This window comes from Equus przewalskii, chromosome 25 (assembly GCF_037783145.1).
Source record: "Equus przewalskii isolate Varuska chromosome 25, EquPr2, whole genome shotgun sequence".
Taxonomy (NCBI): domain Eukaryota; kingdom Metazoa; phylum Chordata; class Mammalia; order Perissodactyla; family Equidae; genus Equus; species Equus przewalskii.
The window spans coordinates 45694371-45832105 of NC_091855.1; the positions used below are offsets into that span (position 1 = coordinate 45694371).

Sequence of the window (137735 nt, forward strand, 5' to 3'; positions counted from 1 at the left end):
CAGATGCAAATCGTCTCTCGAGAAAGGCGCCTCAGTCGGGACTCTCAGTATCCCCGCGAGCATGAGCTTACTCTCAAAATCACCAAGCACACCATGGTGACACCAGCCCCAAACGACAAACAAAATGCTGTTGAAGAGGTGAGAAAAGAGCAAAAGAAAATAAAATACAGCTGGTGAGAGGTGGAAAAGCATCCCATTGAAAACTATAATGATGGAAAGTAAAGTTTTTTTAAAACCTCAAACAGAGAGTTGAACAGCAGATTAGACACAGCTGAAGCAAGAATTAGTGAACTGTAAGAAAGAAACGAGGAAACCATCCAGAAGGCAACACATGGGAGCATGGAGATAGAAAATGGGTGAGAGAGGCTGACGGGCACCGAGGACGGAGAGACAGAGGGTGACCTACCTCCACGTGGGCTTCCTGAGTGAGGGGATGGGAGGAATGAGGAGAAGAAATATTCAGGAGACTCACTTGGAATTTTCCAGAACTGGGAAGTCACGTACTATGGGCTGAAAGGTGTCCCCTCAGAAGATGTTGAAGTCTTAATGCTCAGAACCTGTGAAAGGGACCTTATTTGGAAATAGGGTCTTTACAGATGATCATGTTAAGATGAGGTCATTATGGGGGGCCCTAACCCAGTATTACTGGTGTCCTCATAAAAGGGGGGAATTTGGACACCAACAGACACGTGCAGAGGAAGATGACGTGAAGACACAGGGACAGCACCATCTGCAAGTCAAGGAACGACCAAGCCTACCAGAAACCAGGGGACAGGCCACAACAGACTGTCCTTCACAGCCTCAGCAGGAACCAACCCTGCCAACACCTTGACTGGGTCTTCCAGCCTCCAGAACTGAGCCGATAGATGTCTGCTGTTTAAGCCATTCAGCTTGTGGTGCTTGATTGCAGCAGCCTCGCCAAGAAATAGAACATGTGTCCACAGATCGAGGAAGCACACGGCATGCCAAGCAGGAGAAAAGAAAACTCCAGCCAGACACATCACAGTAACACCGACGAACACCAACGACAAAGAGAATTTGTTAAAAACGACCACAAAGGAAAGAAAGATTCTTTACAAGAAAATGACAGCAGATTTCTCAACAATAGTGGAACTCTAAAACCCTCAGGTTTCCAGAGGAAATAACAGTTAATCAAGAATTCTGTACCTGGAAAAATTATCCTGCACTAAAGAAGGAAAATTAGAGACATTTCATGTGACTAAAAGCCAAGCGTTTACCAACACACCCCACTCAAGGAAAATAGCTGACAACCAAGAATTTCACCTCCAGCTAAATTAGTGTCCCGGTCAATTCTGAAGGACACATTTTAGAAGATGAACGGTGATCACAGAAGGGTCTGAAACACAAGGACGAATGGTGATAGATAAGTTGGTAAAAGTGGATAATTCTAAACACACCCAGATTGGATAAAATAATCATAAAATGCATAATTTGTGGCATTTAAAATAATGATAATGGTATTATTACAAGATAGAACAAAACCAACAAACAACAGAGCGTACGCTGGAGACCCCTGGCGTTAGACATCGGAGGTCCTGTCCTACTCAGGAAGAGGGGAAGACGGCAGTTATGTTTAAGCCTTCTTACGTGCACAGGTGAAAACTTACAGCTAAGCCAAGGAGCATGGTAACACCCCACCTCTGAATGTCAGCAACTCTACACAGCAAAGGAACACTGACTGCTGACGTGAGGGCGGCCAGGGGTCCAAGGCAGTCTTTGGGGGAAGGCATCCTTTGGGCGGGAAGTCAGCGACGAGGCTGAAGGAGACTTCCTCATCTGGGCTGCGCTGTCAGAGCCCAGGACACGACGGGAGGGACTAACGGGACTCCTTCCACTGCAAATGAAAGGCTTGAGAAGAGAAGTGACAGGTGCCATTTTCACTCACAATGCATCGGTCAGAACCCATCACAGGACTGTCACACGACCCACGAGACGGCCAGGGAGAAAAATCCTCTCCTGCGTCTGAAGGTGGTGTGGGTGAGCCCTGGAAGTTTCCATCGCAAAGCACCACCAGCGAAAGAAAGTAATTGGGGCAGCAGGAGAAAACGGAAGAAGCAAAAAGGTCGATCAATCCAAAGGAAGTCAAGAAAAAAAGACAAAAAAGAAACGTAAAACATGGGCCAAGTAGCCCAGTATAAGGAATTAAAAGTAAATAAGAACATATCAGTGATCCCAGTAATCGTGACCAGACTAAACTCAGCTGGAACGGGGAGGGACGGTCAGACGAGATGACTGTTTAAACCCAAGCTCCTTGTCACCTATAAGACACACGTCTGAAATATGAGAACGCACAACTTAATAAAGGATATAAAACAAAGCCAGACAAATACGCATCACGGTAAAGCTGGTATCACTAACTAACATGGGGCAAAACAGACTGTGAGACACACACCATCGTCAGGCACAGAGCGAGTGTCCGGGGATACTGTTTGGTCCGAGGATGTAAGGAGCCTCACTGGGGAGAGCAAAGGCTGAGGGAACTGCGAGGAGAAATTTAGAAATCTACCATCACGCAGGTTTCAACACGACTCCCAGCGAGTCCTAGGTCAGGCTGACCAAATATTAATAAACGGTACATCAGATTTGAACAGCACGATTAGTGAACTGGATTTAAAGACCTCTCTAGACCCCAGATCCTGACAATTAGAGACTTCACGTCCTCCTCAAGCACGTTTACCAAACCTGAGCATCCACGTGGACGTCAAGCAAGTCTTAACAAACGTTAATCATCTCGTGTCGTCTAGACTTTGCTCTCCCAACCGAATGCAAATAAACTATAAACGAATGACTAAGAAAGAGCTTTCCAAGACACTGGGAAATCTTAAGCTGGATTTCTAAATCATTCCTGGGTGAAAGACAACAATAGTGACAAATGCAAAATACTGAGATCCAAACAACGACGGTGCTACACTGGAAATTTTGTGGGATGCAGCAAAAGCAGAATTCTGCAGAAAATGTGTCCCTTCAACGCTTTCATAGTAAAGAACGGCTGAAAATTAAAGAGCTGAGCATCCAACTTAAGAAGGTAGAAAAATAACAACAGAAATATTTACAGAAAGTAGAAAATGGGTATAATAACGGCTAAAACCAGAAATAGATGAAAAACAAAATTACAATAGAAAGAACCCCAAAATATGAAAGTTGACTTCTTGAAAAAAGTTAATAAAATAGCCAAAATTATGGCAAGATTTCCCAAGGGGAAAGGAAAAGTCACAAAAACCAACATGAGGAATGAAAAAGAGGGCCATCACTCCAGACGCAGCAGAGAGTAAAAGAGAACAAGATAGTGAGACACTGTTATGACTAACCTTATGTCAGCACAACTTGAAACTTTAAACAAATGGACACATTCCTAGAAAAATATCGTTTGCCTAATTTGACTCACAGAGAAACAGAAAGCCTGAATTATCGTATCATCATTAGAGAAATTGAATTATTAATTTAGGATCTTCCCACAAAGATGTCAAAAATCTAAGACAGATTTACATATTCTACCAAAATTAAAAGGAACATTTTATCCCCTTTTTACAAACTTCAAAATGTAGGGAAAAGTGGGTGGACTACCCAATTCGCTCTGGGACTCTCGTATAACTAAACATAGGGACAAGGCGAGCACGCAGCGGGAGAGATGAAGCGTGACCATCCACAGTCTGGAGCACAGATGGACAGTCTGGGATCCAGCATGGCCACAGCCAACCCAGCGATGCATAATGTACATCATGGTTCATGTGGGGTACCCCAGGATCCGAGGTTAAATCCACCTGAGAAAATCCCTAATTCACTCCATTATCAGGTTCAAGGAGAAACCATATAGTTATCTGAACAGGTGCCTACGAAGCACATGGTCCTCCTCTCCAGAGGAGAGGCCTCCTGCCAGGAGTCGAGACTGAGCACAAGGCCACGGTGCTGCAGACGAGCGCGGAGACAAACACCTCAGCAGGAGGGAAAAGGGAGCCCAGAGGGAAAGCGACGCAGATCCCAAGACTCGATGCTCCGCTGAGCTGGCAGGGCAGCCGGAGTGGACTCCTGACTGTCCACCAGGGAAAGAGGTGGAGCTGGACTCAGGCCTCGCGTCTCACGCCGTAACCAGTTCCGGGTGAATCGAATGCCGAAATGTGGAAAAAAGTGACTTCAGTTACAGCTTGCTGTTATATCCTGGGTCAGTGTATTATAATAGCCAAAAAAACCTTGCCAAGAAGTCCTACGTTTCATTTAGTAGTATAATTGTTGTAGTGATATTGGAATTGTTAATTGATGTTAAACATATCCTATCCTAAAGCTAATAGGTAATTTTATCAATGTTGTGAGGAACCAACATTTTCCACGTAAGAGAAAAGAGATACACGTGCAAAACCAGAGCAGTTAAGAAAACTTTGTAACGGAAACAAAGTCGCTCCCCGAGAGCTGCCTGCGGCCACGTCCACAGCAGCGCTCTTCACGGTCGCCGAGACACTGCGACGCGCGAAGGGGCTGCCAGCGGAGGACTGGATAAAGAAAAGGGGCTGTGGATATGTATCGTACTACTCAGCCAAAAAAAGAAGGACTCCTGCCACGTGAGACACCACGGATGGACCTCGAGGCGCTATGCTAAGCGAGGAAGTCAGACAGAGACAGACAAGCGCCGTATGATCTCACTCACACGTGGGATCTAAAAAACCAAACTCATGGACACAGAGAACAGATGAGCCGTCGCCAGAGACGGAGGTGGTGGCTGCGGGAAGTGGGTGCAGGGGGTCAAAAGGTACAGACTTCCAGTTATAAGACAAACATGGCCCGGGGCTGTGGCACACAGCATGGTGACCAGTTAACACTGTCTTGTATATTTGAAAGTTGCTGAGAGTAGATCTTAAAAGTTCTCACCACAAGTGGGAATGCAAACTGGTGCAGCCACTATGGAAAACAGTATGGAGATTTCTCAAAAAGTTAAGAATAGAAATACCTTATGACCCAGCCATCCCACTACTGGGTATCTATCCTAAGAACCTGAAATCAGCAATTCCAAAAGTTCCATGCACCCCTATGTTCATCACAGCATTATTCACAATAGCCAAGTCATGGAACCAACCTAAGCGCCCAGCAACTGATGATTGGATAAAGAAGATGTGGTATATATATACAATGGAATACTACTCAGCCATAAAAAAGGACAATGTCGTCCCATTCACAACAACATGGATGGACCTTGAGGGTATTATGTTGAGTGAAATAAGCCAGACAGAGAAAGACGAACTCTGTATGACTCCACTCATAGGTGGTAGTTAACATACAGACAGAGAGAACTGATCGGTGGTTGCCAGGGGAAAGGGGGGTGGGGGGAGGGCACTAGGGGTGAAGTGGTGTACCCACAACATGACTAATAATGATGTACAACTGTAATTTCACAAGGATGTTAACTTTCATATCCTTAATAAAAAAAAAGTTCTCACCACAAGGGAAAAAATTGTAACTATGTGAGGTGATGGGTTTTAACTAAACTTGTTGTGATGATCATTTTGCAATATACACATATATCAAATCGTTATATTGTACAACTTAAACTTATACACTGTTATATGCCAATTATATCTCAACAAAACTGGAGGAAAATAATTTAAAAAGCAAAAAAAGAAGCTTATAATGTTACATATGACTTAGAAATATCAATAGGAACTTCCGAACACAAGATTGGCAGCCAAAAAAACGTAGAAGGCATAATAATATTCGAAAACCAACGGGTCTAAGTCCATTAGGCACAAGGTAATGAAATTTTCAAGGCACCAAAGTATGAGCCCTCAGGCTGCTTGCTGGGTGCAGGGGAGAAAATGCTGTTTTATAACGATCAGATTGAGCATCACTGATGGTGGGGAAGCCGGGATCCTGCGGGGCCCCTTGCACTGCAATGCGCCACACACAGCACCATCTCCATGGGATCCTTGCCTCCGCCCAGCCAAGCCTTCCGTCTCACGTCCACGGTCCAGACCATCCCGGGAAAAGAGGACAGAGACCCTGTGACAGGAGAGGGTAGGGAAAGGTTGTCTCTGGGGAAGAGTGACTTAAGAGACACAAAGACCAAACTCAGTGTGTGGACCCCAACTTGATATGATAACAAACCATCTGCAAAAGAGATTTTGGTGACAACTGGGAAAATTTGAACACTGCTATAGAATGTTTGTGTCCCCCCAAAATCAATATTTTCAATCCTTCCCCCAAGGTTCCGGTGTTGGGGAGTAGGGCTTTGGAGGTGAGTAGGTCACGAGGGTGGAGCCCTCAGGAAGCGGATCAGTGCCCTTGTAGAAGGGACCCCACAGAGCTCCCTTGCCCCTTCCGCCCTGTGAGGACACAGCGAGGGGGGGCCGTCTGTGACCGGGAAGCGGGCCTCGATTCCGCCGGCACCTTGATCTCAGACTCCGGCCCCAGAACTTTGAGAAATAAATTCCTGTTGTCTGTGAGACGTCCGCTCTACGGTATTCTGTTACAGCTGCCCGAACAGACCAAGACAAATACGGAATATGAATTTGATAAAATTGAGGAATTATTGGTTCTGTCAGGGGTCATAATTGCTTTGTGGTTTTGTTGGAAATTTACGCAGAAATGCATACTCAAGTATCTCAAAGTGGAATGTCGTCTGTGTCCTCATTTACTTTGACATTTCTCGGCAAAAACAGCGAGGAAGGAGATCCGACAAACGTTTGCAACTGTGAAGCCTCAGCGGCCAGTTGCGCTCCTTCATCACGCTCTCCACTCTCTGTGCGGCTGAGATTTTCTAAAAGGGCAAAGGACAAACGAGGAGGCAAAGGGAGAGAAGCTGTTGCTACACACCAAACTGACAATTCAGAAAATACAAGTGAACCCTCCAAATCCATAAGAATAAGTCAACAGCTCAACTTTAAAACGGACAAAACACGCCAACAGGGCTTCTCAGAGGGGAGGCCCACGTGACCGCAGACGCACGAGGATGCACAGCCTCCCTCACCACCAGGGAGACGCATGCTGAGCCACATCCGGACGCTCGCTCGTTCCCACCCGCCGGCAAACTCAAAAAGTCTCACAGCAGCACGTGTCAGGGAGGACGCGGAACAGCGGGAACTCTGAACTGTTCGAGACGCCAACCTGGCATCATCCTGGAAAGTGAGGCTGTGTGTACCGCTCCCCAAAGAACCGGGGCAGCCGCACTCTGGCATCCAGCCCCAAGCCAGGGAGCAGAGGCCACCCGCTGTGGCCTGGAGACGAGCACCGACCCCAAGGCCGGGTTGGGGCAGAGGGTTCATCCGGGAAGAGCATGCAGGGGTCTGGGGCTCTCTCCCGTTCACTTGCCGGTCCACCCACACTGGCGCCAGAACTCCCTCCTCACGGGCCTGCCCGGAAACTGCTGCCCACCTGAGGGGCGTCCTTCTCCCGTGCTAGGTCAGCACCCTGGACAGGGCCCCTGCAGCCCCTGACCTACACTGGGCCTTACAAGCTGGAGCCTGGCAGACACGGAGACCTCGTGCAAAGTGAGGGGTATTCTGAAGGTCCCGCCTGTGGGCAACTGTCCTGTATTCAGGGAGCCCCAGTTGGAGCAAGGACGGGGGAGGCAGAGCCCCTCACTGGGAACCCGGGCCCAGCACTGGCAATCTATAGCCAGGCCTGCATTTTCAGACAAGCCAATGAGCGGCCCCACGTGAGTTCTCCCAATGGAGGTCCTGGCTGCCTCTATTTCTGAGCCTCCCTTGCAGCTAGATGCAACCAGGTTCCAAATTACGAGGCACAAGTGAAAGTGCCCTGCAAGACGTCCCAGATATCTCCTCTGGGATGTTCCTTATGCTTTGCTAGGAACTCGGAGGCAATGACTGAGCTCCAGCAGCGATTGTAGCGCCATGAGGCTGCCAGTCAACCTAGGGATTGGGAGCTGAGAGCTGGAGGGACCTGGCTCCCGATCTCTGTGGAGCTAACACCATCTCTAACCCACCAGCCCCTCACCCTGGCTACCGTGAGAAAGAAATAAATGATCTTGCTTACACTCGGTTCCCTGGGCCCTGCGGCTGTACTAACCCTGATGTGCAGGCCTGTGAGTGTGGAGTGCTTCCTCCTTAGGAGGTGAGTGGGAGGGCAGGGGAAGGGATTTTCTCTAGAGGTGGAAGTTCTCAGCCCCTCCCAGCTCCAGCCATCTGCGAGGGGTGCAGACGGAGGTACTCAGGACTAAGAGGAAGTGGCCAGAAGGGGAAGCAGTGGGCTGCAGAGAGGAGGCATCTGGGTGGAGTGGAGGCTGTCCCTGAAGCCCACCCAGCGAGCTGGGGGCTGCAGTCTGTGCCTGGAGCCAAGATGAATGCCAAGGCAGGACCCCCAGAGGTAAGTGCCAGCGAGTCCAGGGCCAGGAGGGAGAGCCAGGCCCCAGGCCCTGGGAAGGGGGCTGCCATCCTCCTCCCCGTGGCCCCATGCTGCCAGCAACCCCAGGCCCAGAGGGTCACCAAGCCTCCTGCAGGGCCTGCAGACAACCCGTTCCTCCTTGACTTGTGCAGCTGGGCCCACCAGGGTCTCAGGGTCTCCTAGCGAGTTGGCAGCAGGTCCCCTGGCCCAGCCTGGGACAGCAGCTACACCCACGCCCTGCAGGGCAGGAAGTCTGGCACCTTCAGCCAAGACCTCTGATGTCTGCAGGGTCCCACAGCTGCCCACGACGGGGCGGGCGACATGGAGCTGCCCCATGGGTGTCTCCCAGCCCATCACAGCCCTGAGATGCCAGCACTAGGGGGTCACCCTCTCCCAACAGCCGGCCCCACTCCAGGGACACAGGGGTCCCCAGGGCTGCAGCGAGTGAACTGGTCCACAGCTGCCTAGAGTTGCCCGGAGTGCCCGCCACCCGCCCCCCCCACCAGGCCCCAGTGTAGCTCCGATGGCAGAGAGGAGGAGACGGTGCATTCTGGGGATCAGCGGCCTGGGAGGGACCTCAGGTGGGCTCCAAGTCTCAGATGGGCACTACGGGGGCTGGGCTGCTGCGCTCTGACCTGCTGTCTGCAGGGCATCTGGGCCATTTCCTATGTGGTGCAGCGCGGGCAGCAGCCTGGCTGAGGAAGTCCCTGTTCCCCCTCCCCCTGGGCCCCGGCCTGGGACTTCACATGGACTGCCTCTCCTGAGAGTTAGTGAAGGGGGTCTGGGGAACCTGTTCACTTGAGCCCTGAGGCGGGACCCTGAACCGTCCCGGGGAGGGGGCAGGCCCCTGAGCTCAGCGCTGCCAGGTGGTGGGGAGGCCCCCTGGAGGCCCTGAGCTCCGCTCTGCAGGGTGGAGGTTGGGGAGCATCCTCCATGGCTGGAGCTAGCTCTGGGGGTGCAGGAGGTACCCCGACTACCCTCTGTGGGGACTCCCCTAGAGGGAGGGGTGCTGGGCCCTGGGGACTCCGCCTGAGCCCCCTCTCATTCTGGCTTCTGGGGTCTGTACCACCCTGTAACCTTCTGGCTCACAGCAGATGCAGCCCCCAGGCTCAGCTCGTAGGGCTGCCCGCTCCCCACGCTGAATAGGCAGGGTGGCCTTTGGGAGGACAGCCCCAGAACAGACCCCAGAGGCCTCGAGGCCGAGCTGGCTGCTCCTGGTCTGACCCCCAGAGCCTGCGGGCATTGTGCTGATGGCCTGGTTCCCTGGCCCTGGCACCCGGCCTTGCTACACACTCAGGCACGCAGCACCGGGCGGGAGGGCTGCTCCTGCCCTCGGGGACAGCTCAGCCAGAGCTTGGCTGGCCAGGGTGACCCAGTCGCTGCACACAGGCCCTTCCCTGAACCTTGAGATCGGAGCACTCCGCTCGTGGTGGCATTTGAGGCTGCTTTGGGGAGAGGCCCAACTCCAGTGGAGGCCCTGCTGGGCTGGCTTCGGGCTCCTTGTGGGAGTGACCACTCTGACGGGACAAGTCCTCCATCCCCAGCTGGCTGCAAAGGGAGAGACCCTGACAGCAACCGGAATCCTGACTCAGCCCACAGCCCCCGACAGCATGGGGGTCCCGACTCAGCCCACAGGCCCCCAACGGCATGGGGGTCCGACTCAGCCCATGCTGGTCCTCTCTGCCTCTTTGTGCCACACCCTCCCAGCCAGGACAGGGGCTGCTGCCCGGGTCCCAGGAGGGGACTGCTGTGGGGCCAGGACAGGGGCCCAGCCCGAGAAGGGAAGTGCTATTTATAGGCCTGTTTTGAGGGGGCCAAGAGCAAAAGCAGAAACTGTGCTGGGACTCCTGCACTTGTGGCTGAAACACGGAACTGAGATTCCAACACCGAGACAATCACAAGAGGGGAAAACAACAGCCTGACCTGTGTCTCGGGCACATGCACACACACACACACACACGTGCATGCACACACATATGCATGCACACATGTGCACATCTGTGCACACCAACACACGCACATCCATGCATACATGCACACTTGCACACACAGGCACGCACCCCCACATGCACACACACGCATGCATGCACATGCATACCCACACATGCACACTTGCACACACATGCATGCACCCCACACATACACACATGCACACACACATGCAGGTGCACACCCACACATGCACATCCATGCACACTTGCGCATGTACCCACACACATGCATGCACCCACATGAAAGGGGAGGGGCTGTGTCAGCAACAGGTCCACCACCTGCAGGCCGGGCTGCCCAGCTGAGGGCAGCAGGGTGGAGCCCCTCACACCCAGGGTGTGATCTCAGCAGGAGCAGGGAGGCCTCTGGGGGTTTGAAAGGCTGTCTGCAGGATCCCCCACAAACGGGTGCTGTGGGGCTGCTCCGGGCAGGGCGGCAGGTGATGCCAGCTCACATTATGCAGGTGCTGAGACCTCTGCAGAGAACACTGGTGGCCCCTGCGTGGCCCTGCTCCACGCCACCCCACAGCCCACGGGGCAGAGAGGCCAGCACGGTAGGACTGGGGGACCCACTGGAGGGGGCTCAGCAGCCTCATGAGGCCGCTGGACCAGAGCAACAAGGACAAATCCAGCCATGGGGGACCAGGGGCACCCCCTCCTGTGGGCTGCTTGGAACCTGCCCCCTCGCTTCTGTCTCGGGGGACCTGGGAAAACGGGCAGTTACCACATGGTACAGTGGGCCCCAGGCACCCACCTCCAGCACAGGCGGGCTTGGCCCTGCTCGGCGCCATCCTCCCCTCCCCTTGCTCACCCTGGCCCCACCGCAGCTGCAGGCTGGCCCTCACTGGGAGCCGGGGATAGTCTCTGTCCAGCACTGGGGGGCCCTCCGGCCCATCTGGAAGTAGAGCACCCCCATGCCCCCAGGGGCCCCCTGGTGACTCCCCCCTCCAGTTGCAGGTTTTGGCATTGCTGGCCGTGCTGTGGCTGGGCGCTGTGACTCTCACCTACCTCCTGTGGCAAGAGTCCCCTCTGCCCACCTGGGGCCAGGTGCACCCCGAGGAAGGGCCCACCAGGTCCTGTGGCCACGGCTTCAGCCCAGCCCGGGAGGCCCGGCGGCGGCCGTGGCAGAAGGACTCCTGCCGGTGAGTGAGCCTGCGGGGTCTGCAGGGTGGGGGAGGTCTTGGCTCCAGGCCGCTGCCCACGTTCTCCCAACGGATCTCCCCAGCGGGATAAGCATTGCCCTCTGCCAGCTCCTCTTGGAAGATGCAGGTTCCCAGGGAGGCAGGCAGTGAGGCAGGGGAACCAGCTGGGGGGACGGGCAGAGGGCTCCGGCTGAATGGCCTGGAGTGGGGGCAGGGAACGGGGCAGACTTGGGGTGCTCTTTGCAACAAACACGGACTGCCACCTGGGGCCTCTGACAAGGTGGGCGAACCCCGAGCCTCCCTGGGCTGAGGCGAGGCCCCTTCACAGCCCTTTGGCCCCTGGGGCTGGGGTTGCTGCTCCCACCTGCACCGCAGCCTTCCCTCCAGCCCGTCTCCCTGTTGTGCGAGTCCTGGAACCCAGAACCCCTCAGGGAGGAAAGTGCCCTGTGCACACACCTCGAGACGGGCACTCCCCACCTTCCCTCTGGGTCAGCTCTGGCCACCTCCAAGGGCCTCCACATCAGCAGGCAGCCCAGGCTGCAGGGGCAACAGCTCCCCAGGAGCAGGGCCCGGGATTGGGGTGGGGCCTGGCTCCAATCTGCATGCTATCAGGCCCTGCCCTCAGGCCCCCCTGCCACGTGCTCCTAGGGGTCACCCCCAGAGGACTTGCTTGGCTCAGCCTGCCCTGCCCCGTCTGCTCTGCTGCCCCCTCCTGTACCCTTGGCCTGGGCTCCAGCTCAGGGCCATGCAGGCAGCAGGGACAGAGCGAACGACGTGTGCAGGCTGGCAGACCACCCCCCGCTAACACTCCACCTCGCTCGCTCCTCCTGCAGGCTGGTCCTCGTGGAAAGCATCCCCCAGGACCTGCCATCTCCGGCCGGCAGCCCGTGGGCCCAGCCCCTGGCCCAGGCCTGGCTGCAGCTGCTGGACACTGCCCAGGAGAGTGTCCATGTGGCCTCCTACTACTGGTCCCTCACGGGGCCTGACATTGGGGTCAACGACTCGTCTTCCCAGCAGGTGCGCCCTGACCCCCCTCCCCGACTCTAAGGCTGCAGGCCATCCCATTGCTGGGCACACAGCAAGTCGAGCTGCACACCTGTCTGACTCTGAGCTGTGGGCGGTCAGGGGTGGCATCCTGGGGAAGGTCTGGGTCCTTTCTACTTGGGGTGGGGGCAGAGGGCCAGCCTGGGGGTCATCACTTACTGCTGTCCTGGCCCCATAGGGGGAGGCCCTTCTGCAGAAGCTGCAGCAGCTGCTGGACAGGAATATTTCCCTGGTTGTGGCCACCAGCAGCCCGACACTGGCCAAGGAGTCCACCGACCTGCAGGTCCTGGCAGCCCGAGGTACATGCCTGCCCGTCCTAGGCCCTGCTGCCCTGGGGTGAGCGTGGGCCGACCCGTTGGCACCAGGGGACAAGGACAGGACAGAGAGGCTGCCTGCGGGGAGCCAGGAAAGCCTCTCTGTGCTTCCCCTGGACACGGGGCCGGGGACAGGGGCCCAGGGCTGTGAGCTCCTTCACATCGGCTTCACCTGGGGCTGGGCTGGTTCCAAGGACCTGCAAGTGTCATTTTCCAAGGGGCAGAGCTTAGCGTAGCCTTGGCGCCCCGCTGAGCCCAGCTGCTTCGACCTCTGGGTGGAGGCTCAGCCAGGAGCAAGAGGCAGTGGGCACAGTCCTCACAAACGCGGGCTCTGAAGCCCGGCTGCCCGGAGGGATCCGGGGTCCGTCAATGCCTCCGTTTTCCCACCTGTAAGATGGGGACGATAACAGCAGATGGTAGCATCAACTTAGTAGAACTGTGAGGATAAATGAGTCGACCCACCACAATGAGCTGAGCATCGGGCTCACCACGAAGCCAGCTCACCCCGTCGTCCTGACTCCCCGCCAGGTGCCCAGGTGCGACGCGTGCCCATGCGGCAGCTCACCGGGGGCGTTCTGCACTCCAAGTTCTGGGTCGTGGATGGGCGGCACGTCTACGTGGGCAGTGCCAACATGGACTGGCGGTCGCTGACGCAGGTGAGTCCCGGAGCCCAGGAGGGGCTCGTCCAGCCCCTGCGCTCCCCCTCCCCGGGTCTGCCTGACGTCTCCCGTGGCTAGGCACCCAAGGGAACCCTGGGTGGGACGGCCACGTCTGGAATGTCACCAGCGTGGAGACAATCGGAGGCTGTTTGATAGCTTACAGAATTCTTCGTGGCCATGAGCTCGTGCTGTGGAGCATCATTTAAGCACATGGAACCGTGTTCTAGTCGCTTTGCCCAGGGGAACTGCAAAGCGTGCTTCCTTTGAGGAAAAGCAATGCATTAAAACCACCAAAGAATGATGGTGTGAAAATGGCAGCAGTGCTGGTCACTTGGTGGTGAAGGGAAGAATAACTTTTCTTTCTTCTCTGTGCTTTTGTGCGTTTTCTGTTGCTGTTTTTGTAATAAAAACATACTGACTTGATCGTTGGAATACAATGTTCAAGGAAAACAGGGACCCACTGGACACCGCCCCACAGCTCCCCCAGCACACTGCCCGTATGGACTGGCCACCAGCAGGGGCTGTCCCCTGCCTGGCATCCCTGGCCGCAGCCGCTGCCCCTCCCGCAGGTGAAGGAGCTGGGCGCCATCATCTACAACTGCAGCCGCCTGGCCCGAGACCTGGAGAAGACCTTCCAGACCTACTGGGTGCTGGGGGCGCCGAAGGCTGTCCTCCCCAAGGCCTGGCCTCGGAACTTCTCGTCTCACATCAACCGCTTCCAGCCCCTCCGGGAGCACTTTGAGGGGGTGCCCACCACCGCCTACTTCTCGGTAAGGGGGGTGGAGGAGGCCCCTCGCAGCCCCCTGCTCTCCTCGCTGGCCAGACCCCCAGGGAGCCGTGCTCCACCTGGGACTGCCCTGCCATGCAGACACCACAGCGCCTGCGACTTCCTCAGGGCGATGGCCCAGAGAGCTGGTGATGTGGACGGGACCGTGGTCTCAGTGTGAGGGGCAGGCTGGCGTCGGCAGGCCCAGCTCCAGGAGAGGATGCTGGTCTCTGTCAACCACGGGAGACGGGTGGCCTGGGGAGTGGCGGGGTGTCCTGTGGTCCTGGGGGTCTCCAAGCACACTGCTGAGTGGGGTCAAAGGGCTCCAGCTGGGGACCGGGGAAGGGAGGGGGGTCCAGTTCATCCAGCAGTTCTGTTACTCTGCAGGGAAGGAAGGAAGACGAGGGGTGGGCTGGCCATGCCGACAGCAGACGTCCCTCCATTGGGGACGAGGGAGGAGACAGCCCTCCGGCTGCCCAGTGGCTGGTCTAGAGCCAGGGACGCTTCTCTAGATGCGAGGGCCCGCCCTGAGCCCTGAGTGTAGAAGGCTTTTCCACGCAGAGAGCTGTCTTTGTCCAGGAAGTCAGGCCAGCCCAAAGCCCAGAGAGGGCCACATGCTGTCCCCCCCGACCGCCGCCGCCCACTCTCCAGCAGCACCTCTCATCTTCCTCCTGGTTTCCATTGCTGGAGGGCAGGTGCACGGTGGGGTCACAGGTCCAGGAACCACGTGGCTCCGATGGGCTGCCGTGCCCTCAGGGACCTCTCTCCCTGCATAGGCATCACCGCCTGCGCTCTGCCCCCGGGGCCGCACCCGGGACCTGGACGCACTGCTGGCCGTGATGGGGGCGGCCCGGGAGTTCATCTACATCTCGGTGATGGAGTACTTCCCCACCACACGTTTCCGCCACCCTGCCAGGTGGGCCTGGGTGGGAGCGGGGAGGCCCGCTCCGCTGGGGGGCAGCTCCCAGCACAGTGCCTCTCCCGCCAGGACCCTGACCCTCCTTTCCCCCAGGTACTGGCCGGTGCTGGACACCGCCCTGCGGGGGGCGGCCTTCAGCTGGGGTGTGCACGTGCGTCTGCTGGTCAGCTGTTGGCTCAACACAGACCCCCGCATGTTCCCTTTCCTGCGGTCCCTGCAGGCCCTCAGCAACCCCAAGGCGGGCGTCTCGGTGGACGTGGTGAGGACCCGTTCCTGGGCCGTGCGGGGGAAGGCGGCCCTCCTGCCCTCCCTGACACGCCCCCTCTCTGTTCCCTGAAGAAAGTCTTCATCGTGCCCATGAGGAATCACACCAACATCCCATTCAGCAGGGTGAACCACAGCAAATTCATGGTCACGGAGAAGGCAGCCTACATAGGTGAGCGGCGGGGGTCTGCGGGCGGTGGGCTCGGGCCTGGGCAGCTCAGGACCCCTGAGTCTTTGAGGGGTGCCAAGTGAGTAGATATGACACAGAGGCTACACAGCCTGCAGAAGGGGGATGTGTCCCCTGGCAGTGGCCAGGCCAGTGTCCTGAAGGGGGCCCTGTCCTTATGTCCAGTGTGGACCCTTCTGGACAGAGGGGCTGCTGACAGGGGTCAGGGTCCCCAGCAGCGCTCTGAGGACCAGGCCACCAGCCCAGCTGTCACCTGGCTCCTGGGGGCAGGTGGGAAGTCCCAAGCCCCAGGTCCCCAGAACGCTGAGTCAGGACACCTGTCCCAGGATGGTCAGAGCTCCCGGGAGGTCCACACATGGAGAGCTAGCCGGCCCTCCCACACCTGAGGGGCTGCTGTGGCTGCAGTGTGATGACAGCAGGGTAGCAGGTGCCCACCGGGCCCTGAAGCTGCGGCTGCAGCCACAGGACGGAGCTGGGCTGCAGAGGGGCTGGGTGAGCCCCGTCACCCAGCCTCTCTTCCCTGCCCCCACAAGGCACCTCCAACTGGTCAGAAGACTACTTCAGCAGCACCTCGGGCGTGGGGCTGGTGGTCAGCCAGAGGCCCTCGAGCGCCCGGCTGGGGGTGACCACCATCCAGGAGCAGCTGCGGCAACTCTTTGAGCGAGACTGGAGCTCCCCCTACGCCGTAGGCCTGGACGGACAAGCCCAGGGCCAGAACTGTGTGTGGCAGGGCTGAGGTCCAGCCCTTCCCGGCTCTGGGCCCCACAGCTCTTCGTGGACACTGCTCCCCACCGGGCCTCCCCATCTGTGTCCCCGTCTGCACTCTAAGCAGCTCCATCCGCACAAGCCCTGGTCAGGGTCAGGACTGCCCAATAACCAGCAGTGCAAACTGTTTGCTCTCCCTCTGCTCTCCCAATCCAGCCCCTCTTAAACCTCTACCTCCTCTAGGGAGCCCTCCAGGATGCCCCTCCCTGACTCCTGCAGAGCCTACCATTGGGGCCTTTAGAACATGCCTGTGCCTCCCCCCACTCTGTGTGAGTCCAGTACAGGGCTGCGCCCCCTTCTCCTCCATCCCACGCTGGAGTTCAGTGCCCCAGAGCCTGCGAGGGGCCTGGGGCCGGCCGCCTGGTGAGGCTGGGCCTCATGTCTGCCGTAGGAGCCACTGTGCCCAGTCCAGGGCTTTCAGGAGCCCAGGGACTAAGACAGGGCAGGGGATGGGTGTGGTGAGAAGGGGGCCCAGGACTGTGGGGGTGGGTCTGGAGTGGGGAGGTGGACCCAGGACTGTGGGGGTGGGGCTGGAGTGGGGAGGTGGACCCAGGACTGTGGGGGTGGGTCTGGAGTGGGGAGGTGGACCCAGGACTGTGGGGGTGGGGCTGGAGTGGGGAGGTGGACCCAGGACTGTGGGGGTGGGGCTGGAGTGGGGAGGTGGACCCAGGACTGTGGGGGTGGGGCTGGAGTGGGGAGGTGGACCCAGGACTGTGGGGGTGGGGCTGGAGTGGGGAGGTGGACCCAGGACTGTGGGGGTGGGGCTGGAGTGGGGAGGTGGACCCAGGACTGTGGGGGTGGGTCTGGAGTGGGGAGGTGGCCCCAGGACTGTGGGGGTGGGGCTGGAGTGGGGAGGTGGACCCAGGACTGTGGGGGTGGGTCTGGAGTGGGGAGGTGGACCCAGGACTGTGGGGGTGGGGCTGGAGTGGGGAGGTGGACCCAGGACTGTGGGGGTGGGGCTGGTGCCTAGTGGGGGGGCCCAGGACGGTGGGGGTTGGGTCTGGATTGGGGAAGTGGACCCAGGACTGCGGGGGGGGCCTGGTGTGGCGGGGGCTAGGACTGTGGGGGTTGGGTCTGGAGTGGGGAGGTGGACCCAGGACTGGGGGGAGACGGGGGGGCGGAGCGCTGTGTGGCACCCAGGATGCGTGGCTGTCCTCATGTGTAGGGGCCACAACTGTTTGATAGAGTTGAGAGGACCTGGGTTTGAGCTGGGGGGAGGGTGACACCAAGCTGGGATGGGGACTTGGCTGCAGCCCCTCTGGAGCTCACCCTGCCCTGGAAACCGCCTGGGCGTCTGCCCTCCTGGTCTGCCGACTCAGGTCCGGCCCTTCTCCCAGGAGCACGGGTCAGAGGCCTGTCTCAGCAGGCCCTGGCCTTCCGCCTCCTGGTTTCTGGCCAAGGCTTCAGAGCCCACCTGCCCTGATGGAAGCCCCCGAGGCCGCCCTAGGCTGGAGCTTGGGGCTGGCTCAGTGGTCCAAGGGACACTGGACACCGGGGGAGCTAAGCAAGTGGACAGCAGGGTCTGGGCTAGTCCTCAGATCTGGCTCATAATAAACTCACCCTGATTTTGATACACAGACTGATTATGGATTATTTGCATCAACATTCCCCAGTCGAGTCTGGAGATGAGACCACAGCCCAGCCAACATGTTGATTGTAGCCTTGGGGGACCCTGAGCAAAGGACTCAGCTAAGCTGTGCTAGGATTCCTGACCCACAGCACCGGGAGGTCATAAGAGTGTGATGTTTTAAGCAGCTAATTTGTGGTGAGATTGTTATCCAGCATAAATAACTCCTACACGAGAGAATCTAGGCCACACGGGAGGACTGGGAGCTTGGGCTGCTCAGCGGCTCTCATGTGATGTGACAGCTGCCTCTCTGCCCCCAGCACCAAGGGCCCAGTATCTCAGGCCTTGACTCCAGGTTCAGGGAAGGACGAAAACCCCACGGAGCCAGGCAGACCCCCACCGTGGTTTTCCCAGGAGGACTGCACTGCCCTGTCCCTCTGGCACACAGGGAGAGGCAGGGACCTTTGGCTGGGGAGGGTGTGACAGCCTCACTTAGCTGCGGGACAAAGACCCCACTGACTTTTCCTTTCTCCACTCATGAGCCACCCAGGGGCCTCATGTTGGCTTTTCCTGGAGGATTCCACATCCCCTGACTTGGTGACCCTCCCAGTCAGCCACAGGGAAAGACATGACTTGCCCACGGTAGCACTGGGGGCAGGGCCCAGGCTCTCCTCCCCAGCCCAGACTCCTGCCCCTGTGGCCACCGCCGTTTCCGGGCTCTCAAGGCAGCATTGTGGGGGTGCGCAGGGTGTAGCCTCGGGGCAGCCAGCTGCTCTGCAGGCCCAGTCCTCTAGAGGGGCTCTCAGTCCAGCTCTTGCTCCTGCATCCGAGCCACGAGAGCAGCCGCTTCTCCCCAGGAGAGAAGGAGCATGTCACCAGGAGCCCTCCTGGGCCAGGTTCCCACTGCCCCTCAGAACGTGGCATGCCCATGGGTCTAGGAGGGGCACCTGAGGGCATCTGGGAGGGCATCTGACCACTGAGAGGTCACAGGAGACCCCTGGAACCTCGTTCTGCTACCCCACATGGGTTTGCCTCCCGTGGGCTGCTTGGAAGGAGGGTTGCCGTGGTGAAGGATGCTTCCGAGATGGGCTCACCAGGCCAAGGCCCCAGCCAACCCCCCAGGCCAAGGACCTCTCTCTGTGCTGCCCCCGCTCTGCACACAGCCCTCCAGCTGGGTGGGGGGTGGGTGTTGTGTGCCACACTGTGAACTGCAGGGACCGTGCCTTCTTCCTCTTGGCCTCTCACAGCTGCCGGCTCAGAGGAGGGTCTGGACAGACAAACGGATAAGTGACAACCACTCACAGATTGACCCTGGCTCTGTCTCCTAGAGCCAATGAGCAGAGATTAAGACAGGGAGCGCCCAGGAGGAGCGCAAGCACACGGGTGGAATTCAACCCCGGAACAAAAGCCCTTGCAGCCATCACTGTGGACACATCATTTCCTTTATTGCCCACCCATGGAAAAGCCCAGTAGGTTCCATCCACAGTCTGGCTGCAGCATGCACACGAAGGAGCTCAGGGGCCATGCAGGGGCTGTGCATGCCAGAGAGGCACTGTCCGATGCCAGCAGGCAAGGGGACTCGCACAGACACCTCACGGCAACTCAGGGACGTCTGAAGCTCAGCTGGCTCACCTCGCCCACAGCTGCCCCGGAGCACGGCCGCCAGTCAGCCGTTAGCCACCACCCTTCTGCCTAGCACGTGCACATCATCACGCGAAGCATCCCAAAGCTTGCCTTGGCGAGACAGTCAGAACGAGTAAATAAGTGAGCAGGGGACGGAATTTCCTTGAATACGCGGACTCTGCCTGAAACGCGGAAAGTACATTCGCTGGGAAGCAGCAGCGGGACGGGAGTTATAGGAACACGGTTCACACCGCGGCCATCGGAACCCCTCCGTCCGAGAAAGAGGCGAGCGCCCGTGGGCACCACGCAGGCCTCTCGAAAGCTCTGTGACGAAGGCTTTCCTCCAGCAGCACTGAGAGCACCGTCAGCCTGCTCTGCGGGCTCCGGTGTCTTGGCTGGGGGGGCAGCTGAGCATATCTTTGGAGGGCTTTGGAGGATGGTGTGATGGTGGCATGCTGTTCTCGTGCGTCCCTGTTTGTTCTCAGGTCTGTGAACCAAGGGGGACACACGCTCCGTGCATGTTGCGGCCTCCGACTTCGTTTGCACACGCGCCCTCTGCTGAAAAGTCAGTGTCCTCTGTGACTCATTCGGTGGCGGGCCCGGGTGCGGGTTCCTCACTGGCTTCTCTGTCCTGCTCCAGCAGGATTAACTCCGTTCTTGCCGCCGATGCCACCATCGCTCCAGAGCCCGGCCCGGCGCCCGAAGCCTCTGCCGGTTCCCCGTCCTTCTCCTCAGGGGAGAAGGTTTCTCGGGCGTCGAAAAAGGTGACTGCTTCTTCCTGGAGATTTTGCTCCGCAGGACCTGCCTCATCTTTAGGGGTTTTGCTTTTCTTGGTAGGAGACGAGGAGAACCCTAATTTGGGAAATCGAAACCAGCCTGCCTTCTCCTGTTTTTTGGGTGGTCCTGCCTCCGGCTGGGCCTCAGGCTGTGTCTGGATGGGGGCGGATTTAGGAACGTCATCTTTGGGTTCAGCGCTTGTCTCATCGACAGAAGAAGAAAATCCGATATTCGGGAGCCAAAACCTGAACAGACCAGCAGATCTTTTACTTTCTGGCTTCTCTTTTGGAGCCCCGTCTTCATCTGCCAGGGGTGCCTCTTGGCTGTCTTCGGGGGGAAATTCGAGAATTTCCGCAGGCTCCTCGTCAGAACAGCTGTCTGCAAACTGGTGGCCAGGGCGAACGTCAAACGCACACATTTGCGGTTCCGGCACGCTGACACCAGGAGAGATAATTTCAAACGGTTCTCCGGTGTCAGGCTGGAGGTCTCCAGAGGTGAGGTCTGCTCCTGGGGTGACTTGTCTGGGAGCCTCTCGCAGACCCTCGCTCAGCCGAGAGTCTCGAGTTACCATGTGCAGCCCAGCCTGCGTCGGGGGCTCTGGAATCTTCGCCTTTAGCAAGGAAAACCCATAAGAAGGTGTTTGGATCTGAGATGCGGGGATGTCCGACTCCCGTACGATCTGAGTGGAAATGGCCTCGGGTCCCAAGAGGTCAGCATACTCTGCTGTCACCCTGCTGTGTATGGTGACCTCCTGGCTCTCAACCTGAGTACCTTGAATGTGCACTCTGACCTTAGAAATGGTGGGAGCTTCTGAGGAGAGGTCAAGGGCCACAGGCTGCTCCCTGGGGACCCCAGCGCCTGTCTTCAGGATGCTGGCGCCCCAGTCTCCAGGGCTTTCCGTACTCAGGGCGAAGTCAAGGCTGCTCTCGGAGCACTGCACTTCTCTCACGGTGGGGACAAAAACATCAGCCTCAGAGCTGGGCGCCGGGAAGCAGAACCTTGGTACCTCTAACTTGGGGAATCTGACAGTTTGCACAGAATCCTCCCAGAGTTGACCCATGGTGACCACGGAAATCTGAGATGGCACATCAGTGCTGGAAGCCTTCAGTCTCAGAGGGCCTTCGGGATGGGAAGACCGTTCCCCTGCTCCCTCTCCTGCCCCGGCGGGTCCTGCTGGGCCCGGAAGAGGAGTCGTGCCTGTGGACATGCTGTCAGCAGGGAGGTCCAGCTTCAAGCCTCTGCTGTCAAGGCTACACCTCAGGACATCTGCGTGGGGTGCGCTCTCCACAGCTGCCGAGTCTGCACCTCCCTCTGGGGACTGCAGGGATGTCGGGGCCTCCACCTCTGACCCAGAAACAGGGGCCCCCTGACTCTTGACTGTAGCTGGTGCCTCTCCTTCCCTGGAGGTGCTGGCAGCAGGCACAGGCGTCTGCGCCCCCGGGCCCCCAGCCCCACCTCTGTCCTTGGAGGAGCGCAGGAAGCTGGGCAGGTGGAGGGCGGGCATCCTAAACCAGCTCTCCTGTGAGGTCGCAGGCACTTCTCCTGCCGTGGCATCCCCCTGGGGGCTTCCCGCAGTGCTGGCCTCAGCATCTGGAGCCCTGCAGGATGGCTGCGGGGGGGCTTCTGTTGGGGGTCCCACCGTCACACTGGTGCCCCCAACACCACCCTCGCCACTGGCCCTCTCTACAGCAGGAGGGCCACCCTCTGCTGGGGGACTAGAGAGGGAGGGATCTGGGGGGCCCTGTGGCAGGTCCGCTCCCGCCTTCAAAGTCTTCATCCTGGGAAGTGCGAGTTTCAAGGTGCCAAAGCCAGGCGTTTTGGCCCTTTTCTCCTCTCCATCCTCCTCAGGAGGCATGTCCCTGTGTGCTTCCATTCCTGGAACAGGAACCTCGGGCGGGACGCCCGTCGGACCCACATCTACAACCACACTGAGCTCTTCATCCTCCAGGCTACGTCCAGGGTCCTCTTTGGGCTCTGCCCCCTTCTTTGGGGACCACCTAAGGGACGGAAGCTTGAACCTCGGCATTTTTAGGGGACTGCTTTTGCCTTCACGGTCAGCTTCTTCAGCTGGGGCTCTGCCTGGAGCCATTGCTGAGGTCTCCACGGTGTCCTGGGGACCCTCTGGCCCCTGGGACACAGACACTTCCGAGGAAGGTAGGTGAGTGCCTGGCAATGGGAACACAGCGGCTTCCGCAGCCGATGAGTCCAGTCCTGGCGTGGGGCTGAGTGGAGACAGGGTGGGGGCACACTCCACACCACGGGGCTCCACCTCAGCATCTGCTGCCTTCGGGACCGAAAACCCAAACTTTGGTCGATGAAATATAGGAAAAGTCACCTGCCCATAAGATGCGGGAAACAGGGGGTCCACTGGGCCAGGGTGACCGTGAGTAGGAGACAAAGAAACTCTCTCAGGGGAAGGGAAGTCTGCAGAGCTTTCCATGCTGGGAAGGTGAGCACCCACCTGAGACCCAGAGAGGGCTTCCTGAGGCACGTCCAGGGGGACAGCAGCTCGGGGGACAGTCACCTGGTATTTTGTAAGTGTGACGCCCTCACACTCGGTGAGGGTGGGGACTTCCGCTTGAGGACCACTGAGCTCAAGCTTCGCTGATGGAAAAGCAGCCCAACCCAGCCTGGACCTCTGCAGAGACGACCTGCTGCCAGGAACCTCTGAGGCGGGCACTGAGACACTCGGGGGAAGAGGATGAGCAGAATCTGTATCGAGCGCAAGACAGTCTCCAGGGGCTCTCTCAGGGGGAGAAAAGAGTTTGGGAAATTTAAAATGGCTTTTCCTCGATTTAACTTTTTCTGCACATTTTTCAACGGACACGCTCCCATCGAAACCTACTCTGGAGACACTAGGATCACCAGCACAGACCTCAGGAAACATGTCGCTGGAAAAGGTAACATCAGTATCTTTGAAACTTCCCTGAATGTCAGGTGAAAGCACCTCAGCCTTACTGGAGGACGGGCCAAACAAAGACAGGCGGAATCGGGGCATCTTGACCTTGCCATCTTTGGTGACCATCTCCTTGTCCCCCAGGGACGCGTCGCCCTCCAGCTTGGCGCCCGGCACCTGGGCGTCCACCTCCACGCTGGGCAGAGACACCTCCACGCCGGGGGCCGTCACCTCGGCCTTGGGCGCCCTTCACGTCCAGTTTGGGGCCCTTGATGTCCACCTGGGGGGCCTTGAAGTCGACCTTGGGCATCTTGATGCTGGGCATCTGCACCTTGGGCAGGTGCCCTTTGAGTCCGGCTCCGGCGGCGGGCTCCTGGGGCTGTCCCTCGGGCCCGGGGCCCTCCGGGAGCTTCACGCCCGCGCCGGCAGTCTTGACCTCCAGCTCGGCGGAGGGGAGCTCCACGCTGAGGTCTCCGGTCTTGACGTCGGCCTGGATGGAGGGCAGGGACACGTCGGCCTGTACCTTGGGCAGGGACGCGTCCAGCGAGGCCTCGACGGACTTGCTCGGCGCCGACACGCCGAAGGACGGCATCTTGAACTTGGGCATCTTGAGCTTGCTGTCTCTCGCGGCCACCTCCTTGTCCCCCAGGGACGCGTCACCCTCCAGCTTGGCGCCCGGCACCTGGGCTTCCACCTCCACGCTGGGCAGAGACACCTCCACGCCGGGGGCCGTCACCTCGCCATGGGCGCCCTTCACGTCCAGTTTGGGGCCCTTGATGTCCACCTGGGGGGCCTTGAAGTCGACCTTGGGCATCTTGATGCTGGGCATCTGCACCTTGGGCAGGTGGGCCTTGATGCGCGCCCCTTCGGCTTTGCTCTTCGGCTCGGCCTCCGCCGCCTCTCCCTCGGGCAGGGCCACCTCCAGCTCTCCCCCTGGGAGGCGGACTTCAGCAGATGGCACTGGGACGCTGCCCTCTGGGGCTGTGAGCTCGGCTCCCACGGAGGGCAGGGTCGCCTCCCCGCCGACCTTGGGCGCAGGCACGTCCACGGACGTCCCCAAGTCCTTGCCTGCGGCCGACACGCCGAAGGACGGCATCTTGAACTTGGGCATCTTGAGCTTGCTGTCTCTCGCGGCCACCTCCTTGTCCCCCAGGGACGCGTCGCCCTCCAGCTTGGCGCCCGGCACCTGGGCGTCCACCTCCACGCTGGGCAGAGACACCTCCACGCCGGGGGCCGTCACCTCGGCCTTGGCGCCCTTCACGTCCAGTTTGGGGCCCTTGATGTCCACCTGGGGGGCCTTGAAGTCGACCTTGGGCATCTTGATGCTGGGCATCTGCACCTTGGGCAGGTGCCCTTTGAGTCCGGCTCCGGCGGCGGGCTCCTGGGGCTGTCCCTCGGGCCCGGGGCCCTCCGGGAGCTTCACGCCCGCGCCGGCAGTCTTGACCTCCAGCTCGGCGGAGGGGAGCTCCACGCTGAGGTCTCCGGTCTTGACGTCGGCCTGGATGGAGGGCAGGGACACGTCGGCCTGTACCTTGGGCAGGGACGCGTCCAGCGAGGCCTCGACGGACTTGCTCGGCGCCGACACGCCGAAGGACGGCATCTTGAACTTGGGCATCTTGAGCTTGCTGTCTCTCGCGGCCACCTCCTTGTCCCCCAGGGACGCGTCACCCTCCAGCTTGGCGCCCGGCACCTGGGCTTCCACCTCCACGCTGGGCAGAGACACCTCCACGCCGGGGGCCGTCACCTCGCCATGGGCGCCCTTCACGTCCAGTTTGGGGCCCTTGATGTCCACCTGGGGGGCCTTGAAGTCGACCTTGGGCATCTTGATGCTGGGCATCTGCACCTTGGGCAGGTGGGCCTTGATGCGCGCCCCTTCGGCTTTGCTCTTCGGCTCGGCCTCCGCCGCCTCTCCCTCGGGCAGGGCCACCTCCAGCTCTCCCCCTGGGAGGCGGACTTCAGCAGATGGCACTGGGACGCTGCCCTCTGGGGCTGTGAGCTCGGCTCCCACGGAGGGCAGGGTCGCCTCCCCGCCGACCTTGGGCGCAGGCACGTCCACGGACGTCCCCAAGTCCTTGCCTGCGGCCGACACGCCGAAGGACGGCATCTTGAACTTGGGCATCTTGAGCTTGCTGTCTCTCGCGGCCACCTCCTTGTCCCCCAGGGACGCGTCGCCCTCCAGCTTGGCGCCCGGCACCTGGGCGTCCACCTCCACGCTGGGCAGAGACACCTCCACGCCGGGGGCCATCACCTCGCCCTTGGCGCCCTTCACGTCCAGTTTGGGGCCCTTGATGTCCACCTGGGGGGCCTTGAAGTCCACCTTGGGCATCTTGATGCTGGGCATCTGCACCTTGGGCAGGTGCCCTTTGAGTCCGGCTCCGGCGGCGGGCTCCTGGGGCTCTCCCTCCGGGAGCTTCACGCCCGCGCCGGCAGTCTTGACCTCCAGCTCGGCGGAGGGGAGCTCCACGCTGAGGTCTCCGGTCTTGACGTCGGCCTGGATGGAGGGCAGGGACACGTCGGCCTGTACCTTGGGCAGGGACGCGTCCAGCGAGGCCTCGACGGACTTGCTCGGCGCCGACACGCCGAAGGACGGCATCTTGAACTTGGGCATCTTGAGCTTGCTGTCTCTCGCGGCCACCTCCTTGTCCCCCAGGGACGCGTCGCCCTCCAGCTTGGCGCCCGGCACCCGGGCGTCCACCTCCACGCTGGGCAGAGACACCTCCACGCCGGGGGCCGTCGCCTCCCCCTTGAGGCCTTTGAGGTCCGCGCTGGGGCCCTTGATGTCCACCTGGGGGGCCCTGATATCCACCTTGGGCATCTTGATGCTGGGCATCTGCACCTTGGGCAGGTGGGCCTTGATCAGCGCCCCTTCGGCTTTGCCCTTCAGCTCGGCCCCCGCCGCCTCTCCCTCGGGCAGGGCCACCTCCAGCTCTCCCCCTGGGAGGCGGACTTCAGCAGATGGCACTGGGACGCTGCCCTCTGGGGCTGTGAGCTCGGCTCCCACGGAGGGCAGGGTCGCCTCCCCGCCGACCTTGGGCGCAGGCACGTCCACGGACGTCCCCAAGTCCTTGCCTGCGGCCGACACGCCGAAGGACGGCATCTTGAACTTGGGCATCTTGAGCTTGCTGTCTCTCGCGGCCACCTCCTCGTCCCCCAGGGACGCGTCGCCCTCCAGCTTGGCGCCCGGCAGCTGGGCGTCCACCTCCACGCTGGGCAGAGACACCTCCACGCCGGGGGCCGTCACCTCGCCATGGGCGCCCTTCACGTCCAGTTTGGGGCCCTTGATGTCCACCTGGGGGGCCTTGAAGTCCACCTTGGGCATCTTGATGCTGGGCATCTGCACCTTGGGCAGGTGCCCTTTGAGTCCGGCTCCGGCGGCGGGCTCCTGGGGCTCTCCCTCCGGGAGCTTCACGCCCGCGCCGGCAGTCTTGACCTCCAGCTCGGCGGAGGGGAGCTCCACGCTGAGGTCTCCGGTCTTGACGTCGGCCTGGATGGAGGGCAGGGACACGTCGGCCTGTACCTTGGGCAGGGACGCGTCCAGCGAGGCCTCGACGGACTTGCTCGGCGCCGACACGCCGAAGGACGGCATCTTGAACTTGGGCATCTTGAACTTGCTGTCTCTCGCGGCCACCTCCTTGTCCCCCAGGGACGCGTCGCCCTCCAGCTTGGCGCCCGGCACCCGGGCGTCCACCTCCACGCTGGGCAGAGACACCTCCACGCCGGGGGCCGTCGCCTCCCCCTTGAGGCCTTTGAGGTCCGCGCTGGGGCCCTTGATGTCCACCTGGGGGGCCCTGATGTCCACCTTGGGCATCTTGATGCTGGGCATCTGCACCTTGGGCAGGTGGGCCTTGATGCGCGCCCCTTCGGCTTTGCTCTTCGGCTCGGCCTCCGCCGCCTCTCCCTCGGGCAGGGCCACCTCCAGCTCTCCCCCTGGGAGGCGGACTTCAGCAGATGGCACTGGGACGCTGCCCTCTGGGGCTGTGAGCTCGGCTCCCACGGAGGGCAGGGTCGCCTCCCCGCCGACCTTGGGCGCAGGCACGTCCACGGACGTCCCCAAGTCCTTGCCTGCGGCCGACACGCCGAAGGACGGCATCTTGAACTTGGGCATCTTGAGCTTGCTGTCTCTCGCGGCCACCTCCTTGTCCCCCAGGGACGCGTCGCCCTCCAGCTTGGCGCCCGGCACCTGGGCGTCCACCTCCACGCTGGGCAGAGACACCTCCACGCCGGGGGCCGTCACCTCGGCCTTGGTGCCCTTCACGTCCAGTTTGGGGCCCTTGATGTCCACCTGGGGGGCCTTGAAGTCGACCTTGGGCATCTTGATGCTGGGCATCTGCACCTTGGGCAGGTGCCCTTTGAGTCCGGCTCCGGCGGCGGGCTCCTGGGGCTCTCCCTCCGGGAGCTTCACGCCCGCGCCGGCAGTCTTGACCTCCAGCTCGGCTGAGGGGAGCTCCACGCTGAGGTCTCCGGTCTTGACGTCGGCCTGGATGGAGGGCAGGGACACGTCGGCCTGTACCTTGGGCAGGGACGCGTCCAGCGAGGCCTCGACGGACTTGCTCGGCGCCGACACGCCGAAGGACGGCATCTTGAACTTGGGCATCTTGAGCTTGCTGTCTCTCGCGGCCACCTCCTTGTCCCCCAGGGACGCGTCGCCCTCCAGCTTGGCGCCCGGCACCCGGGCGTCCACCTCCACGCTGGGCAGAGACACCTCCACGCCGGGGGCCGTCGCCTCCCCCTTGAGGCCTTTGAGGTCCGCGCTGGGGCCCTTGATGTCCACCTGGGGGGCCCTGATGTCCACCTTGGGCATCTTGATGCTGGGCATCTGCACCTTGGGCAGGTGGGCCTTGATCCGCGCCCCTTCGGTTTTGCCCTTCGGCTCGGCCCCCGCCGCCTCTCCCTCGGGCAGGGCCACCTCCAGCTCTCCCCCTGGGAGGCGGACTTCAGCAGATGGCACTGGGACGCTGCCCTCTGGGGCTGTGAGCTCGGCTCCCACGGAGGGCAGGGTCGCCTCCCCGCCGACCTTGGGCGCAGGCACGTCCACGGACGTCCCCAAGTCCTTGCCTGCGGCCGACACGCCGAAGGACGGCATCTTGAACTTGGGCATCTTGAGCTTGCTGTCTCTCGCGGCCACCTCCTTGTCCCCCAGGGACGCGTCGCCCTCCAGCTTGGCGCCCGGCACCTGGGCGTCCACCTCCACGCTGGGCAGAGACACCTCCACGCCGGGGGCCGTCACCTCGCCCTTGGCGCCCTTCACGTCCAGTTTGGGGCCCTTGATGTCCACTTGGGGGGCTTTGAAGTCGACCTTGGGCATCTTGATGCTGGGCATCTGCACCTTGGGCAGGTGCCCTTTGAGTCCGGCTCCGGCGGCGGGCTCCTGGGGCTCTCCCTCCGGGAGCTTCACGCCCGCGCCGGCAGTCTTGACCTCCAGCTCGGCGGAGGGGAGCTCCACGCTGAGGTCTCCGGTCTTGACGTCGGCCTGGATGGAGGGCAGGGACACGTCGGCCTGTACCTTGGGCAGGGACGCGTCCAGCGAGGCCTCGACGGACTTGCTCGGCGCCGACACGCCGAAGGACGGCATCTTGAACTTGGGCATCTTGAGCTTGCTGTCTCTCGCGGCCACCTCCTTGTCCCCCAGGGACGCGTCGCCCTCCAGCTTGGCGCCCGGCACCCGGGCGTCCACCTCCACGCTGGGCAGAGACACCTCCACGCCGGGGGCCGTCGCCTCCCCCTTGAGGCCTTTGAGGTCCGCGCTGGGGCCCTTGATGTCCACCTGGGGGGCCCTGATGTCCACCTTGGGCATCTTGATGCTGGGCATCTGCACCTTGGGCAGGTGGGCCTTGATCCGCGCCCCTTCGGCTTTGCCCTTCAGCTCGGCCCCCGCCGCCACTCCCTCGGGCAGGGCCACCTCCAGCTCTCCCCCTGGGAGGCGGACTTCAGCAGATGGCACTGGGACGCTGCCCTCTGGGGCTGTGAGCTCGGCTCCCACGGAGGGCAGGGTCGCCTCCCCGCCGACCTTGGGCGCAGGCACGTCCACGGACGTCCCCAAGTCCTTGCCTGCGGCCGACACGCCGAAGGACGGCATCTTGAACTTGGGCATCTTGAGCTTGCTGTCTCTCGCGGCCACCTCCTTGTCCCCCAGGGACGCGTCGCCCTCCAGCTTGGCGCCCGGCACCTGGGCGTCCACCTCCACGCTGGGCAGAGACACCTCCACGCCGGGGGCCGTCACCTCGCCATGGGCGCCCTTCACGTCCAGTTTGGGGCCCTTGATGTCCACCTGGGGGGCCTTGAAGTCGACCTTGGGCATCTTGATGCTGGGCATCTGCACCTTGGGCAGGTGCCCTTTGAGTCCGGCTCCGGCGGCGGGCTCCTGGGGCTCTCCCTCGGGCCCGGGGCCCTCCGGGAGCTTCACGCCCGCGCCGGCAGTCTCGACCTCCAGCTCGGCGGAGGGGAGCTCCACGCTGAGGTCTCCGGTCTTGACGTCGGCCTGGATGGAGGGCAGGGACACGTCGGCCTGTACCTTGGGCAGGGACGCGTCCAGCGAGGCCTCGACGGACTTGCTCGGCGCCGACACGCCGAAGGACGGCATCTTGAACTTGGGCATCTTGAACTTGCTGTCTCTCGCGGCCACCTCCTTGTCCCCCAGGGACGCGTCGCCCTCCAGCTTGGCGCCCGGCACCCGGGCGTCCACCTCCACGCTGGGCAGAGACACCTCCACGCCGGGGGCCGTCACCTCGCCCTTGGCGCCCTTCACGTCCAGTTTGGGGCCCTTGATGTCCACCTGGGGGGCCTTGAAGTCGACCTTGGGCATCTTGATGCTGGGCATCTGCACCTTGGGCAGGTGCCCTTTGAGTCCGGCTCCGGCGGCGGGCTCCTGGGGCTCTCCCTCCGGGAGCTTCACGCCCACGCCGGCAGTCTTGACCTCCAGCTCGGCGGAGGGGAGCTCCATGCTGAGGTCTCCGGTCTTGACGTCGGCCTGGATGGAGGGCAGGGACACGTCGGCCTGTACCTTGGGCAGGGACGCGTCCAGAGAGGCCTCGACGGACTTGCTCGGCGCCGACACGCCGAAGGACGGCATCTTGAACTTGGGCATCTTGAGCTTGCTGTCTCTCGCGGCCACCTCCTTGTCCTCCAGGCACGCGTCGCCCTCCAGCTTGGTGCCCGGCACCCGGGCGTCCACCTCCACGCTGGGCAGAGACACCTCCACGCCGGGGGCCGTCGCCTCCCCCTTGAGGCCTTTGAGGTCCGCGCTGGGGCCCTTGATGTCCACCTGGGGGGCCCTGATGTCCACCTTGGGCATCTTGATGCTGGGCATCTGCACCTTGGGCAGGTGGGCCTTGATCCGCACCCCTTCGGCTTTGCCCTTCAGTTCGGCCCCCGCCGCCTCTCCCTCGGGCAGGGCCACCTCCAGCTCTCCCCCTGGGAGGCGGACTTCAGCAGATGGCACTGGGACGGTGCCCTCTGGGGCTGTGAGCTCGGCTCCCACGGAGGGCAGGGTCGCCTCCCCGCCGACCTTGGGCGCAGGCACGTCCACGGACGTCCCCAAGTCCTTGCCTGCGGCCGACACGCCGAAGGACGGCATCTTGAACTTGGGCATCTTGAGCTTGCTGTCTCTCGCGGCCACCTCCTTGTCCCCCAGGGACGCGTCGCCCTCCAGCTTGGCGCCCGGCACCCGGGCGTCCACCTCCACGCTGGGCAGAGACACCTCCACGCCGGGGGCCGTCACCTCGCCCTTGGCGCCCTTCACGTCCAGTTTGGGGCCCTTGATGTCCACTTGGGGGGCTTTGAAGTCGACCTTGGGCATCTTGATGCTGGGCATGTGCACCTTGGGCAGGTGCCCTTTGAGTCCGGCTCCGGCGGCGGGCTCCTGGGGCTCTCCCTCCGGGAGCTTCACGCCCGCGCCGGCAGTCTTGACCTCCAGCTCGGCGGAGGGGAGCTCCACGCTGAGGTCTCCGGTCTTGACGTCGGCCTGGATGGAGGGCAGGGACACGTCGGCCTGTACCTTGGGCAGGGACGCGTCCAGCGAGGCCTCGATGGACTTGCTCGGCGCCGACACGCCGAAGGACGGCATCTTGAACTTGGGCATCTTGAGCTTGCTGTCTCTCGCGGCCACCTCCTTGTCCCCCAGGGACGCGTCGCCCTCCAGCTTGGCGCCGGGCACCTGGGCGTCCACCTCCACGCTGGGCAGAGACACCTCCACGCCGGGGGCCGTCACCTCGCCATGGGCGCCCTTCACGTCCAGTTTGGGGCCCTTGATGTCCACCTGGGGGGCCCTGAAGTCCACCTTGGGCATCTTGATGCTGGGCATCTGCACCTTGGGCAGGTGCCCTTTGAGTCCGGCTCCGGCGGCGGGCTCCTGGGGCTCTCCCTCCGGGAGCTTCACGCCCGCGCCGGCAGTCTTGACCTCCAGCTCGGCGGAGGGGAGCTCCACGCTGAGGTCTCCGGTCTTGACGTCGGCCTGGATGGAGGGCAGGGACACGTCGGCCTGTACCTTGGGCAGGGACGCGTCCAGCGAGGCCTCGACGGACTTGCTCGGCGCCGACACGCCGAAGGACGGCATCTTGAACTTGGGCATCTTGAGCTTGCTGTCTCTCGCGGCCACCTCCTTGTCCCCCAGGGACGCGTCGCCCTCCAGCTTGGCGCCCGGCACCCGGGCGTCCACCTCCACGCTGGGCAGAGACACCTCCACGCCGGGGGCCGTCGCCTCCCCCTTGAGGCCTTTGAGGTCCGCGCTGGGGCCCTTGATGTCCACCTGGGGGGCCCTGATGTCCACCTTGGGCATCTTGATGCTGGGCATCTGCACCTTGGGCAGGTGGGCCTTGATCCGCGCCCCTTCGGCTTTGCCCTTCGGCTCGGCCCCCGCCGCCTCTCCCTCGGGCAGGGCCACCTCCAGCTCTCCCCCTGGGAGGCGGACTTCAGCAGATGGCACTGGGACGCTGCCCTCTGGGGCTGTGAGCTCGGCTCCCACGGAGGGCAGGGTCGCCTCCCCGCCGACCTTGGGCGCAGGCACGTCCACGGACGTCCCCAAGTCCTTGCCTGCGGCCGACACGCCGAAGGACGGCATCTTGAACTTGGGCATCTTGAGCTTGCTGTCTCTCGCGGCCACCTCCTTGTCCCCCAGGGACGCGTCGCCCTCCAGCTTGGCGCCCGGCACCCGGGCGTCCACCTCCACGCTGGGCAGAGACACCTCCACGCCGGGGGCCGTCACCTCGCCCTTGGCGCCCTTCACGTCCAGTTTGGGGCCCTTGATGTCCACCTGGGGGGCCTTGAAGTCGACCTTGGGCATCTTGATGCTGGGCATGTGCACCTTGGGCAGGTGCCCTTTGAGTCCGGCTCCGGCGGCGGGCTCCTGGGGCTCTCCCTCCGGGAGCTTCACGCCCGCGCCGGCAGTCTTGACCTCCAGCTCGGCGGAGGGGAGCTCCACGCTGAGGTCTCCGGTCTTGACGTCGGCCTGGATGGAGGGCAGGGACACGTCGGCCTGTACCTTGGGCAGGGACGCGTCCAGCGAGGCCTCGATGGACTTGCTCGGCGCCGACACGCCGAAGGACGGCATCTTGAACTTGGGCATCTTGAGCTTGCTGTCTCTCGCGGCCACCTCCTTGTCCCCCAGGGACGCGTCGCCCTCCAGCTTGGCGCCCGGCACCTGGGCGTCCACCTCCACGCTGGGCAGAGACACCTCCACGCCGGGGGCCGTCACCTCGCCATGGGCGCCCTTCACGTCCAGTTTGGGGCCCTTGATGTCCACCTGGGGGGCCCTGAAGTCCACCTTGGGCATCTTGATGCTGGGCATCTGCACCTTGGGCAGGTGCCCTTTGAGTCCGGCTCCGGCGGCGGGCTCCTGGGGCTCTCCCTCCGGGAGCTTCACGCCCGCGCCGGCAGTCTTGACCTCCAGCTCGGCGGAGGGGAGCTCCACGCTGAGGTCTCCGGTCTTGACGTCGGCCTGGATGGAGGGCAGGGACACGTCGGCCTGTACCTTGGGCAGGGACGCGTCCAGCGAGGCCTCGACGGACTTGCTCGGCGCCGACACGCCGAAGGACGGCATCTTGAACTTGGGCATCTTGAGCTTGCTGTCTCTCGCGGCCACCTCCTTGTCCCCCAGGGACGCGTCGCCCTCCAGCTTGGCGCCCGGCACCCGGGCGTCCACCTCCACGCTGGGCAGAGACACCTCCACGCCGGGGGCCGTCGCCTCCCCCTTGAGGCCTTTGAGGTCCGCGCTGGGGCCCTTGATGTCCACCTGGGGGGCCCTGATGTCCACCTTGGGCATCTTGATGCTGGGCATCTGCACCTTGGGCAGGTGGGCCTTGATCCGCGCCCCTTCGGCTTTGCCCTTCAGCTCGGCCCCCGCCGCCTCTCCCTCGGGCAGGGCCACCTCCAGCTCTCCCCCTGGGAGGCGGACTTCAGCAGATGGCACTGGGACGCTGCCCTCTGGGGCTGTGAGCTCGGCTCCCACGGAGGGCAGGGTCGCCTCCCCGCCGACCTTGGGCGCAGGCACGTCCACGGACGTCCCCAAGTCCTTGCCTGCGGCCGACACGCCGAAGGACGGCATCTTGAACTTGGGCATCTTGAGCTTGCTGTCTCTCGCGGCCACCTCCTTGTCCCCCAGGGACGCGTCGCCCTCCAGCTTGGCGCCCGGCACCCGGGCGTCCACCTCCACGCTGGGCAGAGACACCTCCACGCCGGGGGCCGTCACCTCGCCCTTGGCGCCCTTCACGTCCAGTTTGGGGCCCTTGATGTCCACCTGGGGGGCCTTGAAGTCGACCTTGGGCATCTTGATGCTGGGCATGTGCACCTTGGGCAGGTGCCCTTTGAGTCCGGCTCCGGCGGCGGGCTCCTGGGGCTCTCCCTCCGGGAGCTTCACGCCCGCGCCGGCAGTCTTGACCTCCAGCTCGGCGGAGGGGAGCTCCACGCTGAGGTCTCCGGTCTTGACGTCGGCCTGGATGGAGGGCAGGGACACGTCGGCCTGTACCTTGGGCAGGGACGCGTCCAGCGAGGCCTCGACGGACTTGCTCGGCGCCGACACGCCGAAGGACGGCATCTTGAACTTGGGCATCTTGAGCTTGCTGTCTCTCGCGGCCACCTCCTTGTCCCCCAGGGACGCGTCGCCCTCCAGCTTGGCGCCCGGCACCCGGGCGTCCACCTCCACGCTGGGCAGAGACACCTCCACGCCGGGGGCCGTCGCCTCCCCCTTGAGGCCTTTGAGGTCCGCGCTGGGGCCCTTGATGTCCACCTGGGGGGCCCTGATGTCCACCTTGGGCATCTTGATGCTGGGCATCTGCACCTTGGGCAGGTGGGCCTTGATCCGCGCCCCTTCGGCTTTGCCCTTCGGCTCGGCCCCCGCCGCCTCTCCCTCGGGCAGGGCCACCTCCAGCTCTCCCCCTGGGAGGCGGACTTCAGCAGATGGCACTGGGACGCTGCCCTCTGGGGCTGTGAGCTCGGCTCCCACGGAGGGCAGGGTCGCCTCCCCGCCGACCTTGGGCGCAGGCACGTCCACGGACGTCCCCAAGTCCTTGCCTGCGGCCGACACGCCGAAGGACGGCATCTTGAACTTGGGCATCTTGAGCTTGCTGTCTCTCGCGGCCACCTCCTTGTCCCCCAGGGACGCGTCGCCCTCCAGCTTGGCGCCCGGCACCTGGGCGTCCACCTCCACGCTGGGCAGAGACACCTCCACGCCGGGGGCCGTCACCTCGCCCTGGGCGCCCTTCACGTCCAGTTTGGGGCCCTTGATGTCCACCTGGGGGGCCTTGAAGTCGACCTTGGGCATCTTGATGCTGGGCATCTGCACCTTGGGCAGGTGCCCTTTGAGTCCGGCTCCGGCGGCGGGCTCCTGGGGCTCTCCCTCGGGCCGGGGCCCTCCGGGAGCTTCACGCCCGCGCCGGCAGTCTCGACCTCCAGCTCGGCGGAGGGGAGCTCCACGCTGAGGTCTCCGGTCTTGACGTCGGCCTGGATGGAGGGCAGGGACACGTCGGCCTGTACCTTGGGCAGGGACGCGTCCAGCGAGGCCTCGACGGACTTGCTCGGCGCCGACACGCCGAAGGACGGCATCTTGAACTTGGGCATCTTGAGCTTGCTGTCTCTCGCGGCCACCTCCTTGTCCCCCAGGGACGCGTCGCCCTCCAGCTTGGCGCCCGGCACCTGGGCGTCCACCTCCACGCTGGGCAGAGACACCTCCACGCCGGGGGCCGTCACCTCGCCATGGGCGCCCTTCACGTCCAGTTTGGGGCCCTTGATGTCCACCTGGGGGGCCTTGAAGTCCACCTTGGGCATCTTGATGCTGGGCATCTGCACCTTGGGCAGGTGCCCTTTGAGTCCGGCTCCGGCGGCGGGCTCCTGGGGCTCTCCCTCTGGGAGCTTCACGCCCACGCCGGCAGTCTTGACCTCCAGCTCGGCGGAGGGGAGCTCCACGCTGAGGTCTCCGGTCTTGACGTCGGCCTGGATGGAGGGCAGGGACACGTCGGCCTGTACCTTGGGCAGGGACGCGTCCAGCGAGGCCTCGACGGACTTGCTCGGCGCCGACACGCCGAAGGACGGCATCTTGAACTTGGGCATCTTGAGCTTGCTGTCTCTCGCGGCCACCTCCTTGTCCTCCAGGGACGCGTCGCCCTCCAGCTTGGCGCCCGGCACCCGGGCGTCCACCTCCACGCTGGGCAGAGACACCTCCACGCCGGGGGCCGTCGCCTCCCCCTTGAGGCCTTTGAGGTCCGCGCTGGGGCCCATGATGTCCACCTGGGGGGCCCTGATGTCCACCTTGGGCATCTTGATGCTGGGCATCTGCACCTTGGGCAGGTGGGCCTTGATCCGCACCCCTTCGGCTTTGCCCTTCGGCTCGGCCCCCGCCGCCTCTCCCTCGGGCAGGGCCACCTCCAGCTCTCCCCCTGGGAGGCGGACTTCAGCAGATGGCACTGGGACGCTGCCCTCTGGGGCTGTGAGCTCGGCTCCCACGGAGGGCAGGGTCGCCTCCCCGCCGACCTTGGGCGCAGGCACGTCCACGGACGTCCCCAAGTCCTTGCCTGCGGCCGACACGCCGAAGGACGGCATCTTGAACTTGGGCATCTTGAGCTTCCTGTCTCTCGCGGCCACCTCCTTGTCCCCCAGGGACGCGTCGCCCTCCAGCTTGGCGCCCGGCACCCGGGCGTCCACCTCCACGCTGGGCAGAGACACCTCCACGCCGGGGGCCGTCACCTCGCCCTTGGCGCCCTTCACGTCCAGTTTGGGGCCCTTGATGTCCACCTGGGGGGCCTTGAAGTCCACCTTGGGCATCTTGATGCTGGGCATCTGCACCTTGGGCAGGTGCCCTTTGAGTCCGGCTCCGGCGGCGGGCTCCTGGGGCTCTCCCTCCGGGAGCTTCACGCCCGCGCCGGCAGTCTTGACCTCCAGCTCGGCGGAGGGGAGGTCCACGCTGAGGTCTCCGGTCTTGACGTCGGCCTGGATGGAGGGCAGGGACACGTCGGCCTGTACCTTGGGCAGGGACGCGTCCAGCGAGGCCTCGACGGACTTGCTCGGTGCCGACACGCCGAAGGACGGCATCTTGAACTTGGGCATCTTGAACTTGCTGTCTCTCGCGGCCACCTCCTTGTCCCCCAGGGACGCGTCGCCCTCCAGCTTGGTGCCCGGCACCTGGGCGTCCACCTCCACGCTGGGCAGAGACACCTCCACGCCGGGGGCCGTCACCTCGCCATGGGCGCCCTTCACGTCCAGTTTGGGGCCCTTGATGTCCACCTGGGGGGCCTTGAAGTCCACCTTGGGCATCTTGATGCTGGGCATCTGCACCTTGGGCAGGTGCCCTTTGAGTCCGGCTCCGGCGGCGGGCTCCTGGGGCTCTCCCTCCGGGAGCTTCACGCCCGCGCCGGCAGTCTTGACCTCCAGCTCGGCGGAGGGGAGCTCCACGCTGAGGTCTCCGGTCTTGACGTCGGCCTGGATGGAGGGCAGGGACACGTCGGCCTGTACCTTGGGCAGGGACGCGTCCAGCGAGGCCTCGACGGACTTGCTCGGCGCCGACACGCCGAAGGACGGCATCTTGAACTTGGGCATCTTGAGCTTGCTGTCTCTCGCGGCCACCTCCTTGTCCCCCAGGGACGCGTCGCCCTCCAGCTTGGCGCCCGGCACCTGGGCGTCCACCTCCACGCTGGGCAGAGACACCTCCACGCCGGGGGCCGTCACCTCGCCCTTGGCGCCCTTGACGTCCAGCTTGGGGCCCTTGATGTCCACCTGGGGGGCCTTGAAGTCGACCTTGGGCATCTTGATGCTGGGCATCTGCACCTTGGGCAGGTGGGTCTTGATGCGCGCCCCTTCGGCTTTGCCCTTCAGCTCGGCCCCCGCCGCCTCTCCCTCGGGCAGGGCCACCTCCAGCTCTCCCCCTGGGAGGCGGACTTCAGCAGATGGCACTGGGACGCTGCCCTCTGGGGCTATGAGCTCGGCTCCCACGCAGGGCAGGGTCGCCTCCCCCCCGACCTTGGGCGCAGGCACGTCCACGGACGTCCCCAAGTCCTTGCCTGCGGCCGACACGCCGAAGGACGGCATCTTGAACTTGGGCATCTTGAGCTTGCTGTCTCTCGCGGCCACCTCCTTGTCCCCCAGGGACGCGTCGCCCTCCAGCTTGGCACCCGGCACCCGGGCGTCCACCTCCACGCTGGGCAGAGACACCTCCACGCCGGGGGCCGTCACCTCGCCATGGGCGCCCTTCACGTCCAGTTTGGGGCCCTTGATGTCCACCTGGGGGGCCTTGAAGTCCACCTTGGGCATCTTGATGCTGGGCATCTGCACCTTGGGCAGGTGCCCTTTGAGTCCGGCTCCGGCGGCGGGCTCCTGGGGCTCTCTCTCGGGCCCGGGGCCCTCCGGGAGCTTCATGCCCGCGCCGGCAGTCTTGACCTCCAGCTCGGCGGAGGGGAGCTCCACGCTGAGGTCTCCGGTCTTGACGTCGGCCTGGATGGAGGGCAGGGACACGTCGGCCTGTACCTTGGGCAGGGACGCGTCCAGCGAGGCTTCGGCGGACTTGCTCGGCGCCGACACGCCGAAGGACGGCATCTTGAACTTAGGCATCCTGAACTTGCTGTCTCTTACAGCCACGTCTTTTTCTCCCTGCGTGTCTTCTCCTTCCATCCTCATCTTTTCCTCTCTCTCTCCTGTTATTTCTGGTGGATGCGTCTCTGTGTCTTCACCTATTGCGTCTGTGTCTTTTATCTCTACGTCCAACTTTCCAAGTGTGATGCTGCCTCCTATTTCCTTCTCTCTTTCTTTAGTGGGTTTCCCTCCCACTGTCCTTGGATGTTTTACCGGTGACCACCCAAAGGAGGGCCTCTTGAACTTGAGCATTTTCATCTTTCCCTCCCCAGCCTTTTCCACCATCTTTGCGTCTCCTTTGTGTGCTGAGACGTCCTCCTCTGCTCTTCGTTTTTCCTGCTCTGGCACGGACTCGGGGCCTTCCCTGGCCCCCTCAGTGTCTGTCTCTCCTTCTCTCTCCTCCATGAGCCCCCGCTGTGGGGCAGTCTTGCTTTCTTCTGTCCCTAGCCCTTTTTCTTTGGAGAATCCAAACTTGGGTGTTTTTAACGTCGGGATTCGGATCTGGAATTCTGGTTCGCGTTTCTGTGTGATGTCTTCATCTGCGGTGTCTTTCAGAGACAGTCTGGCAATCCCTATTTCCAGCCCCTGCACCCCTTCTCTCTGGCCCTCCCCACTAACTCCTGGGGCTGGACCCTGATCGGCTCCCCCTTGAGGCACTGGCTCTTCCTGGACCTTCGCCTCCTTTGTCATTGTTGCACGTCCGGGTACCAGGGCTGCCCCTTCCCCCACGGCTCCCTCTCGGGGGTGGCCAAGCTGTGTTGGCTGCTGCGTGCTCAAAGCAGGCATCCCCTCTTCCACCTCCGCTGTCCTGTCTTCTTTCCTGCCGTGTGGGACAGCCCGGGTGTCCTCTCGGCCGTCATCCCCGGGTCCCGCCTCCTCCAGGACCCCGGCCTGGACTGCCCCACCCTGGACCCCTCTGTCTGGTCGCCCCACTGGTGCCAGGCCCCTCCCTGAGCCCATCCTGAATTTCAGGTTCAGGAACCTCCTCCTCCGCTGGCCGCCTGGCCCTGCCTTCTGCTCCTGCTCCTCTGCGGGCAGCTGGGCCTCCGTGTCTGTGCTCGTGGGGGACACGTCAGGCACATCCCCCCGCTCGTAGGCCTCCGAGGAGCTGTGTGACCTTCGGGGCCCTGGTGTGCGCTTGCTCTTTATTGTTTGGAATTTGGGCCAGGAGAGCCTCTCCTTCTGGGGCCGCCTGCCTCTGCCCTCCCTGGGCTTCGAGATGAGTCTCTCTTGGTCTCCATCTCCTTCCAGCGTCTTCGTGGGGGTCTCTGTGGACCCATCACCAACATCTTTGGCCTGAAACAGGGAGAATGAACTTGTTGGTGCCAGCACAAGGAGTCTGAGGCCCTGAGCTCAGGAGACGGGGGGAGGGGGGTCGGCCCCTCCCAGCCTCGGCCCAGGGCTGGGGAGGCCTGCTGGGGCCCAGGCTTGCTGCCCATGGCTGCCTGACCTGCTTCTCGCTGCCCTGCGGGCCACGCTGCGCACTGCTGGACGCCCACGCCTCATCCTCTCTGGCAGGAAGCTTCCGCCTGATCTTGAACTGAACCTTGTACGGCTCTGAGTACTGAAGGATTTTGAGAGCATCTTCATATTTAATGTCGTCAAAGAATATGGTTGCGCTGAGCAGCTGGTCGCCTAGACAAAGACAAGGGGGGCCTGAGGCCTCAGTTCCCCTGGTCTCACCATCATGGTGAGCAAGGGGTCTGCAGGGGCACAGGAAGGAGAAGGGGACACCACCCAGGCTGCCCAGCCCCTGCCCTCCAACGAGCCCCAGGTACGAAGGAGTCCACGCTCTTTCACAGGTGAGAAAACGCAGCACGGCGGGTGGCCCCAGCCTGGACACAGCTGAGCAGTCTCAGGGGGTCATCCTGAGCTCCAGATGTGGCCCCCCATCCCCCTCCAGGTCCCTCCCATCCTGATGGGGACCATGGGGAACCCCAGGGACGGGACGGTCATGGCACCTTCTCTCAGGTTGAAGAGCTTGGCAGCTGAAGAATCCTTTAGCACTTGCTTGACAAAGATCCCCTGGTCCCCGCCGCCGGTGACACTATAGCCACTGGCTCCAACCTCCACTTCGGTCTTCAGTGTCACCTCTGTTGCCTCCTGCATGGACTGGAGCAGAAGCACATGAGGGCTGTGGTGAGCATGTGCCTGTCCCACCATGGGCATCAGTGCTGGGGGATACCTCCCCTGAGGATGAGGACCCCAGAGTCTTGCTCAGCATCCGAGTGACACAGGGCAAGGGTAGTGGCCCCCAGCCAGCTGGGCCCAGGTGGCTGTCTCCAAGCTTTAAATGAAGCCAGCTGCAGGAAGCCTCAGGTGGAAGCGACCTCCTCTTGTCCCCGCCTCCACCTGCCAGGACTCAGGAGCAGCCTGTTCTCAGCTGCCATCCAGCCCTGCAAGGCTCAGAGGGCAGAGAGGAGAGGCTTCTGTGCACAGGGGCCAAAGTGACCCCCGTCGGCTCCCTGTTTGTTCTTCACACTCGCTCCAAGCACTGATCACATACAAGGCAGGTGGCGCTGAAACCAAGGAGGTCATAAATGCCAAGGAAAGCACAGCAAACAGCCTGTCTGGTGACCTCAGACACGACAGGGGCGTCGGGAGCTGGCAGAGCATTAGAATGGCTGGGGCCACCCATGACAGAACAGGCTGCCTTACCCCACCACACTGGGTGCCCACAGCTTCTAGCACCTTCCGGCACCCGTGTACGCAGCAGGCAGCAGCCTCACCCATTGTACAGCTGGGAACACTGAGGTCTGTGCACCCAGGTCCACCTGGCCTGGAGGCTGTGCTCTTCATCACAGGAGTAGAGGGGTCTTGGGGAAAGCCTGGACCAGCCAGGACCCAGGCCTGACGGGAGGATGGGAACAGGGGCTCACGGCAGGCCTCCTTGCTCCCCTCCTTCTGGTGCTTCCCCTGCCTCCCTGGCTGGAACCCTTAGGAAGGGGCCTACCTCCCTGACCCTCATCTCCCACTGTACCCACCTCTGGGCGACTCATCCTGGAAAACGTCCGTGAGTCCCCTGAATCCCGCTTCCACCAGGATCTCCTCCTCCCCGAGGAGACTTGCCTGCTTGGCGTGTCCTCCTGCAGCCACAGACATTGGAGGTTACCCAGCAGCCCAGGGAGCAAGAGGGACTTGGGGATGCTGGGAGACCCCAGTTCAAAGGGCCCAGAACGCCCAGACCACAGCTGTGTGCAGAGGGAGCTGGGGCCCTCCAGGGAGATGGTGACTCCCGGCCTCAGTGCTTCCTGACAGGGCCATACCCAGGGTAAACCCCACAGTAATGGGGGTTTTGTGTGGAGCAGGGTAGAAAGAAATACAAGCAGGATAAGAACGAGTCTGTTAGTAAACATGTCTGTTCCAAGGCCCTCCTCTCCTCCTCGTCTCCAGAGGTGGCTGCAGGGACCCTGTCTGTGTCTCCTCTCCAGAGACGGCATGTGTGCACACACAGCCTGTACCCCGCAGCACACAGAAGCACGAGGTCACACACACCCATGCCCCATCCCGATCATGTCTTATCCAACTGCAGGGAGAGGTCCCGGGGCGAGGGTGCAGGAGTCAGAGAAGACAGCCAAGTGGGCACAGCTGTGACCCAGTGGGCAGCAGGGCAGCGTGGCACGGCTGCTCAGATCCACGAGTGAGTCGCCCACACAGGGTGATGCAGGAGGAGACAGGGCCACCTGTGGCCCCACATCTGGGCCTTCCCTCAGCCTGTGGGTCTCTGTCCAGCAGGCTTACCGGGAGTCCAAAGCCGGCACCCTCAGTCGCACATTCATAGACAGGTGAGGACCCCTGTGGTCGGGGCCGAATGTTCTCGTCCACAGGCCCTTCAGTCACCTGGCAAGAGAGACTCAGGTTACCCTCAGCCACTCGGGCTCTGCTCAGACCCCAAAAGCATGGGGGCAGGGCTATGAGGGGGACATGGGTTCTCCCCCGGCCTCACTTACAGAGTGGTCTTCCTCAGTCTCTGCGTCTGGCTCCCCGGGCTGCAGCTGCCGGTCAGACACTGCGGAGAGAGAGGCTGAGTCAGTGGAACCAGGCAGGTGGGGAGATCAGACAGAGGCACTGGGGGTCAGGGCCCAGGAGCAGACGTATACCATGGAGGTGGTGGAGCCCCGTCCTGGACACCAGGTCTGAGTGCCCATACAGGGGTGGGGGAAGACCCACACCCACTGGGCCAGGGAGGTTGTGACATCGGGTCAGATGGCAGTGAGCCAGGATGGGGGGAGCTCAGACAAAGTAGACAGACTTCACAGCTTTAGACCAAAAAAGTTAGTAAATACACACACAAACCAAACAATAACCACCACCCCGAGGGGAACAAGACTCCAGAGTTGCTCCAGTGTGTAACCTAGAATGTCCAGCCTTCAACAAAAAGTCACACAACCTGCAAAGAAACAGGAAAGTATAACCCACACAGAGAAGCACGGCAGTCATGGAGACTGTGTCTGAACGTCCACAGATGTTGGATTTGGCACCGGCTTCAAAGCAACTGCTATAAATCTGTTAAAAAACACCAAAGGAAACCTTTAAAGAATTAATGGAAAATATGATGACAATGGCTCAATGAAGACAGAATGTCATAAAGAAACAGAAATTATAAAAAAGCCAAGTGAAAATTCCAGACTTAAAAATTCACTAGAGGGGTTCAACAGCAGACCTCAGGTGCCAGAAGAAAGAACTGAAAAACTTGTAGATTAAGAGAAATTAACCAATTTGCAGAACAGAGGAAATAAAGATTGAAGAAAAAATGAACAGACTCTCAGAGATCTGTGGGACAACTATGAGAATACCAATATATGTGCAGTAGAAGTTCAGAAGGAAAGGAGGGGAGAGGCAGAAAAATATTTGAAGAAATAATGGCTGAAAACAACCTACAGATCCAAGAAGCTCAACAAACTCCAAGAGGAAAACACAAAGAGATCCAGACCCAGACACATCACCATCCAAACGTGTAAGAGAAAGAGAACATCCTGGAAGCAGAGAGAGAAAGACGACCCATCCCATATAAGAGCTCAACCATATAATCTACATCTGACACCAGGGAAGCTGGAGGAAAGTGGAGCAACATACTCAAATTGCTGAAAGAAAAACATTGTCACCCAAGAATTTCATGTCTAGCAAATGATTCTGCAAAATAAAGACATTTCAAATGAACAAAGTCTGGGAGAAGTCACTGGGAGAAGCAGATCTGCCTCATAAGAAATTCTAAAGGAACCAACACCAGATACCAACTCAAATCCACAGAAGGAAATGAAGAATGGAGAAAATGGTAAAAATGTGGGCAACTAGAAAAGACTCTATAAATAAATCTTTTTCCTCATTCCATCTCCTAACTTCTTTAAAAGACACAAGATTGTATAAAGTAGCGTTGGCAAACTTTTCTTGCAAAAGGCCAGACAGTAGCTATTTTAGGCTTTGCAGGCCATCCAAGCCCTGACGCGTGGAGCACAGAAGCAGCTGCAGACAACCCATAAACGAATGAGCAAAACTGCGTTCCAACCAAACTTTATGCACAAAACAAGTAACAGGCTGCGTTTAGCACACAGCCCATAGTCTGTCAACTCCTCATATAGGGCAATAATTCTAATGCCATATTGTTGAGATCATAACATATATAGATGTAATATATATGTGACAATAGCAAAAAGGATGGAGAGGAAAAAGGAGATACGTTGGATCAAAATTTCTATAGTTTACCAGAATTAAGCAAATGTTGCCTAGCGCTAGGAGTGGGAGCAGGCACTGACTATAAACAGGCTCAAGAGAATTTGGAGGTGATAGAAATGTTCTAGAACTGGACTGTGGTGATGGCTTCCCAACTCTATAAAGCGACTAAAAACAAATGAACTGAACCCTTACTACAAGTGGGCTTTCTGATACGTAAATTATATATCTCTCAATAGAGCTGGAAAACATAATTAACTTCATAAAACAAAAATAAGAAAATGCAGAACTAACATGCAGAAGTAAGGCACGTGACAGCTACATGAAGGACGGGGTGGGGGTAATGGCAGTTACTGCTGTAAAGCGCTTACATTATCCGTGAGGGAGAACAATGCTGTTTGAAGGGTACTGTGACGAGTAAGCTATAAATAGTATAAATCATAGAGCAACCATTAAAAAAATGCATAGCTAATAAGCCAGTGTGGAAAGAAAATGGGATACTAAAACCAATACATTATATATAAGTATGTACAAGTGTATATATTGTGTATATATAAATATATATGATGTATATGTAGCATAAAATAAGTATATACAATACATGTGTATTATGTATGTTATTGAATAATCACATATGGGTAAATATATTAAATTAATGCTAAAACAAGGTAAGGAAAGAGGAGCAAAGAACGGATGGGAGAAAATGGAAAGCAATCAACAGGGTGGGAGGATTAAAACAAACCATATCGACAATTACATTAAATATGAAGAAACTGAAGCCGGGCCGCTGGCCCAGTGGTTAAGTGCGCACGTTCTGCTTCAGTGCCCCAGGGTTCGCCGGTTCAGATCCCGGGTGCGGACATGGCACTGCTTGGCACGCCATGCTGTGGTAGGTGTCCCACACATAAAGTAGAGGAAGATGGACAGGGATGTTAGCTCAGGGCCAGTCTTCCTCAGCAAAAAGAGGAGGATTGGCGGCAGATGTTAGCTCAGGGCTGATCTTCCTCAAGAAAAAAAAAAATATGAAGAGACTTAAAATGCCAATCAAAAGGTAAAGATTATCTGATGAGATAAAAAAGCAAGACCTAACTATATGCTATCTACGAGAAGTGGACTATAAATATGGTGATATAGATGGGTCAAAAGTGACAGGAAAGAAAAATATATACCATGCAAAAACTAATCACAACATTTCATAAGGATAAAGGGGGTAATTCACCAAAAAGTATAATAAACCTGAGTCTGTCTACACCTAACAACAGAGGTTAAAAACACTGAAGTGAAAACTGGTGAAACTTCAGGGAAAAATAGACAAACCCACAATTACAGTGAGGAGTTTGCACCCCTCTCAGTAGTGACAGCCTTACGAAATAGAACCGGGAAGCCCAGATCAATACCTAGACATCACCCCACTGACAACAGCCGAATACACATCCCTTTTAAGTGCACGTGGGACAGTCAGCAAGACAGACTACATGCTGGCTCATTAAAAATGTCTCAATATGGGGCCGGCCAGGTGGCATAATGGTTAGGTTCACATGCTCCACTTCGGTGGTCCAGGGTTCGCAGGTTCGGATCCCAGGTGCGGACCCAGCACCACTCGTCAAGCCACGCTGTGGCGGCATCCCACATAAAACAGAGGAGGACTGGCACAGATGTTAGCTCTTCGACAATCCTCCTCAAGCAAAAAGAGGAAGATTGGCAAGAGACGTTAGCTCAAGGCTAACCTTCTTCACAAAAACACAAAGTCTCAATACATTTAAAATAATTTAAATCATACCAGGAATTTTCCCTGACCCCCACTGGAATCAAGGCAGTGTGGTATAAGCATAAAGATCAATGGAACAGAAGAGAAAGTCCAGAACAGTCACATACTTTGTACGTCAACTGATTTTTGACAAAGCAGCCAAGTTATTTCAATAGAAAATTAACAGTCTTTTTAACAATGGTGCTGGGAGAACTGAATATTTATTGGGGAAAACCCCACAAAAACCTGAACCCTTACTTCACATACACATCACAATCAACTCAAAATGAATCACAGAGCTAAATGCAAAACCTAAAACTATAAAAATTCTAGGAGAAAACACAGGAGAAATTCTCTGTCACCTTGGGGGAGACAGTTTTCTTAAGCAGGATACAAAAGGAGTGAGTCATAAAAGAAATGTGACAAATTACATTTCATCATAATTAAATACTTCTCAGTCACATACAGAGATTGGATTGGTGGTTACCAGAGGGCAAGGGGGAAGGGACGAGGGCAAAAGGGGTGATTAGGCACATGTGTGTGGTGATGGATGGCAATTAGTCTTTGGGTGGTGAACATGATGTAATCTATGCAGAAATTGACATATAATGATGCACACCTGAAATTTATATAACGTTATAAACCAATGTCACCGCAATTAAAAAATTAATTAATTAATTAAATACTTCTGGTCTTGAAAGACATTCTTAAGGAAATGAAAAGGAAACGCATGTGTCTGACAAAGGACTTACATCCAGAAGAATTCCTACAAATTAATACTAAAGACAAAAAATTCAATCAAAAATGGGTAAAAGATTTGGACAGACACTTCACGAAAGAAGATGGACCAGTAGGCACAAGAAGATGGTCAACATCCTTAGTCATCAGGAAAATGCGAATTAAAACCAGTGCCACAAAGAGCCCAGAACCGGACTCATACAGACGTAGAGCTGTGGGAAACGGATGATCTCTTCAATAACAGGTGCTGGGTCCATCAGATATCCACACAGAAAACACTAATCTCAACCTCTAGGCCAGCCACAAGAAAGTATCAATTTCACGTGGATTGCAGATCCAAAGTTAAAGGTTTAACAATAAGGCATCCAGCAGATAAACAGAAATGACCTTGGGGGTAGGGAAACAATTCTTAACCAGGACAGGGAAAGCTCTAGCCCCAAAGGAAACAACTGATAAATCTGCGCTAAAATGAAGAGCTTCTGTTCATCAAAACGTACTACTGAGGGAGTGAAACGTCAAGGAGGGGACTGGGCAAAGAGATTTGCAATACGTTTACCAAACAAAGGGCTCCCACCCAGACTATGCAAAGAATTCTCCGAAACCGAAAGAAGACAGACAACCCAACAGAAAAACGGGCAAACAAACACTGGAAATGCAATTCACAAAACAAGACAGCCAACTGGTCAATCAACCTGTGGACAGGTGCTCAGTGTCCGCACCCATCAGGACAACAAGGAGACACACTGCACTCCCAGGAGAATGGCTGAAATGAACCAGGCCAACCACACAAAACAGTGTGGAGCACATGGGGCACCTGGAACTGCCCCACGTCGTAGGCAGTGGGATGGATGGACCAACACAGCCACTTTGGAAAACAGCCTGGCAGTGCCTCCTAGTCTAACACATCCCGCCCTGCAGCTCCACATGCGAGTGTATGCCCAACAGAAACGCAGGCATATGGTCCCCAAAAGACGGGTACAAAAACGTGCACGCCAGCACTATCGTAGAACCAGAAATCGCAAGGACTCAAATGTCCAGCAACAGCAGAATGAAAAAGAAAAGTGGGTATCTGTCCAATGGAGTATTACATGGCACTGCAAAGGAGGGGACTACTTCTGTGGGATGTGGGTGAGTCTCACATACAACGTGGAGATACAGCTGGATGTGCACGGTGCTCAGACAGAACTCCACACACGCAGCTCGACTCTATACGGCCCTGCTCGGGTCAGCAGCGCTGCAGGAGCGCAGAGGTGTGGGGCAGGGCCTCTGGTGGTCCTAAGGGTCTCCTTCTCAACACAGGTATTGGCTGCACAGTGTGTCCACTTGGGGAAAACGCATCAAGCGACACACTTAGGACGTGTACCCTTTTTCATGAAAAATTTTTAAAATTCTACATAAAACTGAAATGAGGAAATTATAAACTTTATGCCAACAAATCTGAAAATTTACACGAATTGGACATATTCCTAGAGAAACACCCTGCCAACAGGCACGGGGAGAAAACAGACCATCCGAACAGTTCCGGAACGATTTAACAATCAAATGCCTTACTTAAACCCTGCCCGCAAACAGACCCAACCCCCCACCCCCAACTGTACGAAATATTCAAAGGAACAGCACCCATCTCTCAGCAGCTCAGGACCGGCCTCCCTGGTGTGACCGCATTGCTGGTGACGAGGGGACACGAGGGCCCACTCCCGCCCTGCAAGGTTCCCCCAACCCCAGCCAGTAGAGCCAGGAGCGGGGAGGGAACGAGCCCCTGGCCCACCGGATGGGCACCCTGCCTGACCGCGACTGGGCGCGTCCCGTCCCCACGGAGCGGGTGTGCCGTTTGGCTGCTGCGTTCTGGCCAATTTGCTGTGTGACCCTGAGCAAGCTTCACCCCTCAATGAGCCTTGATTTCCCCACGGATGCCCGAGGGCCCTTCTGCCCACCCAGAACAAGAGGACGCGCCGCAGTGCGGAAGGGGGATGCGGGGAGGAGGGGTCGAAGAGGAGGAGGCGAGGAGGGGGCGGGGCGGGGGCGGGGCGGGGGAGGGCGGCCGAGAGGCGCTGACTCCGCCTCGGGGCCTTGCCAGAGGGCGTGGCAGGGACCAGAGCCTGCTCCCCATGAACCTGCTCCCCTGCGCGGTAGCCAATGGCAGTGGCAGCTGACTCCATTCTCTCCGGCCTCAGTTTCCCTTCCAGTTGTGCCCAGACCCTCACCTCTGATCCCCAAAGTGAATGCGCTGTGGGTAAACAATGAGAAAACTGAGGCCGGGAGAGGGGAAGCCACTTGCCCGAGGTGGCTCAGCCAGCAGGAGGTGGAGAAGGGGCACGGCGGGGGCTGGGTCCAAACGTGGCAGTGTCCCCGCCCCCAACCGTCCACGGGTCCAGTCTGCGGGGGATGACTCCCCCGCCCGCCCCACCCGGGCCGCTTGAGGGGCGTCGGAGGGTCCCTGCCAGCCGGCGGGCGGGGGCTAGGGCAGCCCCTGCAGAGGGCATGGGGGGCTGCGGAGCTCCCGGTTCCACCCAGAAACCCTGCCGCCCTCTCCTCCCGCAGTCGCCGCCGCTGAGTCAGACAACAAAACAAGGACGGACCGCCCCCTCTGGCGAGCAGGCGGGTCCCTGGGGGCGGCGGTGGCGCAGACCGGCAAGGGCCCTGGACCGAGGCTGCTGGGGAAGGGGAGCCAGGTCCGGGAGTGCGGACTGGCCAGCGGTGGGGCTTGGGGCTGGGCGCCCAGTGCTGGGGGGCCGACTGCCGTGGAAGGCCCGGTAGTCAGCCCTGAGAAGCTGCACCCCCAAACCTGCTCCAAGGGAGTCCGACGGGCGTCAAGGGCTGCACCCCCAAACCTGCTCCAAGGGAGTCCGACGGGCGTCAAGGGCTGCACCCCCAAACCTGCTCCAGGGAGTCCTGTGGTCGTCAAGGGCTGCACCCCCAAACCTGCTCCAGGGGAGTCCCGTGGTCGTCAAGGGCTGCACCCCCAAACCTGCTCCAGGGGAGTCCCGTGGGCGTCAAGGACTGCACCCCCAAACCTGCTCCAGGGGAGTCCCGTGGGCGTCAAGGGCTGCACCCCCAAACCTGCTCCAGGGGAGTCCCGTGGGCATCAAGGGCTGCACCCCCAAACCTGCTCCAGAGGAGTCCCGTGGGCCTCAAGGGCTGCACCCCCAAATCTTTTCCAGGGGAGCCCCGGGGGCGTCAAGGGCTACACCCTTAAACCTGCTCCAGGGGAGCCCCGTGGGCGTCAAGGGAGGGACTGAGGAAAGGTGCTTACAGCGGTGGTGGTGATAGGGCACACCCTGCGCTGGGAACCCAAGGGGTGGGGCGCCTCAGCCAGCCCTGCTCCAGCTGGCCCACGAGCCTTGTCCTGCCGGCTGGGCCCACACAGCCCTGTCCCACCCTCTCAACCACCCCTCGTGGCACTGAGCCCTGTGCCCGCCACAGGCATGGAGGACAGGGCTCAGGGAGGCAGCAGGCCCAGCCCAAGGCCACCCCGCTGGGAGGTTGCCAGGCTATGGTTTTAAGCTATGGGTCCCTCTGCACAGAACCTTAAGGCAGAACCTGAGGTTGGCCAGAGCCTGGCCCAGGGACACACAGACAGGAAGGAGGAAATGCTGCCTGCCACGGGGCAAGGCTCCAGCTACCCGGCCAGCCTTGGACCTGCGCCCCTGGGGAGGGAAGAGAAGGCACTGCAGTACCCCCAGAGCTTCATCCTCCCAGGCCCCAGGTCCTGAGGGGCCCTCACCTCAGCTGAGTGCAGGGGAGGTGTCCCATCAGCCTGCTTGACCCAGCCCCGGCCCCCCCACAGTGGCCCCACAGACAGGCTCTGCCGACAGGGCAGCCCGGCAGTCACCTTGAATAATGACTAATAATAATAAAGTCACCAGAGCCCTGCTTCATGTAGGAGAACGTGGAGGTGACACGCTGAGCCAGGCCCATCACGTGTGGCTGCTGGCACCTGGTACCTCCCCAGATGCCCTTCCCCCTCCTTGCAGCTCGGGGCCCTGCCGTGGGCCGGCACTCTGGCTGGGCTGCACATCCACCCAGCTCCTAACCCTAACCGGTCCTTCACCTCAAACTCCATGGGAACATCCCACTCCTGCCCTGCAGACGGGTCCCCAGGGGAGGGACTCTGGGTCAGGACTTAAACACTCCATGGGGACATCGGGTGAGTGGGGTCGGGCCCACAGTCAGCAGAAAAGCTTCACTCCCAAGCATTGGAATATTCTGGAGTGGGGCCTCCAGTAAGTATGTCTGGGGAGGGTGCAGAGCCACGGACGCCACGTTGGCTGGGGGACCGAGGGGAGGGGGATGCAGGAAGGGGGCATTTGCCCAGGCGGACTTCTCGACTCACCTTGCCCACAGGGCTCCAGACCAAGTTGGGTCCTCCTCACCTGCTCCTGGCCAAGTGGGAGCTGTTGGAGGCCCAGAGTAGGGCCACCCATGGGTGGGGCAATTTTGCTTAAATAAAACCCAAATTTGCATCCAAACTGGCTGCCCCTGGGGCCCAGCGCCAGCCTCCAGGTGGGGCCAGGTATGAGGGGTGCGTTTGCATGCTACCAGGGCAATGGTGGGACTGGGGAACCCTGAGACTGGCAGGGAAAAGGGCCACAAAGGGGGCCCCAGATGGTGACCTAAGAGGTCCATCCTGGGTGTGCGTGCGAGTGTGTGTGTGTGTGTGTGTGTGTGTGCAGGCACATGTGGCCAAGGGTGTTTGCTCATCGGGTCTTTGTGCTCACGTGCAAGGGTACATGTGGACGTGTGTGTCTGGGCCTGGGACCCTCCCTAGAGCACCAGTGCACAGTCCCAGGAGAGGACCCCTGTGGGCCCAGGGAGCTGTGGGAGTGGGACCCCCCCGAGGCCGGCTTGCCCCTCAGGGACGCTGCCCTCCGGCCTGCAGCCCAGTGCCCCCGGGCCCACACAGATGCTGGGGCCTCACCCCATCCTGGAAGCTCACGAGAAAATGGCTCGGCTGACTGTCATGAGACCTTCAGACTTTCCCAAGCAACACCCGCAGGCACCGAGGCCTGCCCATCCCTCCTGATGTTCCTCAAGATAACTGCTGCCTGGGGAGGCGGGCCTGGGCTCCTGCTTCTGCCTCCAAGGCTCCAGGAGGGCCAGGGAACCAGCCTCAGTCCCCCTACACCAGGGGGCGAGGAACCCACACCCACCCCACAGCCAAGCCCACTGCAGCCCCAGCTGAAACCACAAGGCTTACACATCACCCTCTCCCGCCACACCCCTCCGTAGCTCCCTGGTGCCACCCATCGGTCAGCCTGGCCTTGGAGCCTCTCCAAGCTTGGTCCTTCAGCATCTGCAGCGCCCCAGCCCTCAGGCTGCTACCTGGACCCCAGACCTTCCGAGCAGCGAGCAGCACTCCAAGAACAGGCTCTCCCCCACCCTCTGCACTGTTCACATGCAGCTTCCTCCACCAGCTCAAGGACTGAGCCTGGCCACCCTGCCATCGCTTCTGGCCCCTGCCGGTCCCTGGCCCCTGGAACACTTTGCTCACCAAGCACTCAGAGCCTGGCACACAGTAGGTACATAATGAATGCTAGTGCAGAGAGTAGATGGGGAGAGGAGGGAAGGAGCAGGGCCGATCTCCTGGAAAGGGGCGAGTCCCGCCCAGTCTGCGGGCACTAGGGGTGGGGGCACTGGGAGGGGCAGCAAGTGGGCGCAGCGCATTTCCTTCTGCACCTGGAGAAACTGAGGCCCAGAGCAGGCACACCAGCCCACCAACTGCAAGGGCCCCAGCAGCAGAAAGGAGCGGCCCCATGCTCCTGTCCACCCCAGAGGGGCAAGTGGGCCCGAACCTATTTCTCTCTCTGGGCTCAAAGGCCAGCACCCAGACCCCCGGCACAGTGTGACCCTGTGACAGACCCCTACACCCGCCTGGCACCTGCACGTAAACAGGCCTGGGCTTGCCTGACCCTCCCTCCCACACCCCGCCAGGGACCCCGGTGCACCAAACAAGGACAGAGCCAGCATCTGAGGACCCCCTGCAGGCCACATGGTCAACATTGGTGATCTGCCTGTCCTGGGACTGTCTACCCTTGGCCACAATGACCTGGCCCGCCTGCCCCTCCAACATCAGCTGGAGCTGGGGCAGGGCAGGGCAGGGGGTCAGGGAGAGGCCCAGCCCAGCTCTGCCCCCTGCCCCTGAGCCCCACACCCGGACCCCAGAGGCCCGCTGGGTGGTGAGCCAGGCAGGCACCCCAGGGCTGGACCAGGAAGGGGGCTGGGGGCAGGGGGGCAAGGGGGAGGACAGAAGACAGCGCAGCAGCCGCTTACCGAGGCCGACGTCCTCCCAACTTGCCCAGAAGTGAAGATCCCAGGCTGGCGGCTCCCTCGCTGCCCGCTGGTCCCGCCCCTCCACAGCCCCTCCCTTGCTGCCCGCCCTCAGGCCTCCTTCTCAGGCAGGCCCAGAGCTGCCAAGCTCCCCTGGCCCCACCAGAGGGAGTGGATGGCCCCTTTACAGGCCCCTGGCTGGGCCAGGCCCCTCCCCCTCAGCTTCAAGAAGCTGGGGACCCCACCCCTCCCCCAGAGAGCCCCCCCCAACCCAGCCCGAGCAGCTGACTGAGGGAGGAAACGCCCGCCCAGCACAGGGATGTCTGAGTCACTACCACCCGCCCTGCCCAATCCAGTCCGGTCCAGTCCAGTCCTGCTGTGTGGACAGACAGGTGGACAGACTCCAATGTCAGACAGGACCCTCTGGCAGGCTAGCACAGGCCCTGCGCCTCAGTTTCCCAGGAGGTGCCCAGGCAGAGGCTTGGAACTGGCGGGGCTGGGGTGCAGGGTGCAGGCAAGTGGAGGGATAGCCCAAGGGACCGACGGAGCCCTTCCAGGAGGGACCCGAGATGGGCACAGATGCCTGCTCCACCTGGCACCTTGGTGACAAAGCCCCCAGGCTCTTCTGAGAACCCTGCCCAGGGCACAGCCGCCTCCTTCCACAGCCGAGGCCACGAAGGCCAGAGCCGGGGCAACCGAGCCCACCCATGACCTGGGCCAGTAACCTTGGGGAACGTGGCCTCTGCCACTGCCCACCTGCCCGTGCCCCTCGAGGGCAGCCTGACCCTGGCCCCCTTCCCGCCCTCTCAGCCTAGACTCAGCAGCCCCCACCCCTCAATGCTCCAGAGCATTGATGAGCTGGGCGTGGTGGGGCCCCGGAACCAGCCTTTTTAACCCTGTCCCACTCACTTGGGTGTAAGTGGGGGCTGAGGAGTCCCCAGGTCCAAAGACCTCAAGCCAGCCGCTCCCCAGACTTCTGACTGCCTGGCCTGCCACCTCCTGTCACCTCACCCTGCCATCCCCCGGGACCCTCAGCCCCCCAAGCGCGGAGGGGCTAGGAGGATTTGGACCCTTTCTCTAAGCCCCTGTGGGCTCCAGAGGCCCTGCAGGCCCCAGGAGGACTGCCCCGGCTCTGCCAGCTGCAGGTCTCCTGCTGGATCCCAGGGCTGTCCCGCCTTGCACACCCACAAGCAGTGCCCTGTGGCCCCATGGGGGGATGCTCCGTGGGGGAGGGGGCACTATCTGCGGGCACCTGTGCCCCACAAGCAGTCAGAGCAGGCCCGTCACGGCTGAGGGGCCCTGCCTAGGGTTCAAGGGCAGTGAAGGGTCAGGCCCAGCCCCAAGGAGGGCAGTGATGGGATGGCCTGCGCCCACACCCCCGCCCGCCACACCAGGCCACGGTCAGCAAGGCAGCTGCAGAGCTGGGGGCTCCTGGGGCAGCTGAGGGCAGCAGGCACGGAAAGGAGCCGGTGGGGAGCCGGGTCCCCAGCCCGGACACGAGAAGCCAGGAGTGGCCTAAGACAGCAAGGGAAGAGCCCTGGCTGCTCAGAGGGCTCCCAGGTAGGGAGAAGGTCCCGGCCAGCCTGGGGCACTGGGGCGCAAACAGGGTGAGAGGTTCTGGGCAGACCCCCAGTCCTGGGAGGAGGGATGGCACCCAGGCCTCTGCCAGCTTCCCCTTCCCTACAAACCTAGCGGGTCACAAATGACTCTATTTACAGTGAGACAGGAAAGCTGGCCAGGCCTGCTGGCAGAGATCCCACTCGCCCCCACGGCCCAGACAGTTCTCACCTGGGAGCTCTGTTTACTCCCTGACACCCACCAGACCATCACGCCCTGGGGGCAGGGCGGCTGGCTGACTCAGCACCCGCCCAGAGGCTGAGCTAGCTGGAAGGGAGCAGGGTGCTGGCACAGAGGGGCCCACTCCGCTCCTTCTCTCCTGAGCCTGGGTGCCCCAAACCAGTCGAGGCACGCCCCCATCCTCCTGAATCCCACCACCTCCCCTGGCTGCCCTGCTGCCGCCCGGCCCTGGACCATCGCCATAGCCTGGTCAGGACCCCACCTCTCGCAGCCAGGGGAGGCGCCCCTCCAGCCCCCCAGCTGCCCTGCAGCCTGCGGGCTGGGGCCTCTCTTCTGGCTGCACCCACCCCAACACCCTAGGCTCTGCTCTCCTGATGACAGGCCCTCGTCAGACTCCCAGTGTGGGCACCTCTGCTTGCTCTGTCCCGAGCGCCCTCCCAGCTCCCACCCTGGACTCTCCCCGCAGGCAGCCAGCGCCAGCAGCCTTGTGCTGTGCACATGTGGCTCCCAGGCTTTCAGGGTGCGTGCTGGCAGGACAGTGCAGACGAAGGCCGGCCGGGAGCACTGGACGGGCAGGGAAGGAGTCAGGCTGGAAGCACAGGGCTCCGGGTCAGGCCCACTGTGACCTTGTAGGGGCAAGAGCCAGGAGCCGCCCTTACCTCCCCTGCGCTGGCATGCAGTCCTGCCAGGGGCGTCCCTGGCTCCCCAGCAGGCAAGGGCTCTGGGCAAGGCCCTGCCCAGCCACCTCAGCTCCCAGGGACCCCACCTGCCGGACCCTGGCTCCATGTGGCCAGGCTCAGTGGGCAGGAAGGTGCTGGGCCAGCTGAAGTGGCAGTGGGCAGGGCATCTGCTGAGCTGCCACATCACGGGTCCTAAGATCCAGGCTGACCAGCATGTGCCCACCGATGCCAGCTGCATGGGCGTTTGTCACTCAAAGCTGCCTAGACCCCCGGCCCCTCTAGAGTCACCAATGGAACTCAGCTGCAGGCAGGGGCCAGGCAGGGCTAAGGCAGCTGATAGTGAATCAGCTGGGGAGGAGGCTGGGGCGGAGCCTGGCATTCTCAGGGGATGTGTCACGGAGGAACCCTCGGGTGCTGGTGCCACCCAGAAGCAGGGCCTGCTGGGAAGGGAACCACCCTCGAGGGGTCCTGCAGCCAGGCGCCCGTGGGAGGCTATCCTCTTCCCCGCCCTAGGAGGGGTCCAGCAAGGCAGGCAGATCTTGGAGAACAAGGCCATCGCCGGGGTCAGGGGACATGCAGGAGGGGGCAGAGTGCCCAGAACTGGATGCATGCAGCCCACAGGCTAACCCCCACCTGGGCAGGCGGCCAGCTGGGGGCTCAAGCCCCAGACAAAGGGGCCTTGACCTGGCCAAATGGGGCCAGCTGCCATTGCCTGGGCAGCCCCTCCAGCAGACAGTGGGCCTGAGCAAGCCCAGCAACCCCACTGCTCCAACAAGGAAGCAGGGCCCAGATGAGGACCCCAGGAGTCCTGTCTCCAGCCCACTCCTTTCTGAGCCTCGGCAGTGCTCTCGGCAATGGACACCCACATCCGGCGCTGTGTCCAGGCAGGAGTGCACCTTGAGGACCCTTCCCAGGGGTCCTGCCTCAAACGGCCGAGCGGCGGGGAGCCAGCAGCTCTGCCTACACTTCCGTCATCACCTCTCGGCGTGATGTGCCTGCCCCAGTGCCTCCCAAAAAGCTCTCTGCAAAGGGGGGGGCCAACACCGCCCCCACTCTCACATGCACACACTGAGGTCAGCATGGCCTCCTCTGGCTCCCTGCAGGGCAGGAACCGATTGGCCAGCGGGTGAGGGTGTGGGCGCAGGGGGGACACCACCTCCGGCCCCGCCCCAGCCCCTCGGGCTTCTGTGCCCAGCTCCATTTTTCCATTTTAGAAAGTGCTTCTGACTATTAAATATTTATCCCAGCAGGCAGACATTTGGCTCCCAGCCACCTGTGGCTTCCAAAAAAAGAAAAACAAAAGGAAACCTGGAAGTGGAGGCAGGGGCAGGTGGGATGCCCCTGAAGGCTCACCGTGTGACCCGACCCTCCCCCCAAAGGGGCAGGTGCCCTTCGAGTGGGACAGGGGGAGGTCAGGCAAGCACAGCTGGTTCTCACTGTGTTTCCAGCTCAGGCTCCCTGTCCACACCTAGCCTTGTGGCCTCGCCCCACCCACCTCCCCCACTCAGTCCTCAGCTTCCTCCACTTCCCCTTCCTCCCAACCTGGGCTCACCCCTTCCCATGGGGACTGCCCTGAAACCCTTTGGGACTCCCCAGTGCCCTCAGAACACAGCTCTGCCTCCTAGCAGCCTGGCCCCTGCCCCTCTCCACCCTGAACTCCCACCTTCACCCTGCGCCCCTGCCAATGCTCTTTCCAGGCCTCTGTACTCCCTGCTCTCCCCATCAGGTGGCCCTTCCTCCAGGAAGCCCTCGCTGACTCCTCTGTGCGCCCGAGGCTGCACTGATGGCAGGAGCCGTGCCTGACTCACCTTTGCTGGGTGGACAGCAGCGAATCCCTGCTGCCTGAAGTGTGACCTCCCAAGTCCCAGTGGGGGGCAGGCACCCCCCAGACATTAGCCTTGAGCTTATAGTCTGCCTTCTCTTGCCCCTCCCCCTCCCCTGGCAGAGGACCAAGCTGGGAGATCCCAGCTTTTCACCCCTGGAGTGAGTGGCAGGGACCTGTCTATGGTTCTCCTTCCTGGCTCCACTTCCCCACCCCCAGGCAAGCCAGCCGCAGGCTGCACCTGAAACACAGAGACCTTCAGCAAAGCGCAGGCACGGGAGAAAGGGTACCGAGAGGGTCGAAAGCTGAAGGAGAGCGAGAGGTGGGCCCAGCAATCCAGGGGCCTTCCTGAAAGAGGCAGCTCCTAGCCAGGCCCAGGATGGAAGAGCTTGGCCAGAGGAGAGAAGGCCTCGGGGGCATTCCTGCTGCAGGTCCAGCACCATGAGGCCCAGGTGGGGTGGGCACACGTGGCTTCCAGTGCACGGGGGAGTCAGGGGGCTTTGGGGCACTGGACCCTCCTATCCACTCCTGGACCCCGCCCCGCCCCCTTTCCTGAGGGCTTGGGGCAGGAGCAAGCTGTCCAGCTTCAGTTTCCCCACCAGGAAGAGAACGGGGGTGCGGTCAGGCACACATAGGCCATCACCAGAGATGGCTTTGAGACTCCGCCTCCTTCAAGTGTCAGGAAGGTCAGTACCCAGCCCAGGGGGACCTCCACTGCCTCCTCCTCAGTGCCCGCCCTGCCATGGGCACTTTCAGGCTGGAGAATGGCTCATGAGAGCCCTCTTGCCTGTGGGCCCCCCACCTGGTGGAGCAGGGCAGACCCAGAGCCTGTCAGACCACCACACAAAGCATGTGGCATGGCCACTCCGGCCCTGTGGAGGCCAGAGAGGCTCCATGTTGCTTCAGGGCTCCGCCTCACTGCTCTGAGACTCAGTGTCTCTGCCTACAAAATGGGGACACAATCCTCCACCAGTGTACACAATCCAGGGAAAGCCACCAGTCTGGACAGCACAGAGACCGGCTCGCTGGGGCTGGCACTTGGCCTCCCTGCCTACACAGCTCTACCTCTCTGCTCAGCCTTGGCCGTGGACAGCTGTGGTCATTCCTGTTCACAGATTCGAGATGCATCCCACCGCTCCTGGTGGCCCTGAGCCCAGGGCCGTGCAGAGGCCCCCAGCCCGGTTCAGAAGATGCACGCACCAATTGCACTGCTCCTGGGGAAGGCTCCAGTGCTGTCCCGGCCCCCTGCTGAGGAGAGACCACCCAGATCCCCGCCTCATGGTGCATCACTGCACCTGGGGCCTCTCTGGGCCTAGTGGGGGCTTCTCAGGGTGGGAGTGGGGGGCCTCAGGCCAAACTAGGGGATTGCAGGTGCAGGGCAGGTACCCAGGTAGGGGGTGGGGGCTCCCTGTCCGTCTAGCTGCCCAGGACCCAGCTCTGCCTTGGGAAGGATAGGAAAGGCTGGGTCCCATCACCAGGTGAAGTGGTTGGTGCCCTGCATGGGGGCAGTGCACCCAGGCGGACCTGCTGGAATAGGGAGAGGTCACCCAGAAGGTGGGAGCTGGGAGTGGTGGTGGGTTGGGGCCTGCTGGGACTGGCCAGGTGCAGCGAGGCTGGGCGGATCCCTGTGTGGGGATGTTCCCAGCGCAGCCACCAGGGGGCAGCCTCTGCACGCAGGCTGGTCAAGAGATGGCTCCCTCTCCCCTGGGACCAGGGCAGGGGTGCAGACAGGTTCTGGGAGGGGTCTTCAGAGGACCTGGCATGGCTGGCCCAGGAGGGCAGGATCGGACTGGGACGAAAGACCAGGGTGAGGGAGGGCCTGCCCATCTCTGGCCTGCTAGGAGGGAATTGTGGCCAGAAAAGGCCTGGACCAAATCGCCAGGAGGCCTTATCAGGAATGCATGTTCCCTGGCCTCCCGTGGAGGGTGGGGAGGGCCTGGGAACATGCATGTTGGACAGAACCCCAAGGGGCTCTGGTCCAGCAGGTCTCCTATCAATGCCCCATGAGAGCCACTGACCTCGTTCCCTAAGAGCAAATGGTTTTGTGGGCTGGACAGGAGGAAGCCAGGGAACTACGAAATCAAAGCAGAGAATCAGGAGCTCAGCTGAAGAGAGGCACCCAGCACAGGCCTCTGCGGGGCAGGAAGGGGCCTGAGATGGCCCCTCGATCCTGCAGCATGGGAGTCTCTGGCCGGCCTGTGTGCAAGGAAGAGCCCAGTGTGGGAAGCTGGAGGCAGAACAAGGGACCCATGTCCTTCGAGCCCCCTCTCCTCTCCGTGTGATGTGGAGGGTCCTCAGTGATGTGGGCCAGGGCCACCACAGTCGAGGGAGGGGGCTGGGAGCCCACCGACCCATGGCGGCCATCATTCTCCCACCATCTGTCCAGGGAAAATTGGGGCATCTTGGGCTCCCATCTGGGTGAGGGAGGACCAAAGAGGAGGTCAGCTCGGTGCTCACCAGACAAATGGACAACAGGAGGGGCCATGGGGACTCTTGCTGCAGCTGCAAGGGTGAGCCCAGGCTGAGGGGCACCCCTCCCCCTCTGCATCAGCAGCCTCGTCATCATCATCAATCTCCATTTTCCTCAAGGAGTGGGGTCCCGCCTGTGCCAATGCAGCACAGCCCCAGCCCCCCTCACCGGCAGCTGGCCAGGTGTCCTGGGTGTGGCCAGGCTGCCGCATTACTGACCGAGAGCTGGATGGACTGCCCGTGCCCCGCCCCACCCTGCCCTCCAAGATGCTGGGACAACCAGACCCTGGAACCAGGCCCAGTGCAGGGACAGACAGATGTCAGACAGACAGAGAGCACCTGATGCCCATTCCATGGCCAGAGGCGCAGAGGGAGGGGTACCGCCCCATGGGCAACACCAACCTTCCCTTGCCTAGCCCGGGGGATGCTGTGGCCTGAGATCTGGCCCCACTTAGGCCCCTTGCCAAGCTCCAGACCCCAGGTCTAGCCCTGCCACAGCCACCACCTAGCCAGTGACCCAGCCACACCATAGCCACATGGTGGACCGAGACCAACCCAGCCTGGCAGTTGTGGGCCAAGGCCAATAGCCCTAACTCTTGGTCAAGCCAGTCTGCTCTCCCCCAAAACAGGTCAGAGGGCAGGCCAGATGGCAGGTCCCACCACCTGGTGACCCACAGCCCTCATGCCCCACTCTCAAGCGGGGCCCTCCCCAAGCGGCCGTCTCCAGGGACAGCATCCCAGAGGGTTACAGCAGAGGGATAGTGACAGAGAGGGAGAGACAGACAGGGACAGTGAGTGACAGAGGCAGAGTCAGGAGCGACAGAGTGAGCAGCAGAGACGGAGAGAGGAGTGCAGGCCGAGGGACAGGGACAGGTGAAAGGTGAGGCGCAGGAGGAGGGAGGCAGAGACCCCAGCAGCCCCCGAGGCGCAGAAACGTGCGCGAGACCGCGGGGCGGTCCCCGAGGCGCCCCCACCCCGGCCGGCGCCGCAGCCGGGCCCGCACTGCGCCCCCACGCGGAGCCCACCCGCCCCGAGGGGAGCGGGCTGCAGGCAGGGAGGAGGCGCACCGCTGCCGGGGGCTCCGGGCCAGGTGGGCAGCACCACGTGGAAGCAGTCGCACATCGCGGCGGCCGGGCGGTGTGGGCCGGCGGCGGCCCGTCGCGTCCAGTCGCGGGTCTCGGCTCCGGCGCGCGGGCTGCCCGGGGGCGGGCGGGCGCCGCGCTCTGCCTCCGCGGCCGGCGCTGCGGCTGGCGGCCGGCCTCGGACTGCGGACAGAGCCCGCACCCCGCGACCCTGCTGTCGCCCGGACCCCGCCCCGGCCCGCCCAGCCGGCCCGGCCACTGCGGAGCGAGGGCGGGCGGCGCCGCCGGCCTCATTCAGCCCATTGGCTGCCGCCCGCCAGGCCCCGCCCCTCGCACCACGCCCCCGGGCCCGCCCCGCCCGCGTAGCGCCTCTGGTCCGACCCCCGCCCCGGGCCCCGCCGCAGCCCAGCCCCGCCCCGCGCCCCCTGCCGGCCTGTCCCCGCCAGTGAGTAAGCTTCGGACCCCCGCCAGGGAGGGGGTCTCCAGACGCCCCATCGAAGCTCCCGGATTCGACTCGACCCGCGCGCCGGTCTTACCTCCCAGTCCGGAGACGGCCGTTTTTGACACAAGCTGGGGTACGGGGCACCCTGAGGGGGCCGTAGGGGCAGGAGCTCAGAGAGAGAGAGGCTTGTGACCTGACCCGACGGGCCCTGCCCTGGATGTGTGCCCTGCGGGGTAGCACGGTGCGGCGGTGGGGGCGGGGGCACGGTCCTGGAAGGCCAGGACCTCAGGAGTTTGAGAAGTGTTCCGCACAGAGGCAACAGACTGTTGTGTGTGCAGAGGATGGGAATGAGAGAGCCAGCACTGGTGCTCGGGGCTGTGAGCTCGGCCCAGTGGGGCTGGGGGCAGAGGGCAGCAAGTCTGGGCCTGGGAGCTGAGCAAAGACCACCCAGGAGGCTCGGGGGTGGGGGGGGTCCCTGGAGGGGCACTGCTGGAAGTCAGGAGGCCTGCGAGAGGGCAGGGGCTGGACCAGGGGGGCGAGGTGAGGAGGGAGCCCGAGGATCCGAGATGCTCTGGAAGCTGGCAGAGGGGACCCAGAGAGATTGGAGTGGGGATGGGTGGGAACCACCCTGGACTCTAGCTTGGGTGTTGTGCAGAGGGAGGCATGTCTAGGGGAGTGGGCAGGGAGAGGGCAGGTCCAGGAGGATTCTGTTTCCCTGTTAGTAGGGAGGTAGCTGAGGCCCAGCCTTGTGTGGATGTGAGGAAGGGCACCTTGGGGCGTATGACTCCTGCTGGGCCTCGGCGTGGGGAGCCTGGGCCAGGACAGACCCTGGAAAGCATGGCCACCACCAAGGAGGGCCGTTCCCGGATGCTGCCTGGGATGGGCTGGTGGTGCTGCAACTGACGAATGGACACACACACACACACACACACACACACCCCTTTTCCTGGGGTGGAAAGAGGCCAGACTGCAACAGGAGCACCACACAGACTTGACACAGAGACACACATAGACACACACACGACACAGATAGACACACCCGCCAACACACAGACACAGATCTACTTCTACATGTCCCCATGCACTCAGAGACAGGCACACACACACTCATACACGTGCAACCTCTCAGGCCCACATGCCCAAATATGCACAATAGGACAGAGACCCACACATGCGCACACCACTCCCGGGCTGGCTTGGGGATGCACACAGCCGGCAGGCCCAGGTGAGCCTGCCCAGTGGGATGACTCATGCTCGGCAGTTCCCGTTAGCCGGGCTGCAGCCGGGCAGCCTTCCAGCAGCAGGTCAGACAGACACGCACATCACTGCCGGGAAGAGGCCCTGGCAGCCTCCCGCCCCTGGAGCCCATGGCACAATGGGCACAGCCCTGTCCTTCAGGTGGGGACCCTGGGGCATGGTCTCAGGCCTCCTGCCCTCATGTCTTCTTTTGGGCTGGGCAGCATTGCCCAGGGGCCAGAGACCCTGTGCTCGCCTCTCTCCCTGAGGACCCACCCCGCTCTGTCCGTCCAGGAGCCAGTCATTCGTGGGCACAGGGAGGAAGCGTTCTCTGTGTCCCTGGGTGTGCCCAGCGTCTGCCTGGGTCCACTGGGGGTCTCAGCCTGCCTGTCCTGTGTGTGTGTGAGTCTGACTGTGGGGGCCTGGGAACAAGGGGTAGTCTTGCACAATCAGGAACCTTGGGGCACAGACCCAGCTTTGTGTCCCCCTGCCCCATTAGGTGTGTGACCCTGGGCTCCCGTCCAAATGAAGTGGCCTCACTCCATGTGACATACCCTGATTGTCCGGCATGATGCATATGGGGCTACAGTGGCTCCTGTCAGCTCTGCGGGGAGGAGATGGATGGAGCTCTGGGTGGGGAGGCCAGGGGGCTGCCCCACCTAAGCAGAGGCCAGGAAGAGAGGGGTCTCCATAGCTGCCGAAGAAGAATTTGAGCCACGCACCACGGTGTGGACAGCCCCTGCCCTCGCCCAGCCCTTGTGCAGTCGAGTGGTCCCTGGGACCTCTCGCTGGCCAGGGCTAGAGGAGGCTGGGGCAAGGACCCTCCCTGGGGCCACTCCAGCCCTTGGTCTTGGTGAGGGCTGGGCAGCCTTATACTGTCCTGCGGGGGCCTTGGTCAGTCTGCAGCCAGGGAGTTGACTCAGCACTGGCTCTGGGCCCCAGATTCATGATAGGGGTGGGCAGGGACCTCCCCCGACCCTGGGGCTGCCCCCTCTCCTCTCCTGCCTGCTCTGAGGCAGGGGGCTGGCCTCATCTGCTGTGCTCACCCCCACATGCCCCCTGGCGCCCTGTGGGAGGGCCTGGCCCCTTGGGCAGTGTACCCCACAGATGGTTGGCCACAGCTATGTAGAGGGAGATGGCCCATAAGTTGGCCCTCACCCCCCGGGGCCAGCCTGCCTCCTCCCGCCCATCCTTCCTCCTGCCTGTGGGGACCTTGGGAGCCCCAACCTGGCCCCAGGGTCACAGGACCAGAGAGTGGAGCAAGCTACCTGGGTGGGACCCATGAAGCCCATCTGTGCCACTCCTTGCCCATCCCTGCCCCCAGTCAAAGCCTGGCCATGCGCCCGCCACAGAGCCCTGCCCTGCCAGGAGCTCCCGTCATAATGCCTGGCTTCAGCTTGTCCCGATGTCCCCCTCTGGGGACAGATACTCGGCTGGGGAAAGCCACAGCAGCTGGGCATGGCTCAGGAATTGCTGGCCCTGTAGAAGCATGGGGACATGGACCCAACTCACAGCCACCTCTGGCACACACAAGGCCCCACACCATCTCTGATTGTCACCCCACAGAGGGGCCTGGGTGGTTCTGGGGAGCCCCATGCTCTCTCCTGTTGACACAGGCTTGACCTCCTCCCTAGGACCGCCATGCCAGGGACATCGGGGCCTAGTCTAGCCGTGGCCTTGGCCTGCTGGTCAGGGGTCTCGGGCTTTCCAGAAGCCTCCCGAGGCGGGGTTCCTGGGTACCAGAGCCCAGGGTGCAGGGAACTGGTGGGGCCAGAGTGAGGAGCTGAGGCTAACGGCCATGTCTCTGCAGGCCCTGCCCCACTCCCTGCTGGCAGCTCGCAGCCACTTCAGGCATGCAGGGATGCCCAGAGCATCAATGATTGATGCCTCCTTGCAGCAGCCACAGCAGCGTAAGCAAAAATAGCTCTGCTTTTGTCCCTGCCCTCAGCCAGCCCAGCTAGAGGGGTATAACAGGCTGTGGGGGTATCTGGGAGCTCCTCAGCTGCCATGTGTCCTCCCACCCAGTCCTTTGCACAGAGGCAGTGGGGGAGGGCTCAAGGTCTGCTGGCCTCTGGCCCCTAACTGCCTCACTCTCCCCTAAGCTGAGTGCCTGCTCTAGGCCTGGCGCCCTCCTCCACTCACCCCAAGGACTCAGGTCGGAGGACGCCAGAGGAGCAGGACACCAAGGTGTTTCCCAGGGTGAGGGACCCCTCCCCATCACTCAGCAGGTGAGGCTGGGAGGCCCAGGATACTGTGGGGCTCTGGGCGGAGTGGAGGCCAGCTGCTTCCAGGATACAGGCTTGGCTGCCCTCACCCCCATTCAGCAGGGCTGGGGCTCAGGGATGGACTGAGGTGACCTGAGGAGCCCGGGAGGGCCACATGGGCTCTTTCTCCTGACCACACTGCACCCACCCCCTCCATGGCCCCTGGGGGAATCGTGGCCTGTGTCCCCTGCACCCCCACTTTAATGGGGACCTGCCTCCTCTGGCCAGTCTCCCCCAGCAGGTGAAGCCTTTTACACTTGAACAGCTGTCTGCCCTACCCATGATCCGGAGGCTTGGCCTCAGCTCATGCCCCATGTCCTGCCCAGTCTGCCCAGACAATGGCCTGAGGAACCAGGGGCCACTGGCAGCTACTCGTGCTGTCCCCACCCCCTCCTGCAGCCAGGGCTGGGCACCCAATGTTGGGGTCACCTCTGCCGCCTCCTCTGAGTCTTGGCTCCCCCAGCACCTCCTTGGTGGGATAGCCAGGGGTCACTCAGGAATCAGTTTCCAGTGGCTGCTGTAACAAAGAACAGCAAACGCAGTGGCTTAAACCAACACAATTTCTTCTCTTACAGTCTCGGGTGTCAGGAGGGCTGCGCTCCTTCTGGAGGTTTCAGGGCAGATCCTTCTTGCTCATTTCAGCTTCTAGAGGCCACCTGTGTTCCTTGGCTCATGGCCCTGCATCAGTTGACCTCTGCTTCCATCTTTCCATCTTCTCTCTCCAACTCTGAGCCTCCTGCCTCCCCCTTGGAGGGGCCCTTGTGATTACACTGGGCTCAGTGGCCTAACACAGGACCATCTCCTCATCTCAAGAGCTTTAACTTACTCACATCTATAAGGGCCCTTTGCCTTGTAAGGCCCCACATTCACAGGTCCTGGGGATCAGGAGGCAGACAGCTTTGGCAAGATTCAGCTACCCCACCAGGTGATGCAGATCAGCCCACCCTCGGGCCTGTTTTGTGGGGTCATTTTATCCTGCACCCTGAGGGTCACAGTGCCATCCTCTCTCTTCCCTGAGGTCCAGGCAGGCCGTGGGGAAGGGCTGAGGGTCAGAAGAGCTGGTTCTAGCCCTGGCAACACTTCCCACTTAGGCCTTTGGGCCTGGGCCTCAGTTTCCCATCCTGTACATGAGGACAACACTCCTCCTACCCCTTTCCAGCTCCCTGGTCTTCAAAGATGGCAAGGAAAGTGGATGAGGAGGTCCAAGCAGTGGGTGGACAGCAGGACCACCTGGGGCCGACACTATCCCCAGGTGACATCAACGCAGGAGAGAGCTGGCCTCTTGTCACCTTCTCGCAGTCACCCCAGTGTCAGCCCAGCTCTGGGCAGTCTGACTGCATTGCTCGCACAGGCATTGCTGGCTGTTGTGCCCCTCAGGAAGCGGGGGTGGTGGGGATGGACAGGAAGCGGCGGTCCAGTGTTCAGGGAATGATCTCATCTGGTAATTTTTAAAATTAAAATTTTCAGTAGTTTGGCTGAGAAGGACCAGGGAGCGGGTGATTCATGCAAACAGGACAGAGCCCAAGGAGGTCACAGGCTGGAGAAATGTAAGCATGGAGGTAGAGGGGCAGGGTGTGCATCAGGGCTTCGGCCAGGGCCTGATGGCCGCGTCTGGGGAGGCTGAAGTCAAGCTCACTCATCAAGGTAGATAGGGAAAGACCTGGAATGCTGGGAGGGGAGCTGGCAGGAGGGCAAGGCTGACCCATTAGTACCCCTTGCCCCTGGGGCAGGTGGCAGCAGGAGGGGCTGGTTGTCTGTGGTCCCTACTGGCCCTGCTCTGCCTTGGGGCTGGCTGGTGACCAGGCTATGAATCAGGGCATGAAAGGGATGGGGTGGTGCCCCTCCTCCTGCCCGCAGGCAGCGGACCCTCATCCGCCCACACGTTAGGAGGGACTAGCTTCTGGGGACTCAGGAGCCCTCCTGGGGCCTCGAGTCCCAGGGAGAGAGCATCACACAGCCACGCAGACATCCCGGGCAGCGGAGCAGCCCACGAAACAGCAGGCAGCGGGGAAGGGCTGCAGCAGCCGCGGGGTGTGTTGGGAGGGTAATGGCGGGGCAGCACGGCGCCTGCGCATCCCCGGCCGCGGGGCCGTGAAGGACGTCCCCTCCACGTGGGGCCGCGACACGACGGCTCCTACAATCAAATAGGAGCCTCCCCGCACGCCGCGCCGGAGAGGTACAGGACGGACCCCGCCCACGCTCAGCAGGCGAGCCCCTCCCTGCTCCCTTTGCCCCGGCCTGCGCAGGCGCAGGGGGCGGGGCCTGGTGATACCACGCCCCGCGCGGCGCAGGCGCTTTGACGTCACGACGGCGGACGCCGGAAGCAGAGCCCCCGCACGCCGTTGCCGGGCAACGGGCCGGCGCGGGCCTTGGGGTCGGTGAGCTGCTGGCTGCGCCCGCGCGGAGGCGGCGGCGCAGCGCGGCGAGGTGGGTGCGGGCCCCAGCTGGACACCCAGGCCCGAGCGCGCCCAGCCCGTCCCTCGGGAGCCGCCGCCTCGGACCCGGCCCGGGCTGCCCTGCGGCCCGCCCCGCAAGGGTCCCATCCCGACCTACCGTGGGAACCTCTGGGTGCCCGGACTCTTACCCCCTGGCCAGACTGGGCCTCCGGACCCCTGCCCACCCGGCCGGGGCGGGACCCCGCAGCGCGCCCACCCTCCCCGGCTGAGCCGACCCCGCAGCGCCTTGGTCTCCGGGACAGGCCCCTGTGCGGGACTGGTCGTCGGCGTGTAGGAGGAAGCCGGGCAGCCCCGCTCACTTTCCCCTGGGTGACGAGGCTGCGGGTGTAGTTTGTGTCCGTTCCACAGCGACACTGGACCCACACCAGGCTATTCACACTCCCGAGGAAGCCACCAGCAGCTACTGGGCAGCGGCGAGCAGGCGGCCCCCCAGGCCCTGTCCAGCCCTGGGCAGCCCCAGCACAGCAGTGTGTATGTCTCCTGAGCATCTTCCTGGCGCGTCTGTGCGGGCCTGGCGGCACCAGCATGCAAGGCCAGCCGGAGCTGGGGGGAGCGCCTGGCCAGGTGCTCCCTCCCAGCGGGTCTCTGAGTGACCTCGCAGAGGGAGCAGGCGAGGTTTCCCTCCACCAGGCTTCTAAAGACAGCGGTGCAGGCGAGACACCTGGGGCACAGAGTGGCGACGATGTGGAGTGGGTGAGAACCCGCTCCCAACTCCCTCCCACAGATGGGGACGCCGGGATCCCCGGGCGCAGTGAGGGCTTTACCACCTGCACCACCAGTGGTCCGGACCCAGGGGAACACAGCGGTGCCTGGGGGGAGTTTGAGGGCTTTCGGGAATCTTCAGCCAAGTCTGAACAGTTCTCTCAGTCCTTTGGACTCCCGGAGAGGCCCACGGAACCTCTGCTGCCGAGAACTCCTTCTGCCCAAAAGGAGCGTGGTTCTCGCCAGCCTCACCGGGGTGGACCCCGGGTGAGTGGGACGGCCACTGTCCCACCTTCTGAGGTATTTCTCAAGTTCTCTTCTTCACCATGTTGCACAGGAAGTGTTTTATATGCTGCAAGGCCGGCAGACCTCAGGCCTTGGTGGGCTGGCCAGGGAAGGGATCTGCTTCTCTCCTGGGCTTCGTGCTCCTGAGCCAGGGAAGGAATGAGGCTGCAGAAGTGGAGCTGGGCCGCCCTCTCTGCTCACTCCTCCCTGGGTCTAGCCACATTGGCCCCCACCTTCCTCTCCTTCCTTAGGCCTCCACCTCCAGTCCACCTGCTTCCATCAACCCAGCTGTGCTTTCCTGGCCCTAGTTCAGGGCACGAGGGGAACTGAATTGTGGTCTGAATAGTCAGTCTACTTATTTAGAAAACTTCCCCGAGAGTCACATTTCAGCCTATGTAATGACCAGGCGTTGGAGCCAGCCCTGAGTGCCCAGCCTCGTCCCCCTTGCCCCTCACTCTGCCCTCCTGACTTGACCACCAGTGTTCACCTCTTTTCTGACAGCCTCTGACCCTTCTTTTTCTTGTCTTCCTCTTCCTTTCATTGCTCCTCTTTCTCTGCCATCTCTTCCTGATAGTTTACCCCAGACACTATAAGACAAAAGTACAAAAACAGTAACGGAAGAAGGGAGGAGAGAAGGTTCTGCAGGTTCTGGGGGTGGCCAGTTTTCTAAACCAGTCCGTGTTTTCCTGGAGCTCTGACGAGATGCACTCATCACGCTGTCAACTCTGCCGTAACGCTAGTTTTGAAAACGGGACTTGTCTGCTAATGTGACTGATGCATCAGGGAACAATCTGAGCAGAGTGCAGAGTTCGCAGGAAACACCAGGCGAATGCAGAAAACCGCGCCCTGCAGATCAGAGGCGTGTGGGAAGACACAGCGCCCACGGCACCGCAGCCGCCTGGCATTACGCACACACCCTCACCTGGCGCTAGGATCCCGCCCACCCTCAGCCAGCCTCCTCCCAGCTCTTCACACTCGCTCACAACCTGCTAACCTCAGAGCTTTTTTCAATAAATATCATATTTATTGTAGCATGGAAGGATTTCTTAACCAGCTGACACGTGGGAACTGTGCTAACGTTTTCGTTGGTGTCTTTTTCACACGTCACTCACGATGTTTATAAGTCTTGAGCCCTAGGCCCACTTTTCCCGTGTGCCCTGTGGTTCCCACCACGTGATTTGCACAGCCCAGTGATTCTGAGGAAGGAATACGTAATGTTGTGGTAGCAGTAACAATACAATCATTTACAAATGTCATTTGTACCAAAATTATGCATTTGGAATAAGCTGACATGATGTGTGTATTTCTCCTAACTTTGGGATGTTTTTCTCTTTTTTTCAGCCCATTCTCAACTATGAGAACATTTTTAGGTTTGCTTTTCAAGAAGTACCAGTCCAGCAGACAACTGAAGATGTTTCCACCTTAGACCTTTTCTTAGAAATAAGCAGTGAAGAAAAACCTGGCCTGGGATCTGTACATAAATTGTGGTAATGAACTTGAATTGCAACCAACATTTCTTCTAGCAGCTCTGCATTGATCCCGTCGGTTGATAAAGTGGATGCATGAGGCCATTTGTTGTTACCTTTATAGAAAATTTCCGGCCACCTTTGGGTCACAGGGTCCCCATGGGGGGACCGGTCAGCACAGGTTGATGGTCTGCCCGTGACCCCTCCTCTCAGAGCCATGTTCAGCCTCTGCCTCCCCCTCCCCCGAAAGCTCACCAGGAGCAAAGTAGACCGGGTGGTGCCAGCTCCTCGTGTCTCACTGCGAGTGCTGGGGTGCAGGGGGAACTGGTGGGCCTGGGCAGTGGGCACAGGGACCTCCTGGAGGCCTCAACCACAGTGAAAACACCCCAGTGCCGTGGAGGGACATTCTCAACCCCCAGGGTCAGCCTGCCTGTGTTCTGGGGCTGCCTGCAAGGCTGCAGGTCCCTGGGGCCGGTTGCCTGAGGGAGTCACCACCGCAGTTGTTTCCAGATGCCCATGTTCTAGACACCCTTGCACGAGCTGTGAGAGGAAAATAAGGTTAACTTGGGGTGTGCGATGGGGTGGGGAGCTCGAGGCCTGCTGGCCCGAGACCCCAGCAGGTGGTGAAGCTGGTGTGAGCCAGCTTGCTGGTTCCTCTGCACTCTGCTGAGCAGGCTGAGCTTAGTCCGAGAGCTCTGCAGTCAGGCCTGCTGCCGGGTCCAAGGCAGTGACTGCCCCAGGGCACCCCAGCGCATGCTGGGGACAGAGGCCGGGAGCCCCAAGGGCGGTGACCCCATTGCCCAGATGGCTGGCATGCCTTCTGGGTGTAGTGTTTCCCCAAGGCCTGGTGCAGGCCTGTGGGTGGGTGGGTAGAGGGGCCTTTGGTGGCACTGTGAGCCTGGGTGTGGGTGGCCTGGGTGAGGGCCTGGGCAGGAATGGACACTGTCGTGGGCTGCAAGGTTGGTGTCATCCTGGGTGCTGAGGCACAAGGGTGATCTGGAAATGACTTGGGCACTTAGCACATCCATGCCTGCTGTGGTTAGCCGTGTGCCACGTTACCCTCCCTGCTGGCAGGCGGGCTTAGCACCCATGATGGTGCGTGACAGCCACTCATTCACTGGTTCACTCCTCCGGGTACGCGGCCTCCCCTTAGTCTGGGAGCATCTTCATGGCGCCCAGAGTGGTTCTAGGCACCAGAGATCACTGGGGAACGAGACCAGCGGAGTGTCTGGCCTCACAGAGCTTCTGCCCCTGAAGGGAACACTCAGTAATGAAAATCAGTCAGCACAGGGCTTTGCTGTGAGGAGAGAATAAAGCTGGGGGGGTTGGTGCTGGGGTGGCTGCAGCCTGGTGGGTGTGGATTCGATGAACGAACAGATGAGGGACCCCGCCCAGACGCCTGAGGGGTGCTCTGTTTGAGGAATTCTGCAGGGTCAGGTGCCCCTCTTCTATTCCAAAGGTTTCCTAGGTTACCTTGTAATTAATGCATCTCTCTTCAGTTCTGAATCTAGAAAACTCTGGAGAGCTCTTCAGAACACAGACACCACGTTGACATCCCAATGCCTCTGGAGCGAGTCCCGCTGCCAGGAAAACTACTTTCTCGTTCTCGGAATAGATGCTGCTCAGAAGGTGAAGTGATTTAGGTGGAGACGGGCTCCTGGGGGTGCGGTGGGACCTCGCAGCGACTTTGCTCGCCACCCTGTGGCCACGGCACACCTCAGAGAGCCATCTGCCCAGCCAAGGGGGAGGCCTTGCTGCCCTTTCTCCTGAGGTGATGCAGCTGCTGACTCTCAGAAGGTGACTCTGGCAGGGTAGGGGGACGGGACGGGGCGAGATGGGGCGCCCCTTGTCTGACTTGGTCAGCTCGTCGGTGTTAGGCACCTGCCCGGGGCCAGGCCAACAAGCATCCAAGTGTGCCCGGCCCTCAGCCCGAAGTGAAGGAGGTGCCACAGCAGAACGCCGTGAGTACACCCCCTGCCAGGAGGGCAGGCCCCTGGGGGAGCTGTGCAGGGTGGAGAAGTCGGCCAGGGTACGGGCGGGGCAGGAGTGTCCTCTGTTTGGGGGCCACAGGGCGAATCTGCACCACAGGTGCTGATGGAGGTGGTGGGTGTGGGGGCCGGGGGCTGCAGCGGGCCCAGGGCAGGGCAGGGGGCTCTGGCATGGACACAGTGAACATGGGTGCCACAGAGCAGGGGGTACAGGTAGAGGCGTGGCATCAGCCACAAGGTGGGTCCCTAAGGCCACGACCAGAGGCCACAGCACACAAGTCTCACTGGGTGCACTGGTCTCACACCAACTTACACAGGGTCAGGCTCATGGGTTATCAAAGAAAATGCAAATTAGAGTGGGGGCTGCCTTCCAGCAATCGTGTTGGCAAGGACCTTTTTCCATTTTTAAAAGCATTATGGAAATTTTCAAACATGAAAAACTCAAAAGGGGTGGCCGACAAGCCCCGGTGAAGATCGGGCACAGGAATGGTGGTCATGTTGGCCCAGGGCCACACTGAGTGTCCAGGAAGGAAGTGAGGGGCCGGAAGGAGTGAGGAGGCCCCCGAGAGGGCCACCCTGGCTGTGTCTTCGTGCAGGGAAGTCAGGGGGCGCAGGGGGAGGCTCAGAGGAGGGACAGCTCCAGGCCATGGCAGGCCAGGTGGCTTAGCCGGGAGGTGGCAGCACAGACCTCTGTTGAGTGTCGAGGGCACTGTGGTTCTGAGGGACAGGGTGGCCAGGAGCCAGGTGACAGGAGGGCAGGGCCTGGCCGGCCACCCACAGAGTGTTCACACAGTCACCGCATTTTGCCGTTGTGCGGTGCGATGTGCGGGAGGGGCCTAGGTGAGAAAGAAGAGCAGGGGGAAAACAACCTGTGAGCTGCCTGCCCACGGCTGATGGCGCTGTCTCCCCAGAGCCTCTCCGGGGGCCAGGGCCACACTGCGGAAGGCCCAGATCTCAAGGAGCCCGGGGACCCCAGTGCGCACGGCTTCCGTCTGCACCGCTGCAGAGCGCTGATCCAGACCAAGGTGAGCCACCCCAGGGACGGGGTTTGGGGCCATGCTGGCTGCTGGGCCTCCGTGTTTGAGTCACTAACTTCTTTTCTTTAATTCTTGGGGACTTGTGAAAAAACGGCGTTCACTTTCCATGGCAGCCAGGCAAAGCGTTACCGCGGCAGGACGCAGGTGCCGTCCAGAGCCCCGAGGGGAGGGCCCGGTGGGAGCATGGCAGGGCTGCAGGGAAGGGCAGGGCAGGCAGGGCCGCGGCCGACATCCAGGTCTGAGGGGGCAGCCGCGGGGTCTGTCCAGAGCCTTCCTCCGTGGCCTGAAGTTCCTGCCGCAGCTGCCAGCGTCCCCTGTCCCTGTGGGGCTCGAGGCAGAAAGAGGGTGGGTGGTAAGGGGCCTCTTCCTGTGGCCCTCTTTTCTTAGGGCAAGGAGATCCCTTCCTGGGAACGGGGTCTCCTGCCCACCCTCAGACCAGGGATGTGAGGAGCGCCATGACCAGGCCAGCCACCTTGGCGCACGCTCTGGCCTGGAGGGGTGCTCCTCCTTCTGGGAGCACACGTAGCCGGGCCCCTGGAGTATGCGTGGGGTTCACTGTACACACCAGCCCCGGCCCCGGCCCCAGGGGAGCCGCCCATGGTGGCACGTCCATCATGAGGATCTGCTTTGACAGTCACGGGTGCGGAGAGTGCGGGGAGCGGAGGGGGTGGAGCGGAGGGGGTGGTGCGGAGGGGGTGGAGCGGAGGGGGTGGAGCGGAGGGGGTGGAGCGGAGGGGGTGGAGCGGAGGGGGTGGAGCGGAGGGGGTGGAGCGGAGGGGGTGGTGCGGAGAGTGCGGGGAGCGGAGGGGCAGGCACAGGCTGCTGCACGCGGCTGCTGGGAGGGACGAGGCAGTGGGCAGGAGCAGAGGGAGCAGGGCTTTCAGCAGGAGTGGGGTTTTGGGGCGAGTGGCTACCCAACAGGCGGAGCCGGGTGCCGGGGCACACAGGAGAGGGCCCTCGCCATCCAGGCACACGGCCGTTTCCAGGGGTGCCGGGGCACACAGGAGACGGCCCTCGCCATCCAGGCACAAGGGGCCGTTTCCAGGGGTGCCGGGGCACACAGGAGAGGGCCCTCGCCATCCAGGCACAAGGGGCCGTTTCCAGGGGTGCCGGGGCACACAGGAGAGGGCCCTCGCCATCCAGGCACAAGGGGCCGTTTCCAGGGGTGCCGGGGCACACAGGAGACGGCCCTCGCCATCCAGGCACACGGCCGTTTCCAGGGGTGCCGGGGCACACAGGAGACGGCCCTCGCCATCCAGGCACACGGCCGTTTCCAGGGGTGCCGGGGCACACAGGAGACGGCCCTCGCCATCCAGGCACAAGGGGCCGTTTCCAGGGGTGCCAGGGCACACAGGAGACGGCCCTCGCCATCCAGGCACACGGCCGTTTCCAGGGGTGCCGGGGCACACAGGAGACGGCCCTCGCCATCCAGGCACAAGGGGCCGTTTCCAGGGGTGCCAGGGCACACAGGAGACGGCCCTCGCCATCCAGGCACACGGCCGTTTCCAGGGGTGCCGGGGCACACAGGAGACGGCCCTCGCCATCCAGGCACACGGCCGTTTCCAGGGGTGCCGGGGCACCCTGCATTCATCTGCTCTTTGGAGGACACCACAGGGCAGGAGACGGAAACTTCTAGAGAGAATGGTGAGGCCATCTTAGAGCAACAAGACATGGACATGTCCATGGCGGCATCATTCACGGTGGCCCACTGGGGCGCGGCGTCATTCACAGTGGCCCACTGGGGCACGGCGTCTACCAGCAGCTGTTAGGTGGAAAGTCGTAGTTGGTCAAGCAGTGGACACTGCAGGGTGAGAGCGTGAAGGGTGGTGGCGTCCTCCACAGACTGCCAGACACACAGCACAAGGGCCCTGTGACCCCACTGCAGAAACGGGACCCGCAGGCCAGGGTCACAGAATCACTCGGGATGAGGAGCCCGGTGCAGCCCCAGGCTCTTTGCACACACAGGTGGCATCCTCACGGCGAGGTCCTGCCGTTTGCTCCGGGAGAGGTCATGGAGCCCTGCGCCCTGCCCACTGTGGTTACACTGCGTAATGAGGCGCTTGCGGCCGCAAGGGAGAGGAGGAGGAATGTCGGGCAGAGATGGGGCCCTCGGCGCTGAGGGCCCTGGGCGGGTGGGCAGGCGGGCAGGCGGCCCACTGGCGTCACTAGCCGCTGACCACATCCTTTCTTCCCCGTCAGCTCTCGGGGACGCCCGGCGGCAGACAGGGGAGCCTGATCACTTACAGCCTCTTTCTGAAGACGCCCTTCCACGGAAACACGCAGCACATCACATTTCCAAGGAAAAAGAAGATGTTCCCTCCACGTAACCTAAAAATGATGTTGTTTAACAGTAACGTTTGCTAAAACGGAGCACTTGGTATCTTTCTGAGGAATTTTACATTTTCTTACTGTTGGGTTTAGTACTGGAAACCAGAACTGTTTTGTGGAGGGGTTTCCCAAATCCCAAGGCAGTGTCCCGGATACTCCGTGGAAACCTGCCCTGCGCCCACCAGCCGATTTTAGGGTCTCATCAGGTCAGATGGAGGCTGCGGGCTTCGGCAGAGCCCATCCTCACCAAGAAGGGGGCGCCTGTGAGGAGCCCAGGGCCGGCTGCCTGTTCTGCACTGCCTGGGGGCACCAGGGGCCTCGCTCAGTTGGGGCCATCACTGGGGACAGCTGTCCAGGCACCTCTTAAGTCCTGATGGCACCCCATCACACCTCATCCCCACGGGCACAGGCAGGGTTGAGGGCACACGTGAGGGGTCGAGGTCTGCTGTCCCCAAAGCGTCATGAGCGCTCGCCTACCGAGCACCCACCCAGCGGCCTCTCCGCGCCCTCATCGGCAGAGGTGGCGAGCCAAGCAGTGGCACTGATTTTTGTAAGATTTTATGAAATAAATGAGCCCGGATAAGCCCATGTTCTTGCTCATTCATCCGCTCTGCGGGGACTGGGGGGGAAACCCTGTCACTCCAGCCCGCCCTGGAGGCAGCCCCTCCTGGTCCTCAGGGCAGGCCTGGGGGGCCGAGGCTGGCAGACTGTCCAGCACACGTGCCGTGGGAGCCTGGCTGTCGCTGTCCCGCCAAGGCCACACTTGAGGCTGGGAGACCACAGCCGGAGGCGACCTCAGATGCCAGCTGCATCACCCAGGTGTCTGACCCAAATAGTGGCACGGTGGGGCTGCATGGTGACTGGCAGATTTCCCCTGTCACTGTGCACCCCACGCCCTTGGCCACTTGCCTCTGCCATGCCACACATGGCTGGAAGCGCATGTGAGGGGCAGGACAGGTTTTTTGGCACTGTATGTTTGGAAATCTGCCTTAATTTTTCATTTTCAGCCAGAAAGAAGTGGCAATTTGAAACTGCTTTTCTGCAAGGCTGCTTCTGCCAAAGGGCAGCATCCACCTTTGGGTCTCCTGGGGACCGGCCAGTTTCCCAATCTTTAGTTAAAGTCAGGCTCAACAACCCAAAGTATGCTGTCCTGCGCTCTGCCTCCTCCCCCAGTTCAAACGCAGACGCTGGGCTCACTCCATCCCCCCACCCTGCCCTGCCCCGCTGGCTGGAAGCTGGCACCTCCCAGCCCAGCCAGTCTAGCGGCCAGCCGGCTCTCACCCGAGAGTCCCAGACTCGGCAGGTCCCCGGTCTGCACTCTGCCCCAGCCCCCGGCTCTGCTGTCCAGCTTCTCCGTCAGTGAAGGGTGCCACCACCTAACACGTTCCCCGGCCAGAGCCGTGGCCCACCCCCCTCACTGCCCGTCCCTCAGACATCAGGTCTGCAGGGCTGGCTCTGCTTCAGTCCTGAGTCTGCCCAGGCTGCTGCAGCAGGGGCCTTTTTGAACTGGGAGACCTGCACACATAAGTGCCAACTGGTCACTTCTGGCTCAGACGTACAAGTTGTCAGAGGCGGTCATGCTCACCCTGACCAGAACAAGCCCAACCAGCTACAAAACCGTGGTTTGGAATCATCAGCTCAGGATACAAAGAAACCTAAAGTGACTAAGCGAAGGCCGAGGCCCCCGGCCGCTCATCCCCAGGGTGTGAATGAGGAGAAACGCCAGAGCCTGGGGGGCCGGCGGCAGGCCCGGACCACCTCTGGCTCTGCTCTTTGCTGGATGCCTGGAGTAGAGTGCCCAGAGCTGGGGGTAAGGAGGGAGGGCTGAAAGGAACTGCCCGGAGTGCATGGGGCTGGAGGAGGCAGCCTCTCTCAGGAGGTGGGGGCCCGAGGGCTGAGAGACACCCCCGCTGGTGGGCATGCTGGCGTTCCTGCTGCCAAGCCTGGAGGTTTGCAGGGCAGCCGTGGGCGCTGTCTGGGGCATCCCAGGGTGGGGCCTGCCCTCCACAGGCTGAGGAAGAGGCAGCAGGGCGGAAAGGCCTGGGTCAGAGAGTGGAAAGAACCCCCAGGGAGCTAAAAACAAGGCAGCTGGGCTGTGAAGTGCAGGCTGACCTCCAGCATCTTGCCCGCTCAGACCCCAGGCCCTGCGGAGGCAGGAGTCTGGACAGCAGCCTCCAAACACGGGCGTCCAGCCCAGCGGACGGCAGGCGAGGCAACCCAGCTGCCGCTCCAGGAACGGACAGGATAAGTGCCGTCTACCCCAGTCTCTGCGGTTCTCTCACAGTGTCTGGCACACAGCCAAACATCACAGACAAGGAGAAAGCAAGAAAAGGTGACCCGTGGTCAACAGAGGCAGAACCAGAGATGACCTGAACGGTACGAGTCAAAGACGGTAAAATAACTATGGCAGAAGTGAGGATCCAGGGAAAAGTGGACAACGAATGGGAAGAGATGGAAAATTTTAGCAGAAACATGGAAATTATAAAAAAGAACAAAATGGAAATGCTTGAAATGAAAAATAGAACATTGTACATGAATATTATTTAGATGGTGTTAACAGCCTACCAGACAGCAGAGGAACAGACCAGGGGACTTGGCGAGTGGTCGACAGAACATACCCACACAGAACAGAGAGAACCGTAGGGAGACAGAACAGAACATGTGCTGATCTGCCGGCCAGCGGCGGACGGTGCACCCTGTGTGTAACTGGAGTCCCGAGCAGAACCGAGAGCAGAGGGCAGTGAGGAAATACAGAAGGACGGCGCACAGCGGGCACAGTGGCTGCAGGCAGACTCTGAAGTCCTCCCTGGCTGCAGTAGCTTAGCCACACTCAGAAGCAGCTGGAAACACATCACTGTGACCCCTGCACCTCACCCGCAGCCCTCCCTCACCCGCAGCCCAGAACTTCCCAGCTGGGGGACAGGAGGGGTGGTGGGTGACCCATGACAGCCTTAGCCAGCTGTGGCTGACGCACCTTCCTTTTGCAAAGTTTACAAAAACATGTGACTGGGGCCGGCCCTGTGCCCAAGTGGTTAAGTTTGCGTGCTCTGCTTCAGCAGCCCAGGGTTTCACTGCTTCAGATTCTGGGTGCAACATGGCACTGCTCATCAGGCCACCCTGAGGTGGCGTCCCACATGCCACAACTAGGACCCACAACTAAAAAATATGCAACTATGTACCGGGGGCCTTTGGGGAGAAAAAGGAAAAAAATTTTAAAAATCTTAAGAAAAACATGTGACCTTGGCACACAGGAGCCTGGGGGACCTGAGTCCTCGCTCCCACATTCAAATCCTCGCTGGCAACTGGTCACCCTCCTCCGCTCCTCCCTGAAGAACCTCAGAAGTTTCCAGGGGAACCAGCCAGCCCTGCCCGGGACATCCGGGCCACCAGCACCCCAAGGGGGCCCCAGAGTGAGTGGGCAGCTGGAAAGAACCCACAGAGCCAAGGGAGGGCAAGTCTCCGGCCCATCAGGGTCAGCAGGTGGAGATGCCAAAGCTGGCAGCCCACCCACAGGCCTGCCCCGAGCCTCACTCCCGAGTACGGCATGGCCCATGTCCTCCGAGTGTCTGACAAATTTTTTTTTTTTTTGAGGAAGATTAGCCCTGAGCTAACTACTGCCAGTCCTCCTCTTTTTGCTGAGGAAGACTGGCCCTGAGCTAACATCCGTGCCCATCTTCCTCTACTTTATATGTGGGACGCCTGCCACAGCACGGCTTGACAAGTGGTGCCATGTCCGCACCCAGGATCCAAACTGGCGAACCGGGCTGCCGAGAAGCGGAATGTGTGAACTTAACCGTTGTGCCACCGGGCCGGCCCCCGCCTGACACTTCTGAAGGCTGGCACACAGACCCCACAGCTACTGCTGAGACCAAACAAATATTCTTAAAAGACAGAATGCCACAGAGACTCAAAGCTTTAGGTTTATTGCTTATAAAACACACACACTTTAAACCACGTTCCACGAGAAGAAAATACTTTCAAAATCTGAAGGAAGCAACTGGGGATGTTGCGAGCCAGCCCCTGCATTTCACCCGCAGCTTCCCGAGAGCCCAGGCACGGTGCAGCACGAGGGGAAGGGCACTCCAAGCGCAGTGCCTTTCCGCCTCCACCAGGCGCACAGAACCAAAAAGGAAACAGGTCCACTCGAGGACTGTGACGTGGAAGAGAATCAACAACACATTTGCTCTGTGCTGGGTAATTTTTAATACAGTGAGGTGGTCATTGCTGATTCTGAAGAACGGTCACATGCACAAGAAAGCAAACCTTTCTAAGGAAACAGGAAACGTGGCAGGGAAGGACAGTCTTACTTGTAAACCTGAGAAAAAGATCTCAAAGACATGGGCAGTCTCGGTGCCCAGTGCAGGGTCCCAGGGCACACACACCACACCATCAAACTTTTCAATGGCATGGCCCTGCCAACCCCACCGTCAGCTGCCCTCAAGATCAGGGGCATAAATTACACGCATCCAGATTTCTTTCATTCTAGACTTAAACTGAGTCTCAAAATCCTGTCTCAGCACCAGCCGAGGCGTGAGCACCCTCCAATCCAGCAGTACACGGACACACACCCGGCACACAGCAGCCTCTGCGCGTCGGCCCCACGAATGCAGGTCCAGCAGCCCAGCTGGTCAGGGGGCTCTGCAGCATGTGCCCGGGGCTGCCAGGGGGCCCCCGAGAGTCAGCTCCTCAGCAGGCAGTGCCCGAGATGCCTCAGTGTCTGAGCAGACGGCCAACTGCCTCCAGCGACACTTCTGTATAAACAGCCATAAATAAGACCCTCCGAAGGCTCCGAGTCTAACGGAGACACCGCTCGCACGGCAGGCCTGTGACGACAGCCGGACCCGCGGGGCGAGCGGGGCAGGGTGCAAGGGGCTCACTCACGAGTGCGAATGGCAGGGCCTGCTGGCCGGGGGCAGGCACCAATGCACAGAAGGAAGGTCCTCATTCACACGCTAAACAATGCAACACACCGACCAGGACCGTTTAGGTTACAGAAGTTTCTAATGTAGCAGCAGAGGATGTTGATAGAAAAAATATACTTTTAAGAAAATAGCTGAAAAAATCTAAAAAGATAAAAATATAAAAAGTTTAGAAAATATATCTTAAGACAAAATGTTGCCCAAAACATATAAAACTTAATTTTAAAAAAGTCACCTATCTAAAGTTAAACGGGGCTGGATGCAGCTGGTGGTGCGCGTCCTCCACGGAGCTGTCGCGGGACGCAGAGGGGACGAGGGCCCAGGGCTGGTGGGAGGTTGGCAGGGGGAGGATCAGCCTGTAGGAAAACTGCCCGACCCCCTAGAGGAGGAAGGTGGAGGGAGCAGGCCGCCTGGACACGGCGCCAGGACATCATCTCCGCCGCAGACAAGCAGGGCCGACCCGGCGGGCAGGGCAGGCACACTCCCAGCCCCAGTGCTCTGGGTCTTTTTGGGGCCTCCCGATGCACCTGCTCTGCGTCGTGGGCACGCGGCCGGCTCAGGTCTCCACCAGGATCTCTACCACATGGTCCAGCTCCCCCAGGTCCTTGCAACTGGAGCTGGGCGGTGGGGCAGCTGCGGAGGCCAAGGCCTCAAGCGCATCCCCGTGGCTGGACTTGGCGCTGCCCACCATGCCCGTGAGCACGGTGTCTAGGTTGTAGTAGGGGCTGTCCACGTCTGAAAACAGCTCCTCCACGGAACCGGGGCCTTTATTCTCCAGGGTCTCAAATATCTGATCCAGCGACTTCGGAAAGCCCCCTCTGCTTTCTCGAGGGCTGTCCACCTCCCAGACGCTGCTCTGCGGGCTCCTCGGGGCCTGTGCAGATGGGGCCGTGGAGAGTTCAGAAACCAGGTCCAGTGCGTGGCCGTCCCCTGAGCCAGGGCCAGGGGGTTCCACCTCCCGCGCCGAGCGACACAGGATCTCTGTGGAGACGAGGCGGTCAAGCGGCGCCTGCCCCGCAGTCTGAGGCGCCATCACCCGCCAAGTCCCATCTTGGGTCATCTCTTCTTGAATCTGCCGGACAGTGTTGGCTATGAGGACCGAGCGGCAGAGGTTGGGCTCGACCAGCATGTGGCACAGCTGAAGCTTGACCAGGGACATGTCCAGGAGCGACTGCCGCTGCAGGCTGTAGGAGGGCGCGGCCCGGAAGGCCGCCAGGGCTCCCTCCCCGTCTTCCTCGCTGTCCGCGCACTTCCTCTTCAACCCTCGTGCGAACATCGTGTCCTGCGGAAACCAAGGAAGATGTTGTTTAGCACATTTCAGGGCCACCAGCAGACACTGATTCAGTGTCCGACTGTCAGAGGTGACCCATGGCAGACGGGGACGCAGGAGAGGTGGACGGGGCGGGCGGCCCAGGACGGCCACATTCTGCATGTGTGTCTAATACAAGCACCGCCACCTGGACCTGTGAGGGTTGTTACGGACGACACATGTCTAAGCCACAGAACAACCATCTCCATTGGGAAGGGGACTGGACTAGAAGCGGAAGAAATCTGTCTTTAAAGAGCTCACCAGAAATTCTTCACCAAAATCCTAGGCTTCAGTGCCTGTGAGAGGAGACTGGCTGAAACGGATGACGGGACACCTCGGCCAGGGCCGCAGACAGGACAGCACGTGCCGGGGCGCCCCCATCACAGGCCCCTGACCACTGAAGGGACTCCTGCGTGGCGGTGGGCCGGTCCCGCCCCCGGCGCTCTCACAAAAACGGGCTCTTGCACACAGTGTTTGAGTGGCCCTCCTGGAAAGCTGGCCCAGGCCGAGGCTGGAGGAGGGGACACGGCTGCACCCCTCTAGCCGGGCACAGCCTGGCTGGCACAGCTCCTGACTCTGTCCTGTGTCCTAGGTGCAGGGCTCTGCTTGGCCCGGCCACTGGCCACCAGTCAGTCCTCTCGCTCCTCGGGGCACAGGCACGCACAACCAGGGCCTCGGGGCCACTGCACCCCCAACTCCAACTCCCTCCTCCTTCAAAGGATGCGCAAGGCCACGGGGCGGGGGGGCCTGCCCAGGGCTTGTGGCAACCCCAGCTCACCCAGGCGGTGTGGCTTGGGTGGGCTGGTACTGAGGCTGCAGGGGGATGCGGATTCCTGGGCCTCACCCCGGCCCACGGGGGCTCTGCAGGCAGCACCGGCTGGAGGCCACGTGCCCACTTATCTCTGCTCTTAGAAGCAAAACCACGAGGAAGCTGTTCTGAACTGAGTCTAAGTTGAGATCTTTGGGGAACTAAACAGCGGAGCAGAAGGGCCCAGGGCTCCGGCTGTCTGCCTGCACTGCCTCGCCGGGCACTGCAAGGATGCACAGCCCCTCACTCTGGACAACCAGCCCGCAGGTCTGCCAGCCACAGGCCTTCATTGCCGGCTACCCTTTCCAGAACAAACTTAGGCCATAATGCACTAAGCTCTCTTTTCTCAAGTTTATAAAGTAGCTAAACATTTCTATTTTAAGTAATCCGTTTGAGTTATTCGTAGAGAAGACTGGAATCCCTTAAACATGCCAATTTTGGGATTTTCTTTTTTTAAAATACGAGTCCTGTGCTCCCGTGACTGCTGCTGGCCTATTACCTCGGCGTGCCCGGGGGCTCGCTGAGAAGTGGGGGGCGTGCTGTCAGAGCTCAGGGCCCCAACGAGCAAGGACGGGACAGTTCTGCAGAGAGGAAGAACGGGCTGCCGTCCCCAGGGGCCCCTCTGGAGGCTCACCCCTGCCAGCCCTGCCCTTCAATAGACAGAAAAATGTCCCGCCCTCTGGACTGCCTTTCAATGCCGCAGATCTCTCCTCCTGTACAGGTAACAACTTAAAACTTAAGTCACTCCTGGGCATTTATCCCAGAGACATTAAAACCAATGTTCACACAAAAACACGTGTAAGAATGTTCACGGCAGCTCTCCTCACAACAGGCCCAAACCGGAAACCAGGCCCCCAGCATCCACGCTGCCCTCAGCAGGGAAGCGCCCCAGGGACGCCGTGGGCACGGATCTCGAGGGAATCATGCCAAGTGAGACAGCCCGTGGCAAAAGGTCTCGCACCGGATACTCCCATCTGTGACACCCTAACGTGACACAGAGCCGGGGCGGGGGTGCATGGCCATAAAACAGGGAGCTCAGCGAGATCTCTGGGGTGACGGAATCGCTCTGCATCTGGACTGCAGTGGGGGGTCCCCTAGGCTGTGCACGTGCTCTAACTGCACAGAACGACATGTGTGCATGCACACACACACGTGTGCATGCACCATCCAATCAGCTCTGCAGCCACACGGCAGCGAGGTTCCTGGTGTGGACGCTGTGTCTGTGCATCTCGCATAGACGCCAACACCAGGGAGGTGGGGGAAGCGTGTACCTCCAGCACAGTTTTTAGCAACTTCCTGTGGATGTGTAATTATTTCAAAATAAAAAATTTAAAAAACTAAGTGGCCACAGCTTACTCCCTCTACAGGACTAATTTCCCCAGAAGAGGAGACAGAGTAAGACAGGTCTTACTATCAACACAGCCCTGAGGCCACCGCCACTTCCTAACACCTGGCACATACCAGCTGACTAGCGACTATTTTTAAATGAATGAAAGTTTACCCCCAAAACACAGAAAAATTTCAATTACTGCTGCTAATAGAGGATTCGAGGATTTTTTTGTCTTGGCTGCAAATTTAACTTTTACAGAGTATTTTTTCTCCCCAGTCACTTGTTTAAAAGTCACTGGCTTAAAATTGCTAAGTACATTGGGAACAGAAGATTATGTCAAACTGCACAGGCAGCCTGTGTGGGAGAGAGAGTCTCAGGAGTCCCTCTGCGGAGTCACTCCACCTCTTTGACTTTGAGTGTCTCTTCAACCAAATATAAAATTCCAACTCTGCTTAACGACTGGCTTAATTTAGGGCCCAAACCAAACTCCCCTGAGTAACATAATTAAGCCCTAGTTCCCAGCACAAGAACTCTGAGCCACCTTCCCCAGGGCCCCACACAGTGCAGTCTACACAGGGAGGGTCTACGCAGCCCGTGTCTACAGGAGGCCAGCAGCGCCACGAGGGGCTGGGGGACAGGCCAGAGACCCAGTTTCTGCTCCAATGACGCAAGAAGCCACACTGAGCACTCAACTCCCCCCTCGAGGGGTCCCTGGCAAGCCCAGGGCAGGAGTTCATGAGTGGTCAACCCACAGGACAGCCTCGAGCCAGAGGCTGAATTCAGTGCCAGCCACAGCCCAGGGCGGTCCGCAGCCCTGGGGCAGCACTAGGAACACATCGCTGCCGGGAAAAGCCAGCCCAGAGAGCGAGCGCCCCATTCATATTCGCTCTGAGACTGAACACACACAGGGATGACGGCTGCATCCATCCAGGACGCCAACCTTGCATCTGCAGCCACCACCCAGGCAGCCAAGCGGTCACCGCCGGGACCGGGGGGCAGCAGCCTGCTATCTGCACTCAGACCTGCAGGATGTCAGACCTCAGTCTCCAGGACAGTCCAGGAGTGAACAGCCACCCGTGCATCGCCCCAAACCTCCGGGCCTGGTCAGCGACTGCCGGCTTCAATGATTTCGCCCCCAGTGACTTAGGATGGACCAGAGAGAGCCCAATGCACTCCCAGCAATCGCGGACACCCCGCCTCCCCAGGACCCCATCAGGTGCCCCCAAGCCCCCTCTGTCCTATAAAGAAGGTTTCTGTATGTAGGAAACATTTTAACACGTCATGTAATATGTATTACATGTGTACATTATAGACACGTCCACAGATGTACTATGTACACACATAGTAACAACCCACACGTGTGCGTGTAACAGCACAGTAAAGGATCCTGGAGGCGGCAGCAGCTGTGAACAATGAGCCTTTGCCCTTCTCCCCAGCTTCCCTCCATTTGTTTCTGCAGCTCACTGCAGAGAATTGGGAAAAGTATCAAAAAGCACAAAACCCCCTCAGCCCCAACCACTCAGGGTCATCACCCAGGGTCATTCTTCCAGTGTTTCCCCTGAGCATTTTCTTCTCTGTGAATTTGGGAGATCACTGCAAGTTCAGCTTTTCTTTTCTTCTTTTTTTAAATTTTATTTAACTTTTTTGAGGAAGATTAGCACTGAGCTATCATCTGCCACTAATCCTCCTCCTTTTGCTGAGGAAGACTGGCCCTGAGCTAACATCCGTGCCCATCTTCCTCTACTTCATATGTGGGATGCCTGCCACAGCATGGCCTGACAAGCAGTGCGTAGGTGCATGCCCAGGATGCAAACTGGCAAACCCCAGGCCACTGAAGGGGAATGTGCAAGCTTAACCGCTGCGCCACTGGGCTGGCCCTCAGCTTCTCTTGCTTATCACATTTTCCACGTCACATAAAAGTTTCTCACCACTTCTGACAGCTGCGCACTAGTCCCAACGTGTAAACACAGAACATGGTACTGAGCTGATGTCCACAGCGTTTACCCTGTGTCCCGTCTTCCCAGGTACAGGATGCGGAGTCTAACTCTGGGTACATGACGCGCATTGTCGAGCTGCCTTCTAGGAAGGCGGGACCAACGCAGCCTCCACCAGTGCCGTCCGCGTTGGTTCTTTCCCTTTGCTGGTAAGCTCTTCCTCCCGTTCCCCAGGAACCAGCACCTGCTACAGCCTTCCCCACCCCACCGCTCCTGCCCGGCCTCCACCATTAGCCTTTTTCATTACCCCAGGTGGAAACATTACTTTAAGATTTAAAATAAGTACGTTGAATGGGTACCCTGCGGGGTACTGGACAAGGGAATACTACTCAGCAACACAAACCATGACCATGTGTCAAGAGGGATGCCAAACACCAGGCTGAGTCCAAGAGCAAGAACGACGATTTGACTGATGGAACTTCCAGAACAGGCAGAGCTAACCTGAGCTATAAAAGAACAGAATGGTTGCCAAGGGGGAATAAGGATCAGAGACTCTCCAGGACGACGAAACACACATCTAGATGCGCACATGGGTGGCACAAGGGTACGCACGCATCTGTCAGAACTCACGGAACCGCACTGCTAACACCTGTGCAGGTCATTGGATCAAATTACACCTTGAACAGAAACAAAAATACAGAAACAAACAAGCTGATGGCACGGCTTCCATATGAAATCTAAAACTGCTTTAGATGCGCCTTCCGTGCACCTCACTGAGCGCTCCGATCACCCTCGGCGTGCCAGGACAAACACACGGTCAGTCATCCTAACTTACGCTTTCCAGTGGGCCAAAGCCTAAGTAACCGTTCATTTTTGTTATAGTCAATACAAGAAAATATGGGCAGACTTATTACCACAAAAAGGGCAGTTCGTCCGTCACTCGGGCCGACGTGCTGTCACCCAGGGCCTGTGTTCGGGTTAGGGGTCGGGCTGAGCCCAGGAGGAGGTGGCCTTCGAGCATCGCCCCCCTCAGACGTTTGTGTGTGAGACAAAGTTAGCACGGAGTCTGGCTCTGAAGGGACCCTCAGAGATGACCCTGTCTGAAGGGCAGAGGCTGGGAATGGCTCCCTGTGGGCCGTGTGACAGTGGCCTGAAGGTGCCTGACCCTCTAACACTGGGTGACACAAGGCCCCACACTTCCGAGTCTGTCCTAACTGCAGAACCCGACTCACCAGTAAGTTCTGAACAAAAACCTGTCAGGTATGACCCCTCTGTGATCTCCACAGTTGGCCAGAGGGTCTTGCCGAGTATCCAGCTAAATACCTCAACCCCACTGACTCCTAGGGTTAACCGTGTTCCGCTCGGAGACCCTCCACTGCCAACAGGGACAGCCGGGCATCAGGGTTTAGCCCTCAGTCAATGCACAGCACTGCCCTGAGGCCTTCTCCAGACCAAGCGCTGACCAGACAGAGGAAAACAAAGAGGGACAGACGGACTGAGAGATTCCACATGGCGGGTGGGGCCAGGGAGGGTGCTGTGCCCGCCCACCCAGAGCACCCCAAGGCAAAGGGGACCACAGCCTGGACCCCGCACGTGGCATGGCCAGCTGGCCTTTCCTGGAGCAGGAGGTAGGGCTGGGGCAGACTCGGCTCTGACCTGACCGTCACCCTGAACTCCAGCCACTGCCAAGCACTCTCGTGAGTCTTGGGTTTTTGAGGCAAATCAACACGACACTCTCAGTTTCTGTCACATGATCTGCTCTGAAATCCTTCGTCAGAGAAGAACAGCAGGAGATGCAGTAAGCGTGGTGATGTCTTGAGAAGCGCTGCGCCTGAGCTGGGGTGGGGCTCAGCACCCCACGGCCGCCTGAGTGTTCACGGCCATTACTAACCAGCTCATCCCAGGCGCCTTCGTGACCTGGAAGGAAACACACAAACCTTCTTTGCCTGGAAACACGGCTACTAACAAGCTGAGGGCAGCTTCCCAGCCCTCCCCGGAGATAAAACCTGCTGCTCTTTCTGTAAACAGGCCATTTTTTTTCTTGGCTCCTTTAAAAAGAAGGGCTGACTCAGTCCTGCTGTCCTCGCAGCAGCACACAGCCCAGCAGAAGAGGAGAGCAGCCGGGACGCCCTCCACTGGGCCCACAGCATCGCCCAGCAAACTGCTACCTGGTAGACTCTTTCCCGGTCATCCTATTTTGGGGACAATAAGCTTTTGTAAATGAGAGTTAAGCTTGCCTCTGACTTCTGGAAAGTGTTTCTGGTACTTTTCCTAGTCTCAGCACCGCCGCCTCCCCGTCTGACTGTGCGGTAGGGCAGGGCCAGCACAAGGAGCCCAGTGAAGACACTTCACTTGTGTCTGGGTCTGGGAACTCTCCTCTTCCCACATCCTCCTCCCGTCGTCCCTGACGTCAGTCTCCGTGGATGAGGCAGCTTAGGCCGGACTGCAGGCGCAGGCAGAGCGCCAGCTTCAGACCACCCAAGGCCGGCATCGTTCACTCCCTGACATTTCCTGACCGGCTGAAAGAGAAGTTGGGTCGACTACAGTATGGGGAAGGGAAACCATTGCAAAATAGCCTTAAGATTGCTTTTCAAAGCAATTAAAACCAAGAGACAAGGGAAAAGAACTCAACTGAACACTCACAGGCAGGCAGCCCACCACAGGGAGGCCACCCCGCCCTCCAGGGTTCCAGAGAAGGGTGCCCCAGGCTAGGCCATTTTGGAAGGCATTACATTACCAACCCAGTTTTGCTAAAAGGACCTAAAATAAATTCAAGTGTGCCATTGCCAACATCCACCATCCACTCCTCCTTCTACAAGGAAGGCAGACGAGGAAGGAAAGCTAGAAAGAGCCGCGACAGATCACGATGGACGGGTGGATGAAAGGAAGGATGGACGGATAAGTGAGAGAGGAGGGCAGCCACGGGTCACTCTAGGCTAGGCTGTAAATTCCAGTCGGCCAGACAAGAGGCTCCATCAGGGTCCCCACAGGTCTTCATGGGGGGGAGGGGGGTTCGTGGGGGCCAGGAGGGGGTCACCGCTAAAAGTGCAGGAGGAGCCCACACAGACCTTTTCCAAGCCAAATGCAGGAAGACGGTGTGGGGGCTTCCCGGCGGAGACCAATAAGCCCAACTTAAGTGTTTCTCCTCTTAAAAAGAGCCCCCAATTTCATTAAAGCCAAGGAAGGGTTACTTTCTGATTAAAATGGTGCAGGACAGCACGAGAGGCAATCCCCAAGTCGGGGATGGCTCGTCGTGCGGGCTGGGGCCGCCGGTCCTCCGGGTCGCGCCCCCTCTGCCTCCCCCCAGCCGGCCTTCCCCAGCTCCCCCCACCCCGACCATCCCCCGCCCCCGGCCGAGGGCCTCCCACGCTCGGCAGCGCGTCCTCCCCGGGCCCGCCGAGGCGGAGGAGCCCGGCCAGCGGGGACGGGGACGCGGCCCGGGGGCAGCCCCTCCGCCGCACAAGGCCCGCCGCCCGCCACCAGGGCCGGGACGCTCACCTGGCCGCCGCCGCCCAGGCCGGACGCTCACCTGGCCGCCCGCGCCCGCGCCCGCCGCCGAGGGAGGGGCCGGTCGAGGGGGCGGGGCCTGCAGGGGGCGGGGCGGGGGCGGGGCCGTTCCACGCCCACAAAGAGTCGCCATGGCGCCGGCCGCCCCGCCCGCTGATTGGCCGAGCTCGGGGGCGGGGCCTCCGGTTCAAACCACGGGCGGGGCCTGGCGCACGAGTTCCCGCGCGGCCGCGTTGGCCGTTGGGGCCTGCGCCCTCGGCTGCCCCGCCCCCGCCGGCTCCCAGGTCTCCGCGCGCCGCTCTAGGGCGCCTGCGCAGGGCCTCCCGCGGGGCGGAGCGGCCGGGTGTGGGCGGGAAAGGACCGGGAGGATGGAGGAGGGGGCGGGAGTTAGGGGAGGAGCTCTGGGGACGGGGAGGAGGAGCGGGAAGTGAAATGATGAAAGTCGAAAGCAGGGGAAAGTTTCCATAGGAAAAGTTTCTTAGTGGAAAAGGTCATAAATAGGATACAAAATCCTGAATCCATTCAATCAAGTACCATTTCTTGAGTGCAGGCCAGGGCTGCAGAGATAACCAAGAAAAAGTGCTGACACTCTCCTGTCCTGTGATGGGGGTCTGAAGAAATACACAGATGCATACGCACCAGCCATGCTGGTAAGTGCTGTCAGAAAAAGCCAAAGTGGGGCGAGGACCTTGTTCATATGGGCCTCTGGGATAAGGGGGCCTGAGAAGACACCTGTCAATGCAAATAATCCGTAATCAACCTACAGATCAAAATTGGAGTGAGTTTATCATATGAGCCAGATCTGAGGACTATAGCCAGGGCTCCACCTTCCCCAAGGAAGGAAGCACTTGGAAGAAGCGGGGTGTACAGGATGGTTATATGTGGTCTTGGAGCAAGGAACATACATCAGATAAGACAGGAATATCACTCTTACTACAGTCACAAGATGCTTTCCTAGTACAGCAGGTCAGTGGTCACCAGATGAGCACAGAAGGTCTGTCACGAATCCTTAGTTTCTGGGAAGAAGTGCTTATCTATAAAGAAATGCTGATATGGGGGGATATCTTTAAGGGCATCCTTCTCAGCTTTGGGATGTTGTAAATGTTTAAAGCAGATGAACAATGCATGCTCGACAGGCCACGGCAGGCCTTTCTGGAAAAACAAGGTCAGGCCAAGTTAGTTTTAAACCAAATGGCTTCCTCATACCTCCAATATTTGTTATTGCTTTTCATTTATTCATCACACCAGAAGGAAGGGAGGAAGAAATTCCAGGCAGAGGGACGGGCTGGGACAAGTCCTTGAGGTGGCAGAGCCTGGTGGAGTGAGAAGGAATCTGTGATCCCCGCAAGTTTAAGTGGGGGTGGCGGTGGGGGACTTGGGCTTCCTCTGAGGGGGAGACCACTGGAGGGCTGCGCAAAGAAGAGCAGTTCCTGAATTGGGCTTGAGAAGAATCACTGTCGAGAGTAGATTCGGGGGGAGGGTGGACGTAAAAAGTCCAGGTAGATTACTGCAGTTCTCCAGGTAAAAGACAATGGTCTGTTATCCATGTGGGTACACACAAATTTAAAATGTATGCATGTCAAGCAAAGTGGAAAGACTAGGGAAAAATTTTGTCCCTAGACACATGCCACACAAAAGATTAAATTCTATAGCATAACCAGAGGTGCTCACGACTAGAGTCCACAACTAGGTACTGGGGGGCTTTGGGGAGAAGAAGAAAGAAAGAAAGAAAAAAAAAGATTGGCAACAGATGTTAGTTCAGGTACCAATCTTTAAAAAGAAGAAAGATTAAATTCCTTAAGTCACAGATATATCCTGAAAATGAAAACGAGATCAACAAAAAGTGGGCAAAGGATATTAACACACCGTTGAGCAAAGGAAATAGAATGTTCTTAAACTGCTGAAAAGGCACCCAGCCTCAGAATAAGAGCAATGCAAAGTAAAGCCACACTAGATGCCATTTTACGCTGTCAGATTGGCTAGGATCAAAAATACTCTCTGGAGTAAGGTAGCATCTTCCAGAGCGTCCTCTTTTTTCACCCCAAATGTCCAGCCGCCTCTGACTCAGCAGTGCTGCTGCCAGGATGTGCGTCCATGTTCGCAGAGGGACTCGTGCGAGAATGCCGGTGGAGGATTACCTGTCATAGCCCCACGCTGGAAACACCCCAAAGGCCCCCAACGGGAGGATGGCCACGCCAGGCAGGCACCCTGCCTCCCGCAAGAATAGGCTAGCCCTGGCTGCCCGCCACAATCACATGGCTCTCAAACACAACTGCAGGGAAAGAAGCCAGGCTCGAGTGTGCGCGCCGATTCCAAGGATGGAAAGTTCAGATCGGGCGGAGCTGTGCTGGGGAAGGGGAAGGCGTCTGGCCAGTAGGCACAGGGAATCTTCTGGGGCCCCCGTGAGTGGAGCTGTTCAATCCGTGTTCAGTGGGCTCCCTTTGGGAGCATTCTATATTTCTACTTCAGTAACTAAGCTAATAAAACTTCTAAGGCCAGGTCCACAGAAGCTGGCCCCAGGGGCTGTCTCCCGTGCTCCCCTGGCTGCGGGGCCCAGGCCAGGCAGGGTGCCTCACCGGCTGTCTTGTATCTTTGGAATTACCGTGCATGTGTATTACCTTGTCAAAGAATTAAATCTTTTCTTTAGTAAAGAAAAATATGCATTCAGGTCTTGCGCCTCACAGCTCAGCCCCTTCACCCAGGAGTAGCTGAGTGTGCCTGTGTCCCCACCTGCCTCTGCGCTCCCCTCTGCTCGTGGGCCCGGCTTGGGACCAACAACGGGGCTCCCGGCTCACATGCTGGGGGGTTCATCTCTGCCCCCGATCTGCTAGTGGGGTGGCATAGGCAGTGGCAACCTCAGGCCTCAGCATGGTGGCCCTGCCCCGGAGAGAGAGCCCATCTGCCCGTGTGGACCCTCTGGGGCCCCCAGCCCAGAGACCCCACCACCCTTCCTGGGCCTCCCCAGACCCACCTCCTCTCTGCCGTTCTGGGGGGCCGTGGACAGGGGACGGATTTGCTGCCAAGTAAAAGAGGCCGGAAGAGTTTCCTCACCAATCTCGGTTCCTTACCCAGGCCTTTGGATGTGGTCGGTTGAGAATAACGCTTTGACGTGTCCACTTTATTTAAGCATCTAGAACATTGTAACAGAAACGTGTGACTTGTTTTGGTGACCTTTACCGTCCTTAGGTGCCCAGAATCCTGGAAGATTGCTCATTTGTACTCTGTACTGTTACAAAAAATAGGAAAAAATGAACAACGTTAAGAAACACTTTCCTTTGTGTCATTTGGTATTTATCGAGAGCCACGTCACTAGCAGAGTTGTGCCATTTAAATTGTGGAAATGGGGCCCATCACGCATAAGGCTGGATCTGCTCCAGTAACAGAAATCCACCCAACTCATGGGGCCAGGAAGGGAAGGCGGGGAAGGGTCTGCAGGGGGCCACGGAGCCCGGGTGGACAGGACGTATTCTGTCCTCCGGCCTCTCCACTCCTCCCAGCCCCTCCCTGGGGCCATGGGGTGGCTCCAGGTCTCAGCCCCCACTACTTCTCCACAGGGTCTTTGTCCATGGACCTCACTGCTCGCTCCGTGTGCAGACCCCTGCCCTCGATCTCCCCATTTCCTGGGGCTCCTGCCCAGGTGAACAGCCCAGACCCTCTCAGCGCCCCCAGGAGCAGCTTGCGGGGGCCAGACATCCAGCTTTGGTGCTGCCAGCCCCTCCTGGTGGGAGGACCCTCCCCTCTGGGTGGGTTCAGGCCTCGGGGGCAGGCAGGTCATGTGCTGGTGCCCCAAAATGCCCATGACAGCCCTCCTTCCAGTAACCCGGGCTGCACACGGGTCACACGGTGCCTGAACCCACAGACGCCACCAGACCTGGGTGGGCCACGAAGGTGGCGGACCTAGGAGAGTTTGGATTCGATTTTGTTCAAGGAGCCCCGGGTCCCTCACGCGGAGCACAGGTAACTGCTGGCTGGTATCCCCACATGTGCCCCTCAGGATCCGCCTCCCAGAGGCCTGGAGCCCACCTGCCACCTTCCTCGGGGCACCCGGACCCCGCACCTCCCGCCCGCTCAGCCCCGCTCCACAGCGCCCCCACTCTGCTCTCCCTCGTCACGGGGTCACCCCTGATCTGCAAGCCAACACCCCAAACCCTCCCTCCCTCCCGTGGTCACACATTCCTCTCTGGTGCCCTCTTTCCTCTGCTCCCCTGATCGCAAACTTCTCCTCCCGCCTCGCTCACCCTCCTGGGGTCACTCCAATGCTGCTGACCCCCTTCCTGTCCTCCGGAGGCCACCAAGGGCCTGGGGCTCACACACCCGAGGGCCAGTGCCACCCCTCAGCCCTGCAGTGCTGTGGGGTGCCTTGGGGTCGCCCTTCCCACCTTCTCTCAGCTGCCGGGCCCCCTCCTCTCGGGGCCCCCTTGCTGGTTCCTCCTCTCCTCCCTGCTCCAGACGTTGGGATGTCCCAGGGCCCAGTCCTCAAACCGCTTACTTCTCTGTCTACACCCACTCCCTGGGTGACCTCACCCAGACCCACAGATTAGGCACTGTCTACTCCACACCAAAGAATTCATGCTGCTCCAACTGTAAGATCTGCCATTGTTTCATGCACCACTGTGGTAGGCAGGATTCTAAAAACGGCCCCCAAGACTCCTGCACGAACCCTGGAACCCAGGACGATGACAAGGTGTCACTCCGTGGCTGTGTTGTATTATACAGCAGGTTGACTGAATAAGGGCCTGACCTGGTCACGCGACCCCTGAGAGAGAGGAGTTTTCTCCGGCTGGTGGCAGAGGGAAGTCACAGAGTTCCACGCAGGAGAAGGATTCGAGGCACCACTGCTGGTTTTTGAGGATGGAGGGGCCACGTGAGAAGGAACGGGAGAGCAGAGAGCAGCCGCAGCCGACGGCCACAAGGAAACAGGGACCTCAGCACCACGACGGCAGGAGGCAAGTCTGCCACCAACAGGAGTGTGTTCAGAAAGGACCCCGGGCCCAGATGAGAAGGCCGCCGGCTGTGTCCTTGATCTGGCTGTGTCAGATGTCTGACCTACAGACTTCGAGCTAAAAAATGAGTATAGTTTTGAACCACTACTTTTGTGGTGATAGAAAACTAATCCAACCACAAGGAAAGAAAACGCTGCCTCTTAGCCGGTGACCAGTCCTCTCTGGTAAGATACATCCTGTCTTATCTGATTTAGAATGGCGTGTGTTCTCACTCATGCATATTCACCAATGTCACCCAAATTCACCCCTCCCGTCTTGCCCTGAGCTCCAGACATGTGCACCCACCTCCTCCTTTGTTCTCATCTCCGTGTCCCGTGGATATCATGAAGCTTAACACATCTGAAACAGAACGCCTACCCCCACTCAAAGTTTCCCGTCTCAGTCACTGGCTCTATCAGTCACTTGACACTCACCCAAAGCCCTTGGAGTCCTCCTGACCGAAGAGGCCAAGGAGTGGGAAGGGCAGGATGCAGCACACAAAGGCCCTCCCCTGTGTGTGGGCTTCCTGCTTAGATGGCTTCGCCTGCGGAGTCTCAGAGTGGCTGCAGCAGCTCCAGACCTCGCACCCAGTCTTACAGCAGGTCCAGGGAAAGAGAGCCTTTCCTCCAGAAGGCAAGCTGAAGTCCTGGCCCACTTCTCATTGGCCAGAATTGGACATGTGCCCTTCTGATGGCATTTGGCTTGGAGCAGCAGTTCTGGAGGTGTGGGCCTGCAGCGGCATCTCCTGGGAACTCGTTACAGATGCAAATTCTCTCAGACTCAGAAACTCTGGGGTTGAGTCCCACCCATCTGTGTTTTAACAGACCCACCAGGTGATTCTGATGCAGGCTGAAGTTTGAGAGGCAATCAGAGCCCACACTGGACCTGAACCCAAGGGCGGAGGGGCGGGCAGGACGGGTGGGCTGGTCATCTCCAGGCGGGGTAGGAAGAATCGTGATGGGGGCAGGTAATGTCTTCTGAGCCGCGAAAATGACAGGCACCAGAGCTCACCTTCCTGCAGACAGCCCCGGGGGAGGTGCTGGGAGGTCGCCTGGTGGGGCCCAGGGCAGAGCCGGCAGGGAACCTCAGCTGCCCTCCCGCCCTGCCTCCCGGCTGCCTGAAATGACACGGGGCCCATCTGGGCCTCTATGTGTCAGCGGGGGCTGCGCACCCCCAGAGCTGCAGAGTGGGGGGCGTGGGGGCCGGGGGTGGAGGTCTCGCAGCCACCCTCCTTGAGCCATAGTGGCCCCACACTGTCCCTCAGGGCCTTGGGGCCGGAGTCTGGACGGAGCGGGTGTGAGGTGCCCGAGTTATTGAAACAGCCTTATTGAGACGTAATCACAGAACATACAACTCACCCTTTTAAGGAGCACAAGGCATCGTTTTTAGTAGATTCACAGAGGCGTGCAGCCATTGCCAGCGTCAATGGTAGAACCTGTCACGTCAGAGAGAACACAGGACCCTCAAGCTATGACCCCCACTGCCCCGTCCCCTCGGCCCTAGGCGACCACCCGTCTGCCTCCTGTGCCCGTAGACTTCCCTGCTCTGGGCATCTCACGGAAGTGGAATCATGCACTGTGTGGCGTCTTGTGACTGGCTTCTTTCACTTGGCATGGTGTCTTCAAGGTCCGTCCACGTTACCGCGTGGGTGGGCACCTCACTCCTTTCTAAGGCTGAGTAACAAGCGACGTTCTGTTGCAAGAGAGACAAGCTTGTGTTTACCCACTCATCTCTTGGTGGACATTTGGGTTGTTTCCACTTTTTGGCCGTTACGAATAATACCGCTGTGAACACTTTGTACAAAGTTGCATGTGGACATATGTTTTCGGTTCTCTTGGGTATATACCTGGGAGTTGCTGGGCGCACAGTAACCCCGTGTTTAACGGTTTGAGGAGCTGCCAGACTGGTTCCCAGAGTGTCCGCACCATCTTGCATTGCCGCCAACAGAGTGTGAGGCTCCAGTTTCCCCACACCCTCGCCAACACTTATCCGAATCCGTGATTCTGGCCATCCTGGTGTGCATGGACGCTGGCCGTGTCCTGAAGGGGGTGTGCACGGGGAGCCTGCTCTGGGGCGGCTGGTGGCAGGTGTGGGGCTGTGCACTGGGCACCTCCGAGGACGGCCTCCCTGCTGCCACCGCCGCAGCCCGGAACCGGTCACAGTCCTGGCCCTGCCGGGGGCCTCGTCTCCACCCCACTGGTCTCCAGCCCTCCTGTCCCTGGAGTGGGCGCCCTGCTGGCCTCTGGGTTCACCCCCTCCGCGCCCCCTCCAGGCACCCACCCCCGATGCCTACCCCCACCCCTGCGGTTTCTCCAGATTCGCACCGAGGCCGTCACTGTCATTGATGGAGTAGCTGTCATTTGTCACCAGGCACAGGGCCACTCTCGGTTCCTCTTCTTCTCAGATCTGGCTTTGGGCCCAGGGGGCTCAGGGGACCTGCCAGCCCCGGAGAAGTGCCTGGCCCCACAGCCCCCTCTGGGTGGCCCCACGCAGTTTCCTCCCTAGGAGCCACTCGGGGGTGCTGCGCTCAGCGGTGCCACCTCCGCCTCCCTTTGGGTCCAGCGGCTCCCATCTCAGTGCCGTCCCCTGGGGGCTGCAGCCGGTGCCCCCAGAGGCCGTCACTGGGCCACACGGGCCTGTGTCATAAAGGAACCCGGGATGCTCCAGGCCCCAGGAAAGACCACAGAAACTAAGCCGGTGTCTGACTTGCTGTGGAGCACCCTGTGTGTCAGGCAGAGCGCGGGCAGGACGGACATGATCTCAGTGAATGTCCCCAACAGCCCTGAGGGCAGGTACTGTGGCCATTCCCACATTATAGGGCTCTGAGGGGTAAATAACCTTCCAAAGTGAGCTGTCCTCTCAAGTCCAGGATTTCAGATGGCCTTGGAGTGACATCCAGGCAGCCAGGATTGTTTCCTCCCCAACACGTCACTCCCCCAGGGTCAGGAGGCTCCGGGGAGGGGAGCCCTACTGGGACTGTGCCCCTTCTAGACAAGCTCCAGACTATGGGACCCCAGAATCTCCAGCCAAACCACCGGAGCCCACCCCCCCGGCCTACATGGCTCTCCTTGAGCCTGTCCCCCCGAAGTGCCCCCCAGGGTTCACGCCTGTGGCTGCAGCCACTCGAAGTGCCAGGTGGAGTGGGGGTGACAAAGGGGGCCTGATTCTGTCCCTGACATGCAGGTGTGTCTGCCAGGGCAGGAGGCCGGAGCGTGTCTGGCTGAACAGTCCGTTAGTTTGGTTGATAACTCTTCAAACATGTGGATATCCATGAGTGCTGAGATGTCCGGGGAGCCTGGGTGGCTCTCCTGGCTGGCACGGTGCTCTCCAGAAGCACAGCGTGGGGACCATGTGGCTACCAGTCCCTCATATTGTGACTCAAAGAACAACAAGGGGCCCATTCAGGCACAGGCCACGTCTAGGGGCTGGGAAGACAGCAGTGAACAAATAGCAGGGTGCCCCCTCTCCTGGAGCCCCAGTCTGGGGACGCACATGTGGAAAGGGGCTGGAGTGTAGGGTGGTGGGCTCCCAGTGGTGAGCTGCTGCATGGGTCTCTCTGGACTTCCTCTTCAGTTCCCACCTCCTTGCACGGCCTCGTGAGTACAGGGTGCATCTCACTGTGCCTGCCTCTGTCCCTCCGTCGGGGCGCTGAAGGGAGCACCTCGTAGAGGGGATGGATAGAAGGGAGGGAGGAGAAGAGTGAGGGAGAGAATGAATGAGCTAGGGAGTGAGTGAATGAGTGAGTCAGTGAATGAGTGAATGAATGAGTGAGTGAATGAATGAGTGAGTGAATGAATGAGTGAGTGAGTGATGAATGAGTGAGTGAGGGAGTGAATGAGGGAGGGAGGGAGGGAGTGAACTAGTGAAGGAATGAGACAGTGAGTGAAGGCCACGCACAGGCTGCGTGGTCGGCTCTGGGCCCTGGGTCACCCCACCAGTAACCCGAGAACTTCCCGTGAGCAACGTGAGTCAAATGAAAAATGGACTCGCCTGTGCTCAGTGACTGATATCCAGTCAGGACTGACCGTCACCGGTCAGGGAGGGGAGCATGACCAGGAAGGCCGGACTCATGCAGGCAGGGCCTCTGGCTGAGGGGGGCCCTGGCTCCTGGGCTGACCCTTGCCCACCACTTCCCCAGCTCCCCTTTCCCTCAGCCTGCTGTCCCCTAGGGGCTCAGCCTCGCCCCCCGAGTACCTCCTCGAGACCCAGCACAGAGCCAGGCCCCTCTGTGTGGGGGCCTAGCATCCCTCCACTGCTCTGTGGACATGCATTGGTGGGTCCTAAGTGCAGACAGCCTCATCACCCTGGTCACCGTGAGGCAGGCTCTGAGCTGCCCGAGGAGAGAGGGCAGAAGGTGGTGCCCCGCGGCACAGCATATGGGGTCCAGACCCCCGCAGACCCAGCAGTGCCAGCGCCGGGCATCCAGACGGCCCCTGGAGCCCAGCATGGGGCTTTGAGACAGAAGCAGAGACACAGAGACAGGCGGTAGAGGAGGCCGTGTGAAGACGAGGCAGAGAGGGCAGTGGTGCGGCCACAAGCCCACGAAGGCCCAGGATGCTGCCGGTGCACCGGGGCGGAGGGAGGCCTGGAGCCACTCTTCCTCAGAGCCCCGGGGACTGCCCCCGCCCCCACCGTGCTCTGCAACTTCCAGCCCCAGAACCGAGAGAGGATCATCTTTGTTTTAAGCCATGTGGTGTGAGGTGATTAGTTCCAACAGCCCCGGAAGCCAGCACAGCAGATACCGTGGAAGCCTCGAGTGCCCGATGGCTGTCTTTGCCCTCCCCCCAGCCCTGAGTATTCCAGACTGTTCCCAGAATCCGCAGCCCATCCCTGCCCGCCCCTCTCATGGGCCTGGGCCTCCAAGAGAGCCCCAGAGGGAAGCATTTACCTGGAAAGGGAAAATGACATTATTCCATTTAAAAAGGAAGTTAGGACTGACGTGTATTTTTGCCTTTTTATTTCTAAACTTATTTTCTCAATGTCTCTCACAGTGAAGAAGGACAGTCGACAGCAGCCGTACAGAAATGAGAACGTAATTCAGCACTACGGCCCAGCAGAGCTTCCACGGCAAAGGGACGCTGCACTGTGCGTCGCGGGTGCCAGGCCCTCCACGCCCCAGGGGGCCTGCTGAGCTCGCTGGTTCGCTGGTTCACAGTGCTGTGCTGGGGGTAGGGGTGAAGTGCTTGAGGCAGAGGTAGTGGGCCAGCACCTGACGCTGACTCGGTGAGGTAGGTGTCGTTGGCCTTGCTACAGACGGGGAAACTGAGGCAGCGACACGACCTGGCCTAGATGAGGCTTGTCAGGGGCAGAGCCAGGATCTGACTCTGAGCTGTGTGGTTTGCAGGGCACCCACTTTCTCTCAGCCACACGGCAGACCCAGTTCCGGGCTCCATCCGGGCCCCATGCGCACCTTAGTGAGGGGCTGGAGGCGGAGGGGCCGTCACCTGCCTGCTCCCAGTTCGCTCTGTCCCGAGCCCTCGGCTGGCCTCTCCCCTGACAACGAAGCCAGAAGACGTTGATGTGAAGGACTTCCAACCATCCTCTGAGCCTCGTCAGCAGGTGTGCCGCCTTCCTGGGGAGCCCAGCAACGTTTCTAGCTGACAGGTGCTCCTGACATGAGCTCCTGGGGTTCCATGCTGAGGACACGTGGGCTGCCCTGCTGGGAGCCAGAGCAGCTGGCAGACTTCCCGGCAGCTGCCGCAAGGGGTCCGAAGCAGCCTACAGCGTCAGACCTGCTCAGCACAGAGCCAGCCCTAGCCGAGGGCCCTCGGGGCTGGGCTCCTGCCCCCGCCTGCGTCCTGGCTGTCCCACAGTGGCTGGGCACTGTGCAAAGATGCACAGTTTGCACACATGTGCTGAGGCAGAAGCACGAAGGCCCCACAATGTACTGTCACCATCATCCAATCAACGCTGGCAGAAAAGCACAGAAAATAAAGTCATCACCATGGATGCTGACCGGGCCCCCAGCCCGCGCACGGCATGTGCCAGCTGCTGGCAGTACCAGGCAGGCACGTGGCCTCTGCCAGCAGCCCTGCTGTTTGCTAATGGCCAAGAGATCCAGCCAGAACAAGCCACGTATGAAGAAGCCCCTTGCCTGCTGCCAGCTCCCCGGGCTCCCTGCAGCCGGAAGCATCACCTGACTCTGGGCGTGCCGCCACCTTCCACGTGGGGCTTCTGCACCCAGTGGGAGAGCCTAGCGGATTGGGACCTCCAAGGGGCAGAGGCTCCCGCAGGGTGTGGCTCCAGGAGTGAGCAATCGATGGCGTGTCTTCCCGAGGGGCTGCACAACCAGCACCACAGACCCCAGCTGGTGGGCTCAGTGGGGGTGCCAGGCAGCTGGCCCCCAGGCTCCTGCACCGGCCGTCCCGCCCTGCAGCACACTGGGCTCAGCAGGAGTGTTTGTTCAGCCTCTCCAGGGCACACAGTGAGCCCCATGTGCCAGCTATGACTCTGGCGCATGGACAGGCCTCGGGGACATGTGGCCATTTGCGAGTGACATGGGCAATTGCACCTCCTCTGAGTCCTTCGAGCAGGTGACATCCGTCTTTGTGGACCACTTTTTCCACACCTTGTGAATTCCAAATGCTTCTTGCCGTGAACGGCTGGCCAGCACATAGATGATGGGGTCGGCCACGCTGTTCACCGTGGACAGGCAGAGGAACACCACAGAGACCGTGTACAGGCTGCCTTCGAAGGCACACACGGAGTCCTCGTCTCCTTGGTAGTAGGAGAAGGCGATGGCTTTGATGAGGAGCACCACGTGGTAGGGGGCGAAGCAGACCAGGAAGATGACCACGACTGCGGTGGCCAAGTTCTTCACCTTGGCCTTCCGGGCGGCGCTCAGGCCCACGCTCAGCTTGACGCTCCTGAAGATCCTCTGGTTGGTGAAGGCGATGATGGCGAGAGGGATGGCGAAGCCGACGGTGAACCGTGAGTAGTAGTAGCTGGCGATCTTGCTGGTCATCGGCAGCGTCTCGAAGCAGGTGCCCTTCTCTTCCATTTGGAACACTGGGTAGTGGACAAGCCCGACAAGAACAAAGACGGACGCGGAGATGAGGATGGCAGTCTTCTGCTGGCGGCGGCCCCGGCTCTCCAGAGCGTACACCACGGCCATGAAGCGGTCGCAGGAGATGCAGCACAGGAAGAGGATGCTGACGTACAGGTTGCAGAAAAAGATGTAGCCAGTCACCTTGCAGGCCCACAGGCCCAGGGTCCAGCGGTGCTGTTTCCAGATGTAGAGGATCCAGAGCGGCAGGGTGCTGATGTACAGCAGCTCGCACAGCGCCAGGCAGAACAGGTAAACGGCCAGCACGTTGCCCTGGAGCGCCTGCAGCAGCGTCAGCCACGCCGTCAGGCAGTTGGCCGGCAGGCCCAGCGCACACACGGCGCCGTACACCACCACCAGGAACACTCTGCTCTCCTCGAAGGACACGTTGCAGTTGGAGGAAGCTATGCCAGGAGACAGGGTCATTGGGGTGGCGTTTCCTGTGGGACAGAGACAAGCGTGAGGATGGGTGTGGCTGGGAACCACGTGGAAGAGACTTTACAGTTCTAAGAAAGGATAAGACTCGTGGTAACTCCCGACTAGACCCACCGGGGATTTAGAAATTCCAAAGGAGTTTCTTAAAGTGATCCTCAGATCATTGATCGCCAACCTGACGGCATCACGGACAGAGAACACAGGCTGTGCAGAACCAAGTCCTTGCCACTCACTGAGGTCGTTTTGCAGAAGTGTTGTTGGTCTGCTCGAAAAGTAAGTTTACTCTCCAACTGCTGAGCAAGTGCTCTTCTGAGCCTGTTCTCGACAGAATCCAGGCTTGGGTGCTGCTCCTACCCTCTGCCAGCAGCTGCCACGCTTCCACCCCACCCCTTCCCCCGGCTTGGGCACAACCTCCTCCTGATCTGTCCCACTTTTCTGCCTCCTCCGAGTACCAATTACTGAAAAGGATGATTCACAGCCCCTGTTGTGATGGTGGATTTTTGTCCACTTCTTGCAGTTCTCTCGAGGTTTGCTTTATATATTTGAAGCTCTTGTTAATTGGCACATATGAATTTAAAACAATTCTGTTTTCTTGGTGAGTTGGCCTCTGTATCATTATGTCACGGTGCTCTTATCTCTGTGGTAGGCAGAATACTGGCTCCCCAAAGATGCCCACATCCTAACCCCGGAACCTGTGAGTACGGTAGTTTGTCCGGCTTATGTGCAGTTCTGGTTACACAGCAAAGGGGGGTTAAGATTGCAGATGGAATTAAGTTGGTTAATCAGCTGACAATAGTAAAAGAGGGGGATTATCATGGATTATCTGGGCCGGCCCAGTGTAGTCACAGGGTCCTTGAACGCAGAAGAAGGAGAAAGAAAGGAGGTGGGGTGATGGGATGTGAGAACAGCTGGACCAGCCACTGGCGGCTTTGGGGATGGAGGGCGGGGCCACTAGCCAAGGGGTGCAGCCTCTAGAAGCTGGAAAAGGCAGGAAGTGGATTCTCTCCTGGAGCCTCCAGCCAGAACCAGCCCTGCGACACCTCGATTTTAGCCCTTTCACACTTCTGATCCCCAGAACAACAGATGATAAGTTTGCATTTTTAAGCCTCTAAGTTTGTAGTAATTTGTTACAACAATAGGAAAGTAATATAATTTCTCATAATGCTTTTAATACAAAGTCTTTTAGGGGCTGGCCCAGTGGCACAGCGGTTTAGTGCGCACGTTCCGCTTCAGCGGCCCGTGGTTTGCTCGTTCGAATCCCAGGTGCAGACACAGCACTGCTCGGCATGCCATGCTGTGGTAGACATCCCACATATAAAGCAGAGGAAGATGGGCGCAGATGTTAGCTCAGGGCCAGTCTTCCTCAGCAGAAAGAGGAGGACTGGCAGCAGATGTTAGCTCAGGGCTGATCTTCCTCAATAGATTGATTAATTAATTAATTAAAGTCTTTTGTCTGTTATTTAATATGAAATATCAGCTTTCTTTTGATGACTAACTTTTTGGCATGTTTTTCCAACCTTCTGCTTTCAACCTATCTGTTTCCTTCTGTTTTAGACATGACACTTATAGAACACTTGTGGCTGGATTTAAAAATCTAAGACTCTTGCATTCAGTCCATCTGTATTTATAATATTATTGACATATTTTGTTTTCTCATTTTATGCTTTCATTTGCTTTTTTCTGTTTGTTTTATTCCCCTTTTGCCTTCTGTTACAAGCTGAACTGTGTTCCTCCAAAAAGACATGTTGGAGCCCTGACCCCCAGCACTCAGAATGTGACCTTCTTTGGAGATGAGGTCTTTGGAGAGATGATCAAGTTAAAGTTAGGTCACTAGGGTAGGTCGCAATCCTCTGTGACTGTGTCCTTATAAAAAGGGGACATTTGGACACTGGGAGAAGACGGCCGTCCACACACCAGGGAGAGGGGCCTGGGACAGGGCCCTTCCTCACGGCCTCAGAGGGACCTGGCCTGCAGATGCCTCGGCCTCCGACGTCCAGCCTCCAGAGCTGGAGAGAATCCACGTCTGCTGTTTAACACCCCCGTCTGTGGTGCTTTGTCACAGGGACCAAGCAAACCGACACATCTTCATTTGGATTTCTTGAGTTTACTTATTTATTTGCTGTTGTTGAGGAAGATTCACCCTGAGCTAACATCTGTTGCCATTCTTCCTCTTTTGTTATGTGTGCCGCCACCACAGCATGGTGCTCACAGACAAGTGGTATAGGTCTGCGCCCAAGAACCAAACTCAGGCCACCGAAGGAGGCCACACGGAAGGAACTTAACCACTAGGCCCCCAGGGCTGGCCCTCTAGCATTTATTTTTAAATTCTGTTGTCCCCCCATCTATGGACTTGGAAATTATTGTCTATTTTAATCTTTTAGAGATTACCCTGGAAATTTTAATGTGTATATTTAATAGCGTCTAAAGTTAATCAAACCTTCACCCTCTTGAATTTTCGAGAACCCTCAGAACTGTGATCCTACTGGCCCTCGGCCGCTGTGTGTGGCTCTGGCGCAGTCATTTTAGTTGTGTGGGGTTTGGTCCTGGTTTTCAACCCCACGTGTCAGGTGTTGCGTGATTTCACACCGCTCATCCCTGTTTACGACCAGTCACACGCCAGCCCATCTTCTCCACGCTGCCTTCTTGCGTCTCCAGCTGTCCCGAGACGCCCCACCCCCCGTCCTTCCCTGAGGAGGAGAATTTACAAATTCTGAGAACAAGAGCCCGTTGTACAAACCCTCCCAGATTATGTTCATCGAAACGCCTTTTTACCCCAATTCTAGAAGACAGCTCCCAGGGGATCCGCTTCAGCTTGAGTGCAGGGAAGACTTTGTTCTTTAGTCTCCTGGCTTCTAACGCAGCGAACTCAGCGCCCAGCTGCCAGCAGGGTCCACGGTGCCCTCTCTAGCCACAGTGGCCACCAGCGGGGAGCCCATGATCTGGCTGCAGGAATGGACAGCAGGCTGGATGCGCCTGATGTGGCCACGGTGACCTCATGGAAGGGGCCATTGCTTCTCCATCCTGGTGACCCCTGAGTCCTGGAAGGCACTGTTGTTACTTACATTCTGGGCATGATGATCCCTTGACCTCCCCATATGGATGTCCAACCAGCAAGGAAAACTCGGCATGTCCCAAATGCCGACATCACCTTGGTGTCCCAGCCAGCTGTCCAGGGCTCCCATGGCCGGGCACGCTGCCTCCCAGGGATCCCAGCTGCCAACGTCCACAGCACGGTCACCAGCCGTGCCCCCGGCAGGGCGATTTGTTGCAGAATTAGACAGGGACAGTGACAGAGAGCGTTGCTTGTTTCCTCAGCTGAGGCTCGTCACAAAGGAAGCAAGTAGCTGGTACCCAGGGCCCCGGAGCTGCTCGGCCCCAAGCCAGGATCCTGCTGCCCTGTCTCGACTCTCACTGTTTCTCCCAATTTTGTTTCCCCAACTTCTTTATTCTGGTAAAATATATATAATACAAAATTCACCATTTTAACCATTTTAAGTGTCCAGTTCAGGGGCATTAAGTCCATTCACACTGTTGTGCAGCCATCACCACCATCCGTCTCCAGAACTTTTCATCTTCCCAAACTGAGACTCTGTCCCCAGGAAGCACTGACTCCGCCTCCCCTCCCCCAGCCCCTGCCCGCTCCGACCTGCTCTCTGTCTCTGACTTTGACTGCTCGGGGGCTCTTATGTGAGTGGAGTCACACAGGGCTTGTCCTTTTGTGACTAGTTTATTTCACTGAGCATGACGTCCTCAAGCTTCATCCATGTTGTAGCGTGTGCCAGGATTTCCTTCCTTTTTAAGGCTGAATAATACTCCACTGTGTGGATGGACCCCAGTTTGTTTATCTGTCTGTCCATCCATGGACGCTTGGGTTTTCCGCCTTTCGGCTACTGTGAATCAAGCAGCCATGAACACGGGTGTGCAGATGGCTCTTCAGGATCCTGCTTTCAGTTCTTCTGGGTATGCACTCGAAAGTGGAGTTGCTGGATCGTATGGTAATTCTATTTTTAACCTTTTGAGGAGCCGCCACCCTGTTCTCCACAGCAGCTGCACCGTGTTACGTTCCCACCACAACCTCGCCAACACTTGGTATTTTGTTTTCGATAGCAGCCATCCCAACGGATGTGAGGGGGCCACCCTGCCTCCTGACATTCTGGGACGCGTGCCGCCACCTCCACTTGTAGGTGGAGGGGTCGAGGTGCAGGGGCATGAGCGAGTGGAGCAGATCCGGTTGCCAGTTCTTTGTACAAGTGATGGGGCTGCAGCTAGTGGCTGGAGTCAAGGTGAGGGGCACCAGGCCCCAGTGGGCGGCTCTCAGGTGGGAGCTATCCCCACCTGGGTGGCTCTTCCCCCTTGCCGTGCGAGGTCTCCATGGAGCTGCCCCACCCCCTGGCCCCAGCCCTGCCCTACCTCCCTCTCAGTGCAACCCTGTCCTGCCACGGCTCCCCAGTGGTCACACACCCGGGGTCAGAGCTTGAGGGGGAGGCACACGTGAGGCCTGTGGGCCCCTCCCTGCCCCCTGCCACTCCACCAACACTACCCACCCCTGTGGTGTGGCTACTGGACTCTTAATGTAGTTCATTCCCAAGCCACCTGCTCGGGGGCCACCTAGCAGGACACTCGGTGTCCGGTCTTCACCTTCCCACACCCAGTCCCACCTCCATGCCCAATCTGTGCCCAGCCCGGTGCACAGGCAAGAGCCTGCCTGGCCCCCACCCGTGTACCCAGTGGACCCTGAGCTCCTGGGAGGAGAGCCTCCCTGGGGTGGGGGCCGAGGAGCACCCTGTAGACGGGGGAGGCCCCCATGGGGCACCTGCGACTGCTCTGTGGCTCGGCACTGGGACTCTCACGAGATACGGGCATGACATGAGCCCCAGAGGACACAGGAGCCTGTGGGCCTCCTCTCAGCCCCAGGCCTGGGTTTTTCTCGCACTTCAAGGGAGTAAGAAAGGGGCACTTCCCTCTGTCTCGATGGAGAACCTCTGGCTTTCTTGTCTCTGAGTTAGTTCTTATTTCGATAAACCTATTCTTGCATGCTAATTTTTGATGTACTCATCCCAGTTATGAGATGAAGCACACGGTAGCCAAGCTCTCCCAGGCCCCTCCGGAACGCCTAAAGTCAAGGGAGTCACGCGGCTCTCACCAAGCATCTTCGCGGGTCCGGTTTCAGGCAGCCCTGTAGTAAGCTCTCCAGCACCCGTCCGGAGTCTTGTCCGTCCCACTGAGAGGTTTACTCCAAGAGTTTAAAAGGACCTGAAGGAAGAGCAGATAGAAATTGTTTTACAGACATCAGATTAAATCACCAATGAAGTCATTCGACAAATGGTTAGTAAGCATTTACTATGCACCGAGTCTTGTATTTATCCTGTGGGAGACACCAGCAGGTCCTTAATATATAAAGAACTCCTGCAGATCAACAAAAGAAAGAAGTGTCGAAGCCAATGAGCAGATAATTCACAGAAGAAATAGAAATGGCTCCTAAAAACCTGAAAAAGGCTCAGCTGCACTTATAATCAAAGAAATGCAAACACAAACATCCAAATGATAGTCTCTTTTTGCCAAATAGGTTGGCAAAAATACGGAACTTTAATTCTCGGTGTCGGTGAGAGTGTGAGGCCGTGGGCACCCTTTACTGTGCTGACGGACCATAAACTGGCACAAATGTTTCAGAGCACAGTTTTGCAATCTATTTCCAATAATCTTCAATGTGCTTAACTTTTGATCTGGTAAAATAGGAACTTTTCCTGTTGAAATAATTACCCCAGATGTGAAGCAAATGTGACCTAAAAGCATGTCACAGCACCTTGCCCCACGTGAAAGGGACTGGGACCCCCAGGAGAGTGCCCACGATGCCCTCAGTGCATGGAGCAGGGGCAGGTCTGAAGGCGCCACGGATGGGGGTGGCATCCAGGATGCCTTATCTCTCCGCTTCTTTCCCCAACCAGAGGTGCCACTAAAACAGGCTCCGTCCTGATCAGCCAGAGACAGTCTGAGGGGAGGCGATCCCTCTAAACCCGTCCTCAGATGGGGTGGATGGCGCACTCAGAGCCCCGAGGGGCTGCTGCTGCCGCTCTGCTCTGTAAGGCAGGCCCGGGTGTCTGTGGGTCCCGCAGGAGGAGGGAGCGGGGCTGGACCCAGAGGGGTTACACACTGCCTCTGGTCCGCCTGCCTGGTGCCGGCCCAGCCCCCACCCCTCTGCCTGGTCATGGGGAGGCAGCGGCTGCATCGGCTTCCTGGGCCCGCTGGCCGTGCTGCCAGGAGATTCATCTCACAGAGCTCCTTCTACAAGCGTGTTTCTATGAGCTGGAAATAACAGGAAGCCAAGATGTTTACACCTGAAACTTCAGAGAGTTCACTGACTCTTTGAATTTTTTAAAATACCCACAAAGATGAGAAACAGAAGCAAGAAGGAACCAGGAAACCATCTCCAACTGATGCTGACCTTTTGAGAAGGACATCCCCTGGGGGCCGGCAGGCGTGGGCCTGGAGGTTACGCCCCGCCTGTCTCGCCCCCGGGTCTCAGGTCAGCCCCCGAAAGTGGGGAAGGAGGCCCCGGGCGCTGTGGCTGAGGAGGTCTCCCTCGCATAGGACTCTGCCCTCAAGGATACGGTCCAAGGCACTCCCGGCCGTGGCCCTGTGGGGCTCATGTGGCGCCTGGGTCTGTGGCCCAGCGAGAGATGCAGACCCCCGAAACAGAGACCCGGCTGGCTCACGGGTGAGGGGGGTGACCCCAACTAAGGGGTCCCGGGAGGGCAGATGTTCAGCTGGTGAGGTGGCTGCCTGGGGTGGGGCCTCCAAGAGAGGGGCTGCTGGGATGGTGGCCCACGTGGAACAGTCCTGGGAGGTGAGGCACCAGCCTCAGCCCCGGCCAGATTCCTTCATCCCCATGAGGCTGAGCTGCCTGGGAATGGCTCCTGGCAGCCCGCTGCCTTCACGGTAACTCCCAGAGCTTTCTGGAAAGCTGGGAGGATGAGCCTCCGAGAGGGGCTGTACGGCCTGCTCTTCCCCGATGTCGACAGGAGCAGAGGAGCGTTGTGTCTCTAGAAGCCACTTCTGCAAAAGCCAGAGGAAGTGGTGGAAATGCTCGCCCCCCTCCAAGACGAGGTCTGCAGGCAGGGCGGCCCTCCCATGGCGCTGCTCCTCTGAGGCCCCAGACCCTGCACTCGGGGAGCAGACTGACCAGGGCTGAGGCAGGGGGTCCTGGGGCAGGCTGCTCCGCCCCACCTGCCCTGTGCGGCCGTGTAGTGCAAGGCGCCGGTGGCCAGATCCAGGGCCACGTTCCCATCTATCAGGTTCTGACGGTCTGGCTGGACAGGTCAGGGGTGGGGGGCCACGTTGAAAGAACCGGCGGGCCCAGTACGAGGCCCAGGTGGAACAGCCAGGTGCTGGGGCGTCCTGAGAGAGCGACTCACAGCCCTCCAGGACATCCTGGCCCCCCTGGGCCACTCCTGCCCCTCCGTCCACTGCCTGGACCCACCTTCCAGCCACCCGGCCTTTCACTCCTCAGAGCTCGTCCCATCCCTGGGCCTTGTCCAGGCCAGTCTCTGCCTGACGGGCATGTGGCTTCAGGTCTCAGGCCCCAGGCCTGCTCCCAGGGTCTTCCCAGACCTGGTGACCCCTCGCCCGCCCCCTCCTGCTCCCCGCTGTCACCACCTCCACTTTCTGCTTCCTCTCCATGCTCCCCATGTGTCTCCCCGACCCCTCGAGGTGAGCAAGACATGTAGGGGGCCTGGGCCTCATGCCTGCCCAACCTCAGAGGGTCCTCATGTTGTCCTTGGTTAGCAGCTAGGACCCTGGGCAGCCTAACCCTGGGTGAGGAATGGGAGCATGGACCACGGTGTCCAGCCTGGCTGCGATGGCTGTGGACAGAGCATCCGTGTCCAGAGGAGTGGGCTGCCCACCCCCGGGCCCAGGCTCTTCCTCTTGCTCTTTTGGCCTCCAGCGGGGCTGGGTGTTGGTGGGAGGCCCAGGGCCTGGAGGACTGGCTCCTCCATTGCTCAGCACCAGCCCTGCGCCCACCCTTCCTGGCAGCCCACAGCAACCTACTCTTTTCTCTCATCACCCCGTAGCCCAGCCCACCTCTGGGGACCCACAGAGGAGGTCTTGCTGTGGGATCGGTGAAGTGTTGGACCCGTGGGACTGGCCCTGTGCAGATGCAGGGCCTGACTCCAGGCCAGACCTTGGCCTCGGGGAAGGGCCAAGTCCGCCATGCCCACAATGCCAGCCTGGGGCTGGGGGACGTGGGGGTCTCCATCCTTGGTCTGTGCCCTGGGGGAACTACAACAGGCTGGGCGCCCGGTCACTGCCCACCCACAGTGGTCCTGCTCGTCTGGACACAATGTCACGATGAGGCCACTTGGATGACCCGAGTCGCAAGGCCACAGGGTGGGCAGGCCCCGGTCAGCCCGAAGCCCCATCACACCTGCCCTGGGTCTTCTACCCTCCCTGCCTCCCCGCCCAGCCAGCCCTGCCGTCCCCTCCCGGCTCCTCACAGCTCCAGCCCGCCTTTCCCGTGCCACTGCCACCACCCCCAGCATGCTCACTTATGGCTACTTTGCCGTTTATTATCAACACAATGGTACTTGGACAAGCCCATTTTCCGGATGAGAGAGTCACTACGTTCCGGATGGACACTCACATGACATGACAAAGACTCATCTCCCTGGCGCTTCCCCCAGCAGCCCGGGGTCCTGTGTTTGCGCTGTGTCCCTCCAGTCTTTTAAAATATAATTTTTACCTTTTTACTGCGGAACTTTTCAAGCGGATGCAGAAGCGCAGACAACGAAGCCTCGAGCATCCCCCACACGCACAAGCTTCCACCTGCCCCGTTTCACTTGCCGTTTCCAAGGGCGGTTCCCCATCCTGGCGCACACTATGAAGACCCGCTTCCTCAGCCTGGGCGAGCCCCTCTCGCGGCTTGGCTGTAATTTCTGTAACCGTTTCACTGTCACTGGACATTTCGAGTTATTTCCCATCTCTCACTCCCACGACCCGAATCTCTGCCTCAGTTTCTGTCTTTGTGTTCAGGGTGAACTCTGGGAGGGACTGGCTAAGTTACCAGCCCCAACAACACACCCACCTGTGCTCTCAGCAGGCGGTCCCCCACCTCCATCTCACCCCCTCCCAGTATGGGGAATCCATTTCTGTTTCTCTCCTTCTGGTAGATTTTTTTTTAAACGCATTTGTATTTCTCTAACTGCTGCTGAGGTGGAACCCCCCGTGTCAGCCGGTTCTTGCTTATCCTCTCCCTGCTTCCCCCAGGGTGTCCCTGCCCTCCCCCCTGCACCTGGCAGACCTAAGCATCATCTTATCTCTGTCCTGTGCACAGAGAGGAACTGCCCAGCCCAGCACCCCGTCCTCAGCAGCCAGCCCCCCACCGTACGTGGCAGACCTTTGCGGAACATCCACTATGCCAGGCGCATCTCTGAACACCGTCCTAGGAGGCCCACGAGCTGTCTGGCCCCAAGACCATGCCTGGGACCCAGCAGAAACCCCACGCTGTCTCCATCCTGCCCCACGTGCCCCTCGGCCCAGGCAGCCCTGGAGGCAAGGGAGTCAGACGCTTTATATGCCACCTCCTACCCAACACCCCGAGAATCAGCAACAACCACATGGCACCCAGGAAGCTCCCCAGAGCCTGGGAAGAGGCGGGGAGATGTCCTAGGGACGAGCCCGTCCCTGAGCTCCCACTTCCCAGCCCCCGGGCCAGCAGAAGAACATCCCAGGGTAGAAGAGTCTCTGAAGGACCAAGAGGAGACATTGTCCCTCTGCCCCAGCTCCTCTCCCCCGCATCCTCCTGCCTCACCACCCATTTGTCAGCACCGGTGCCTGTGGCTTCCCTCTTGGTGAAGGACCGGGTTAAGACCCTCAACAAAGCCCCTACCTTTATACCAACAAATCAGACCCCCACCCGCCGGGGGCTCCCTGTGACGGCTCCCGAGCGCGAGGAGCCGGGGACTTACCCAGGCCACCCCGCTCCGGCATGCCTTGAGCTCCCCTCCCTGCAGGGGCAGCTGAGAACTTCCAGGAAGTTGCAGAGTCCCAGGGTGACAGCAGCACGGAAACTCCCCTAACCACACATAGGGCAAGCCCTGCAGTTGGTCAACCTGGGCCACTGCTGTCTCGCTGGCGCCCCGTCACTTTCCTAGGGGTAGATGTCACGAAACTGGACCAAACCCACTTCTCTTCATGGCTCCCACAACACCGTGAGACAGGCCGTGCCTTCTGCATTCGCTCGGGACCTTCTCAGTGGCTCGGGCCAGCTGAAGTGAGCAGCTGGTGCCTGGAGTCCCCAGCTGGCCACCGCAGCACATGCAGCGGTGGGACCACCGAAACAGGCTCCAGCTCCCGGGCTCGGGCTGGGCTGCACTCCTTGCGGGCAGGGTGCGCGGAGCCTGGCGGCCCCCAAGAGGCCTCGCCCTCCCAGAGCACCCACGGGGCGCCAGCCCAGCACTGCCCACGGTGGCCCCAGGACAGCACCTGCCATTTCACACGGGCTCCCATCCTGAGGCGGGGTCCTGCCCGAGGATAGGGGCTAACACGTTCTGTCCTTGTCTCTGCCCCTGAGCCCCTGAGCTGACCCCAGCAGGGCCTAGTGGCCTGTGCTGGTGGATTTCTCCGTGAGGGGCCACACAGGGTCCCCTAGGACACAGTGTCCTTCACTGAGGCACTTCAGGCCCTGGCAGGCACGGTGGCTTGTCTCTCCCTGGCTTACAGGACCCCAGGCTAAAGGCTAGAACATCTTGGATCCAAACACACAGCCCAGTTTCCTTGGCGAGCGCGAGGCCTGAAGCCAACCCACTGCCTCCTGGATGGACCGCCTCTGCCCGACGGGCTGGTTCTGGGGCGCGGGTGAGACCAGGGCGCCGTGCAGGCCCTCCCTGCGCACACCGCCGAGGCCTGACTCAGCCAGGCTCCTCAGCTGTGGGCTGGGGCTGGGCCCGCCATGTTTCTGGGGTGGCAGTGCCCAGCCCTGTCACAGGCACGGCCAGCAGAGGCATCTCCAGGCCCGGGGAGCCCCGTGGAGGGTGCTCCCCTACTCAGTCCTTCCTCTGGGAGCATTTGGGTCACAGCCCACCTCAGGTCACAGGGCTCCTCTTGGTTCCACCCTGAGCAGTGATCTCTCAGAGCGGGGTGCATGGCTGCAAGTTCCTAGAAAGCAGGGCATGGAGCATACGTGGGTCTGAGCACTGGGCTCACTCCAGCCTTCTGGAAACACCTGCCAAGGGGGCTGTGACACCCACCACAGGCCACCGCCCAAGGAGTCACCTACCTCATGGGGGCTCAGGCCCAGGACAGTCCTTCCAGAACGAGCAGTAGCCAGTGGACTGAGACTCTGGGTGGACTCAAGACCCCCCGTCCCTTGGGAGCCACCTCCAGAGGCCCCAGGATCTGAGGGAGGTCAGGCCTAGTCAGGGCAGAGCCAACATCGGGCCAGCCGGCCAGGTGCCCCGGGGATGGCAACAGACAACTGTCAATTCATGCTGGCCTTGCTCCCTTCTGCACCCCAACTTAGGGCTCCCTACACCCTGGCTTGTGGGTCCAGGTATGAAGCACAGATCCAACCCAGGTGGTGTCACCCTCTGTGCCACAGCTGGTGGGCCAGGGATGGCAGCCAATCCCAGGTAGGCCAGCTGATCCTCCCCATGGGGGCCTCGATGGGGTCTGGGAAGGATGGCTGGGCCCCTGGGGGGCAGGGGCCGAGTGAGTGAGCTGAGACCCCGTGGCTGTGCCCACCCCCACCCCCAGGGCCCACGTTGCCGCCTCCTGCACACAAATTCCTGACCAGCGAAGCGGGCGTGTGTGAGGATGGCTTCGGGGAAGAGAGGGGCAGAGGGGCCCAGCTGAGTCGGGAGTGGAGAACACTGGCCTGGCCACGGCTCTGGCCTTTTTCCTGAGGGCTGAGGGTTTCCAGGTAGCAGAAGGGGGACCCTGCAACCCGCTTTGACACTGCCCCTGGGGTCCCCTCAAGAAGAGAGTCACTTGCTTCCATGATGCCCAGCTTCCGCTGGACATGTGCCCGAGAAACCTGGAAGGGCTTCCCCATGCACCCTGCCTGCACTCTGATGCTCGTCATCCAAGACAGGGGCAAACCGTCCACCGCTGTGAACAGGCTGCACTCACCGCTTTCAACTTCAGAAGATGGAGAAGGGCGGACAGCTCCACCCCTCGTCTGCCGTCCTGCTCCGTGCTCTCCGGGCAGCTGCCCAGGGGAATTTGCACATCCCTGCACCTTGTGTCCACTCTCCTTCCCATTTCTAAAGACTTTATAACGGAAAAAAGGAGAGTCATGAAGCCTCGTGTGACCACCACCAGATTCCTCGCATGTAAGGAGTTTCCCAGGTGGGCTTCATCCAGAAGCGTCCAGGTGTCTAAGCAAAACGCAGAAGGACCCGGCACTCGACACTCCTGAGTTCACCCCCAGAACCAAGCACCCTGCATGTCGCAGAGCCGTCCTCCTGGCCCAAAGCGCACTGTGCCGGCCCTGCCAGCTTCCCCAGTGGTCCTCAAGAGGTTTTCCCGTGAGTTCTTCAAGCCGGGGTGCTAGCTGAGGCACAGCATCACAATCGGGTGCCACAGCTCTGAAGTGTCTTTCAGTCGGAAGCAGTTTGACCCTGACCCTCACCCTGACTGGGTTGTTTCAGGAAATGTCCCACTCTGGATTTGCTTGGCTAGGTCCTTCTGGGTCATTTAACGTGCTCCTCCATCACCAGTGACTAGAAGCTGTTCTAACGCCTTGGTGGCTCAGCAGAGCGCGTCTGGTGACGGTACCTCTGCAGAGCAAGTGACAACAAAGCAGCAGGCTCACGGCTCTCTCTGATTCCTCCACAGCGAGGCACACGCAGATGTCACTCCTTGCACCCTCGTCACCTGTCCCAGGAGCTTCTCCTTCACGCCTAATCCCGCCACGTAGAACACTCCATTAGGTTTCTAAGTGGTGAGTTTCCAGTTGAATGGTGCTTCCACGTCATCAGCTGGGGGCTGGTGTGGAAAGGGCGTGGCTCCCCACGGGCGGGGTGACGGGCTCCTCCAGTGGGAGCTGACAGCTTGATTCTAGCTCTCTCTCTGAGTATCATGAAGGACTCATAGTGGGCCAGCCTGATGGTGCAGCAGTTAAGTGCGCACGTTCCACTTCGGCGGCCCAGGGTTTGCTGGTTCGGATCCCGGGTGCGGACATCACACCGCCCATCAAGCCATGCTGGGGTAGGCGTCCCATATACAAAGTAGAGGAAGATGGGCACAGATGTTAGCTCAGGGCCAGTCTTCCTCAGCAAAAAGAGGAGTACTGGCAGCAGTTAGCTCAGGGTTATTATTCCTCCAAAGAAAAAAATGACTCATAGATTCTTTTTTTTCAAGATTGGCCGTGAGCTAACATCTGTTGCCAGTCTTCTTTTTTCTTCTTCTTCTTCTTCTCCCCAAAGCCCCCCAGTATCTAATTGCATATTCCAGTTGTAGCCCTTCCAGTCATGCCATGTGGGACGCCACCTCAGCACGGCTTGACGAGAAGTGCCAAATCTGCACCCAGGACCCAAACTGGTGAAACCCCATGCCACCGAAGTGGAGCACGCGGACTTAGCCACTCGGCCACGCGGCCAGCCTCAGGACTCACAGAAATTTTACTGTGGTAAGTGATGCATAACATGAAATTTACCATTTTAACCACTTCTAAGTATACAGTTCAGCGGCCTCAGGTACGTTCACATTGCTGCACAGCCGCCGCCACCGTCCACCTCCAGAACTCCTCCACCTTCTCAACCTGAAACTCTGTCCCCGTGAAACACTGTCTCCCCATGCTCTCCCCCCGCCCCTGGCGCCCACCATCCTGCTCTCTACGTCTACGACTCTGACGACTCCAGGGGCCTCACATGAGTGGGTCACGCAGTCTTTGTCCTTCTAGGCCTGGCTTATTTCTCTTAGCATGATGTCCTTCATGTTCATCCGTGTTGTAGTGTGTGTCGGAATCTCCTTCCTTTTCATGGCTGGATAATACTCCACTGTGTGGATTTACTATGTGTTGTCTATCCATTCAGCCGTCGGTGGACACCGGGTGGCCGTCCCCTTTTGGCTGCTGTGACTAGGGCTGCTGTGAACACGAGTGTGCGAGCCTCACGGATTTTCACATCTTCAACATGTCCCAGTCCACCCTAGTCAACCTTCTTGAGGCTACTCAAACTGCCCCCCACTGGGCGAGTTCTCCACCCTGCCTCTGGGGATGATGATACAGGTTGTCTCTTTAGATTTGTTACTATGGCGAGTTTTGCCCATCAACTTGCGGATGCTGCCCACCTGGAGGGAGCCCTGCGTCATGTGCGTCAGTCTGTCCCTCTGAGGCCTGATCCCCTTCGCTAAGATGATCTTTTCTTCCTCCTTCAACGGGGTCTCCCAGCCTCTCCTGCCCCCCAGCGCCTCCCGCCCACCCCCAGCTGGGCTCTGGCCCTGCCCTCCCACCTTGGGCCTTAGTGGTGCCGAATCAGGGGCTGGGGAAGGGGAACGGGGGTGGGGGGGGCTTCCGGGGATTTCCGGGGAACTCCGCCAGCCTCATAGGGCAGGAGTTCCCCAGGCGCCAGCCGGGGAAGGGTTTTCAGGGCAGTTCACAGAGAACAGCGCTGCAGAGAAGAGGCTAGGGAAGGAGAGGGGCTTTTGAGAAGTGTTACCCCACAGGCTTGGTGATTCTAAAGCTGTCCTTGCGGGCCCCTGTTCCTCTGACCAGAGAGCACCCTGCCTGTGAATCAGGAGCTGTGGTTTTAACCAAGTCAGAGTGCGTCCTTCTTCAGCCCAGGACAGGTCCCAGAACCCCCAGATAACCATGCTAAACACAGGGGTTTCCTGTCTCTCGAGGCTGGCAGCTTACACAGCCTTGGGGAACCAGGTGCCTTATCTCATGGTGAAATGTGGCTACTCCAGCTCCAGCCTTCATATTTGCATTCCAGGCATCAGGAAGGAAGAAAGTTGAGGATGGTGGGTCCCTTCCCCTTTGAGGAGACATCCCAGAATCCCCATCCAATCCTTCTGGTCCTGTCTCCTCGAGAATACAGTCCTGTAACCACACCTCACTGCAGGGGAGGCTGGGGAATGTGGTTTTTGATTTCAGTACTGATGTGGGTGCTGTTCCTAACCAAGAAGGACCTGGGGGGGTGGTACGGGCGTGAGTGTTGCCTTGGGCACATGTGGCCACCAGCTTCTCTTTGACCTGGCAAGGGCAGGTCTCAGACAGGTGGTGGGGTGCACACTGGCTGGGCCCAGGAATAAAATTGCCCCCAAACGAGAAAACGATTGAGTAGGGGTTGATCTGGGAGGAGGAGGGGGGGAGCCGGAGACTGAAGAAGCTGGGAGAAGGAGTGCGGGGGACAGCTAGACGAGAGGAGGTGGGCCTGTGGAGAGGATGCATTAAGCTTGTGGGAAGGCAACTTTCTCCCCGTGGAAACCCCGGGAAATCCACCATGTGAGCCTCTGGAAGCAGGATCAGTGTGGAGAACCGAAACCATCAACCCAGCAGGACTAGCTACACTCTGTCTCCACTGGCAGAATAACCTTATTGTTCATTCCAGAATTTCCAGAAAGACTCATCAACTCTTTAGCAGAAAGCGTTAAGTGACATTTTGGGTGACATTTTGGGGACCCACGTTCACCAGTGTCGGTTGGGGGCACCAGAGAGTTCCGGGCACCAGAGGGTTCCAGGCACCTGCAGTCGTGGTCGCGGCCACAGCGAATCCTGCTAGTGGGACAGGCCCTCGCTTCTGTCTGCCTGCCCCTTTAGTCTGTGAGCCCCGGGGGCAGAGGGCTGGCACTCCAGTTACTTTGGTATTCCTGTGCCCGCCCGTCCCCTGGGCGTACACCCCGTGGGGGAACCACTTTCAAAAGATAACACTGAGGTCCCGCCTCCTGGACATCGAGAATTATTCTTGGGTAGACGGAAGAGAAACCAAAAGCGGGACTGTGAAACATTTGGGAAAAAACCAGGGGCTTCCTCAGCCGCACAGGAAAACCAGCCTCGGGGGCTCACAGAGCTAACAGGAGCACAGAACAAGGGAGCTTTGGAAGAAAGCTGAGCAGAAGACCCTCACGTCCTGGCTGCCCATCCTGGGGTGGACAGGAGCTGCAGCGGCCGGCAGAGGACAGCTAGGGGTGGGCATGCCTGGGTCGCGGGCCCCTCGCTGCAGCACGGTCGCTCTGCCACCCCAGGACAGAGACAGACTTTAAACCAGCCCACGAGCTGTGTGAACCGGCCAAACTGCGAAGTTAATAGAAGAACGTGCAGGAGGCTATCCTGGCAGCCTGGGACAGAGAAGGACTTAAAAATTTTCCAAAAACACCAAAAGAGGCCAAAAAAAAAAAAAATCAGTGAATTTGATGACTTCGGCAGTGAGGACTTCTGTTTGCCCGAGGATGCCCAGATGAGGTTAACACATGAAGACAGAAGAGGAGGACATAGATGCTTCGTATAAAATTAACACGAAATTAATACGGAAAGCACACAGGAACTTCTGCTGGCGAAGAAGAGAGGCCATGGTACAGAGACGTGTGGGGGGAACGGCATGCGACATGGGCCCTCTGCCCTCCTGTGTCTCCCCTGCCCTGGGGCTGTGCCTGGCCTCCCCTGGGAGGGAGCCTCGGCAGGCAGACCCCAGGCATAGTCCCTGCGGTATTCAGCACACCCCACCAGGGACCGCGAACCAGCGAGGCGCTCACCCCATCCAGGGCCAGCTCCCAGGCCCACTGGAGGAGCCAGGCGGGGCCAGTCTCTCTCTAGGACGGGACAGGACCACACGGCAACAGGAGGAAGCCATTTCCTCCATCAGCAGCTGTTTCATTAAGTGCCCGCTGTATGCCAGTCCCAGAGCAGGGGTAGATATGCTCCTCCACCCTGGAAAGGGACCCCTGCCCTCCCCAGCCCCACTGCTCTCCCAGACCCCAGCCCCAGACCCCGCACTGACCCTGCAGCCTCCCAGCTCCTCCTGGGAGGGCGGCCCTTGGGGCCCTTGTTGTCCACTCTCAATGGCCTTCGAGAGCTGTTTGTTTTATCCTAAATGTCCCTTGACACAGGAAGGGTCCTAAAGACCAGGGCCACCCCCAGCCTCCCTGGGAGGGATGGCAGCATCACCTCTGTCCAGTAGGCTCTCCTGGGCGAGTCAGCGTGTGCCTGGGGGGGATGCAGAAAGGCAGGCGTGGGACCCCTTTTTCTGTCTCCCCCACTCCCCCACCACTCAGAGCACTGTCCTGGCGCCCGGCGGAGAGGTAAGATGGAAAGGGAGAGTCAGCTCGAGCGCCTCTCCTGCAACGTGGTGCTGCTCAGACCCAGGTCTGAGCGCCTGCCCCTTCTGCAGCTCGAGTTCCAGCTTCTCACATCGTCCAAGGTTGGCAGCAGAACCGAAATGAGAACCAGATCCTTCCAGCAGGATTCCTTCTGCCTCCAGACACCGGCCAGGCCTCACTTGCAACCCCCATCCCGTGGCCCCAAACCAGGGCAATTTCGCCCCCAGGGGCATGGAGCTTCCCAGGGGATGTGGAGCCTCCCGGGGACATTTGTGGGTTTTACAACAGTGGTGGGGTGCTCCTGGCCTCGAGTTGGGGGAGACTGAGGATGATGCTAACATTCCATAATGCCCAGGACAGCCCCTCCCCACCACAAAGACTCGTCAGGCCCAAATGTCCATGGTGCCAGGGTAGGGAGCCCCGATGGCCTGTGGGCAGCCGGGTCAGGGTGGGGAGCAGGTCCTCTTTTATTTATTTGTTTATTTGTTTGTTTGTTTATCTGTTGGTGAGGAAGATGGGCCCTGAGCTAACATCTGATGCCAATCTTCCTCTTTTTTGTTTTTTCTCCCCAAAGCCCTAGTACACAGTTGTGTATCATATTGTAAGTCCTTCCAGTTCCTCTGTGTGGGACACCGCCTCACTGTGGCTTGATGAGCGGTGCTAGGTCCACGGCCAAGACCCAGACCTGTGAACCCCGGGCCGCGGAAGTGCAGTGCACGACCTGAACCGCTTGGCCCCGGGAGTAGGTCCTCTTTTAGGAATCGCTCTGACTCTCCCAAGTGAGGAGGGTGGCGGGGGGACCCAGGCTGCCGCTGAGCAGTTGAAGGGGCATGGCCCTGCCGACCCCCCAGCCCTCGGGAAGCCCTGAAACTGCGGACTCCAAGCTGGCAGCCAAGGCCCAGGCAGGCCGTCCACGGGGCCTGGATGGCGAGACCCAGCCCTGGCACTCCACGGCAGCAAGAGCGTGCCGCAGGGCCTTCAGCCGCCCAGGGGTTCTGGAACCCTGGGTCCCCTCCTCCACCTGTAACCCTCTGCTACGACCTCAGGGCTGTTGTGGGCACCGCTGTGAGGCTCCCCGCCCCTCCTCGTCTAGCCCCTCCACACCCCTCCCCTTCACACCCTCCCCGCCCCTCCTGAGCCCCGTCACAAAACCTCCCCAGACAGACGCCGGGGAGACAGAGCCCCACATAGAAAAACACCTGGGCCGACATGTGAGTGCACCACTCACTCCGGAAACAATCTGGTTTCCTCTGCAGAGTGTCGGGGCTCCAGCCAACTTCAGCTCCCAGCAGTTCAGGTGACACCCCAGGTGGGGCCCAAAGCTGCTGGGCTGGGGGGAGGAAGATGGCCCTGGCTCGGTCTGGCTACCAGCTCGACCAAGCACACACTTCCTGAGCGCCTGCTGTGTGCACTGCCCTGGGCAGGTTCTTAAGGGGCAGTCTCGGCCCTCCAGAGGCCCACAGCTGGAGGAGGGGCCCCTCATGGCGGCTGGTACCACCCTGGGAGTGTGGCCACAATCCTGGAGCGTGGCCAGAAGCACTGCAGTGGCACCTGGGCCTGGGCTGAGCCACTGAGGCCGGGGAGGGCGTCGTCGAGGCAGGGGGCACAGAGCGTGCAAGGCTGGGACTGTAAGCCTGTCTCCCAGGGCTGGCGAGCTCAGGTCGTGTGCTGCTCTGCGGGGCTCAGGGTGAGGGCAGAGGCCAGAGGACGGAGGGAAGGCCGGGGCGGTGTCCCGGCCTGAGACCCCAGGGCCAGGAGTCAGAGGGGAGGCAAGGTGGAGGGGGTCAGGGGCCCACAGGATGTGGGTAGGAGAGGAGGCAGCGGGAGAGCTGGGCATTGTCAAGCAGACGGCCATGCCCAGGGGCACGGAGGGGCACGGAGGGGTGCCCTAGCAGACTCTGGGGGCTGAGGGTCTGGAGGGTCCCAGGGCTTCAGAGGCCAAGCAAGGCTGGCACTGCCCAGTCACCTGCCCACGCTGAGATGGCCAGACCAGAGGGCAAGCGGGACTGCAGGAGACCCACTGAAGAGGTAACACACAGGGCTGGGAGGGTCCAGGCAGGACCTGGAAGGTGGAGGGAACATGCGTGTGCGTGAGTATGAGTGCACGTGTGTGTGCGCAAGTGTGCGTGTAAGTGTGTGTGTGTGCACACTCGCGAAGCCATCGCCACCACTCAGGTCTGATGGGCTCCTGGGGCAGCAGAGGAAGCTCCTCCTCCATGTCCTGTCTGGCAGCTGCAGACTTTACACCCTTCGCCCGTCACCTGCCCACCCAGGCTTCCTTCCAGGCGAAGGGCAACCATACACCCACCTGGACCAGACCGCAATCCCCACTCACGCCTTCCACCCCCTCGCCTGCCCTCGAGATTAAGGCTTGTTCCTCTTTACACACACTTGCACACTTACAGACACAAATAAACACAGGTGCACCCCTGTGCATGCATTCACGCACACGCGTGCACACACTCGCCCACAGACACACACATGAACACACAGGAACCCTGGCACGGGGCTCCAGGTAAACCAGGAGGAGCATGGACTGTGCTCAGGACTCCTGGGGCCCACCTTCCTGCTGTGTAACTGGGGCGGGCTGCCCGGCTTCTCTGGGCTTGGCTCCCTCGAGGCAGAGTCAGGGTGAGGTCAGACCCCCAGGTGGTGAGCTGGCATCTGCAAAACGCTCAGCGTGCGGGTGGGACTGTGGGGCAGAACCACCCCACTGCCCCTTGGGAAGGGAGAGGCAGGGCTGGAGGATGAGCGGGGGCCATACTGAGCCAGGAGAGTGGCATCAAGCCTCCCCAGGTCTCTGCCCCCTGATCTGGCTTCCTTCCTGCACCTGTTCCTTGTTCCCTCGCCCTTGGTCTCGGCCGGCCACAGGGAGATGGGGAGGCAGCCAGGAGGGTCAATTTCCGCAGCTACTTGGCATCCCTTGAGAGTCCATGTGAATCTTAGGACGGACTTTTCTATTTCTGCAGAAAACGGCACCGGGGTTTTGATAGGGACTGCCATGAATCTGTGGGTGGCTTTCGGGGTGTGCCGTCCTGACATCAGCAAGTCCTCCGACCCACGAGCACGAATGTGTTCCCGCTCATTTGTGTCTTTAATTCTTTCAACAAAGACTTGGCGTTTTCATCATGCAAGTCTCTCATCTCCTTGGGTAAGTTAATTCCCAAGTATCTTATTCTTTTTGATGCTATTGAAGATGGAACCGATTTCTTCACATCCTTTCCCATTGTTCCTTAGGATGTGCAGAAATGCCAAAACACCAAAATGCCGCGGGTTTCTGAGCGTTGACTTTGTCTCCTGCTACGTTGCTGACTTGGTTCTAACAGGTTTTTTTGTGGAACCCTTGAAGTTTTCTGCATGTGGGATCACATCACCTGCAAACAGAGGTTTTACTTGTTCCTTTGCAGGTTGGACCCCTCGGGGTTGGTTCTCTCAGGCAGCCCGTCCTGCTCACTCTGCGCAGACAGCGCTCCTTGTCCGCCCCCAGGGTGTGTCCTGCCCAGGAAATTAATTAATTGTGAGTGCATTGGGTGGATCCCCACTCCGAGCGCCCTGTGCACAGCCGAGGGAACCTGTCCTTCTGCACCACCCTCCCACCTTCCGGCGCTGTATCAGACATGCTCCTCTGCTGTTCACAGGGCTTTCATGGCCAGTGTCTTCAGAAGTGGGTGGCCAGGTCCTTCTTTCTAGTCTGTCTTGTCTGGAAGCTCCACTGAAACCTGTCCACCAAGGGTGACCCTGCTGGTGTTGGAAACAGCAGTGGCAGAGTTTTCGGCACCTCAGCAACACAGCTGCTGCAGTGTGACACCCGACAGACGGGGGTTGTGGTTCCCTGACTGTAAAATGACCCTGGGGGGGGCCGTGGTGAGAAGGCTGGATCTTAACCACCAGACCCCCAGGGCTGCCTAGGAAATTAATATTCTAACCTTATTGTGCAAAAAGGGACCCCGGCTCCACTGCAAACTTTCCTTTATTGTTGGTGGCTGTGGGCCACCCCACAAGCCTCGGGCCCTCGCTGGTTCCTGATGCTGTCTGTCCACCCTGAGGCTCTCCTGCAAGGAGAGGTGACAGGTGACAGAGCCATTCTAGAAGTCGGAGTACTAGTGTCACCTTCCGCTGCCCCTCAGGGTGCTATCTCACCTTCAGTTGTCACAGCAGGCTGGGATCTAACTGCCTGTGGTCCCAGGCTGAACCTCAGAAACCCCAGCTTAGGGGTCAGTGGACAGGCTTCCGTCCCAGCTGCAGCCATGGGTTCAAGCTCCGGCCGTGGGGCTGGGCTCTCCGCCTCCTCTCTGCCCGGTGGAGCCGAGCACCGCCCATCAAACATGCTCAGGAGAGCGACCCTGCTCCGGCTCTGGGGCGTGTCCTCCGTCCTCCGTGTCTTCAGTTGCAAACTGGCTCCTTCCAGCGGCAAGTGTCTGTGTGCGAAGACTTAAAATTTGCTTCGCTTGATTTGCTAGTCATAGGACTATTCAAGCTTTTTATTTCTTCCAGTCTGCTCTATTTTTCTAATAATTTATCCATTTCATCTGTGTTTTCAGAAATGTTGACATACACTTGTTTACAGTGTTTTCCTATTATCCCGTCTTTGGAATTGATCTTTTTACATTTTCAAACTTTTAAATTTAATACCATAAAATTCACTCTATAATGGTCAGGTCTATGGTTTTGACAAAGGCATACAGCTGCGTACCTACTGCCCCAGCCATGGTGCAGAACAGCACCATCACCCCCAAAGTTCCCCATGCTGCCACCTTGTGGTCAAGCCTCCTCCACCCCAACCCTTGGCTAGTCCCTCTCTCCAGGTTTGCCTTTTCCCGAGTGTCATATCAAGGGTGTTATAGGGCCTTTTGGATCTGGCGTCTTTCCCCAAGAAAATGCCTTTGAGATTCATCCACGTTGTGCACACAGACAGCAACGTCCTTCTTATGGCTGAATGGTAATCCATGTCACCAGGGACCCCAGTTCGCTGTCTTTCACCAGCTGAAGAACAGCTGGTTTTTTCCAATTTGGGTGATTATATATAAAGCTGCTATAAAGATTCATGTAGAGGCCGGCCCCGTGGCCGAGTGGTTAAGCTCGCATGCTCCACTTCGGTGGCCCAGGGTTTCGTCAGTTCAGATCCTGGCTGTGGACATGGCACCACTCATCAAGCCATGCTGAGGCAGTGTCCCACATAGCACAACCAGAGGGACCTACAACTAGAATATGCAGCTATGTACTGGGGGCTTTTGGGGAGAAGAAGGAAAAAAAGAAGAAGATTGGCAACAGATGTTAGCTCAGGTGCCATTCATTAACAACAAAAAAAAGATTCATGTATAGGCTTTTGAATGAACGCACGTCTTCATTTCTATTGAGTAAAGACCTGGGAGTGGAACTCCAGGGTCACGGATGGTGAGAAGCCACCAGGCTCTTCTCCGCAGCGGCTGCCCCCGCAGCACCCTCACTGGCCGGCCGTGAGTATTCCTTTGCTTCGTCGTCAACAGCAGGTGGTATTGCCATTTTATTCCTTTAATTATTTGTAGCCGTCCTGGTGGGTGTGCAGCCGTGCTGCACTGCGGTTTTAATCTGCATTTGCCTAATGACGGATGATGGGGAGCGCCTCATCATCTGTGTGGGACCTTCCTCAGTGCTGTGTTTAGATCTTTAGCCCATTTTGAAACTGGGTTATTTGTTTCTTTACAGTTGAATTCTCAGAGTTCTTTATGTATTCTGAATACAAGTCCTTTATCTGATATATGGTTTGATACATATATACACATCTGCCTGTCTGTGGTTTCATTATCTTTTAGATCGACAGTTATATCCTCTCTTTGATTCGTGTTACTTGTTTCTTTTCTTTTCTTTATTATTCCTGGAAGTTGGTCCGTTTTGTTGGTTTAATTTTTTCAGAGAACTCAGCTGTCTTCACTGACCTTCTCTATTGCACTTTTATTTCATTGGGCTCCAATCTTATTTTTACGTTTTTCAACTTTCTTTGGGCTAATTCTGGTTTCGTCCCCAACGCCCTTTTTTTACTTACTAAAGTCAGGGAGAGCCCATTACAGTGCGGTCACCCCTTCAGGTGTACAGTTGTGACTGTCCACAAACGCATCGGTTGTGGAACTGCTAGCACGACTCAGCTAGGACACTCCCATCCCCCCAAACTCCCTCCCGCCCTTTGTGTCAGTCCCTCCCCTGCGCCGGCCCCTGACGTCTTGAGAGGGGACTCAGCTGACAGGCTGACAGCTCCCGAGGCTGCCTTCTCTTCCACGGAAGAGTCTGCAACCATCTCCCTGGAAGCACCCCTTTTGCTGCCCCTACAAGTCTGGATATGCAGTGTTTTCATTGTCACTCAGTTCTAGGTATTTCAAAGTTTCTATTATGATCTCTTCTTCAGCTCACGAGTTTAGCTGTGAGTGTGTGTGTGTGTGTGTGTACGTGGTACAGTGCTTGTCCACAACAATTTCCCCAACACTGGGTTAGATTTCCAAACACAGCACAGTTAAAAGAATCACATAGAATTTCCAAACACAGCACAGTTAAAAGAATCATAGCCACCACTTACATTCTACAGTCAACAACTTCTGTACTTGCTCTTCCAAGCATCTCTCCATCCATCCATCCATCCATCCCTCCATCCCTTCAACCATCCATCCCTCCATCCCTCCATCCATTCATCCATCCATCCACCCACTCCTGTATTCCTCCCTCCATCCATCCAACCACCCACTCCTCTATTCCTCCCTCCCTCTATCCATCCATCCATCTCTCTATCCTTTTATCTACCCCTCTATCCATTTATCCATCCATCTACCCCTCCCTCCCCTCATCCATCCATCTATCCATCCACCCATTCACCTGAATATCTATCCATCCACTCCACCCCCTCCCTTTTTCCTACAAGCCTCACCTTCTTATCTGGGAGGCTGACTGCAACTGAGGGTACCGCTTCTAAGCCCTGCGCCCTGGCGAATGGGACACCAAAGGAGAGAGACCGGACAGCTGGATCCTTGGGCTGCCACAAATTGCTGCTGTCTGCTTGCCACCCACCCAGGGGCCCCCCGTGGGCTGAGGACAGGCACCTTGGGCATTCCAAGGGATCAGAGGTTGCCTCCTAGGAGCCAGGCAAGGATCAAACCTTTGTTTGGATTGTGCAGGGTGTGGACGCCCAGGTCTGCTGAGTTAACCCTTCACTGCACAGGCTCAGAAAAGGGTTCTCTGCAGGTGACATGAAGCCAAGTCCTGTGGGGGGGAGGGTAGGGCTTAGGAAAGGCTGAGGCCTCGATGGTTGGGACTCAGGGTGGGAGTGAGGTGGGCAGGCGAGGGGCAGGTGGGCAGGCCTTGAGCGTAGAAGGGAGTGTGGATTCTGGGTTTGGACACATCTGTTTAAGTTACTCCATAATAAATATCACTTCAGCCCACCCAGGGGTCAGTGACAACTTTTTCTGCCATCAAATGGTTGTGCATTCCTCAGGATGGGGAGGATGCTACAGTGTCCACCCTGCCCTGTGATGCGATGCCCAGGGGCCGCGTCCCGAGGCTGGGAGACATCTGTTTGCTGACCACACTTATTAAACCACAGTCTTGGGGCTGCCACACCTTGTGGCTTCCAGGGTTCCATGATTCCATTCGGTCCAGGTCTGGGGTCGCCCGAGGTCTGTGTCTCATGCAGCCCTCCTCTGGCAGCAGGGACCAGGGACCGGCTGGGGGCTTCCTGGGGACCCAGGCCTGTCTCTCCCCTCATGTCCCACATCCCCACAGCTGCCACACCCCGCCACGCTCTGAGCCTCGTTTGCCCTCACCCCTGCTCCCCACCTGGCCCTGGACTAGCCCCAGAACGCCAGCAGGAGAGGAAAGGAGGGCCAGCCTTGGGCGGCGTCTACGACCCGATCCTCTGGCCCTTCCCCTATCCACAGCCCCCGAGTTCCGTGCCCGCATACAGAGGAGGGAAGCTGCCAGCTTGGGGCCACAGGCCCTGCTGCTGGCAGCCAGAAGCTGGAAAGGCCACTCACTCCAGCAGATGACCTTGTGCTCCTTCCGAGTGAGGGCAGGACTCCAGGCAAAGCCATGGCTGGACGGACGAGGGGAGTCCAGGCTGAGCTGCTCCTCCCCCCACGAGCTGGGCCTGGGAGGGTGGGTGTCAGGGCAGGGGCCCCGGCTGGAGGCCGGCAGCACCCAGGGGAGGAGAGGCCTGCTCCGGATGCAGTGCCCTCAGGGTGGTGCTGCAGCTGAGCTTTGATGGGGTGGGGAAATTGCTGTGGCCTGGGCTCCCCCCTCCCCCTCTGTGCCCCAGACACTGAATGACTAAGGACCCAGGGTCCCACCTGCTGGAAAGTTTCTTGATTCAGGGAATCCCCCAGTCGCCCTCAGGCAGAAAGTCTCCCAGCTCTTTCTCTGCAGTGACTGAAGTTCCCCCATCACACAGCAGGGAGGAATGCCCCGCCAGGAACTGGCCTCCCAGCCTCAGTGTCCCCAGTGGGCAGGAAGGCAGCTCAAGCTGGCCTGAGGCCCCAGACGTCTGTCCCCTGGCACCCCCTCTCCTGCTCTTCCTGCACAGGGAGGTGTAAAGCCCTCAGCAACTGCACCCCACCCCCATCCCTCCCATGGGGCCACGAGCGGGTCTGTGGGGAGACTGGCCCACATTCCTGCCAAGCCCCAGGACCTGGGACAGGAGGCACAACCGGGCCAGCCAGGCCCTCCTGGCCAGAGCTGCTGGGGAGGGGGCTGGGTCTGAGGACGCTCAGAGGCCCCCCCATCTGGGAGTGGCCAAGCCCTGATAGGAGATGCTCCCTCCCAGATGCCCAGCCCTGGGACCCCTGGCTGGACCCTGACCTGTATGGCCCCCAGGCTCAGGTCAAGGGCCTCTGGTCCTAGATGACCCTGTCCTGGCTCAGCCACTCCCTCAGCTGAGCCCAGGGCACACCTTGCCGCCCCACCCCAGCTCAGCCAGTGGTCAGCCCTTCTCCTGGTCCAGAGAGGCGGCTCCCCCACAGCCCACTTTTCCCCCTGATAAGGAGGATCAGCCGCCTGGGAATTCTCTTCTCCCCGCCCCCCATCTTCATAGGGGCAATGAAAGCACAGGGAGCCTGAGCAAGTTGCTTAAGGTCATCTCATAGAGGCAGAGCTGGGGAACCTCAAGTTTCTTCCGTTTAGTGCCCCAAAATAGCCGCCTCCTGTCCCCCTCCTCCACGGGGACTCCAAGATGAGGCGAGATGTCAGGGGCCCGGATCCCCATTTGTGATCCCACCAGGCCGCTCCGGGAAGGGGTGGGGTAGGTCTGATCAGCTCCCGGCCCCGCAGCCGCCGCCAGTCCCTGCGCTGCCCTGCCTCCTGGTGGCCGCTGCCAGCGCTGCGCCCGCCGCGCCTCGCTCGGGGGTCGCTCCAGGCCGGCCCGGCGGGCGCCGGCGCCTCCCTGTCTCAGCCTCGCGCCTCTGCCTGGGAGGGACAGTGAGGAGCAGAGGAAGGTAGGTGGTGCTCCCGAGACCACCGGCTCAGCGAACACTCGGGGCTCGCTTCTCCCCGCAGTGCCGCCAGCGTTCGCGCATCCTCTGCTCGGGGGCACCCTCGGCACCCCGTGCGCTGGGACGGCTCCCTCGGCCACAAATCCCCTCCCCGCGCCAGAGCACTGCAGACCGGGAGCCTTGGCTTCCCCGGCAGTGAAAGGGGCGTGCCGCGCCCAGGCGAGCAGGTCTGGGGCTCTGCGGTGCGCAGGGAGCGGCGCGGCGTCCGGCTGCCCGAGAGCAGCGCTCGGCTGGCTCTGGGGTCCCGGAGCTCCCCCGCCCCCATCGCGGATCCCGCGGTTTCCCGCTCCCTTCCCTCCTCCCCGCCCCATCTACACCCGGAGGTCCCATGACCCCCCACCCCCAGCGCCGTCCGAAACTTCTTGTCTCTTCCTCCCCGCCCAGCACCTACCTGTTCCCCCCCAGCTCCCTGCCCGCTCCACACCGCCCCCCCGCGCCCCGTCCCGGAGCCTCCCAGCGCCCTGCCCCGGCTTGGAGCCTCCCTGTTCCCTCCACCACCACCTCCTCGCCCCCGTCGCGGCCCGGCCCCGCCCGGCGGGGCAGGCTCGGGGCAGGCGGGGCAGCCTGGCGGCGGCGCGCACCCCTCGCCCCGCGGCGGGCCTGGGCGCGCCAGGGCCTGTGGAGGCCGCTGGCAAAGCAGCGCCCGGGCAGGCCTGGGGCAAGCGGGGAGACTGCGGTCCGTGCGGCCTGGAGGGGGCTTCAGACACCCCCGGAGCGAGCCAGGGCGGGCGGGGCAAGCCGGCCCCCGGCCTGCATCTCTGCTCTCCGGCCTGGTCCTAGAGGGCTTGGCCCACACAGGGTATCCTGGGGTCCCTGCACGCCCCGCGCGCAGGAGGGGTGCCGCGGCCGGGTTCTGAGGCAGGACCCACTCCCGAGCACAAAGGACATTCACCGTCTTCTCTTTTATTAGCACAATAGCCCTGTGAGGTCGGTACTGCTATTGTTCCCATTCGCCAGATGCGAAAATCGAGGCACAGCTGGGATTCGCACCGAAGCCCCAGACGCCGCCCCCCGACTCAATAGGGGTTTGCACAGAAACAGGCTGTCGTTCGTGACCTTGGGGTGCGTCACCGAGCCGCAGGCCCTCATCTGTCTGGCAGCGCAGGGCCTGCTCCCTAAGGTAATGAGGATCCCTGGGCACATGCCGGCACCCAGAGGCTAGGCGTCCGGGCGCCCCAGGCCCCCTCCCGGAACGCCCCCTCCCCCCGCGGAGCCGTCCCGCGCCGGCCCTGCCCCGCCCGCTCCCCGGGGAAATGGCGAGCCCCAGGGGCGCAGAGACTGGGAGGGGGCTGAGGGGAGACGGGCGCCGCCAGGGCCGCTCTGGGGGTATAGGGTGGGGGCCCCGCCAGAACCCCGGGCGCCCTGCCCCTCCCGAATCCAGCTCTCCGCGCCACGGCCGCATGGGCCGAAGTGGCCAGGGCAGGGAAAGCCCAGCGCGCTGCCGCTCGTGCCTGGAACTCCAGGGCGGCCGCGTCGGGGCGACCCCACCGCCCTGGGCCTGCGCCAGCGAGCAGCGGACGTGGGCCAGGCTGGCGGACCGGGCGGGCGCACGACCCCCTCCGGCACAGGGCTACCCTCTGGGCAGCGGCCCTCTCACCCCACAGCCACCGACAACTGCCTCGGGGCCCTGCGTCTGAATTCCAGCAGCTGGGGCACATTACCAATTGGCCTGTGCCTCAGTTTCCTCATCTGTGAAAAGGGCATTACTTGCATCATACGATAATTCCTGAGGATTCAGTTGATACACGGGCCGTCTGCAACAGTGCCTGGTAAACGCTCAGTACGGGCCCTTGTTACAACGACCATGGAGGGGAAACTGAGGCTAGGAGGGCCAGCACCACAGAGCCCACCTCTCCTACCCCTCCCCTGGGCTGCACTCACACGTGTGTGCATGTGCAGGTGTGTCATATAAGTGTGTGCCCTGTGTGCCTTCATGTGTAAAGGTGTCTGCTGGTGAGAATGTGTGCTCATGCAAGTGTGCATGTGTGTCTATGTGCCCACAGGAGTGTGTGCATGCTCAAAGTGTGTGCGCCCTCAGGAGTGTGTGTGTGCCCACAGGAGTGTGTGTGTGTGCCCACAGGAATGTGTGCATGCTCATAGTGTGTGTGCCCACAGGAGTGTGTGTATGTGCCCACAGGAGTGTGTGTGTGCCCACAGGAGTGTGTGTGTGTGTGTGCACACACTTGTGTACTTCTGTCAATCCCACTTCTCAGGTGGGGAGTTGTGTAAACACGGTGGGGTCTCAGAGGCCAGCCCTGGGGACGCTGGCTTCCCCAGGTTTGCCCAGCCTGCCCCCCCAGGTCCCCCTCACCAAAGAACACTTTGCCATCTGGGGGTACGGGGGGTGCAGGGGGTGCGAGGAGCCTACCTCCTGGGGACGGCAGGCCTGTGCCCCAAGCACAGATGTTCAGCCCAGCTCACCCTGCAGGCCAAAGGGGTCCCAAGTGACAACAGAGCCCAGGAAGGGGGGCCAGCCACACAGCCATCCCCAGGAAGCCCCCAGCCCTGATGGCACTGGCCACAGGCACCCAGAATGGGGACACCCAGCAAAGGCCTCAGATTGACTGGTCCCAGGGAGGAAGGGCCCTGCGGGCAGACATGACGGGGAGCTGGGGGCTGCAGGGGGCCCGTCACAGCCAGAACCAGAGTCCTAGATCCCCTCTTGGGGACACTGGGAATGCCCAGGGGTGTGTGGGAGAGCCAGGTGCCTGACCCCGAGCAGGAAAAGACCCCTCCCATGCCCGCCCTGCCCCTCAGCCACCCCACACCCTGCACCCCACTGCCCTCACGGGGGGGGGGGGGGGGTGGATAGCAGAGGAACAGGGGCCACAAGGCTACAGCCAAGACTTGTCCCTTGTCCTGTGTCCAGAGACCTGGCAGGGGTGCCCCCTGTCCAGCCCGAACCCTAGCCCAGCCCTGGGTTCAAAGGCCAGAGGAGCCCCATGGGCTGCCCCAGCCCACACTGAGGCTGTGTGACCTCTGCCATGCAAGGCTCCTCTCTGTGTCCACCCTCTGTGCTGTGGGGGCTGGTGGGTGCCCCTGAGTCCTGCCCACCTCCAGCCTCGTCCCTCCTGCCCCAGATTCCTCAGCCTCTGGGACTGGACCCCAGGCTGGGGCAAGTGGGGAGCCCAGATGGACTGGGAGCCCACGTGAGGCTCCTCGTTCATTCACTCATCAGTGTCCCATTCACTCATTCACATCTCCGCCGGGGGGCCTCTTGGGCGAGAGGTGTGGTGGCTGCCCCAGGGGATGAGATAGGACAGGGGTGGGGGCGGGGGGGTGGGGGGCGAGGTGAGCCTCCCGCATGACCTGGCACTCAGTGAAGCCCTCAGGGACTGGCCTCCACATCCACCCCCCCACCCTCACGCCCCCACCCCCGTGGCCCAGGAGCCTCAGGCCGTCCACACCCAACATCAGAGCTCCCCTGGGGCCCGTGGGGTCACGTGCCCGGGGCCTCTCATGGGTGGACCCTGCCCCAGTGCCCGCTGCCCCTGCAGCCATCCTCCAGGGGACAGTGCCCTCCGCCCTAGCAGCCTTCAGCTGCCCACAGGACCTGCTCCCCGCTCCTGACCAGACCTTCGCCGCCTCCCCAGGCCTCGCGTGGCCCAGCCCAGCAGCTCAGCCACCCTCCCTCTTCAGGCCTGTCTCACCCCCCTTGTCAAGGCTGTGCCTCCACCCAAGGGCAGACGACAGGGACATCACCCACAGTGGCCACCAGAGGGTGCCATGCTCCGGATGTAGGTTAGGGCCATCAGCGCCCCTTATCGGAGCTGGGAGTGAGGATGGCGGCAGAAGAGACTCACAGCTGGCCAAGGCCTTCTGGGCTTCCTGAGAACCCTGCCAGGTGGCCACTGTGAGCCCACTTCACAGGTGAGGAAACTGAGGCCAGAGAAGGGGCTGCCGCCCGCACTGGCTCTCAGGAGTGTAAGGTCTGGGTTTCCGAGGTTTCTCCAGGTCCACCTCGAATCTGCTGTGCTGCCTCCACTTTGCTGTGTGACTTTGGGAAAGTCACCTCACCTCTCTGAGCCTCAGTTTCCCCCCCTGTAAAGTGGGGTGGGAAGGCATTGCCATGGCTGGGCAGAGCCAACTGCTAGACAGAGCACTGGGCCCCAGCTCTGGGCTGTGCCTGGTTGGTCTCTGCCCTGGGGGACAGGGCTCCGCCCCTACCCAGCACAGGCGCCTCTGAAGGGGGCCATCTCAACAAGCCGGTGACCTTGCACCCATGGGTCGGGGTCTGCAGGGTGGTTCAGCCCTGCTCTAGCCAGCAGGAAACAAGCCTCCCGGGGAGCTTCCGGGGCCACCGCTAGGACAGGCAGGGCTGCCTTCCCGCCAGAGAGCGAGCTGCTGCAGGCTGTGCACACATGTGTGAGCACATCCGACTATGCCAGGATCCTGGCGCTCGGAGCAACCCCTTGCAGGGACAGCCCCCCAACACTCTCTTCCTCCCTTGGGCCCCGTCAGCCCAGAGTGCCCGGTGGGGTTGGGGCTGCATCTCCCCTGGGCGGCGAGGGTCACCAGGCCCCACCCCCTCAGGGACCCCCTCCCCTCCTCCTGGCATTGTGGATCCCCCTTTGACCCCCTTGAGGCCCTCCAGGGTGGGCTGCAGGAGTACAGGCCACAGGCCAGGCCGGGCGCTGGCAGCAGTGTGGTTCCCACGCTCCATGGTGCCAATCTTGGCTCTCCAGCCCTGCCCCACCCCTGCCTTGCGGCGACCAGGGCACCCAGAATGTGGCTGTGGATTCCGTCCCCCGGGGCCACGGATTCCTGTCTCAGTGGGCGAGGGCGGAGGACGGCTTTCCGCCCTTTGATCCCTGCCAACTCTAGGGAGCCGGGCGCGCCCAGGCCTTGCCAGCCAGGCCACAGGGGAGGCCCGGGGTGGGGGAGGCAGCCCAGGCAGGGGCAGGTCTCAAACCCCAGCTCCCAGGGTGCCCCAGAGTTCCTGACTCCCCTCCTGCCAGCTGTGTGGTGGTGCTGGCACCTCACCTGGGGACTCAGGTCTGCTCCCCGCCTCCAACCTGTGACTCTGGGACACCAGCCCCTCCCCTCCCTCTACCGCCCTGAAGTCCAGAGGCCCCCCTCCTCTCTGCCAGCCGGGTCTTGCCCTGCTCCCCTTCCACCCTCAGGCCCCTCCCGACGGCTGACACACCTTGAGACCCCTGGGGTGCCTGATGCTGATCAGGGCGTTGGACCGCCTGGTATCAGGAGGGACCTCAGGATGTCCTGGGCCCCACCCCTGATGGCAAAGGAGCCAGTGCTGGCTGCAGCCGGGCAGCAGATCCCGGGTGCCCCTAAATGTGCTTGTTTCCTGCCCCCGTCCCTGTAGCCTCTCAGCAGTGACAGGTGCCCACCGCTCAGTGTACTGGGTCACCTGTCCCATGTTCCAGTGCCACCAACCACCTGTGACTCTGGGACAAGGGGCCACTCTCAGAGCCTGGGGTAGGGGCAGAGTTTCAAAATCGCCAGCGGGAGGGGTGGCAGAGGGTCTCATGGGAGCTCCTCAGAGGCAGGGGTGGGGGGGTGGGGGGGTGTTCAGCTCCGCTCCCCACCCCAGCCAGCTCTACTCTTGGGTTTTCTCATCTTTGAGATGGAAATTACAGTCCTCAGCCGCCCACCCCAACTCCCCGAGGCCTGGGGAGCTTAGGGCCGGCCTGGGGCCCGCTCCATCCTCAGTTCCGTGGGCTCACGCAGAGCAGCCGAGAAGGGGCTCAAGGAGGGCGTCACCTGAGGACGGGAGGACTCGGGCCCTGAGCCACAGCCGCCTGGCCCTCGAGGAGCCTTCGAGCACCAGTCCCATGGCTCCGGGTTCTGCTCTCCTGCCCACCTGGTGTGGGGGTACCCTCTGCACCCCCACAATCCTTCCCGCCAACCCTGCCTGGCCAGACAACTGCCAGAGACCTGGGGTGTCCTTCCCAATGGCGGGCCTCCCTCTGAGGACACGGGAGAGGGACCGGGCCGGGCTGGGTCCTCAGGGTCCGCACAAAAAGGGGAGGAGGGGGAGGCCGCCAGCGGACCCGAGCAGCCCAGGACGCTTCCTGGAAGAAGCGTCGCGGGGAGGTCCCTGAGGTGCAGAAACGCACTCCTGAGCAAAGCCTCGGCCCGAGGCGGAAAGATGGTGCGGCGGGGCCCACGGACAGTGTGGGGCCTTCCACGTGCCCCGCACCCCATCCCCGCACAGCGGCCGGGGCGCCCGGGCCCGCGGATTCCAGCGCTGCCGTAGGACAAGCCCGCGCCTGCGCGCGCAGGGCACGGGGCCCGCGTGGGAGTCGGGGGGGTGGGGGTGGGGCGGGAGGACCGGACCTGACCCCCCCACCGCCCGCCCGGCTCCGGGGCAGGGGGCGTCGGGACCCGGCCGGACGGGGCGGCGGCAGACAGCGCCTTTGTGCGCGGCGTCCCCGAGCGTGTCGCGGCGGGCCCGGCCCCGGCCCCGCTCCAGCGCCCGCCCCCGGCCCCGCGCGCATTCCTGGCGAGGCCGGGCGCCACGGGCGGGTGCGCGGGCCCGCCGGGCCCACCGCCTGGCCACCGCAGTAGGGGATCCCCGCACGCGGGGGGTGGACCTGCCGGCCCCAGGAGGGTGACTTGGTTGGCCCGGGGCGGGGTAGGGGTAGGGGGGACGATGGAGGCGAGGCTGCCAGGCTGGGTCCGCAGAGGGGTGGGGTGCCCCGGGCCAGGTGGCTGCCGGAGCGGGTGGCGCTGCTGAGTCGGCCGGCTCGGGCAGGGAGCAAAGGGGCGGAGGGGCGGGCGGCCTGTGTGGTCCGAGAAGCCGAGAGGTTCGCGCAGGGAGCTGCAGGGTTGGGGCGGAGGTCGGGGCAGGCGCCCCTGTCGAGAGAGCCTGGGAGGCTTGCTGTAGCTCGTGTCGGGGCTCTGCGCCCTTCCGGCTCTCGGCCCTGCCTCCTTGCGTCCTCTGAACGCGTGCCTGCGCGGTGCCGGCGTCCTGCCGAGCGCTGGGCCGGAACGTGGAACCGCACACGGCGGAGGCCCACCTTCTCCGCCTTCAAGGACGCGGACCTCAGCCTAGGTCGCCGGGCCCACCAGGAGCACCTAGCCCAGGGGTCGGCCGCAGGGCTGGCTGGACGCCCGGCTGCTTCCTCCCAGCCTGGGGCGGGTCCCCCATCCAGCGCTGCGTTCCTCCTGCTCCCAGAGGCTCGCTCGCCTGCGCTGACAGACACCTCCCCACTCCCGGCCCCCAGCCCCAGGCCTCGGGCTGGCCACTGGTCACACCCCGACTCCCCAGAGGGACTGGCTAAGGAGGGAGTGCAGCGGTGGGAGCAGTGAGTGGGGTGGACAGTGGGGAGAAGCAGGATGTGCTCAGAGGGCAGGGGGAGTGCGGTTGAGTCTGGAAAGGTGCAGGTAAGAGGCCCCAGGAGCAAAGGCCCACCAGTGAGAAATGCCCCTGTTCCAGAGAGCAGAGGTACGAACATCAACGTGAACAACCAGGCTGAATGAAGGAGCCTGGGCTGGAGGACAGTCATGGGGCAGCGGGGAGCCACGGGAGGTGTTTGAGCAGGGGAGTGACATGCTCAGACGCCATGAAAGCCTGATGTATACAGCTGTAGAATAATCCATCTTTCAGGTTGGACCAGTGTTTACTTAATAAATCCTGTGTTGTTGGGTGTTCAGGTGCTTTCCAGATTTCTGGTTAGAGATAATTCTGCGATGAAAATCACTGTCCATCATTGTTTGCACTTTGAGTCATTAAGATAGATTTCTAGACGTGAGTAAAGACTTGATGATCTTCAACTGCTGGCCGAGCAAGTTGTGCCAGCTTCACACTCCACCGGCGGGACCGTTACAGACGCAGGGGCTTCCTCTGAGCCTCTCCCGATCCCACCCACAGACCTCGTCACTCAGCACCCCACATCCTTCAGAGGCACTCCTCCCTTCCCTGGCTGCTCAGGCCAGAGCCAAGTGAAGTCAGCCCTTGCTTTCCCTCTGTTGGGCCATCCACCCGGAGAGCAGACCCCTCCTCACCTGCCCCCTCCGTGCCCTATTCTGGCTGCCCCACTCCCCTCCATCCTGGCTACCAAGAGATCTCTTGATCACACATCTGACTGGCCCCTCCCCTGCTTTAAAGCCTGCTGTAGCTCCCCAGTGCCCACGAGATCAAACCCAAGCTCCTTTCGAGCCCCTGCCCCACCCACCTCTGCTCAGCTATTTGCAGCAACCCCCGCTCCGGTGTGTACTCCCCATGCTGGAACTTGAGCACAGCCATTTCTGCAAACCCTTTCCTGCTGCTGGCCGTCTGCGTCCCTCCAGGCTCCCACGGCCCTGGCACGCTCTCCCCACAGCCCCACACCTTCTCCCGGCCCTGAGGTGGTCAGTAGCTGCCCCCAGCCCAGGCTGCATCTGAATCACTTGCCTCTCTGTCCTTCCCAGGGCCACAGCATCTTCACATCCCATCCCTGAGCCTGGGTCAGACTCCCAGCGGTGGCAGGGAGAGCCCTCACCACCTTGGCCAAGGCCCGGGCCTGTAGCTGGGACCCAGCACCCCAGAGACGTTTAGTGACTGGCTTGGTGTGGTGCAGCAAGTCCAGGGTCCAGGTGGCTGAGCAGAAGGGAGCATCTCCTGGCCTGCCCCCTCCAGGTGCCCCTGGAAGTTCAACCCCCTGGCCCTGCTCTCCAGGCTCAGGGAAAAGCCGACTCCAGATCTCCTGCAGGGTCCAGCCCTAGGCCCCACCACCACACACGCGTGCACACGCCTGAAGCAGCTTGGCTGAGCCAGGCCACGGACGGGCATGCTCCAGCACGCCCTGGCATTCCCGGCCCGATGGGCTGGGAAGAACCCGGGCAGGCCTGGTCATCACCCCAGTCTCTCTCTCAGGAGCTCAGGCCATGGAGGGCTGAGTAGAGAATGCCAGCACAGCCCACTGACCCGTGACTGACTGTGTGGAGTAGAGGGGCCAGGGCATTCTGTCTCCGGAACCACAAAGCTCAGCATGGGAGGGCAGCCCTGGGGCAGGCCAGGTCCCAGCACCACAGATGGGAGGGTGCGGTGCCCAGCCCATGGATGCTGGTGCTGGGGGCCAGGGCTGCTCAATCCAGCCGTGGGCCAGCTGGGCAGACCCAAAGGGGCCAAGACGCCAACAGAGCAGAGACCTGCCCCACTGATCAGAGCCACCTGCAGGCCTCCAAACCCACAGGAATTTGGACACCAGAACCGGCAAGCATGGCTGAGTCAACAGCGGGTCCAACTGCACCAGCGTCACCCTCACAGCCTGGCCACCACCTGCGAGCGTGGCGGGAAGACATTCTCTGCTCCAGTCTTCTGTTAAGGCCTGGAAAGATACTCCAGGGGTTTTTCTTTTCCCCGTAAAGGACTTGTGGGTTCCAAGATTCATTCCTGAGTGTTTTATAATTTTTGTTCTTTTTGAAAATAACATCTTCCCTGTTTTTTTTTTCTTTTTAGTGACTTAAAGGAATGCTATTGACTTTTGTATCAGGCAGTCCTGTTGAACTCTGATTAGTTCTAATACTTACTCTGTTGATTGTTTTGGCATTTCAGTGTAAGTTATCGTGTTATCTGAAAACGCGTGATAGTACAATTTTGTCTCCCTTCATCTAGTTCCTATATTACTGATTTCTTTTTCTTGTCTTATTGCGTTGGCCACAACATCCAGAATAATAGTGAACAGTAGCTGTGAGAATGAACATCCTTGTGTTCTTCCCAGCCTTACGTAAAGTGTGTCTGTTGTGCTGGCCACAGACTGAGGGAGATGGTCCTTATCAAGTGAGGAAAACTCCCTCTAGTTCTTATTTTCTAAGTTTTTTTTAAAATCATGGGTCTGTATTAAACTTTAATGCTTTAATCTGCATCAGTGTAATGAGTATGTTGCTTTTTTTCTTTACACTGGTGAATTGCTGTGTTAAAATTTCGCATTTGAACCAGGCTTATGTCCCTGAGATAAACCTTGTGTGGCCTTAATGCACTGTTG

The 137735-nt window shown here is 60.2% G+C and overlaps 5 protein-coding genes and 2 long non-coding RNA genes across 26 annotated transcripts; 4 read left to right on the forward strand and 3 right to left on the reverse strand.

Annotated features, from left to right (window-relative positions):
- Nucleotides 1-8140: 8140 nt before the first annotated feature.
- PLD4 (phospholipase D family member 4) lies at nt 8141-17971 on the forward strand. Of its 4 annotated transcripts, none has more exons than XR_011533003.1 (12): nt 8141-8328; nt 10799-10888; nt 11286-11476; nt 12310-12493; nt 12699-12819; nt 13363-13490; nt 14063-14263; nt 15036-15175; nt 15272-15437; nt 15518-15614; nt 16163-16898; nt 17016-17971. XR_011533003.1 is itself a non-coding variant. In XM_008507173.2 (11 exons), exons 1-11 carry the CDS (start codon nt 8302-8304, stop codon nt 16363-16365), a joined length of 1548 nt encoding a protein of 515 aa, XP_008505395.1. In that variant the 5' UTR covers nt 8147-8301; the 3' UTR covers nt 16366-17971. The 4 variants fall into 4 exon arrangements, 1 of the variants encoding a protein (XP_008505395.1); XR_011533002.1 differs by having other exon boundaries at nt 8147-8328; nt 16163-17171; nt 17250-17971; XR_011533004.1 differs by having other exon boundaries at nt 8147-8328; nt 16163-17093; nt 17250-17971.
- A 1414-nt stretch (nt 17972-19385) lies between these two features.
- On the reverse strand, nt 19386-60752 carry AHNAK2 (AHNAK nucleoprotein 2). The gene is given in 15 exon segments (XM_070594154.1): nt 19386-23446; nt 23952-24455; nt 24960-25070; nt 25575-26396; nt 26886-27449; nt 27939-32354; nt 32844-35069; nt 35072-37351; nt 37856-39601; nt 39756-39940; nt 40267-40417; nt 41290-41391; nt 42047-42145; nt 42256-42314; nt 60563-60752. Coding segments are annotated over 15 exon segments (16599 nt in total). The 5' UTR covers nt 60618-60752; the 3' UTR covers nt 19386-20167.
- A 5905-nt stretch (nt 60753-66657) lies between these two features.
- On the forward strand, nt 66658-75369 carry CLBA1 (clathrin binding box of aftiphilin containing 1). 12 transcript variants are annotated; one of them, XM_070594158.1, is made up of 7 exons: nt 66658-66946; nt 67324-67977; nt 69304-69449; nt 70928-71057; nt 71306-71389; nt 72328-72441; nt 74653-75369. In XM_070594158.1, exons 2-7 carry the CDS (start codon nt 67501-67503, stop codon nt 74815-74817), a joined length of 1116 nt encoding a protein of 371 aa, XP_070450259.1. In that variant the 5' UTR covers nt 66658-66946; nt 67324-67500; the 3' UTR covers nt 74818-75369. The 12 variants fall into 12 exon arrangements, with proteins under 12 accessions (XP_070450259.1, XP_070450262.1, XP_070450257.1 ...); XM_070594165.1 differs by having other exon boundaries at nt 66804-66946; nt 67324-67668; XM_070594157.1 differs by having other exon boundaries at nt 66813-66946; nt 67306-67977.
- Nucleotides 75370-78676: 3307 nt separating this feature from the next.
- On the reverse strand, nt 78677-88678 carry CDCA4 (cell division cycle associated 4). Of its 4 annotated transcripts, XM_070594614.1 has the most exons (3): nt 88580-88669; nt 87319-87600; nt 78677-80982 (listed from the first exon to the last, which is right to left on the reverse strand). In XM_070594614.1, exon 3 carries the CDS (start codon nt 80974-80976, stop codon nt 80257-80259), a length of 720 nt encoding a protein of 239 aa, XP_070450715.1. In that variant the 5' UTR covers nt 80977-80982; nt 87319-87600; nt 88580-88669; the 3' UTR covers nt 78677-80256. The 4 variants fall into 4 exon arrangements, with proteins under 4 accessions (XP_070450715.1, XP_070450714.1, XP_070450716.1 ...); XM_070594613.1 differs by lacking the exon at nt 87319-87600 and having other exon boundaries at nt 88580-88678; XM_070594615.1 differs by lacking the exon at nt 87319-87600 and having other exon boundaries at nt 88611-88663.
- A 117-nt stretch (nt 88679-88795) lies between these two features.
- On the forward strand, nt 88796-91856 carry LOC139079448 (uncharacterized). The gene is made up of 2 exons (XR_011533149.1): nt 88796-89238; nt 90642-91856. It is a non-coding gene; the product is annotated as an uncharacterized lncRNA (long non-coding RNA).
- A 6654-nt stretch (nt 91857-98510) lies between these two features.
- Nucleotides 98511-111222, reverse strand: GPR132 (G protein-coupled receptor 132). Of its 3 annotated transcripts, none has more exons than XM_008507780.2 (3): nt 111013-111222; nt 106194-106303; nt 98511-101055 (listed from the first exon to the last, which is right to left on the reverse strand). In XM_008507780.2, the coding sequence occupies exons 2-3, from the start codon at nt 106198-106200 to the stop codon at nt 100013-100015; spliced, it is 1050 nt and encodes a 349-aa protein (XP_008506002.2). In that variant the 5' UTR covers nt 106201-106303; nt 111013-111222; the 3' UTR covers nt 98511-100012. The 3 variants fall into 3 exon arrangements, with proteins under 3 accessions (XP_008506002.2, XP_008506003.2, XP_070448969.1); XM_008507781.2 differs by lacking the exon at nt 111013-111222 and adding an exon at nt 109788-109980; XM_070592868.1 differs by lacking the exons at nt 106194-106303; nt 111013-111222 and adding an exon at nt 103823-104498.
- Nucleotides 111223-119475: 8253 nt separating this feature from the next.
- LOC139079217 (uncharacterized) lies at nt 119476-125706 on the forward strand. The gene is made up of 3 exons (XR_011532596.1): nt 119476-120331; nt 121273-121454; nt 121541-125706. It is a non-coding gene; the product is annotated as an uncharacterized lncRNA (long non-coding RNA).
- The last annotated feature ends 12029 nt before the right edge of the window (nt 125707-137735 follow it).

Excerpts from the sequence above, each read along its gene's own strand:
- PLD4 (XM_008507173.2), top strand. The coding sequence starts at position 8,302 with ATGAATGCCAAGGCAGGACCCCCAGAG. Across the intron at positions 8,329-10,798 it reads CCAAGGCAGGACCCCCAGAG|GTGCTGAGACCTCTGCAGAG; the intron begins GTAAGTGCCAGC and ends CACATTATGCAG. Across the intron at positions 15,176-15,271 it reads CGTTTCCGCCACCCTGCCAG|GTACTGGCCGGTGCTGGACA; the intron begins GTGGGCCTGGGT and ends CCTTTCCCCCAG.
- CLBA1 (XM_070594156.1), top strand. The coding sequence starts at position 67,501 with ATGCAAGGCCAGCCGGAGCTGGGGGGAGCGCCTGGCCAGGTGCTCCCT. Across the intron at positions 67,978-69,303 it reads CCACTGTCCCACCTTCTGAG|CCCATTCTCAACTATGAGAA; the intron begins GTATTTCTCAAG and ends TCTTTTTTTCAG. Across the intron at positions 71,058-71,305 it reads GAATAGATGCTGCTCAGAAG|GCACCTGCCCGGGGCCAGGC; the intron begins GTGAAGTGATTT and ends CGTCGGTGTTAG.
- CDCA4 (XM_070594613.1), bottom strand. The coding sequence starts at position 80,976 with ATGTTCGCACGAGGGTTGAAGAGGAAGTGCGCGGACAGCGAGGAAGAC.